Genomic DNA, 144,179 nt, shown 5'->3' on the forward strand with positions numbered 1-144,179 from the left:
GGAATTGTGGAAAATGAAGGTTATCAACAATTGCAAAAGGATTTGGACTGCTTAGAAGAGTGGGCTGAAAGATGGCCGATGGAGTTTAATGCTGAGAAGTGCTTCATTTTGGAAGGAATAATAAAACAGGATATACATAGTAAATGGGAGGGCATTATGGAATGCAGTGGAGCAGAAAGATCTAGGAATTACAGTTCATTGTTCCCTGAAGATGGATAGGATGGTGAAGAACGCTTTTAGTAACCTGGCCGTTATAAATCAAAGCATAGAATACAGGAGTTAGGAAGTGATGTTGAGACTGCTCAAAGGATTAGTGAGGCCAGATTTGGAATACAGTGTGCAGTTCTGGTCACAGAATTATAGGAAGAATATCAACATGGTAGAGAGAGTGCAAGGAAGATTTACGAAAATTTTACCTGGGTTTCAGAATCTAGGTTACAAAAGCCGCTTTCAGGTGGCCATAAAGCCCGACTGTAAAGCCGCACAGAATATTCCTGTGGAGCTGTCAGGTGGCCATCTGAAACCGGAAAAGCCAACCAGGAGGGTCACTTACCTAACCCTTCTCCGAGAGGCATAACTATCCTGCTCGGAGTATCCATTGTGGCAGCTGAAAGCGGCTCAGGCTGCCAGGGGGTGGGCTGATGACATTGCGGTGACGTCGTCAGCCATCAATCGACTCCTGAGACAAGGAAGCCTGACTCGACTTCAAATTCTATTTCACACCCTCTCCCACTGCCAGTTTCCCCACCCCACCTGACTCCCGCTGCCAGTCTCCCCACCCCACCTGACTCCTGTTGCCACTGCCGGTCTCCCCCTCACCCGACTCCCGCTGCCAGTCACCTCCCTCGCCCGCCCGACTCCTGCTGCCAGTCTCCCTTCCCCCCTTGCCACCCAACTCCTGCTATTGTTCTCCACCCTCGCCCGCCCGACTCCCGCTTCGGGGGTGGGGGGGGGGAGGGAGACTGGCAGCAGGAGTCGGCCGGGCGAGGGGAACCAGCAGCGGCAATGGAAGTCAGGTGGGGGGTGGGAAGAGACCAGCAGCAGGAATCAAGTCATGCTTGTCAGGCATGCCTTGACGCGCTGCTATGACGCAAGGTTAACGTGGGTGGGACTAGGCACCTGTCCGGAGTAGCCGGCTTTCGCTGCTTGACGACTAGCAGTCAGCTGGCACATTTAAGTGCCAGAAAGCCGTCCATTCCATGGCCATCTAAACGTGCTAGCTGAACTCCTCTAGCCGCGCCTGAAGGTGCTTTATCTTCTATCGGAACACCTAAAAGCAGCTAAAGATTGAGCAGATTAGGTCTTTATTCCTTGGAGCATAGGAGGTTGAGGGGGGATTTGATAGAGGTATTTAAGATTATGATGTGGATAGAATTGATGTGGATAGGCTTTTTCCCTTGAGGGTAGGAGAGATTGAAACAAGAGGTCATGAGTTAAGAGGCAAAAGTTTAGAAGTACAAGAGGGGGAACTTCCTCACTCAGAGAGTGGTGGCTGTATGGAATGAGCTTCTGGGAGAAGTAGTGGCAGCACAGTTCATTTTGTCATTTAAGGAAAAATTGGATAGGCCTTATGGATGGAAGGGGAATGGAGGGTTATGAGCAAGGTGCAGGTAGGTGGGACTAGAGTACTTGGTTCGGTGCAGACTAGAAGGGCCAAGATGGCCTGTTTCCATGCTGTAATTATTATTATATGGCTATAACTCTGATTATCCAAAATGGTTGGGACCAGACCAATGTCGGATACTGGTTTTTTTTTTGGATGTCATTTTTTAAAAACAGCCCAGTAGCAACATAAATCACTCGTATCAATATTTAAACAATAAACAAGGGAAGGATTTTTAAGCATTAAAATGTTTAAATCTCACTAAAAAAATGTTAGCCACAACACAGCCAATCATCGAGACCTCTCAACCTCCGCTGTCTATCCCCGACACGTCCCCACTGCTGCTGCTGATCCCCGGGGAGGTGGGCTCCTATCTCCTCAGTCACTGGAGCTCCTGACATCTGAGTCCCGACTCCGAATCCTCCCCTAGGCCTACCACACAGGCACAGCAGTAGTAGTCGGCAAAGGGAGGGTTCGGAGTCAGCTTCAGGGAGGAAAGGGGGGAGGGGGGAGGGAACACCACTGAGCTTCTGCCTGAGAGGTTGCTCTCCTTGATGATGCTGAGTCAAGGAGACAGTGGCATGCAGTTTGAGAGGAAGAGTTGGAGAGAGAAGTCAATAGAGCAAGGTAAAGAGGAAATGGAAAGAGAGGGGAGGGAGTTACCCAAAATGAGAACAATCTTCAAATTTCAAGTCACGTGAATTTTATTTTTCAACGTGCGAGGTCAGTTCAGCTCCAAAAATAATTTGGATAAATGAGGATTTCAGAGATTCAGAGTAGTACTGTATACACATAAAATGAGAAGCAAGAATCACTGCAGAAGCATGATGGAATTTTGTCATTAAAGCTTTGGTCAGTGAAGTTAAAGCTTTAATATTATCAATTGACTTTTTAATTAATCTGGAGCAGACTAACAAATTCATTTTGAAGTTTCATCCAAGAGTACACTGTGCAGACAAAATAGAACTCATGACGTTAGCCATCAGTTTTGCTGTGCATTATTAGAACAATGTCAATCGGTGCAAAAGACATCCTGCACAAAACCACTAATATTGCTAATGAGGAAAAAATTTGAGTAAGAGGCCATGAAGTAAAAAGTGCTGACATTTATTTAGTAATTTGGTCCAGTTACCACATTCCATTTTATGCAAAACAATGTGTAGCTTTATACAAAACTGTATTAGACTATAAAATAGATAAGTAGGAAATGCAGTTTATAACTTCTATATCAAGTTGTGAATTATACAAAATTTACAAAATGAAACCAACTTTTTACACTCAGCTATAGGTTAATAATGGTATGTACAACAGTAACATTTTAAAAAAGGTAATTAAAATAAAAGACCAATAATATACCAACATTTATGTACCTTAAAAAGCAATTATTCTGGATTGATTCAGATTGCAGATTCATCACCTGTGCGTTTTATTTGCTCTTAGCTTTTCCAGCATTTTCTTTGATAGGGAAGATTGGAGAAAAAGGAAAAAAGTTTAATTTCTCATCAAAATATGTTATTATAGTTATAACATCGAAAGGTGAGTGCGCATGTGTGTGTAAATAAAAAAGACACCATGTTTGAGGAACAAAAAGGATTCAGCAGATAAACACAGCTAATGGCAGGTTTTACATATCTTATTTTTTTAAATCTAGTCATAAACAGCAGCCAAGGCAAGGGAATGCCTTTCTTGTGGAATGTGAGTCATCAGGGAAACCAGTATCCCTGACGACTTCATCTGCAAGAAGTGCATCCAGCTGCAGCTCCTGACAAGTTGAGCTAAGGAATTGAAGCTGGAGTTGGATGAACTCCCGATCATTCGGGAGGCTGAGGGGCGTGATAGACAGGAGTTACAGGGACACAATCATACCTAGGAGGCAGGAGGAGGGTGGATGGGTGACAGTCAGGAGTGGGAAAAGGAACAGGCAGTCAGTGCAGGGCACCCCTGCGATTGATCCTCTCAACAAGAATACCATTTTGGATACTGTTGTGGGGGGGGGGGGGTGGGGGGGGAGGGGAGAGGGTGGGGGAAACAACCTACCAGGGACAAGTCATGGCAATCAAATGACACAGAGGCTGGTCCTGTGGCTAAGGGAGGGAGAGAAGAGGCAAGCTACAATGATAGGGGTTTCCATAGTTAGGGGACAGATAAGAGGTTCTGTTCAAGGAATTGAGAATCCCAGATAGTATATTGCCTCCCTAATGCCAAAGTCCAAGATATCTCAGATCGAGTTCATGGCATTCTCAGGAGGGAGGGTGTGCAGCCAGATGTTGAAGTTCATACAGGGATCATTAACATGGGTACGAAAGCTGAGAAAGTACTGCAAGGAGAATTCAGGGAGTAAGGCACTAGGATGAAAGACAGGATCTTTAGGGGTGTGATCTCAGGATTGATACCCATGCCACTTGCTAGTGAGGTTACAAACAGGAGGATTATACAGCTTATCACTTGCCTAAAGACACTGTGCAGGAGGGAGGGGTTGAAGTTTCTGAATTACTGGGCTCTCTTCCAGGGAAGGTGGGATCTATTCTGATGGGATGGTTTGTATCTGAACTGGAGAGGGACTAATATCCTTACTGGAATGTTAGCAAGTGCTGCTCTGGTGGGTTTAAACTAGATTTGCAGGGGATGGGAACCAGAGTGCTAGAGTAGCTGGAGGAGTAGGGGAGAGAAAATCAATGTGAAAATTGATTACACCATTGGAAGTCAATAGATTATATGTGGTGGAAATTTAATCAGGTGCATCTATTTCAATGCAAGGAGTACTGTAGGAAAGCCAGATAAGCTTAGAGTGTGGATTTACTTGTGTAATTATGACATTGTGCTCATTAGTGAAACTTTGTTGCAGGAGGGGCAGGACTAACAGCTCAACGTTCAGGACTTCCGTTGCTTTAGACGTAATAGAGCAGATTTGGGGGGGGGGGGGGGGAGGGGGTTGGGTGGGGAGTAGTAGCATTGCTCATCAGGGAAAATATCACAGCTGTGCTCAGGGAGAACAGACCAGAGTTACAGGATTGGCTGAAGCAGGTTCCATGGTTTAGGAGTTTTAAAAGGAACAGGATGGGAGATTGAAAAAAAGGGGAGGGGAAAGTAGTATTGCTGGTCAGGTATAGTATTACTGCTACAGAAAGAGAGGACACTGAGTTGGAAACAGGAAGGGAGCTATCACTGTGCTGGGAGTACTCAATAGGCCCCCAAATAAACTTCGAGACGCCGAGGAGCAGATAAATAGGCAGATTTTGGAATGGTGCAGGAAATAAAGGTTGTAGTTATGGATGATTTCAACTTCCACAATATTGGCAAGAGGAATAGATGGGGCTGAGTTTGTCAAGTGTGTGCAAGGATTCCTGACACAGTATATGGACCAACTGACAAAAGGAGGGGCCATACTGGATTTGGTTCTGGGGAATGAACCAGGTCAGGTGGCGGACCTCTCGGTGGGGGAGCATTTTGGTGAGAGTGACCGCAACTCCCTTAGCTTCAACAGAGCTGCGGAAAAGGATAAAAACAGTTTAAAATGGGAAAGTGCTTTACTGGGGAAGGGCTAATTATGAAGGGATGAGGCAGGAACTAGGAAGAATAAATTGGAAACAGATGTTTAAGGGTGAATACACAGAGGTAATATGGAGGAAATTTAGGGATCACTTGTGCAGAGTTCAAGATAGGTTTGTCCTACTTGGTCAAAAAAATTGGAGGAAAAGGGAACAGTGGCTGGCAAAATTAGTCAGGCAACTAGTCAAGAGGAAGGAAACATGCATTAGATATTGGCAACAGGAAGGACTGCAAGAAGTATATGGTAGCCAGGAAGGACTTAAGAGTTCAAAGGAGGCATGAGAAGACCCTGACATGTCAAATTAAGGAGAACCCCAAGGCATTCTATGTGCATGTGAAAAACAAAGGATGACAAAAATGAAGATGGGGCCACAAATAGTTGAAGAAGGCAACATGTGCCTGGAGGCAGAGGAGGTTGGAGAGATCCAAAATTAATACTTTGCGTCAGTATTCACAAGAGAAAAGGACCTTGATCACAGTGAGGTCAAAATTGAACAGGCCTGTGTGCTGACAACATAGAGATTAAGGAAGTGGAAGTATTGGATCTTCTTAAAAAAAAATTAAGATTGACAAGTCCCTGGGGCTGGACACAATATACCCCAGGCTGCTGTGGGAAGTGAGAGATCACTGGGGCAGTAGCTAAGATCTTTGAATCCTATTTGGCCACAAGGGAGGTGCCAGAGGATTAGAGAAAGGCAAATGTAGTCCCTTTTTTTAAAAAGGTAATAGGGATAATCCTGGGAATTATAGACCAGTGAGTCTTATGTCAGCATTGTGCAAACTAATGGGGAGGATTCTTAAGGACAGGATTTGTGAGCATTTGGATAAGTAGAGTACTCAGGGGTGAGTCAGCATGGCTTTGTAAAGGGAAGGTCATGTCTCACAAGTCTCATTGAGTTTTTTTGAGGAGGTAACAAAAGGAATTGAGGGTAGGGTGGTAGATGTAGTCTTCTTGGATTTTAGCACACCATTTGACAAGGAGACTCATCCAGAAAGGATGCAATCAGCGGAACCTTAGCTGTGTGGATAAAAAAAAAATTGCCTTGTAAGAAGAAAGCAGAGTAGTGGTGGAAGGAAAGTATTCTGCCTGGAGTTCAGTGACTAGTGGAGTATCACAAGGTTCTGGGACCCTTGCTCTTTGTGATTTTTATAAATGACCTAGATGAAGAGGTGGAAGGATGGGTCAGTAAGTTTGTGGATGACACAAAGGTTGGAGGAGTTGTGGATGGAGCTGAAGGTTGCCGAAGATTACAAGAGGATATAGACAGGATGCAGACTGAGGCAGAAAAGTGGCAGATGGATTTCAATCTGAATAAGTGTGAGGTGATGCATTTTGGAAGGGCAAACCAGAAGGCCGAGTACAGGGTTAATGGTCAGTTACTTAAGAGTGGGTGGTGTGCAGAGAGACCTTTGGGTTCAATCCTATATATCCCAAGATCGCTGCATAAGGCGGCCTATGGGATGCTGCGCTTCATTAATCGAGGGATTGAATTCAGAATGAGGGGATATTTAATAAAAGTATACTTAAAATTATGAGGGGGATAGTCAGAGTAAAAGTAGATAAGCTTTTTCCCCACGGAGGGTCGGTGAGATACAAACCAGAGGACTTAGGTTAAGAGCGAAAGATATTTAGGGGGAACTTCACACAGAGAGTGGTGGGAATGCAGGCTCAATTTTAACATTTATGAATTTGGACAGGTACATGGATAAGAGAGGTATGGAGGACGAGACTAAAAAAAATGATTCGGCAGAGATAGAGTCCGAAGGGGATGGTTCCTATACTATTATGTTCTATGGTTCTATGATGAACCATGCAAGTGTTTAGGTCCTGAACCACTATTCATGATTTTTTAAATTTAAATTTTGACATGCAGCACGGTACCAGGCCATTTCGGCCCACATGGTACCCAATTACACCTAACTGACTGACAACTTTCCTCTGCTCTGCCTCTGGGGAAACCCCACACACAGGAAGAACATACAAACTCCTTAAAAAGTGTGAGATTCGAACCCTGGTGCTTTAACAGTGTTGCGCTAACCACTACGCTAAGCTTGCTGGCTATGTCCGAGGAATGTGAATTGAACAAAGACGGCATGATGTATCAACTATTTTAAAAAGGGAAATTAAATTACCTATTAATTTGGAGTTCTGCAAAATTGCATAGCTTAAAGTGCACTATTCACAAACAAATGAAGATCAAGTATTAGGATGTGCCATGCCCGAACACCAATGGATATTACTGTCATCAACATGATCTGGCAGCATTGGGCATATTTCTACATAGCATGATAAAATGAAGAGGTCAAAGTCATCTTACAAGCAACAGCCCATGGGAGTCTGAGATTATAGGATTTGGGCTTGGACTATTGTGAATTCATGTGCCTCTCAAAACTCTTTAGATCCATTTACTTTTAAGGTGTACAACTGATCACTCTGACATTAAAGAGCAGGAGTCCTCTTGGCAAACTAATTTGACAGAGGGACTTTCCAACTAGCAATTAATGAGCCTTTGTATTTACATAGGAGTGGCCAAAGAAAGGGTCTGTCAATTTGATAGCATTTAATGGTTGCATAATTTGAGTGCATGCATTGGTCCCACAGATTAAATGGTCTGTATTATGGGCAAATAACATGCAAAATGGACATTTCTAATCCATCCAGATATTCAGGTTATGACTCTCATTGCCTATCAACATCAATAGCAAGTGGAAATCCACATAAATAACTACTAGTAACCCTTTTGGTACAGCAGGTTGTGAACTTGGAAAGCCTGCATTATAATTTTTTGGTAACCTGATGGCACATCATATGAGCATTCTTCAAGAAATTAACATTGAAAAATAAACTTAACACAATTGTGTGAGAACAAATTTTTATTTTGCATATCATTTTTTTTATAGACAAAAAGTGCTGGAGTAAGCCATTTGGCCCGTCGAGCCAGCACTGCCATTTATCGGATCATGGCTGATCTTTCTCTTTCAATAACTAATACCAGCCTTATCCCTGTAACCCTTAACACCCCTGTCCACAAGAGCCTTATCCACCTCTCTCTTATATCTATCCAGCAAATCTGCCCCCACCACCCTCTGTGGCAATGCATTCCACAGATCCACAACTCTAGGTAAAAAAAATTCCCTGTATTCTTAAAATATGTCCTCTAGTCCTAGTCTCTCCCATCAATCGGAACATGTACTCTTATTTCACCCTGTCAAGCCCTTTGATCATCCGAAATACTTCATCCTTCTAAACTCCATCACATATAATCCCAGTCTTTCTAACCTATCCATGTACGTCAATCCTGCCATCCTGGGAACTAACCTTGTAAATCTGCTCTGCACTCCCTCTATAGCAAGTATTTCCTTTCTCAAATATGGGAATCAGAATTGGATGCAATACTCCAGATGAGGTCTCACCAGGGCCCCGTACAACTGCAGGAGGGCTTCTCTACTCCTATACTCCAATCCCCTCTTTATGAAAGCCAATATACCATTCGCCCTCTTCACTGCTTGCTGAACCTGCATGCTAGTTTTCAATGACTGGTGAACAAGTACGCCCAGATCCCTTTACATTACCCCACTCCCTAGCTTAACACCATTTGAATAATATTCTGTTCTCTTGTTTCTGCCTTGCATTTACTCACATTAAACTTCATCTGCCATTTCTCCGCCCACTCCCCTAACCTGTCCAAGTCCCTCTGCAATTTCCTGACATCCTCCTCACACTACCTCCCAGTTTAGTGCCATCTGCGAATTTGCTTATGTAGTTATTAATCCCCTCATCCAAATCATTTACATAAATGATAAACAATTGAAGACCCAACACCAACCCCTGTGGGACCCCAGTCATCACATTCTACCATCCAGAAAATGACCGGTTTTATCCCAACCCTTTGTTTCCTATTTCTCAACCAACTATCTATCCATGACAGCACCCTACCCCCAAAACCAAGCCCCTTGATTTTGCTAACTAGCCTCCTGTGTGAGAGCTTATCAAAGGCTTTCTGGAAATCCAAGTACACCACATCCACTACTCTCCCGAGTCAACCCTCCTTGTTACGGCCTTGAAAAATTCCAGATTAGTCAAGCAAGATTTGCCTTTGAGGAACCCAAGCTGACTAGCACCGATACTATTATTCCTTCTTTAGTGTTCTGCTATTTCTCCTTTAATGATATATTCCAATATCTTCCCCACCACTGATGTCAGGCTGACCGGACTATAATTTCCCGCATCTCTCTCCCTCCCTTCTTAAAAAGTGGTACAACATTAGCCACTATCCAGTCTGCAGGCACTTCCCCGGAATCTAAAGAACTTTGGAAAATGTCGACCAGTCTTCCACAATTTCCAGAGCAACCTCTCTAAGCACCCTGGGGTGCCACCCATCAGGCCCAGGGGACATATCAGGCCTCAGTTCTAACAATTTGCTCACAACCACCTGCTTCTGGATCTGGATATCCATCAGATTCTCTGTTTCCTTCAGTAATTTCACCAAGTTCCTAGATATGGTTTGACCCCTACCCCTATTCTGATCATAACCTATATCCTCTGTGAAAACAGATGCAAAGTATCTGTTAAATTCCTCAGCCATCTCCATTTTCCCATTGATAATTTCACCTTTCTCTGTTTTTAAGGGCCCAATTTTGGCCCTAACCAATTTCTTCCTTTTTACATAACTGAAGAAGCTTTTGCTATCCCATTTTATATTACTTGCCAATTTACTCTCATACTTCATTTTCCCCTCCCAAATGACTTTCTTAGTTTCTCTCTTGTTTTTTTTAAAAAAAGGCTTTCCAATCCTCTAACCTCCCACTCTGCTTTGCCATCTTATACTTATTTCTTTTGGACCTGATACTGCACTTGATTTCCTTTGTCAACCACAGCTGCCATTTGCTCTTCATAAAGCCTTTCCTCCTCTTTGGAATGAATATATTCCAAATCCTGTGAAAAAATGTCTAAAAATACCTGCCATTTTTGCCCAGTTGTCCTCCCAGCTAGAATGTCCTTCCATTTTATTTTGGCTAGCTCCTCCCTCATAGCGGTATAATCACCTTTATTCAGCTGTAGCATTTATGTTTCTAACGTCCTTTTCTTCTCCCACTCCATTTGCAGATTAAAGTAATCATACTATGTTCACTATTACCTAATGGCAGCCCTACCTCAAGGTCCCTTATTAACTCCACGTCATTTTTGGTAGTGATTTGTAATTCTGTCAGTGTGAATTTCTGTTACTTGAACTACTGTAATGTGGGTTCACCTGTACTGTAATTTCTTACACAATCATGGCAACAATAGAAAAAGATACTGTAGATATGGAATCTGAAGTCAAATACAAACTGCTGGAGGAACTCAGCAGAAACTCAGAACCTTTTAAAAAGTAGTAGAGGACAGTATAAAGAGGACACATCTCCATTTCCATGTTGGACCCCTGACTCACCTTTTCTCTTGACACTAGCCTCTCTACTACATTTAGCTAGACTCAATAAAGGGTTTCAGCTAAAAAATCTACACATTCTCTTTCACATCCTGATGCTGTTTGACCTGTCATGTTTCTGCAGCAAATTGTGATGGAACAGGTTGGCTTATGATAATCTATTTTCTTTAATAGTAGCAAAGTTAAAACGTGCCCAACTGAATTTAACAAAGGAGGAAGAGACCAAAAGAACAATTAGCAGAAAGATTACTTCCACTAAAAGTTACTACAATTTCTCCAAATTAATTTTTATTTAGACCCAGAAATAGATATAGGTAAGCTGAAAATTACCTTCTGGAATTCTTTTGCCTTCTCTCGATTTCTCGCACAAACTGTTTGCCGGGTCACTTCCTTTTTCTTATTTTTTACTTCTTCAAGCTGATTGTAGAGGCTGTAAGGAATAATGTGAAGAGTGTAAACTGATAAAACTAAATACTGAACTTTCCCAAGAATACAATCTAAATCCACAAAAACAGTATTATATCTGTTAACTCAGTATTGAGACAAAAGTAGTAATGTAGGAGTAATTTTATTTTTAATTGGAGCATTTTTACGAGCAGCAGGATTAGAAATTTCACTTTCCATTTGTCTGCATGCATGTACACAGGAATTTAAAAAATGCTACATCCTGACCCACCAAATTATGTTAATTTTCACAGATCACAAGTCTTCTCTTTACATCTTGTGATCCTCTCCTCCACCCAGTCACTCCATGACACCCCTTCATTGGTGTAGGTTCAAAAACATATTCCCTGCTCCCTCCTATCCCCCCACCCCTACCATCACCACAGCCTGGCTAGTCTATTGCCAAAGGTCAACTTGAATCAGTCAGCCCCTTGTTGGAAAAGAGCACACAAATAGAAATCATGAATTAAAATTTGATGGCTTCAAGACCATCAAACCATTCTTCCAGGTTTTATTCTACAAAACATGCTAATCTCCCAAGAATCTACTTCCAATGACAATATAGACAGCTTATTTGATTTAATTCAATTTTTAAAAATTTAGACATAGAGCATGGTAACAAGCCATTTCGGTCCACGAGTCTGGCCCGCCCAATTAAGCTACAACTCCAGAAAAACCCATTCAGATACGGGGAGAACTTACCAACTCCTTACAGTGTTGGATTCGAATCCCAGTCCCAATCACTGGTGCTGTAAAGGCATTGTGCTAACTGCTACGCCAACCATTGCAAAATTATTTTGCATGAAATTGTTCCTCATTCACAGCAAAATTTTAACAATCCAGTCCTTAGCAACTGCACTTTCAACTTATTTCTTTACTTTTCTGTACTGTTAATTCAGGTGTACTTTAAGATCATTTATTCAGTTCGTTTGGTCACTTAACCTCTACTTTGGTGGGTGTGAGGCAAACATTGGTCTTTTATCATATTAACCTAACCAGTGGTTTTCAAACTGCCTTCCCCTAAACTCACATTCCACCTTAAGCAATTCCTATGCCATAAGTGCCCTGATTAGTAAGGGATTTCTTAGTGGAATGTCAATGGAAAGCAAAAGTTTGACAACCACTGTTTTAATCGTACTTAATTGACTCGTGATGTGCACGGTTTCATAACTCCAAAGGAAATGGGCCAGTGACAATTTTTATCAAACAAAATATTATTGAAAATTTTCAACAACATCTGCATGTTTTCTCTTCTTTCAACATATGTAATGTTAAACTTTAGGATATAACTTTAGGAGGATAATGTTACAGGTCAGGAGTAGGTAGCTTAAGTTCACCCTTTGCTTGACCTGAGGGAAACATATTTGGTCCCTGAGGAGATGTAGTCAGCATTCACAGGCTGTGTCCATTTTGGCCTGCATCAGGACTCAGCATTTCCTCCTCACTCCTCAGGCTCTAGGCCTCTAGTCACCCTCGACCCACCATCCCTCTACCTAACCAGTCCTTTACCCAACCTCTACTCACCCCTCACTCCACTCGCTCTGCCTCTACCCACCCCATCCTATACACGCCCCTCTACTGTCTCTCCCCTCAACCTGTTCCTCCCTCTACCTGTCTCTCATCCTCTAATCACCCCTCCCCTACTCGCCCTGCCCCTCCCCTTTTACCTCTTCCCTATCCACCCCTCCTTCTACTCATCCCTCCCTCTAACTGCCCCTTGCACCACCATAACTTCCCCTGCCCATTACTCCTCACCTACACCCTCTGCCCACCCCTGCTTACCCACCCACTCAGGCCCAGCGCGCTGCCGATCAGCCTTTGCGGAAAAGCGGGGGCCGTGCGCAGCCTGCCATGTCCGTCGCGCCAACAGGAAATCACAGGCGCTCGCCAATCCGCCGCACCGCTCGACAGGTGGGAGAAATGACTGGTTGTGCGGGGAGCCTTCCAACTGGCTTGCCGGCTGATGACATCGACAGACTTCTCGTGTTACAATTTTGTTTTCCCCGTTCTCAAAGTTTGCACGGTCAACCTGCAACACTCTTGCTCCCTCCGCGTCCCGTGGATCTGATGTCCGGGTGTTGTTAGGATTCCCAGCAGAAGGTTTGTGGAACTTTACCATTCTGGATTCCTTTTTGAGAATATTCTGGCCATCTTTTAAGGGGGGTGGTTTTAGGGGGGAGGGGATAGTTAGGGGGTGGGGAAGGATGTGCAATGAAGGGGGAGGATGGTGGGGGTGACATTACCAAAAAACAGCATCGGCTCTCGCTGCAGGGCGGGCCACCTCTAATACATTTTTGAAATGACCTTGCGGGCCAAATATAATTATATCGCGGGCCAAATTTGGCCCGTGGGCCAGAGTTTGACACGTGTGATCTAGAGCAAGTGCCCTTCCCACTCACATACCACCTTAAGCTATTCCTTAGTAATCACAGAGCACTTATGGCATAGGGATTACTTATGGTGAAATGACAGTTTAAGGGGCAGTTTAAAATCCACTGACATGGAAGCACAAGCTGATTTACAAACTACATATGAAATAAGATTCAGCTATAATTCATACTCTTTTGTGGTAGCTTAGGTTTCCACAGATAAATATCTAATTCAATCCGAAGAAATTAAAGTGAAATAATACATGGCAAACATATCTTAGTTCCAACTGTGGTTCAACTTTTTTTATATATATAAAAGAAATCTGGTCACAACGATTTCTACTATACCGGAGTGTTCTTTGTCGCATCTCTACTTCTACAGTTTTTCTATCCTCTGGAGTTGAGACTTTTACTTCTCCCACCATCTTCAAATGAGCTGTCAGTGATGATGGTGCTGCTTTATGCACAAATTAAATATCTTAGTATATCCATTCATAAAAAGACAAATAGGAAAAAAAAACACAGCACAGTTCTTACCAAATTGAGAAGTCTGCTCTTTTTTCAGTGACATTGGTCTTGTGTGTAGTTCAGACTTCATTATTCCAGATTTTTCCCTTCTTTTTAAGTCTTGCACTCGCTTTGCAGAATTTGTAAGAAATTTTTGCTTTCTTTTCAGAACTGCTTCGTTTAAAGTCTTACCAGATGGTTCAAATTCAAATATCATAACTGGTAAAAAAGGAAAAATTAATATCAAGATCAACCATGAACGTAGTTTGCCTTGAAATAGATTTGAAATTTTCAAGTGGAAATTTGTCAGCTACTTAAAAGATTAAATCACTAATAACATGATTCAACAATTGTAAATCTTGCAAATATTATTGAATTTTATGTGCAAATATTTGCAATTTTAGAGGCAAAATTTAATACATTTCTAGCTTTACTATGCAATGTAAATTTAAGGACTTTACAATCACACTACATGGAAAGGCGTATGATTGAAATGTTCTTGCAATTACAAGTGTCAATCAAGTCACCATTGTCACAGTAAGACCTTGGAAGCACAAATTCTGTAATGTTGCAGTTCACTCACAGCAAATGTTAGAATATTTAAGTATGAAAGTTAAAACCACAGCTGCTCCCCACCCCCCCCCCCCCCCCCCACAGAAGATGGGCAAAGTGATGAAAGAGATCCAAAAAGTGACTCTTCAAAGGAGTGATCAAAAGCCTCCATCTTAAGTCAAATCAGAAATCAAGGTTAGTGACTGAATAATTCTATCCAAGAGTGAATGGGGGAAGAACCAAAACAGGCATTTGTTTGTGGCAATTTAGTTATAAGATTTTGAGATTGGATATCCTTGCATAGGGTGGGGAGGGAGAGAGCAAAAAAGCAAGAGAAAGGAAAAAAAAATCAGCCATGGAATCAAGTGTTTCTTACTCCAAACCAATCCTCTCCTCAGAATTCTAAGAGACCATTTCCATTGTGGCCCATTAATGAGTAATGTCCAATATAGTTGACACTTTTTTTGTAAGTAGCATTTTCTCATACTAATGTTGGGGATATTACATCTCCCCATCCTGGTCATAGGTCCTCCACAGTCTTTTCAAATAAAATAGTAAACTACACTCACAATACAATTTCCTCGACACTAGTGAGACCAGTCACAGACTTAGTTGGGTGCCTTGCAAAGGCCCTTGGAGATGTTAGCCACAACTTCTGGACACATGCCACATTTCAATTTTCCCCTCAATACACACACTGACCTCTGTATTCATCTCTTTTAATTTTTACTCTTGCTAAATAAAAATTTTAAGGAATATTACCTCATACGGCTATAGGCTACCCAATTCAATGTTGAAGTGTTTCAGATTTTAATCAAAGTTTCCAATTTGCACAACCAGCAGCTAACAATGAAATCGGATTTTGATATTTACAAATCCTCCAAATAGATCCACTTCTGTCTCAGTATCATCCTTGCTATTCACTAAGTCCTGGGTTTCCCCCATAACAGAACACACTGGAAAGGCACAGGACTCCAGAGGCTGTAATCTGGAATAAAAACTGCTGGAAGAACTCAGCAAGTCAAACTGACAATGTTTCAGGCCAAGATTCCACATCAAGACTGATAGAAATATTCTTTTGTGAATTTGTATAATTTTATAATCGATTTTGATTTTTCCATTCCCCTCCCCCCCCCCCCCATTCTGATGAAAGATCATTGACCTGAAACACAAGTTTTAGTTTCTTTCTCCCTGGCAATGGCTGACTAAAGTTTTTTTTTTTAAAAGTTTCAGGTTTCCACAATCTACAGTTGGCATTTTTATATTTTTAAACATTGGGTTCAGGTGTACTTCAACACTTTCAAAGAAAGCGCATGGATTCCTCTTAGCTTTGACTGAGAGCATAACAATATTTCTGAATTCTTTTGCCTCGTGATGATTTGCCACCACATGAAACTTTCTTAGATAGATAAAACAAAGCAAAGAAAAACATTGAAGTGTTATACCAGTGGTTCTCAACCATTTTCTTTCCACTCACATACCACTTTAAGTATTCCCTATGCCATAGGTGCTCTGTGATTAGTAAGGGATTAGTTGAGGTGGTATGTGAGTGGAAAGAAAAAGTTTGAAAACCACTGTTTTAATCGTACCTAATTGACTTGTTATGTGAATGGTTTCATAACTTCAAAGGAAATGGGCCAATGACAATTTTTCATAAGCAAAATATTTAAGTAACAATTGGGTCTAGAGCGGTGGCTCTCAACCTTCCCTTCCCACTCACATACCACCTTAAGTAATCCCTTTCTAATCAGGAGCACCAATATCATCTTTCTTTCCATCTTCTTTGGCTTGGCTTCGCGGACGAAGATTTATGGAGGGGGTAAATGTCCACGTCAGCTGCAGGCTCGTTTGTGGCTGACAAGTCCGATGCGGAACAGGCAGACATGGTTGCAGCGGTTGCAGGGGAAAATTGGTTGGTTGGGGTTGGGTGTTGGGTTTTTCCTCCTTTGTCTTTTGTCAGTGAGGTGGGCTCTGCGGTCTTCTTCAAAGGAGGTTGCTGCCCGCCGAACTGTGAGGCGCCAAGATGCACGCACGGTTTGAGGCGATATCAGCCCACTGGCGGTGGTCAATGTGGCAGGCACCAAGAGATTTCTTTAGGCAGTCCTTGTACCTCTTCTTTGGTGCACCTCTGTCACGGTAGCCAGTGGAGAGCTCGCCACATGATTTTGGGAAGGCGATGGTCCTCCATTCTGGAGACGTGACCCACCCAGCGCAGCTAGATCTTCAGCAGTGTGGACTCGACGCTGTCGGCCTCTGCCATCTCGAGTACTTCGACGTTAGGGATGAAGGAGCTCCAATGAATGTTGAGGATGGAGCGGAGACAACGCTGGTGGAAGTGTTCTAGGAGCCGTAGGTGATGCCGGTAGAGGACCCATGATTCGGAGCCAAACAGGAGTGTGGGTATGACAACGGCTCTGTATACGCTTATCTTTGTGAGGTTTTTCAGTTGGTTGTTTTTCCAGACCCTTTTGTGTAGTCTTCCAAAGGCGCTATTTGCCTTGGCGAGACTGTTGTCTATCTCGTTGTCGATCCTTGCATCTGATGAAATGGTGCAGCCGAGATAGGTAAACTGGTTGACCGTTTTGAGTTTTGTGTGCCCAATGGAGATGTGGGGGGGATGGTAGTCATGGTGAGGAGCTGGCTGATGGAGGACCTCAGTTTTCTTCAGGCTGACTTCCAGGCCAAACATTTTGGCAGTTTCCGCAAAACAGGACGTCAAGCGCTGAAGAGCTGGCTCTGAATGGGCAACTAAAGCGGCATCGTCTGCAAAGAGTAGTTCACGGACAAGTTTCTCTTGTGTCTTGGTGTGAGCTTGCAGGCGCCTCAGATTGAAGAGACTGCCATCCGTGCGGTACCGGATGTAAACAGCGTCTTCATTGTTGAGGTCTTTCATGGCTTGGTTCAGCATCATGCTGAAGAAGATTGAAAAGAGGGTTGGTGCGAGAACACAGCCTTGCTTCACGCCATTGTTAATGGAGAAGGGTTCAGAGAGCTCATTGCTGTATCTGACCCGACCTTGTTGGTTTACATGCAGTTGGATAACCATGTTGAGGAATTTTGGGGGGCATCCGATGCGCTCTAGTATTTTCCAAAGCCCTTTCCTGCTCACAGTGTCGAAGGCTTTGGTGAGGTCAACAAAGGTGATGTAGAGTCCTTTGTTTTGTTCTCTGCACTTTTCTTGGAGCTGTCTGAGGGCAAAGACCATGTCAGTAGTTCCTCTGTTTGCGCAAAAGCCGTACTGTGATTCTTGGAGAATATTCTCGGCGACACTAGGTATTATTCTATTTAGGAGAATCCTAGCGAAGATTTTGCCTGCAATGGAGAGCAGCGTGATTCCCCTGTAGTTTGAGCAGTCTGATTTCTCGCCTTTGTTTTTGTACAGGGTGATGATGATGGCATCACAAAGGTCCTGAGGCAGTTTTCCTTGGTCCCAATAAAGCTTGAAAAACTCATGCAGTTTGACATGCAGAGTTTTGCCGCCAGCCTTCCAGACCTCTGGGGGGATTCCATCCACACCTGGTGCTTTGCCACTTTTCGGTTGTTCAATTGCCTTATATGTCTCATCCTGGGTGAGGACCTCATTCAGCTCTAGCCTTAGGGGCTATTGAGGGAGCTGGAGCAGGGCGGAATCTTGGACTGAGCGGTTGGCACTGAAAAGAGATTGGAAGTGTTCTGACCATCGGTTGAGGATGGAGATCTTGTCACTGAGGAGGACTTTGCCGTCTGAGCTGCGCAGCGGGGTTTGGACTTGGGGTGAGGGGCTGTACACAGCCTTTAGAGCCTCGTAGAAACCCCTGAAGTTGCCAATGTCCGCGCTGAGCTGGGTTCGCTTGGCTTGGCGAGGCTAGTCCACCACTCATTTTGGACCTCCCGGAGTTTGCGCTGAAGATGGCTGCATGCCATCATAGGGATATCATAGGGATTACTTAAAGTGGTATGTAAGTGGAAAGGAAAAAGGTTGAGAACCACTGTGTTAAACAATTATGGAACTAGCACCAAAAAATTATTTACTTTTACCTTCAGATTTCTGTGAGCTAGAAATGGTGTTCTTGATGATAACTGGCTGCTCTCCATCTGCCTGCATGTTAAAAGAAATTCACATCCATGAGTGACAAGATAAAAACTTAACAATTGATCAAATTTGAACTATTTCCCTTCATTACTCTTCAGAAAAATGGTTAATGCAAGTAAATGTGAGGTAATTAAGAACTTTTTGAAAATCAAGGCATCACCAGGTAAGTAATTCAGTACAACTCTGATTATCTGACATGTGTGGGACCAGGCCTATGTCGGATAAACATTCCCCCACCCCCCCATCGAGAACTGGTCACTTTTTAAAAAAGCAGCCCAGAAACAACAGCAAATCACTTTTAACAGTTTAAAATACAACAAACAACAAGGGAAGGCCTGTAAAGCATTAAAATGTTTAGTTCTCATGAAAAAAAACTGTTGGCTGCCGATGATTACCGACACCTCCCCACTGAGGCCCTGTTTCTGCTAGGAGCCCAAAGTCCCCACTGTCGCCGGGATCCAGAGGTCCCCGGTCAGTTTGGCTCAAAATAAAAATCAGATAATTGAGGATTTCAGAGAGTCCAATTTTGGATAATTGGAGTTGTACTGTACTTGGCCAGAAATTTTAAATGTTGCCAGTATGTTAAAGGCTGTTATCAAGTTGTTTTTGCCTTGTTGCAACTGAGAACAAGCTGTTGACATTCAACCTAAGCACTAAATATATCAAACAAAATGTCCTTGAAAATACAAATTTCTACACCTACTTGATTTCATTGATGAAAGTATATTTGGGAGGATACATCAACTTCCCAATTACAACTATGAATTTGTTAAATTCAAAATTATTTTCTTTTTATTCAAATATTTTTATTTCCCAAATAGATGGGGTACAGGAGGAATGAGCACAGAAAAAAAGTTGATGGCCATTCAGTGCTTGGCTTAATACACAAATAACACTTAATACAAAATCATAACTTTAAATTAAACCTCATTAAACCTTAAATTATCTTTCATCTGGAAACTACCGATATTTGTGAATTTTTTGAGTTGAGACCATAAAGTTATCAAGGTTCAAATTTTAAAAAAGGTTTAAATGTTTGCTTTTAAAAAATATAACTGAGGTGAAAAATTGGTAACATTTGCAACTTGATCTGTTGAATATTTCAAGCATGTTTATTTTATTTCAGGTTTTCAGCATCTGCAGTTTTGTGCTTTTCCATCAATGAGAAATGTGTTGACCTGTGCAGAAAAGGGACTTTAAAAAATACATTTTTATAATAACTACATATGTCAACAAAAAAAAAAACTATTTCATGTTTCTGAATGTCATGGATAACTTGAGAGGAGAAACAAACCTACAATGAAAAATACAAAATGTGCAACAAAAATAGCCAATATGAGATAGTAAAGGATAGATGGATGGGGAGAAACAAAGAAAACACATTGTGATGGAAAATAAAATAATATGTTCAGGCAGAGAAAATTGTGGGGAAACTTGGGAACGACTGGGAAAAAAGGTGAAAAATACCTAATGATCTTCAATCATCTACAGAAAAATAGACAAAAATGAAAGTTAGTTAGAATACTGTGGGGTTCTATTGTGACTGCACTTAAACCAGATGGATGAATTGTCAATGTGATATCTATGTCACAATAAGAGACTGAAATTCCTTGAGCAAATTGTTCTCTTGGCAGTTCTATACCCACAGTAGATTTATTGACACAAGTTTGTGAAATTGATGCAATTACACACCAAAGTAAATGAACCATCGCACATTTCAGAGCGAATACCATGCTTGATAAATTTAAATTGTTAGTAGTGACAGACATGGGAAAACAAACAGTTGGGAAAAATAAAATTAAAAATCCTCATCACCATAACAAATAGGGTTATGGGAGGTTGAAGAAACTTTGTCAGCAATTGACTTTTCCCAACAATGTGATCAGCAGATTCATCCATTTATGAAGATCCTCCTCAATTTTCCGCAACAAGGGGAGATAATTAAGTTTATATACATTTTTAAAATTACTATTAAATTTGATCCCCAAATATTTCCTTTCTGTTTTAACCCAATTAAAGTGACTGCAAAGTTGATTTTAAGTATAGTCTACGTTAGATAAAGGTAAAAATTTCACTTTTGTCCCAATTTATTTTATAACCAGAGACTATAATTATCCAATACAGTTATGAGCCTAACCAAGGAACCAGCCATGTCAGTCAAATATCATCAGCAAATAAATTATTTTTTTTAATTATTCCAGGCCTACTTTAAACTCCTTTATTTCTGGATCCAATCTGATTGCCAAAGCAAATAGAGCTGGAGACAGCAGGCAACCTTGTCTAGTTGATGTATGTAATAATAGATATTTGGCAGCCTTATTTGAATTATTTAAATCCCAGAATAGTTTAGTCTATTTATTAAATATGTTATATTTAATTTTCATCCCTTATTCATAATTTATTATTTTTATTTCTTTTTTAATTGTATTAAATGTTGATGCCAGCTCTTTCCCCTTTTCCTTCCCCCCCCCCCCCCCCGTCCACTGTTTATTTTCCTTAAGGTACGGAAGGGTTATTTCTAGGTTTAATGTTATTTTAAGGATATAATTTTTTTTTGTATATACATTCGTGTATGTGTATTTTTATTCTTGTCTTAAACATTAAATAAAATATAATTAAAAAAGAATCTGTCAGCATATTAAGTACAAAATGAATCTCTTGCTCATTTCTTGCTCTATACAGGAGAAGGAAGTGAAGGCATAAGAGCAGAAAAAGATAAAACAGATGAAAGCCTTTGAACAATATGGAAGAAGGAAGTTCAGAAAGGGTGACATTTCAGAGACAATGACATGGAAAGTCTAATCACCAGAAAAAATATGACAGATGGAAAAACAGATAAATGAATAGAACCATAACAGCAAGTAGGTTGTGAGAAACTACAGTTGAAATGGCTGTGGGGGAGGAGTCACGTGATGAAGTAGTGGCCGGTTGGGAAAACCAACCCTCTAAGGAAAATAGGAAAAAAGTTAGGAAAAAGCAAAGCAAAACAAAAATAAAATATAAGAAACAGAAGATAAAGGTACAGAGAAGAGAAAGAAGATGCTCCCAAGAAGGAGAAAGTAAAAGCAACTGGAAAAAATGTAGAAAAGTCGTCGAAGACTTTTCTGCATGTCCTTACCTGCACGAAGGAACAATGCGCTGTGGTGGCGAGGAGTGCCAAAACCTCGAGGTCAGTACCTACCCTGTGGAGTCGCGACCCACCAGCCGGTGCACTACAAAGTGCACTACAAAAATGGCTCTTGGAGCCAAACAAAAGTGCGGAACTGCGCAATCAAAGGAGAAAGAGGACACCGGCGGGAGGGGGGCTCAGCAGAGGAGCGGGCTGTCACAGAACGAACAGCCGAGGGACGCTCGACACCAGGGCACACAGCTGGAGGACGAGGAAGCCAGCAGAAGAGGGAGCGATGAAACAGACGAGGGAGACAGATGGAAGGATGACCGAAAAGAAGATCAATGTCAGGAAGCACAACAGATGAGCAGCCCAGCAAGAGGCCCGACAAAGAGATAAAAGCAGCTCATCAGGAAAATCAGAAGAGACACAGACACAAAGTAGAGAAGAAGATGACACAAACACAGATACAGACACAGAAGAAGAGGAAGAAGACGACCAAGATCTTCACAGAGAAATAGAAGATAAAACTGATGGACAAAGAAATAAAAAGGTAAAACTGATGAACAGAATATAGATAAAGTCTTTTTTGAAGAACAAATGAGATCACTAAAGGAATGGTCATCATTAGAGATTAATGTAATTAAAAGGAAAATGAAAAGAACAGAAGATAAAATCCAAAGGTTAGAACTGGTAATGACAGAAATAGGGAAAAGAGTAGAGAATGTGGAAGAGCAGGAAATGGCTGTAGAAATGGAAGTAAATGACTTAAGAGAAAAATTGGAAGTGACAAAAAAATTAAAGAGACACAAGAGTTATTATCTCAGAACATTGATATGTTGAAAAATTATAGTAGGCGAAACAACATTAAAATAGTGGGCCTGAAGGAGGGTGAAGAAGGCACAGATATGAAGGAATTTATAAAAAGATGGATCCCAAAGGTCCTGGGAACGACAGAAATGCAGGAAGAAATGAAAATAGAAAGGGCACACAGAGCATTAGCTCCGAAACCACAGGCACATCAAAAACCAGGATCCATCTAAGTTAAATTTTTGAGATACACAAGAGAAAATATACTGGCAAGGACTAAAGTTAGAGAAGATAATAAACCATTGGAATACAAGGGCCAAAAAATATTTTTTTACCCAGACATAAGTTTTAAACTCTTAAAGAGGAGGAAGGAGTTTAATACAGCGAAATCGATTTTATGGAAAAAAGGTTACAAATTCACATAAAAGCTCCCAGCTGTACTTAAAATATTTATACCCTGTGAGCAAAGCAGACTGTTATCGGATCAAGAGAAAGCACAAGAATTCACAGAACGTTTGCAGGAAAGGAGAAGAGATGTAACAAGAATGAAGAACGGCGATAAAGTATATATAAAGATGTAAAAACAATGTATATGTAAAGAACTAAAGAGGGAAACGAGAAGGGAAGGAAGGGAGTAAGAGGGGGGAAAATAGAGCTTTGTTATATGTGTTTAAAAAAAAGTTTTCTGGAGAGGGCTGGGTAGAGGGGGAATAACCATCACTGCAAAATCAGTTGATGCTGCGAACAAGATCGCAATCCAAATGAAAAGGGGAGTTGCGGTTGCCCGGCAAGGGATATGGGCGCAACTCAGAGAGGGCAGAACTTTTAGTGTTAAGGTATTAGTGGATGTGGGAACTGCGGGGATACCTTGTTTTAAATGTGTCGTCGTACATTATGTGTAATAAGAGAAAACTAAGAGATGAAAATGGGGAAAAGGGGGATGGAGGTGGTGAAGAGGTGGAAAAGAGGTGTATGCAAAATATAAGATGGCCATGTAGAACTATATGACCATAAACATTAATGGAATACATAACCAAATTAAGAGGAAGAGGAGGAGAAAAAAATAGATATAGCATTTGTGCAGAAACACATCTAACTGAAGCAGAACATAACAAATTAAAGAGAGACTGGGTAGGACACGTAACGACAGCATCCTATAATTCAAAAGCTAGAGGTGTAGCCATACTAGTTAACAAAAATGTACCAATCAAAATAGAGGAAGAAATAATAGATCCGGCAGGGAGGTATGCAATGATAAAGTGTCAGATATACTCAGAATTTCGGAATTTGCTCAATATATATATGTGCCTAATGAGGAGGTTCAAAAGTTTATGCAGGATTTTTTTTTGAAGATTGCAGACACACTAGGAAATATATTGATAGGAGGGGATTTTAACCTTAATTTGGACCCAATGTTGGTTAAAACTGGACAAAAGACAAGTAAAAAGAATAAAGTAGCCAAATTTATAGTTAAATCAATGCAGGAAATGAAACTTATGAATATATGGAGGAGGCAACACCCAAGAGAGAAGGAATTATTTGAGTAGGCACAAAACTTATTCAAGGATTGATATGTTTTTGTTGTCAGCCCATATTCAAGGGAGAGTCATGAAAACTAAGTATAAACCTTAACTACTATCAGATCATTCACCCCTATTATTAGCAATAGAACTGGAGGACATCCCACAAAGAACATATAGATGGAGGTTAAACTCCATGCTATTTAAAAGACAGGAATTTAGGGAGATTATTGAACACCAAATTAAAATATAACAGAGAAAGACAAATTTATATTATGGGATGCAATGAAAGCCTTCATTAGAGGGCAGATAATAAGTTATGTGACTAAGATGAAAAAGGATTACAATCAGGAAATAGAGCAGTTGGAAAGGGAGATAGTAAGTACAGAAAAGGAATTAGTAAAAAGGGATGATAGAACAAAAAGGAGAGAATTGGCAGACAAAAAAAATTAAATACGAAACATTACAAACGTACAAGGTGGAGAAGAACATAATGAAAACAAAGCAAAAGTATTAGGAACTGGGAGGAAAAAAATATTAGCCTGGCAACTTAAAACAGAATAAGCTAAAAGAACGATACTGGCGTCAAGGAAAAAGGACAAACAAATTACATATAATCCAACAGAGATTCATGAAAATTTTAAGGAATTTTATGAACATTTATATCAAACAGAGAACGAGGGGAAAGATGACAAAATAGAGGAATTTTTAGCTAAAATTGAATTGCTGAAATTGCAAGAAGAGGAACAAAACAAACTAATAAAACCATTTAAAATAGAGGAAATATAGGAGATATAAAAAAAGCTGCCGAACAATAAAACACCAGGAGAGGATGGATTTCCAATAGAATTCTATAAACATTTAAAGAGTTAATAATTCCTCCTCTCTTGGAAGTAATGAACCAGATAGAAGAAACACAAAATTTGGCAGATTCATGTTAGACAGCAGTAATTACAGTAATACCAAAGACCGGGAAGGATCCATTGACACCAGCATCATATAGACCAATATCTCTACTTAACTCAGACTATAAGATAATAGAGAAATTATTAGCAAACAGATTGGCCGATTGTGTACCTAAAATAGTAAAACAAGATCAAACTGGATTTATTAAGAAAAGACGAACAGCGGACAATGTCTGCAAACTTATTAATCTAATCCATGTAGTTCATGGAAATAAGAAACCAACAGAGGCTGTTGCTCGAGACGCAGAAAAAGCCTTTGACAGAGTAGAATGGAATTACTTATTTAAAATATATAAATTGGATTAAAGCATTGTATAATGGACCATTGGCGAAGGTAACAGTAAATGGATATGTATCGAGTCACTTTAAATTAAGTAGGTCAACTAGACAGGGATGTCCACTCTCCCCCTCATTGTTCGCCTTAGCAATAGAACCTTTGGCAGAACTGTTAAGAATAGAAAATAAAAGGGATAAAAATAAAGGAGAAGGAGTATAAAATCAGCTTATTTGCAGATGACATCATAGTATACCTAACAGAACCAGATATATCAGTAAAAAAATTACATAAGAAATTGAAGGAATATGGAGAAATATTGGGGTACAAGATCAATGCAAATAAAATTGAAGTGATGCCAATGAGTAACGCAGACTATACAGAATTTAAAAAAGAATCACCATTTAAATGGCAAGCACAAGCAATTCGATACCTAGGGATGAGGTTAGATAATAACTTACAAACTAAATTAATAAAGAAATTGAAGGAAGACTTAGAACATTAGAAAGAATTACCACTAACATTGATAGGGAGGGTAAACTGCATTAAAATGAATGTGTTCCCAAGGATACAATACTTATTTCAAACGTTACCAATTCCTTTAGCAGAAAAATTCTTTAAGGAACTAAAGAGAATAATAAGGAAATTCTTGTGGAAAGAGAGGAATCCAAGGGTAGCGCTAGATAAATTAGCAGAGAGGTATAATCAGGGTGGTTTGCAGTTACCAAATTTTAGAAATTATTATAGAGCCGCACAATTAAGCTACAGGTACACAATCCTTTATCCGGACATATAAAATTCAGAAACCTCCAAAATCCGGCAAGTGGGGACTGGCGGTCGGGGGGACCGGCGGCCAGGGGAGACTGCCAGGCAGTCGGGGGAGGCAGATGAGAGTGACGGCCGTGTGGCTTAGGGGTCGGGGGACCGGCGGAGGGGGACCGGAAGGGGGTGGGAGTGGATATGGCAGCACAATTTGGGTGGGCTTTCCAAAATCTGGAAAAATCCGAAATTTGGAACACACTGTTCCTCAAGGGTTCCGGATAAAGGATTGTGTACCTGCATTTATCAGATTTTTACCAGACAAGGGAAAAACCAGACTGGACTAAGATAGAACTAGATAAAATAGGGGAAAAGGTACCGGAACATATACTTTATAAGTGGGATGAAAAGCTGGTGCAATATAAAAATTCACCAGTACTTCATCATTTACTTAATACATGGAAGAAGATCCACTTAGAAAGGAAAAAAAAATGAATTATCAAATACCAAAATTACTATTGACGCAAAATCCGCTAATCCCTTTTACAAAAGACAACTTTTCCTTTAGAGAATAGGAGAAAAAAGGAATCAAAAGAATAGAAAATTGTTTTTTTGGGAAATAATTTATTAACATTTGAACAGCTGAAGTACAAATATGGAATAACTCAAGGTACAATCTTTGTATATCATCAATTGAAAGTTTATTTAAAGCAGGGGTGTCAAACTCAAATTCACCGAGGGCCAAAATTAAAAACTTGGACTAAGTCGAGGGCCGAACTAAATATTTATTGAAATTTTCAACAACATCTGCATGTTTTCTCTCAACATATATAATGTTAAACTTTTTCTTATTAAATAAATGTTTAATAATAGTTTTGGTTAAACTCTTTCCATAAGAAGCATTAACAAATAAGAAATAAAATATTCAATAAATAATATTTCTCTCTAGCCTTTAAGCCAAGGATCGCACGTTGCCGAGAAGCATGCCAGGGAGCGGAGGTCTGCAGGGAGCCCTCCCCAGCCCAGCCAGCAAACCCGAGCAGCATCCCCCCCCGCCCCCTCTCCCTCCTCCGCCCCCGCCCCCGCCTCCGCCTGCCGCAACCGCCGCCAACAACCCAAGGAGTCCCCGCTGGTCTCGCCATCTCACCGGGAATACCGTGAGAGCGGTGGAACTCGTCCGCGACCTCCACCCCAGTGGAAAGTCCGATGCCCAGCAGCACCCGCCCACAGATGAAGCTCAAGGAGACGCGGAGGTGACCCACCACGTCCAGCCACATGGAGCTAGGCGGCGGGTCCGTTGTAGCTAGGCGGCGGGTCCGTTGTATCGGCGCCGCTGTGAATATCTAATTAACGTTCCCGTTAACTATATCGGTGTACTGCTGTGCCTGCTGTGGAAGTGCTATAAACTACTATGGTAGTACTTGCTGCTGTGCATGTGCTATACTTGCGCGACGGCCAGCGGGCCAACTCTCATATATATTTAATATGATCTTGCGGGCCAAATATAATTATGGGCCAGAGTTTGACATGTGTGATTTAAAGGATAAATTGGGAAACAGCTTGAGATTACCTGAAGGAAGCAGCTTTGAATACGTGATTATAGACAGAATGATAATTAAAAGATTTATAACCAACATGTACATTAAGCTGCAAGATAAGGAAAATAAAATAAACTATAAACCTAAGCAGAAGTGGGAAAAGGATCTAAACATCAAGATAAAAATGAAGTATGGGAAAAGTTATGTTCTGGAACTATGAAGAATACAATAAACACAAGATTATGCATGAGACAGTATAATTGGTTCCACAGGGTATATATTATTCCTCAAAAATTAAAAAAATGGGATTCAACATTATCAGATAGATGTTTTCGCTGCAAGAAGGAAATGGGAACAACATTACATGCAACTTGGGAATGTACATTTTGGGAAGAATTAAATCAGATACTAAATAAAATTACAAAAAATAACATACCAAAAAAACCAGAGATATTTCTTTTAAGCAACATAAGAAGTAGAGAATTAGGCCTCAAATTGGATAAAGTGCAAAAAAATTCATGATAGCCTTAGCGATAGCAAAAAAAATGTATAATGTCAACTTGGAAAATGGAAGAGAGCATGAGTATACAGCAATGGTACATGGAAATGAATAAATGTATTCCATTGGAAAAAATAACATATAATTTAAAAAAATAAAGTCACAATGTTTGAACAAATTTGGGAACCATACATGGAACATATCAGAGAGAGCTTGCTTACGACCTCCATCCCCTAAAATGAGAATGAAAATGATAAGATGACAAAACAACTAGAGTCAGTGCGTAATAAATAGATGACGTATTTTTCTTGTTTATTTTCCTTTGTGTGAAGATATTGTTTTATGGTTTTATTGTATTGTAAATGTTGAATATTTATGGGTTTTGGAGGGGAGTGGGTAGACAGGAGGGAGGGAAAGGGTAAAAAAGACCACTGTGTAAATTTAATGAGAAACGTTTGTACATATTTTGGTTGATATGGTTCATAGTGTGAAAATTTTTTAAAAATTATAAAAAAAGAAATGGCTGTGGGAGTCAAGGAATATTTTACCTGAGAAAATGCTGGTTTTTCATTTTCGTTTGTCAGATTCTCAACTGGAAACTCTTGTCCTACTTCATCGTCTAATAAAGTTGAATCATTTAGCGTCAACTGTGTAAGTTCTGGTTCTTCCATAATTCCGACATTTGACTCTATACCCTAAGACAAAAAAACAAATATTTAGCTATTTCTGACAACTAAGAAAAATACAGCAAACTTGATTCAAGTGTTATTAATTTTGATGCAGCATTATAAGCAATTGTTCTCTTTAATTTCCCTTGAAAATATGGTGAACTCCAGTCCTATCGTGTGTTAGTGCTTCCAAAAGAAGTTGAGTAATGAATTATGGTTTTAAGCTTCAAAGTACAAGTTGCTTCTAATATTTAGAATATTATTTCTAATATGCAGAAGCTGTCTGATGCAATTTTCTTCACAACCCCATTCTCCTGCCTTCTCCCCACAACCTTTGACATCTTTACCGATAGAAAACCTTCCATCTCCACTTCGTTTCCACAGCCGTCTGTGTCGATAATTCCACAGATTCACCACCCTCAAGCTGAAAGTTTATTTTCTTCTCGGTTCTTTAGAGATAATCTTTTTATTCTGAGGCTATCTCCTCTGGTCTTGGACTTTCCCACTACTGGAAACATCTTCTCCATGCCACAATATCCAACCCTTTCAACATTCGGTAAGTTTCAATGGAATCTTCCCTTAGCCTTCTAAACTCCAACCAGTATAGTTGGGCCTCAAAAACTTCCTATACATTAACCACCTCATCCCTGGGATCATTCTTGTAAATATCCTCGACCTTCTCCAATGTCAGCACATCCTTTCTTCAATATGGAGCTCAAAATTGCTCACAATATTTCTAGTGATTTCACCAACACCTTATGAAACTTCAGAAATTTATCTTGGCTTTTATATTCTAGTCCTCACAAAATGAATGCTAACATTGCATTTGTCTTTCTTACCACCAGATCAGCTTGCAAGTTAACTTTCATGAAATCCTCCACTGGTACAAGTCCCTCTCAATCTCTGCTTACTGAATTCTCTCCCCATTTAGAAAATTCCTTCTTTCAAAGTGCACTGCCACTTTGCACAACCTGTCCAAGTTGCTCTGCAGATTCTCTGCTTCCTCAACACGACCTGCCCCTTCAAGATCTTCATATGATCTACCTACTTGGCCACAAAGCTATCAATTCCATCATCTAAATCATTTACATACAATGCAAAAAGTAGCAAAACCAATGCCAACTAAGGATGAACATAAGTCAATGCCAGTCTGCCAGCAAAGGTACCAATTATTCACACACTTTGCATTTTGGCAGTCAGCTAATCTTCTATCCATCCTGTCATTTATCCCATAATACCATGGGCTCCAATTTTGTTCAGCAGCCTTGTGTGTGACAGCTTGTCAAAAGTCTTCTGGAAATCCATCAAAACACCCATGACACTTCTTTGTCTGTGCTGCTCATTATTTATTCAAATAATTTGAACAGTTTTGTCACTAAAGAACATCTCTAAAGAAAACCATGCTGATGTCACTCTATTTTACCTTGTACTTCATTTTCTCTCTAAAAAGTCTGTGTTTTTGGGTAATTTCACTCAGTAGAAAATGGATGATGGAGCTCATTCCTTAATCATAAAAATCATTCTGGACCCTTTCAGTTCCTACTTGTGCCAAAATGTGATGGGTTTCATTGTTCTTGGATCTACATGCATTAATTATGAGTAATTGAGGCTTCAGTGCCAAATTCTGGAAATAGAATTATCCCAGATAAGCCTTGAGGTTGGTATGGACTAGTTGGATTGAAGGGCACATCTTCATGCTATACAACTCCATGCACTCATGCAACCACAAGTGCACGAGACTGTAATTTTAGACTAGAATTTTAAACATCCAACTAGGGAAGATGTTATTTGTGACTGAACATTGAACAGTAAGAAAGGGTGGTTTAATGATCTTGATTAAGGGAAGATTGGCCATTACATGACAGAATATTTCACTCAGATAGATGAGGAAAGAGGTAACAGTTTGGGACTCTGTTTGTGACTAGAACAAAAGTTGGGAGTTCAAAAACAAATTAATGGCACTGGACACCAAGTGTTAACAATTAGAGACCAATTAGAGACCAAGGAAAATTAGAGGACCAAGGAAAACAATGGGCAATTGCAAAGGAGAATGAGCAAGCAGGACTTTTCTGACCTTGGGTCTTCACCTCGGACTGGATCACATCCAGCACAAGAACCAAAGGAGATAAGAAAGCACAAGAGCATACTGTGGAGTCCCTGCTGCTGACAAGTATCTATATTTGTGAAATATAGCATAATAAAGTACGACAAAGCCTCATCCTTCTGATTCCATGTTACGCTAAATCCAAAAAGATAAACATATTTTCACATGACAAGAAGTAGTTCATTCCAAAAATTAGGGTCCAAGATCCAAACAACTGAAACTATACAGATATGAGGTGTGAATTGACCAGAGAGAATTGGAAGTTTCATGAAAAGGGTGATTGTGCACAAGCTTTGATAATATTCAAGGAACGAATGCATGAACTACAACATTCCTGTTATTTATTCCTCCATTATGTAAAAATACAAACGGTAAAGCAACCTAACTATGGTTTAAAAAAAAACAGCAATGATAGCACAATATCCAAAAAGTATTATTAGATTCAAAGTCATATACTCAAGAATGGAAGCAGTGAAATTTTAACAAATGACAGAAATAAAATAGTGCACGAGAAGACAAAAGAGGACATAGAAAGTTGTAAAAATTGCTGCTTAATTGTCAGTAGCTGCTGTCAGCAACAGAAAAATTAATAATGGGGAATAGGGAAATAACAGAGGAAATAAGAAAATTATGTGGTTCTGTTTTCATAGTCAGTCTCTGAAAACACAAGACAGTTAAGGTCGCAAAGAGTATGACGATGGAGTACAGGAACAAAGATGTCTTCCTACAATTATATCGAGCTTTGTTGAGACCACAACTGGAGTATTGAGTACTCATCACCGCCTTGACCAAGATCGCCAAATGATAATAAAAGTTCAATGGACTAATTCCTGAGGTGGCAGAACTACCATAACGAGAGATTACAGAGAAAAAAAATTATGAGCACCTGATAAGAAAGACCTACTCTGCAGAAAAATTAGTGCCCCAGAACTTTAGGAATAAGAGGATGAGAAGGGAGTTGATAAACTTTTAAAATTTTTTTTAAGAGGACAACAGTCCATAACTTATTACCTCAAAGAACGGTGATGCAGACATCTTACTATATCGAACAAGTTCCTCAATGGACACTTCATTAACAGTAGACTTCAAATATGTAGTAAGTTGCAAATCAGTGACCATGCAGGACAAGCATGAGCAAATTTTCAGCCATTGGCAAAATGGCCCATTGTAAATTTCTAGCAACTGATCAGTTACAATATTATTCAAATTCATCATTGAATTTAAGTTATGTTCACTTTTTAGTTACAGGTGGGGCTCAAATGCAAGTGAGAATTCTGAAATAAATACACGAATACATCTGGTAGAATGTAATATTAATGGAAATCAAAGTTTCCTTTGAATATTTTACATGGGATTCAAACTACATCAGATTCAACAATTTCCCATCCCTCTTATAATGAATGTATAGATCTTGGTCCAGACGATGGTACAGAATAGGCTTCAAGTGGCAATCTCAAAGTATGCATATGATAATTGTTTCTGAAAATATAAAGTACCCTGACGCTGCAGGGTCACTTTGCAACGAATGTGCATTAGACCAAGGGCGATTTAGTTTACTGCCATACAACCTTTACTTGAACCAAGAATCTGTGATAAATATGTAATAGCATTTAATATTATTTATCCCAAGAGTCAGAAGTAACTTTAAAAACACTCCAATTCTTGAAACAGAATCAAATATCTGACTCAGTATGCAAGACATCATCTTGTTGATAAAAATTTTAAAGAATTACAAGAAGGAAACAATTCTTGGCTCAGAGGCACCTCTGAACCAAATAAACAACTCAACTTACTAGTCCAACTGTTTGAGTCAAGCAAACTTCTGGTCGAGACCGATCCCATTGAGCTTCCCACTCACATACACGTTCCAGTTTAACATCTGTTCCTTTTATTGTGTTAGGTTGCATTATAGGATTCTGTTCTGCAATTTGCTGAACTTCACTACAAATGCAATCGTTCTTGCCTGGTAACATCAAGGCTTCAACAGATGGATTATTCAGAGTCAGTGGATCTTTTGAATTGGTAAATGTGACAATCTGTACTTCAGGCCTGCAGCTCTCCAGCCATTTTCCATTTTGGTCCGATATTTTGTACTCATTAACTGTATTCAATGTTCCATTCAGTTGAAAGAATGAACCAGCATGCTCCAGGGAATTTTCCCCATCACCAGTTCGCAATTTTTCAATGGCTGATTCAAAACAAGGTGATTGTTTTATGGAGTCCATAATCAATGAATCAACACTTTCTGTTCCTGTTCTTGAAGGGTCATATGGAGGAATGCATTCAGTTTTATTATGAAATTCCCATTCTAAACTTTCACCAGAATAGTCTGTGCTTGAACTTTCTTGTCTTGTAGTATTTTCCAGTTGAACTGGTTGAATAGATTGCAAACCACTGTTTTCTGCAGAATGAAATTCTCTTTAGTCACATAAAACAGCTTCAAGGCTCCTTTTATTGTCACACAAATACATAAAAATGTAATATGAGAAGCAAAACTAAAATCAATACATGGCATCACGATATATTCTCATTCTCTCTGCTTATGGAAAATTTAAAAAGCTGAAGCTGAATTTTAATACTTCTGAAACAATTCAGCACGAAATTTATTAGATTTAATTATCTTATTGAATTACTTCAACAACATTTTACTGCTTTCCAGACTGGTGAATACAAAGTGGCGTGCAGGCTCAGAAACATGCCTTATAATAACAAGAGATCTTATGATAACAAAGGACACAATTTGGCTTACTGGATCCTTAAACCTATACCCTGGAGTTTTAGACTCTCCTATCCTGATGAAAAGACTTATTCCACCCCTCATGTTCCTTTTCTCCAGGGAAACATGCCAATCTCCTAAGTCCCAACAAGATTTCTGTGCATCTTTTAGACACCCTCTCTAGCTTAATCAGACCCTTCCCTCAGCATGGCAACTAGTTTTACATTCAATAATCCAGATATAGTCTCACCCATGTTCTATACCACTGTAACAAGGCATCCAAATTCTTGTACTTAACGCCTTGCCCAATAAGACAAGTCAAGATTGTTATTTGATTGTACAAGACCCCAATGAAACAGCATTCATCAGTCCAAGGTGAAAACCATGCAGACACACAACCAGACATAGTACACATACAATTCAATAATACACACGGTATACGTGCCATCTTGTCCAAGAGTGCTGCCATTTTAAGGGAACTATAACATGTAACGAGGCAACCACTACTGCTTTATTTCGTATAGAATTTCAGATTCACAAATCTCTGGGAGAAGCAGTTTCTCCTCACCTGTATTAAATCTAATTTCTACCAAATCTTGAGGCTATGTCCCCAAGTTCTAGTATCACCTGGAGGGGAAAAATGCCCCCACCCCTTCCTTCTATTCACCCCTTTGTTCTATCCACCCCTTCCACAATGTTTCTAGAAGATCCCCTCTCATCCTTCTAAACTCTACTATATAGCCCCAGGCTATTCAATCTCTCCTAATGAGCTAACCCCATCATTTCCAGAATCAACTTGCTGATTTCCACCTCTAAAGCCACTATATCTTTATCAAGGAGATTGGAATTGCAGGTCCAGCACCTTGCACAGTTGCATCAGAACCTCCCTGCTCTTAAATTCAATCTCTCAGACAATGAAGGCCAACATTCTATTTGCCTTCTTGATTACCTGGTGCATCAGCAAATGTAATTTTTAAATTCATGCACATCCAGGTCTCGCTGCAAAACAACATGCTACAATTTTTAATTATTCAAATAAAAGTCCAATTAGTTATTTTTCATTCTAAAATGGATAAGCACATTGTTATTGAAGTTGTACTCTATCTGCTCATTCAATTAATCTACATCTTTGTAGACTTGACAAAATTTGTTTTTCCACATAATTTAATGTAATCAGTAAAAAAATAAACTACACTTGGTCCCCTCTTTGTATAGAGGGCTATAATATGCACTATATATAGATATCTAATCTCTACACAGATGTGGGCAAAGAACTGTCATCATTAACCACTGATTGAAATGTTCATCAAACTCACTGCCTTCTATTGGTTAACCCATCCTCTATCAATGTTAATATATTAGCCCCAGATCTGTGCATCCTGTTTCATAAAGTGCAGAATTTTATCAATGCCCTCTAGAAATCAAAGTAGGCCACATCCACCTATTCCCTTGACCTTCTGTGATCATTTATCCTGAAATCAATCCACAATTTAAGCATGACCCAATTTCCTAAATCCATGCTGTCTGCTGACAATTTATATCCCAATGTCTTACTATTTCTTTCTCAATGACAGCTTCAAACATTTTTTCAACTGCAGACATTAAGCCAACTGGCCTATAATTAACTGCATTTAGTCTGCCCCCTCCTTTGAAACAGTGGTGCTACATTTTCATTACAAATACTGCTAGCCATTCCTTTGCTCACTTTCTCTGTTGATCTTGAACCGGTCGTAAACCTTCTTCACTGTCCACTCACAACAATTTGGATTCATCTCAAAACTTGTTCATCCATATTGATATAATGGCAAGCATGGAACCTTGCGACACACTACTAGTTATGAAAAACAACTCTCCACCACCACCTCTGACTCCTCCAACCAAGCCAATTTTAAAATAAAAAATTTGATTGGCTAGCTCACTCCAGATCTAGTACACAATCATTTATCTGGAACCCTTGAGGGACAGTGTGTTCTGAATTTCAGATTTTTCTGGATTTTGGAAAGCCCACCCAAATTGTGCTGCCGTATCCACCCCCACCCCATTCCAGTCCCTCGGCCGCCTCCCCAAACCGCCGGTCCCTTGGCCACCTCCCCCAACTGCCGGTCCCTTGGCCACCTCCCCCAACCGCCGGTCCCCACTTACCGGAGTTTAGATGTTCGGATAAAGGATCATGTACCTGTACCATGTACATGCTCAGACAAATTGATATAATGGCGACCATGGGGCCCTGCAACACACTACTAGTTATGAAAAACTCTCCACCACCACCTCTGACTCCTTCCACCAAGTCAATTTTTTTTTAAATTTGATTGGCTTGCTCACTCCAGATCTCATGATTTTCAGACCAGTGGGCCATGCAGGACGTTATCAAAAGCCATACCAAATAAACAGTCATCACTCTGCCTTTGTCTGCCTTTTAAATAAACTCAAAATTACACTTATGAGAAGTAATTTCTCATGCACAACACCATGCTGACTACCCTAAATCAGTCTTTGCCTTTCCAAATGAGACAAATACTTCCTCTAAGAATTCCCGCCAGTAACTGATATTAGGTTCACCAGCCTGTAGCTCCCTGGCCTGTTTATGAAGATCTTTTTAAAGTCCCAAAAATGGCTAGATTCCAGTCCTTCACCTGTGGCTAAAATAAAACAAAAATCCCTGCCAGGGCCTAGTAATTTCTTCCCTTGCTTCTCCCAATACCCTCGCATACATTTTGTCAAATCCTCGAGATTAATCTACCTTTATGTCCCTCAAGATTGCCAACGCCTCTTGTTGCATTGATGCATTTCATGATTTTTTTTTCTTTTTAAAGCTTAAGCTGGTTCCCAGCTGAATATCTTTTGGCTAATTTACATCCTTGTTTTCAGTAATATTAATTGAACATCTTAATGGTACATTATTTTCTCCACAGAGCAGACACTCACCATCATAGGAGTGTTGAATGTTCTCTTCCACTTGATCTATTCTTCTGGAGTCAGGGGTCGATATTATGATGCCAGTAGAAGGCTGCATCTCCAAGCTTGTTGCTCGGTTAGAATGCTGATTTCCTGAGGTGTTACCAATAGTTGCAAAATTCAAATTCTAGAATTATTCAAAAAAAGTTACTCATAGCTTGGTAAATGGCTCATGAATAAATCATCACACCCAGCTAATTATCACAAAATGAATACTTTCAAAACTAACTAGAGTTAGTAGAGTTCATGAGGACTGCTAACATTTCTCCAATGTCAAGAATATAATTATGAAGTTTGTAAAACTGTTCATTAAATTTTTAAAAATTCAGTATACCTCCTATGGTAATTTGGGTGATGGAAATTTGTCCTGACAGAATTCACAAATTATAAATTGAGATATGGAATAAAAATTTGTTTTTATGGAATTCACTGGAGAAAAAATAAAATATATATCGAAAACAGAACAAGTTTATGAAGGACAATGATCAAGGGCTGCCAGTTCACAGTGGGAGGTTACTTTTGGGATTTGCTTTAGAAATTAACATGGTAACCTCTTCAATTGATGTATGTAAAATGATTGCAGGCTGCCAATTCAAAGCAAGGGAGGCCACTCAAAAAATTTGCTTTGGAAGCTGACAAGTCAATTTTCTATAAATACTTGTAAAACGATACTTTATAAAAGAATGCAACATTGATTTTCCATTAATTAAAATTACAGCCTTTTCACTTCTACCTATAAAACTATCAGAATTTCATTGCCTTTAGGCATGTACCTATGGGGACATTACCTTTGAGAGTAAAGGTACCCAAAGGAACACATCAATTTATAACAAGATTCAATGGAGAAAAGTTAACTTTATGGAAAATTGCAAACCAAACTGCTTTCTCGGAACATAACAGCTCCAGAGTACACTGTTTTAATAGAAAAATAAAAATCATCAGTTGAACGTTAAAAGCAGGCATGGATCCTTAAAACAGTTTGAAAACAAATCACAACATTCACATTAATATTTCCAAACTTGCTTCCTTTCATAGTCTAAAGCTAATTCAAATAACTTTTACTGTGTAGCAGTGGCTACAACGACTGAAACACACAGGTCAGTACAGGTTTCAGCTGAACGGATTTGAATCTTCACCCCTTTAAGGGGCAGCATGAGCTCCGCCCTGCGCTGGCTGTGATGTCACCACGCTGCCTGGAGGCACACACCATGGCCCAAGCCACGAGGCGCTGTTGAAACCCCTAATGGTGCCATCTTCACACGACTGCTCCGCTAACGTGGAGTAACACGTGAAGCCAGTTTGCCAGCTATCGATGTGTGTTGCCACACAACCCCCTCTCCCCCCCCCAGAACCGGCTTACGTGTCTCACTGCTTACGTGGCCGACCTTGTTGTTTGGTTTGGGCTGCCACCACCGGCTGGCTGAGGTCTAAGTGTGCCGCTTTCAGCCTGTCTGCCATAAACAGTTCTTCCCTGCCCTCAATGTCCAGAGTAAATGTTTTACCTGGCCATCAGACACTTCCGGTACTTCCTGAAGGGCAGACCATTCACTGTTTATTGACCACAAGCTACTAACCCAAGCCCTCGCCATAGTCAAAGATCCATGGTCAGCGCGCCAGCAACGACATCTGTCCTACTTCTCCGAGTTCACCACGGACATCCGGCATCTGGCAGGTAACAATCTTGCGGCCCACGATCCACAACCTGGCTCCTGTTTTCCAGCACACATGATGAGCGACAGAGGCGCACAGTTTACATCTGCCCTCTGGTCAGAACTGGCAAACCTCCTGGGGATTAAGCTACACCATACTACCACCGACCATCCCCAGGCCAACGGACTTATGGAACAATTCAACCACCACCTCAAATCGGCCCACAGGGCGCGGCTAACTGGCCCCAACTGGGTGGAAGAACTACCCTGGGTCCAACTCGGCATCAGGACAGCCCCCAAGGAAGACCTATAGGCATCCTCCACGGAACTGGTCTAGGGCGCACCGCTATCGCTACCTGGCGAGTTCTTCGGCCCAAGTACAGACTCTGGCACCGAGAATCGGCCCCTCTTAGCAGACTTACGGGACAAGTCTTTATATTACAAATCTGCAGCCATTTCAAAACCCCTTCCCCTTCCCACCAGAGCTTTCTCACAAGGAATCCCATCTTGATTCTCTAGCCCTTTGATTCTTGATTCTCTAGCCCTTTCTGCTGAATCACCCATATTATAGATTCCTGAATTTAATATCTTATCAATTGCAACTATTAATACATTATGTATTGGTAGCTTTAATAACCTCGAAAGATATTAAGTATGAACAAAATATAATTTTGCTTTGTGTCTAGACCACAGAGAATATTGGAACTCTAAAGTCCTTTCTCAAATAAAAACATACAATTAAGCTGAACCAATTTATAATTTTATACATGGACCACAAGTAATACATTTCTGGCAATGCCAGAGTAATCTTCTTCCTTGCCTTCTTACCTCCCATAAAAATATGGGGTATCTTGGTCTCACTACAAAAGACTGTGCACAAATAAAGATCAATGATTTAGTCTCAAGATTAAAATTATTCTCAGCACCTTGCTGGAGGTTGGAGATGAGGAAGAACTGGAATTGCTAAAGTTAGGTCTGGACTCTAAAGGCTGAAATACAACATTTGAATCCTGTTGACAATGCTGCAGATGAAAGAGATTGGAGAATTGCAGGTCGGAGATTTCAAAAACATTTCCAGAGCCTGTAAAGAAAAGATAATAAATTAAAAGATAATAAAAATACATTCCTTATACAAACAGAAATAAAACTTGTCAATTACTGTACTAAAAAATTGAACAAAGTCTTCACAAAAGTACATGTGCTGTGGAATGAACTAAAAATTAAACATTCTATTTTGCCTCAGCCAATAATACAATAAACTGAAGTCCTAGCATAACACTGAGAAACATTGGAAGCAGGCCAATCAGTACCACATGTTTGTTCTACCATTCACTAAGCCTTCAGTCCTCTTTGGTAGAGAATTACAAAGTTTCACTAATGGGTGAAGAAATTTCTACTCACAAGTCACGAATGGACAACTCCTTGCTCTAAGGATATTACCCTGGATCTGGGCACCCTGATCAAAGGAATAAACATCAATCCAGCTAACCTGCCCATGCTCACTCTGAATATTTCTTCTGGTCCATATTGGATCATATTTAACTGGACCAGATGCAGTAGGAGTGACAAGCTAACCATGGCCTCCAGAAAGGGGAAAATCTGGTGACATGTTATAACATCTTAGTGGCATCTATTGAGGCTGCGTCCAAGAAAGATACACCCCATGACTAGCAATTCAATCTTGCCTTCTGACAAAATTAGGAGGCAATTTCAACATTTTAAGTGACTTTGATATTCAGATATTGAAATTGCAATGAGTAATTGTAAAATGTTTAAAGGTTAAGAACTTGAAACTTTAAAACCATATATATTTTATAGTTGGTGCAATAAACAACATCTTTACACTCAAATAAATAGGGCATCAAGTAAATGGCACTCCAAAGTTGGATTTCCCAGTACCTCCAGATTCCACCATTTGACTCCATATGGAGGTCAGTTAATAGAGCAGATGGGAACAGTTGAACATTTGGAGGTATTGAAACAAAGAAAATAGATGCAGGAGTCAGCCATTTGGCCCTTAAAGCCTACACCACCATTCATTTTGATCATGGCTGATCGTCTACTAAGTACCTGCCTTCTCCCCATATCCCCTGATGCCCTTAGCCACAAAGGCCAAATCTAACTCCCTCAAATATAGATGAAGAACCAGCTTCAACTACTTCCTGTAGTTCTACAGATTCACAACTCAGAATTTATTTTTTCATCTCAGTCCAAAAAGACTTCCCCCTTATCCTTAAACTGTGTCCCTTGGTTCTGATTTTCCTCAACATTGGGAACAACTTTCTTGCATCTTGCCTGATCAATCCCTTAAGAATTTTATACATTTCTGTAAGATCCCCCTCAATCTTCGAAATTCCAGTGAGTATAAGCTTTGTCGATCCAGCCTTTCTTCATATGCAAGTCCTGCCATCACAGGTATCAATTTACTGAACCTTCTTTGCACTCCCTCAATGGCAGGTATGTCTCTCCTCAGACAAGGAGGCCAAATCTGTACACAATACTCTAGGTGTCGTCTCACAAAGACCCTGTACAGCTGCAGTAGAACCTCTCTGCTCCTGTACTTGAATCCTCTTGCTATGAATGCCAACATACCATTCACTTTCATCACTGCCTGCTGTACCCGCACGCCCACTTTCAATGACTGATGCACAGCGACACCCAGGTCTTGTTACATCTCTCCTTTTCCTAATCGGACATCATTGAAGTAATAATCTTCTCTCCTGTTCTTGCCTCCAAAGTGGATAACCTCACATATATCCACATTATATTGCATCTGCAATGCCTTGGCCCACTCACTGAACTTGTCCAAGTCACCCTGCATCCTCTACACAGCTAACCTTGCCACCCAGCTTCATGCCATCTGCAAACTTGGGAGATGCTGCTTTCTATTCCCTCATCTAAGTCATTGATATATATTGTAAATAACTGTAGTCCCAGTATTGAGCCTTGCGGTACCCCACTAGTCACTGCCTGCCATTCTGAAAAGAACCCGTTTATTCCTGCTCTGCTTCCTTATCTGTCAACCAATTCTCTATCCCCTTCAATACCATACCTCCTATACCGTGTGCTATAAGTTTGTATATTAATCTCCTGTACGGGACCTTATCAAAAGCCTTCTGAAAGTCCAGATATACAGCATCCACTGGTTCTCCCTTATCCATTCTACTCATTACGTCCTCAAAAAATTCTATTAGATTTTTCAGACATTATTTTCCCTTCATAAAACTATGCTGACACTGCCTGATAATCTCACTACTTTCCAAATGTGCTGCAATCGCATCTTTGATAACTTACTCTAGCATTTTCCCCACTACCGATGTCAGGCTCACTAGTCCAGTTTCCCGTTTTCTCTCTCCCTCCCTTATTAAAAAGTGGGGTTATGTTTGCCACACTCCAAACCTCAGGAACTAATACAGAATGTAAAGAGCTTTGAAAAATTATCACTAATGCACCCATTATTTCTTGGGCTACTTCCTTAAGCACTCTTGGATGCAGACTATCCAGCCCTGGGGATTTATCTCCCTTTAATCCCTTCAATTTACCTAACACAACCCCTCGACTTGCATTTATTTCCTTCAGTCCTTCCCTTACATTAAATACTCGGTCCCCTACTATTTCCTGAAAATTATTTATGTTTTCCTTAGTGAAGACAGAACTAAAGTAGTTATTCAATTGGCTTGCCATGTATGTCCGTGTTCCCCATGATAATTCACCTGTTTCTGACTGTAACGGACCTACATTTGTCTTAACTAATCTCTTTCTCTTGACATATCTATAAAAGCTTGGGGTCATTTTTTATGTTCCCTACCAGCTTTCTCCCATAATCCCTTTTACTGTTCCTAATTAATCCTTTTGTCCTCCTCTGTTGAATGCTGAATTTCTCCCAGTCTTCAGGAATACTGTATTGAAGATACTGATGTTTAGTTTTTCTATTTTTGTTCAAAGGTTGGTGGGATGAATAACATTTTCTGGGCTTGTATAGTTTTAAACAAATTACACATACCGTGCCACTTTTTACCCGAATCCAGTAATTTGTTTAAATCCTGGGTATACTTCTCAATTAAGTTTTTAATTTTGTTTTCATTAGAAGTATAATTTTCCTCATTGGAAGTAGAAAGATGATTTTGTGTCTTCATTGTATCCTGGGCTACAGGAAATGAAGATGGGAAACTTGATGTACAGACAGATGAAGGAGAAGTTGATTGTCTACTGTGAATATTGTGAATAGCGCACTGCAAATCATCTGCTGAAATTTAAAAAAATGAACAATATTCTAATTGCCAGTAATTTTAGTGCAAGTATAATTGTACACTTTTAATTGTACAAGCCACCGAGGATGAAAGTGAGTTTTAAAAAAAAAATTCTGATGATTCAGAATTGAATACTTTAGGTTCAACACTGACACTACACTTCTTGTTGACTGACAGAAGAAACCAAAATATTTCAATATATTTAAATCATTGTTACAAACCTGAATTCATGAGACCAGGAGCTGACTGCTCACTCAAGGGAAAACTCCCAGTAGACAATGTTGTAATAGATATTTGATCTGCTTCAGTTTTTTCAGTAGCATTAAAAGTATGTGTGTTATTAGATGAATAGTGAGTAAATATCTGTAGGCATAAAAATAAATAATTTTAAACCACAACCAAAATATTAAACAAGATGCTTAACTGTACATATACTGCAGAGATAAATTTCAGGTAGAACATTTCCTCCATTCAGGTGTGGGTATCCCTGGCAAGAGCATCATTCATTGCACATTACAATTTGCCCTCAGAAGTTAATGGGGAACAAATGCTGCAGTCTTTCTGGCAAAGGTAATCCCAATATTGAGGCGCAGAAAACACAAGGATTCAAATCCAGAGATGATCAAGGAATACAATGTTTGTCCAAGTCACAAAGGTATACGACACAGAACAGAATGTGCAGGTTGCAACAGTCTGATGCACTGCTTCCCCAATCATTATTGGTGGAAGTTGTTATAAGTTTGAGGGGTATTATCATGTCATTATAGATGAATATCTGCATTGCATTTTGTAAAGGGTACACACTGCAGCCAGAGTACCCTGATGACAGAAGAATGTTTGGGGTGGTAATATAGTTCTATTCAAGCAGGCAGCTTTGGGCTTGATGATGTTGAGTATTTTGAGTGGTGATCAAGTGGTGTCACAGGTGGATAAGGTTGTAAAGAGAGCTTTTTGGCATAATGACCTTCATAAATCCAAGTGTTGAATATAGGAGTTGGGATATTATGTAAAAGTTGTACAAGTCATTAGGGAAGTGAAATTTGGAGTATTGTGTGCAGTTTTGGTCACCTAAATACAGGAAACATATCAATAAGATAGAAAGAGTGCAGAGAAGATGTACTTGGATGTTGCCCGGACTTCAAGAACTGAGTCACGGGGAAAGGTTAAACAGGTCAGGACTTTATTCCCTGGAGCGTAGAAGAATGAGGGAAGATTTGATATAGAGATATTTAAAATAATGAGGGAGATAGAATAAATGCAGATAGGCTTTATCCACAGAGGGCAGGTGAAGTACAAACCAGAGGACATGTGTTAAGAGTGAAAGGGGAAATGTTGAGGGAAATTCTTCACACAGAGAGCAGTGGGAGTGTGGAATGAGCTGCCAGCTGAGGTGGTGAATGAGGCTCAATTTTAACATTTAAGAGGAATTTGAACAGGTATATGGATGGTAGAGGTATAGAGGACTATGGGCTGCAGGTCAGTGGACTAGGTAAACAAAAATGGTTCAGCCAAACAACAAAGACCAAAGGGGCCTTCTTTGCTGTAATGTTCTATGGTTCTAACATATACCAGACTTCTTGTTTCTGTTATTGTGGTGATCCTTGGTATTGCATGTTTGTTTGTATGTTGAATGTAGTTGCTTCTAGTTGCTCGCTGCTAGCTGGTATGGAGGCCTGGCATTAGAGGCTGACAAGGGGGAGCAACCCCCTTGCTTGCATATGTGTTCCCTGTCCACTGCTCTTAGCTCAGATTGGGACTAGCCTCGTAGATGGCCAAAACTGCCATGTTCTTGCTAATAAAAGCCTATGTTATTCGCATAACTTTGTCTCATGAGTTATTGACTGCGGTTCAATTTTATTAGCGAAGTTAGTTTGAGATGATTTCAAAAGTAGTGCTCGATCCAAAAGCAGAGTTGGGGGATGAAGACAATGGAGCAGTCAGAGGACCACGGGCTCGCCACCAGAGGCTCAACAACTGCCTCCATTCCCTCCCCTAGAGGCTGCTGCGCCAGTGCACGTTCAAGCCCCGCAGCCAGTGCAGCCTCCCACACCGCCGGAAAAAATGCCTGCACCCAGACCTCAACTCTGAACATTGGCTGCGGTGCTTGGAAGCATTATTAAATGTGGCTGGGATAGTGGACAATAAGCAGAACCTACTCCTACTTCTGTCCCAGATATATATGGGCCAGTGGAAAGAAGTGCAAGCCAACCACTTGCTGGCTACATGCAAGCAGCAGCCAGGAGAGTCGATCAGTGATTTTATCCTGATCCTTCCCGACATGGGGAGAGAAGAGAGTAGAGCCTGCAGAAGAATTTGTTGACATACTGGTTCTGAATTCATTGGTCTCTCAAGTGAAATCAAACTATGTGAGACAGCGGCTGCTAGACAGGTGAGCAAGATTTAAATCAAGGTATAAGAATCACCAAGTCTCTAGACCTTGCACTTAGAAGGGGGGGGGGGGGGAAATATCAACTCGTCTGAACCGGCTGCTGAATCATGGCCATCTGCCCCTAATCTACCTGATACTCTGTCAAACCGCCCAAATGGCCGGACTCAAGTCTCGCCATTGACCCTGTCGTGGCTGTGGCTCCACGAAATCAGCTGAAGTGCTACCTCTGTGGACAAACTAAGCATTGGAGATCCCAATCTGCTCCTAGAAAGTCTGTATGTGTTAAATACGGCAAGAGGGGCCACTACTGAAAGGTCTGAAGAGGGCTCTCTATAAAGGCCGCCAAAACTGCGGTTATCTCTGGAGAAGAGCAGGAAAAGCCATCAATTCCTCTGCCTGCTTATCTCAAAATCTCCCACTGGCTCACAATGCTTTGTACTAATCTAGTTGGACAGCGACCTCTAAAGATAAGCACCATGAAGAACAGGATGATGCAACGCTGACCTTGCTGGAACGAAATCAGGCAAGTTGCCATGTTTTAACCTGCTCCATGCTGAATATTGAAGTAAATGGACACCCTAAAAACTGCTTGTTTGACAGTGGAAGCACCAACAGATTTATCCACTCTCATGTGGCTGCCCTCTATGCTCTCAAAGTGCAAAACACTGACCATAAAATTTGCTTAGCCTCTACCTCCCACACTGCAGAGGTACATGGCTATGGTCTTGCCGGCCTGTCGATTAAGGGCACTGAATATAAAGATTTCCGATTGCTCATCTTACCTAATCTCTATGCTCCTGTGCTCTTTGGGCTGGATTTCCAGTGCCAGAAAGTGTAACCCAGCTTACTATGGACCTCATCCGCCTCTGTTAGTAAGACAACCCTCCTGCAACCTCTCTACGGTGAGAGTGTCCCTGTTGTGACTATTCACCAATCTTACATCCAATTGCAGACACATAGCAACCAAGAGCCGGCACCACTCTGCTGCCGACAGGAGTACAACAGTTACTGCAGGAAGGCGTTATTGAACCCAGCAGAAATCCCTGGTGTGCTCAATTGGATGGTTGTCGATTACAGCCAAACTATAAACAAATTCGCTCAATTGGATGCTTATCCCTTACCAAGAATAAATAACATAGTGAACAAAATAGGTCACTACAAGGTTTTCTCCACCATAGACCTGAAACCTGCCCATCACCAGCTGCCTATTCATGAAAGTTACCATATTTATAAGGCTTTCGAAGCTGATGGTAGGCTGTATCAATTTCTTGGTGTCCCTTTTGGGGTCACTAACAGAGTGTCTGTATTCCAGAGAGCGATGGACCACATGGTGGATGACAATAACCTAACCACCACCTATCCCTACTGAGATAATGTCACAATATGCAGTCACAACTTACAGGACCACTCGACTAATTTCTCAAAGTTGCCTGGAACCTAAACCTCACATACAATGAATAAAAATGCATTTCTATGCAACTAAATTGTCCTGGGATTTGTGGTCAAAAATTGTATGATCAGCCCAGATGCACCCTCTCATGGAACTAACGGTCTCTTCCACTCAAAGCCCTTAAAAGATGCCTGGAATTTTCTCCTACTATGCCCAGTGGGTAACTCGCTACGCTGATAAAGCCCAACCTTTTATCAAAACGCCCTCTTTCCCCCTCTCAGAACAAGCTTGTGCTGCTTTCACTAATATCAAACAAGAAATTGCCAGAGCACCCATGCATGCTATTGACAAATCTAAGGCATTCTAAATGGAAAGTGATGCCTCAGATTTTTCCCCAGCTGCTACCTTAAATCAAGCGGGTAGTCCCATTGCCTTCTTCTCCCACACCCTGCCGGGCCCTGAAATACGACAGTCGTCGGTTGAGAAAAAGGCTCAGGCAATTGTCAAAGCTACTAAACACTGGCAACATTATCTGGCACATAGACTGTTCACCCAATGATCAGTGGCCTTCGTGTTCAACAACCAGGCTCGCAGCAAAATTAAAAAGGACAAAAACTCTGCTGGAAGTTGGAACTATCCACCTGCGACTACAACATTCTGAAACGCTCGGGCAAACTCAATGAACCTTCTAAATTTCACTCAACTCCAATTACTCTATCAATTATCCCACCCTGGGGTAACAAGGCTCTACCACTTCGTGAAATCATGCAACCTCCCTTATTCTGTTGATGAGGTTCGTGCAGTCACTCGCAAATGCCAAATCTGTGCAGAATGCAAACCATAGTTTTACCAACCATCATGCACCAACCTCATCAAATCCACTAGTCCATTCGAACCCTTCAGTATCGACTTCAAAGCCCCTTACCTTTCACCAATACCAGCATGTACATCCTCACCATTATCAATGAATTCTCCCATTTCCGTTTTGCAATTCCCTGCAAAGACACATCCTATGATGATCAAGTGCCTTGATCACCTCTTCTCCCTCTTCGGTTATCCAGAATATATACACAGTGACCGGGGATCATCCTTCATGAGTGATGAAATCTGCCAGTACCTACTGGCCAGAGGCTTTGCCAGCAGCTTTACCATTAGCTACAACCTACAAGGTAACAGACAAATAGAGAAAGAGAACTCCACAATCTGGAAGGCCATACTCCTTGCTCTCAAAATGAAATGCCTCCCTGTCTCCCGCTGGCATTAACTTCTTCCAACCGCGCTACATTCCATCTGCTCCCTCCTTTGCACAACCACCAATGTCTTCTTTGGCTTGGCTTCGCGGACGAAGATTTATGGAGGGGGTAAAAAAGTCCACGTCAGCTGCAGGCTCGTTTGTGGCTGACCAGTCCGATGCGGGACAGGCAGACACGATTGCAGCGGTTGCAAGGGAAAATTGGTTGGTTGGGGTTGGGTGTTGGGTTTTTCCTCCTTTGCCTTTTGTCAGTGAGGTGGGCTCTGCGGTCTTCTTCAAAGGAGGCTGCTGCCCGCCAAACTGTGAGGCGCCAAGATGCACAGTTTGAGGCGTTATCAGCCCACTGGCGGTGGTCAATGTGGCAGGCACCAAGAGATTTCTTTAGGCAGTCCTTGTACCTTTTCTTTGGTGCACCTCTGTCACGGTGGCCAGTGGAGAGCTCGCCATATAATACGATCTTGGGAAGGCGATGGTCCTCCATTCTGGAGACGTGACCCATCCAGCGCAGCTGGATCTTCAGCAGCGTGGACTCGATGCTGTCGACCTCTGCCATCTCGAGTACCTCGACGTTAGGGGTGTGAGCGCTCCAATGGATGTTGAGGATGGAGCGGAGACAACGCTGGTGGAAGCGTTCTAGGAGCCGTAGGTGGTGCCGGTAGAGGACCCATGATTCGGAGCCGAACAGGAGTGTGGGTATGACAACGGCTCTGTATACGCTTATCTTTGTGAGGTTTTTCAGTTGGTTGTTTTTCCAGACTCTTTTGTGTAGTCTTCCAAAGGCGCTATTTGCCTTGGCGAGTCTGTTGTCTATCTCATTGTCGATCCTTGCATCTGATGAAATGGTGCAGCCGAGATAGGTAAACTGGTTGACCGTTTTGAGTTTTGTGTGCCCGATGGAGATGTGGGGGGGCTGGTAGTCATGGTGGGGAGCTGGCTGATGGAGGACCTCAGTTTTCTTCAGGCTGACTTCCAGGCCAAACATTTTGGCAGTTTCCGCAAAGCAGGACGTCAAGCGCTGAAGAGCTGGCTCTGAATGGGCAACTAAAGCGGCATCATCTGCAAAGAGTAGTTCACGGACAAGTTTCTCTTGTGTCTTGGTGTGAGCTTGCAGGCGCCTCAGATTGAAGAGACTGCCATCCGTGCGGTACCGGATGTAAACAGCGTCTTCATTGTTGGGGTCTTTCATGGCTTGGTTCAGCATCATGCTGAAGAAGATTGAAAAGAGGGTTGGTGCGAGAACACAGCCTTGCTTCACGCCATTGTTAATGGAGAAGGGTTCAGAGAGCTCATTGCTGTATCTGACCCGACCTTGTTGGTTTTCGTGCAGTTGGATAATCATGTTGAGGAACTTTGGGGGACATCCGATGCGCTCTAGTATTTGCCAAAGCCCTTTCCTGCTCACGGTGTCAAAGGCTTTGGTGAGGTCAACAAAGGTGATGTAGAGTCCTTTGTTTTGTTCTCTGCACTTTTCTTGGAGCTGTCTGAGGGCAAAGACCATGTCAGTGGTTCCTCTGTTTGCGCGAAAGCCGCACTGTGATTCTGGGAGAATATTCTCAGCGACACTAGGTATTATTCTATTTAGTAGAATCCTAGCGAAGATTTTGCCTGCAATGGAGAGCAACGTGATTCCCCTGTAGTTTGAGCAGTCTGATTTCTCGCCTTTGTTTTTGTACAGGGTGATGATGGTGGCATCACGAAGATCCTGAGGCAGTTTACCTTGGTCCCAACAAAGCTTGAAAAACTCATGCAGTTTGGCATGCAGAGTTTTGCCGCCAGCCTTCCAGACTTCTGGGGGGATTCCATCCATACCTGCTGCTTTGCCACTTTTCAGTTGTTCGATTGCCTTATATGTCTCATCCAGGGTGGGAACCTCATCCAGCTCTAGCCTTAGGGGCTGTTGAGGGAGCTGGAGCAGGGCGGAATCTTGGACTGAGCGGTTGGTACTGAAAAGAGATTGGAAGTGTTCTGACCATCGGTTGAGGATGGAGATCTTGTCGCTGAGGAGGACTTTGCCGTCTGAGCTGCGCAGCGGGCTTTGGACTTGGGGTGAGGGGCCGTACACAGCCTTTAGAGCCTCGTAGAAACCCCTGAAGTCGCCAATGTCCGCGCTGAGCTGTGTTCCAATGTGGAAGATTACTAGAACGACGATGCCTCGCTGGCTCACACCTCCTGGAATCATGCTATTTTCAAGCGTCATACGAGAACCCGCAAATCAGATCCATATGTCAAACAAGTTCAACTTCTTCATGCTAACCCACGTTATGCTTTTTTTGTTTTTCCAGATGGGAACGGAGGACACAGAGTCTATCTGATATCTCGCACCAGCTGGGGCACCTGAGTCTCTACTTCCATCCCAATCTGCACCACCTCCAGCACCCAGCTCACCACACAAGTACCGCACAGTACCCAACCACCAAACTCTTGGGGCACAGGGATGAACAATTGTCGATCACACTAATGGGCTCCTCACCCCCGCCACGTCCATTTTCTTCCACAAGAATCTAACCTTACACCTACAAATAACATTGCTGAATATCCACCCTCGACTCCATCATTTTCACCATCCCCTACGACACCAACCATTGGACCTTCTCCATCTCAGGTATCATCACCACAAGAGTGTCCAACTCAAATTTCACCACCGCAAGAGCTGAGATTGTCCAGACATCACATCAAGTTGCTGGACAAACTCAACCTGTAATTGTAACTATTAATACTCCATTTGTGTACTCTTAATTTCACCTTTAGTCCATTATTTTACCAGTCTGTCACGGCTGGCTTTCGTCATTTTTAAAAAGGGAGGGCAAGTGTGGTGATCCTTGGTATCACATGCTTGTATGTATAACATAGTTGCTCGCAGCTAGCTGGTATGGAGGACCAGCGCTACAGGCTGACTGGGTGGGGGGCAGGGGGATGCAGCCAGCTTGCTTGCAAACAAGTGTTCCTGTGCACTGCTCTCAGCTCAGATTGGGACTAGCCTTGCAGATGGCTAACACTACCATGTTCTTGCTAATAAAAACCTATAATTCACATAACTCCAGTTTTGTGAGTTATTGGCTTTGGTTCAGATACAAGTCCAGAGGACTCAAAAGCCCAGCAGCAATAGAAATTCACCAAGACAATGGTTACTTAAAAAAAAGTTGCTTTTAAATTTTCTTTAAACAATAATAAGATTGATCTTATTATTAACTTAACCCCCTTCTAATTCTAAGCACACATGTATGCAATGTGTACATATTCAGGAAAGTTCTGTTACACAGTCCAATCATTCACTTTTCACTTCTCCAAGTATACCAGTATCAGGCAACACTATGGTGCTCTGGTGCTTAAAGTTAAAAGGTTACCGCTCAGGAAAGTTCTTGTTGGTTTCAGAGAAATATTTGTTGCTCATTGGACACACAAACTGATTTCCTCCAATCAGTCACTTCAGTGCCTTGCCAAAGAAACTTGGCCCATCATGGGCTTTCCAAATGATAACCTCTCCTTCCAGGTCACCACAGAATTCCTCTTGCTTCCCTTATTTCAGGAGAAACACTTTAGCCAGCCATTTCCTCTTGAAAGGACTACAAGGGTTATTTCAATAGGCTGAACTCAAAAATCTCAACCAGTTTTCAAAATGGAGTTTTTCAACAAGCCTGCCAGCTTGTTATTTTTCAGCTTCAACTGCTACTGTAGAACTGACTTCTCCCCCCCACCCCCCAACCCACCCAAGAGAAATCACCTGTTTGTTTATTCTATCTCTGCTTGTAAAAACCACATGACCTCTTCCAAGGCTCCAAACCCAATAGTCAAAAGATTTTATCAGCATCCTGAGCCTGGACATGATCAACATTATGTTCCATTAGCACCTCCTTCAGAAGTCCTTTCCAAAGAAGTTCCATTGTATCTGCAAAGCCAACCAGTAACAAAATGTCTAGCTTCAGCAAAGCTCTTGCATTTTAAATGAAATGTCTTCTGTGAAGTGTTACTCTGTGAAATGTAGCCTACACTAAATCCCCATAATCTATATCTTTGAAAGACATATTTAACCCATAACTATTCTAACATATCCCGAAACACAGATTCTGCTGTGTCAGGAAGTGCATTATTCACTACCATACATCCAATTTGCTCTTGTAGTCACAAGTATTTCTATCCAAATAACTCCCTGGTCAATGTCAACTCTCCAGGATTTCATAGAAACCCCAATGAATATCAGTAATAGACAGATTCTCTTATTAGATCATTGTTTGCTAATTAAGTGGTACGAATGTTCTTTTTAAATGTTGTCAAGGTTTTTGTTTACACAGGCAGGTTTGGATTGCTTCAGCTGGCATGGAGCGGTGAAATGTAATGCACACTGAGCAACCATCAGCTAACATTTCCACTTTTGACCTTCTGATGCAACGTAGTGAATGAAGCAACTGACATGACTGAGCCTGAGACAAGCCCAGAGAAACTCCTTCAGTGATGTCTGTGTGGAATGTTAACTTGACCAACCACAACCAGCTTCATTTTTGCAAAATATGGTAAGCCCATCAGTATGAGTACCTCCAACAAAATCCCAATCACACCAATAATTTATAAATGTCCGAGAAAGTCACTGAAATGGTTTGTAATTAATTAAACTGAAAGATCATCTTAAGATACTTTACATGAATGTTAGCAAAGTATGCTTCATCACATAAGGTATTGAGGCCGGTGACAAAAAAGCATGGTTACAGCAGTGGTTTTAAAGAATCTTCTGAAGAGAGATGCCTTTGAAAGACTGACAGATAATTTTGCAATGTTCAGTTCCACATAAAGCTGTGCAAACCTGCATTCACAAAACCAAGACAACATTCAAGCATGGGCTCAAAGTGTCAAGACACCAACCAATTCCAACAAGAGAGATTTTAATTACTAATCCTTAACATTGTTAATCACCCAACCATAGAAAGAACATCCTGAGTCAATGACCATAAACCTAACTAGACCAGCCACATAAAATACCAAGACTGCAAAAGCAGGTTGGAGGCTGGGCAACTTGCAACATCTTCTGATATCTTCATGTTCCATTCCAACATCTTCAAGCTACAAGCCATAAGTGCAATGAAATACTCTTCAGTTTGTGCAGAAGAATGCAGCTCCAATACTACTCAAGCAGGACACTGTCCAGGACAAATTGTTCACTTGACTGATAAGCAACTTACTTGCCTAAACATTCACTTCATTCACCATTAATGCCCAGGTGCCACAGTGTGTACATCAATTATTTAATTTGACTGTTCCAATGCCTCACAAACCAAAAACCATACAAATGACGAAAATAGTAGGTAAGTGGGAGCTTCTTATCAACAAAGCGACCTCCACATCACACACCATCTTGACTTGACAATGTCTTGCAAACTTATGTAGGGTTGAATGAGTTTAGTAATAAAAGGTGAAGTGATGAGGGAATTTAAAAACAAGAAAGAAATTTTAAAGTAATCAAATTATCACTCAACTAAGAGTGAAGAAAGCCAGCAAGCATACTGTGACAGAATATATATTTGTTTTGGGGAGAAAGTGGGAAAGGTTTGTTAGAGTAGGTTACATACAAAAACTAAAACAGATCTTATTTCAAATACTGGAGCTCTGCTAATGTCATATCAACTCCATAGCTTTTGCAAGAGCTTTGGAGAATGCTCAAGAGACTTCGCTAATGGATTTTTGTTTACAAAAGGCAACAGATGAAAGATCGTGGAGCCATAGATTCTCTGAAAATGTTGTAAGAGGGTCATGTGGTGTTGTAAGCAGAGAGAGAGAGAGAGAGAAAGAGAGAGAGAGAGAGAGAGAGAGAGAGAGAGAGAGCGCATTATACAGTGTTACAGCCAGCAGAAGCAGCTGGGACTGTGTGGAAAGCCCCACTTGGAAGACTGTCTGGTCAAAGCTCTTGTGGTTCATGCAAGAGGAGAAGACTGGCTATTGAATGTTTCACTAGGAATAAGGGAAAAAGAAAGGAACTCTGTGGTGACCTGAAAGAAAGAGGTTATCATCTGGAGAACCCTGAAGTGGGCAAGTTTCGTCAGCAAGACACTGGAGTGGCTGATTAAAAAGGAATCAATTGTGGATGTCCTGGAACAACAAATCTCTCTCAAAGTCGACAAGAACCTTCCTGAGCGGTAGCCTGGTGAACTTTATAAATGTTAAATTCTGTGTACAGTAGAAGAATTGCCTGCAACCAGTGAACTTGGAGGAATGAGAAGTGAGATTGGACTGTGAATCAAAGAACTTTTCTGAACTTACACACACATTACATATACGTGCACTTAGAATTAGAAGGGGGTTAAGTTAGGTTAGTTAAATTAAAGTGTAATTCAGTTTTCATGTTTAAAGATAATTAAAAGCAACTTTTGTTTAAGTAACCATTTGTCTTGGTGAATATCCATTGCTGCTGGGTTTTGGGGTCCTCTGAGCTCGTAACAATACAGTGGGAGAAGGAATAGATGAAAAAACTTCAAGGTGGGTAATGACAATTTGAATGACCTCAAATTAATTTGGGTGGGAAAATAGTAAAAGTAACAAAATCTCAGCTGGGAATGCCAGCAGCAGATAAGATAGGGCAGGATCAAAGTAGAAATGAGTCATCTTAGCTAGTCACACAAGTGAGCCAAAGTTTATCTCAGGCTTGAATATGTCAGCACTATTGAAAATAGTCTGGTCCAGTTTTAGGAAGCTGCCAGGAAGACAGCGTCAATGCCTGTGAATAGTTTTTTTTCTGTGGGGACAATGGCTTTGGTCTTCCTAACACAACGAAATTGCACTGATTCTTAATACAGAACAATTAATCACAGTAACCCAAACTGTATATATGTTCAAGTACCTGAGTAGTATTATGATGAGAAAATTGTATGTGTTATCATTTTAGTAAACTGCAAGATTCTAAATGTTAGCATGTTGAGATATCAAGCTGAAAATTGTTTGCATAGTTTAAACATAAATTAAGGAATGATTGATTCCAAGTCTAAACTGTGACCAGTAGCAATTAAAAAATAATTTTAAGGACCTGCATTTCCCCAGTTGTACCCTACCCAAAGCCACCAACTTTCAAGCTAATTCCATAACTAGTTATCCCTCAATTATCCTTTAGAGAAGATAACAGTGTTATTGTATTAAATTTCCCAAAGGAACAATTGAATGCCAAACTAGAATTAAGATAACCACCAACTAAAATTAGAAACAACATGCTGCCTAACAAGATTATTTTAAGTTTGATTGCAAGAAAATCTGCCCCCAAAAAATCCTTACATTTGAGAATAATAAATTGCCTCACAGAAAGTTAAGTCAATTTCATCTATTTACATACCAGTATTTAAAATATTTCTAAGCTCTCAAGCCTAATTGCAATCAGTTCAAGTCAGAGCAGACTCAGAGATTTTAAACATTTGATTATTGAGATGTATACAGAATAAAAAAGAATCAAAGCATTAAATCAACCATCTAACAGCATAAAAAGTCACCATTATGAACTACTGAGCTCAGTTCAAGTGGAATGGAGATCTCTGAAGATATTTTTAAAATAATGACATTTTTTAACAAGCTTAATCAGTACAAAAATCAGTCTCAGCCAAGCAAGTCAGTTGCACATGCACATAATGCATCCAGCACCCACAGAAAAGCTACAATCTCAAGACATACCACTTTGCACCTGGACAAAAACTGAGCTCAGTTCAAGTGTAGCAAACATCACTGAAGATATTGTTAAAATCATAATGAAAATATTTACATCCTTGCTCAGTACAAACCAAGCAAGTCAGTTGCACATACACAATGCATTCAGGACAAAAAACACTACAATGTCAACCAAGTCACACCACTTTGCACTTGGACAAAAACATTCAGTACATTCACAAAAACAAATTCAGTACTGAGCTCAGTTCAAGTGTAGTGAACATCACTGAAAGTTTTATAAATCAGTGTAAATATATTTACATCATTGCTCAGTACAAAATATACAAGTGAAGATGTACCTACTTACACAGAAAGCATTCATTACACACACGCAAGAACGCACACGCAAGAACGCACACGCAAGAACGCACACGCAAGAACGCACACGCAAGAACGCACACGCAAGAACGCACACGCAAGAACGCACACGCAAGAACGCACACGCAAGAACGCACACGCAAGAACGCACACGCAAGAACAAGTTTTGCTTCTCTGGTCGGTACACTAATCATTCATTATTTAGATCAAATAATGATCAGATTTGGCTACTTTTCATCACTGACCAACTGAACAACTCAGCGGATCTCAGAAAAAAATTCTGAGAAAATGTTGAAAAACAGAACATTTGTACAGCAAAGACAACTCCTTCAATAAAATTATAAATTATTAATTCCATGCTCTTAATTCCCTGATATTCAAAAAAAAATCAAAAATTGCCAGTGTAAAATATACAACATGTGCTACACAACTAATGAGTACTTTAAGCATGGTGACTGGTGTTACTGTTTCAAGTGAAGCTTCGTGTGGGTCCCAGAGGTTAAGAACTAGACTGAGATAAAGGTTAAAAAGCACAAGTTCATTCTCAAGAGATGCAGAGGAAACAATGGAATCTAAAAGCTAAATTAACTTAAACACACAGTTCTCAAGGGGATGAATATGCACTGTGGGTAATTAGGAATGGTACAAACACACATACAGTAAACAATCAGATAAATGGTAATGCAACATGCCCCCACCCCTTGACCTGTGCAGATATGGATCCAACCAACTGGCCTCGGAACTCACCCTAACCCAATACTCGCGGGCCACGAGTCAAGAAAGAGCAAAGGAAAGCTAGAAGGTCCATCCCAGATCATTTACAGGACCCCAATGGCTCGGTGCCAGGAGAGTTAATCCAATTTCAGCAGCCAATGGCCCAAGGCCAAGTAAAGGCAGTCTGGAGAGTGCAGTCAGGTAATTTACATAGGTCTAACGGCAACATGTGCACTAATAGGTGGGGCAGAACCAAACTTTGATTGGCAGCTGGTGTGTCCTCCTAATATAGTTACTCAGAACAGTGTCTGCCTTGGATTGTTTTCCAGTCTTTGGAGTGAAACTTGAACCCAGTGCCTTCTCTTTCTATATCCAAAACTAAGGAGCTGATTGTTGATTTCAGGCAAGGAAAGCCACATGTATACAATTCAGGGATCACTGGGGGGGGGGGGGGGGGGGGACCAGAGGGTGGAGAGGGTGAATCTCAAAGGATCTTTCCTGGACCCAACACACCATTGGCATCATGAAAAATGCATGTCACTGCCTCTACTTCCTCAGGAGTTTGGTAATGACACCAGAAACCCTGGCAAATTTCAACACAGGTGTGGTGGAAAGTGTGCTGACTGGCTGCATCATGGTCTGATATGGGGACACCAATACACCTGAGCATAAAGCCCTCCAAAAGGTGGTGGATACAACCTAGGACATCACAGGCAAAAACCCTCCCCACTATTGAGTGCATCTCCAGGGAATACTGCCATCAGAGAGTAGCAGCAATCATTAAAGACCTACACCAACCAACACACATTATGTTCTCGCTGCTGCCATCGAGAATGGGGAATAGATGCCACAAGACTCGCACCACCAGGTACAGAAACAGCTGCCTCCCCTCCACCATCAGACTCCTCCACCATCAGAGACTCATTTAAGAACTCTTATTTGTGCACTTTATTGATTTTCTTTTTTTATTTATTCTCTCTGTATTGCAGTTTGTTTACATTCATTATCTGTTTACAGTTCTCTATTTGTTTAGATTTATACAGTTTTTTTTTGCACTACTAATTAGTGGTAATTCTGCCACACACACATGAAAAAGAATTTCAGGGTTGTATGTGATGCCATGCGTATACTCCAACAACAAATCTGAAATCTATTTAGAGAAAACCTACTGCTGATTGGGCCACCACATGGCACCAACAGATTTTTTTTAAACCAACTTCACATTATAGCTCAAAATTATTTTTTGGAAATGAGCTTTACTCCACCATTTTCATGTTCAGGGTTAATTTTTAGATTCCAAGAGCCGCAGTTAGCACAACGCTGTTACAGAGTCAGCATTTGGGACCAGAGATCGAATCCTACGTTATCTGTTGTATGTTCTCCCGTGTAGGTATGGGTTTTCACCTGAGTGCTCTGGTTTCCTCCCACCCCCCAAAGTGTACCAGGGGTTGTAGATTAATTGAGTATAATTGGGTGACCTGTTATCGTGCAGCAACTCTATTTAAAAAAAATTAAACTACAATATCACATAAGGGAAAAATATGCTCTAATTTCCACAAAAAGATGAGGGCAAAGATAAATTAGAGGAAAACTAAATAAAGAAAAATGTTGCTTTATAGTCCTCCAGATAATTTTAAGATGCTGCCAGTTTTCTAATTATTGAAGGGAAAAACAAATTTCCCAAAGCAGATGTAGTTCCAAGTTAGTGCACTATCAAGAAAGTTAATGCTTCTGCATGATACTCAAATAACTTCAAAGTCATAGCATTTCTTCTTAAATATCTGATGCATGTTGTACATTTGAACAATTTTATAATCTCAACCAGCCTTTTCAACAAAATTGTTCAAAGTACCTGTGGAGTTGGTAGGGCACTGAAAAGCTCACATCACTCAGTCACCTCAATTTATAGAGCTAAGTCAAAGCTAATAGTATGAATAAAATTAATTACTCCCCCGCACCCCCAAAAGTATAAAATCTCATTACACCATTATGTAGCTCAGTTCAGTGTTCCGTCGTATCAGAGGTTATTTTGGTACTGTCGCTTTCAAATTCCCAACTACAGACAACAAAGACTATTATTTCCTCGTCAGAGTGCTTCAAAACTACTTCCATTGGCTGCAATGCATTTGGAACATTGCAAGGTAGTACTGACTTTAAACCCACAATGACCATATTTTGACATTTGGCCTTGCACTCAGGATGTATCCTCAGAAATGAGTGTGCACATTGAATGAGCACTAAACGGTGCTATTGTAACATTATATCAAAGTGCATTACTGTCAGTACTGGAAACCTAGCACAATACCTTACATTTTCCATTGCTGTTTGGAGGTGAATGGAACTTGGCATGAAGTCCTGATCTCCATCCAGCTATGCCAGGAATTTGGTGTGAATAATGCCCACTACTGACATTCTCCTAGCAGTGATTCTACATCTGTGAGGAGTGGCTGCTTATGAGTGCTGATATTGGATGATCAGAAACATTTAATGCTGAGATACAAGGCTTATAGTTGCAAACTAACTGGCACAAGAAGTACTTTAATTTCAAAAATGAACGAAAAAATTATATGCAAGGAAATGCAAAAACAGTGCATGCATGGCATTCTTTACAAATTTAGATGGATACAAGAGCTTTTTTCACTGAGGTATTGATCCTCCAGCTGCACTTGATGCTCATGTATTAAGTGATATTTGGAACAGCCAACTGTTTGAGATGACTTAAAGGAATACTTTGCATCAGTATTTACCAAGAAGGACATGGACTCTGACGGGGAGCATAATGTGGAGAATGTAGTCATTCAAGTTCAAGGTTGATTTCTTGAATATGGTCCAGTCCACCAATTCAAAGCTGTCCTGCAGATGCTCCTCTGCCTCCCTGGACCATACTTACACTGTCTACGCTAGCTAACATGGCTTTCATCCTGCTGTAGTCTTCCTCAATTAACCATAATATACTGGTTATAGATCAAACTTTCCATTTGCAGGAGAAATTCCATCATGCCGTGATCACTCTTTCCATGGGGATCATAAATACAATATTTTTTAAAAACCTGTTTTATGGCACAAGAAGAATTTAAGATCCCTTGTTCCATTGTAGATTTTGCAACATATTCAAGAAACCTATCACAGATTATTACATTAGTTTATTCTATGTTTTAGGTAAAAATTAGCTAATTATTAGAAGGGGTAAGCACAAACGCAGTGTTACTCTATTAAGGATGAAGTTTTTTTTTTAAAAGTATAAATACCCAGAACAAATTGCAACACTCCCAAGTAGTGAAGAGTGAATAATTAAGTAAATACCTTATTTGTGCTGGATGATAATGATGTTGGGTCACAGATTTCAAGCGCACCATCTTCAACATATGGAAAATAACTTGGTGACTTTGAAATAGAAGCTGAAGGCATTGAAAAGAGGATCAATTTATAACTAGACATAAAATAAATGAGAATATTTATAGAAAATAATAGGACGTTTTTTGGCCCATCAAGATCATCAATCTTCAAGTCAGTTATTTTATCTGTTCTACTATAAGTACATTTTATTTCCTATCCAAGACCAATGTTACTCATTTTTTTAAAATTCATATAGTATGGCACAGCTTCATAGTGATTAAAGTCATTGGTTAGCTATGCAGAGACATTGACAAATAATCAGAAAACTCACTGAAATGCAATCTTTTCATCCAGGCATTTTAAATTACATTCTGGAAATAAAACTCTGGAATACAAATACAGCACCCATTAAGGAAGACTAACAATTTCAAAAAATTGGGTGAAACGAGCTTTTTCTATGTCTATTTTCTTTTAAGATTTTTATTTGGAATTCAATTTTTTTTAAATTCACAGTACAGGTACACAATCCTTTATCCGGACATCTAAAATCCAGAAAGCTCCAAAATCCGGCAAGTGGGGAGAGAGGCGGCAGCACGAGTCAGCCGGCTGAGGGACTGGCGGTTTGGGGATGTGGCCAAGGGTTTGGAAGGGGGGTGGGGGTCGAAACAGCAGCACAATTCGGGTGGGCTTTCTGAAATCCAGAAAAATCCGAAATTCAGAACACACTGTCCTCCAAGGGTTCCAGATAAAGGATCGTGTACCTATACAGTGGAAGTGAAATCCCGCCAATTAAACACATGCTGCCCTAATTATATCAAAATTAACCTACAACCCTATACATTTAGGAGAGGATTGTAGCTTAATTTGTGAGTAAATGGTGCACCTGGAAAAAAGCCAGGCAGACATGGGAATAATGTACAAACTCCTTACAGACATCTCTGGACGAGATCCCAAGTCACAGACCCTGCAATCTTCTTTGGCTTGGCTTCGCGGACGAAGATTTATGGAGGGGGTAAAAAGTCCACGTCAGCTGCAGGCTCGTTTGTGGCTGACAAGTCCGATGCGGGACAGGCAGACACGACTGCAGCGGTTGCAGGGGAAAATTGGTTGGTTGGAGTTGGGTGTTGGGTTTTTCCTCCTTTGCCTTTTGTCAGTGAGGTGGGCTCTGCGGTCTTCTTCAAAGGAGGTTGCTGCCCGCCAAACTGTGAGGCACCAAGATGCACGGTTTGAGGCGTTATCAGCCCACTGGCGGTGGTCAATGTGGCAGGCACCAAGAGATTTCTTTAGGCAGTCCTTGTACTTTTTCTTTGGTGCACCTCTGTCACGGTGGCCAGTGGAGAGCTCGCCATATAACACGATCTTGGGAAGGCGATGGTCCTCCATTCTGGAGACGTGACCCATCCAGCGCAGCTGGATCTTCAGCAGCGTGGACTCGATGCTGTCGACCTCTGCCATCTCGAGTACTTCGACGTTAGGGATGTAAGCGCTCCAATGGATGTTGAGGATGGAGCGGAGACAACACTGGTGGAAGCGTTCTAGGAGCCGTAGGTGGTGCCGGTATAGGACCCATGATTCGGAGCCGAACAGGAGTGTGGGTATAACAACGGCTCTGTATACGCTTATCTTTGTGAGGTTTTTCAGTTGGTTGTTTTTCCAGACTCTTTTGTGTAGTCTTCCAAAGGCGCTATTTGCCTTGGCGAGTCTGTTGTCTATCTCATTGTCGATCCTTGCATCTGATGAAATGGTGCAGCCGAGATAGGTAAACTGGTTGACCGTTTTGAGTTTTGTGTGCCCGATGGAGATGTGGGGGGGCTGGTAGTCATGGTGGGGAGCTGGCTGATGGAGGACCTCAGTTTTCTTCAGGCTGACTTCCAGGCCAAACATTTTGGCAGTTTCTGCAAAGCAGGACGTCAAGCGCTGAAGAGCTGGCTCTGAATGGGCAACTAAAGCGGCATCGTCTGCAAAGAGTAGTTCACGGACAAGTTTCTCTTGTGTCTTGGTGTGAGCTTGCAGGTGCCTAACCTTTTATTCAGGATTCTGAAAAACGGCAACCCCAAAAACTGGCACTTTTCTTGGTAGATAACATCTGCTCAAAGATGGAGTTTGGCGCCAAACGTGACGACCCCGACCCTTGCTCAACTCCCGTGTATCCCATCATATTCCACGTTGCCAATTAGTGGTATCACTATCCTTCGAGCATGACCCTCGCTCAACTCACACTCGAAGATCCATGTTGTTCCACATCTTTATAAGCGTCTCCTAATCACACAATACTGACACTTGTCCAGTGCTTTCAAGTGGCCCAATGGCTGCTCGATACAGGATCAATGGCCATTGTTGCTGACCATATTCCCCCACGCAGCTGAAACCGCTATACCAGCACCAGTGCATGAGAACAGAGAAGGGGCCGTTCTCCTGGTGCTGACAGCGTGGCAGGGGGAGGGGAAAGACAGCAGCGTGCTGTGTGGAGCTGAGGGGGAGAAGACAGCAGCATACAGCGCACAGAGGGAAAAGAAAGACAGCAGCGCACCGTGGGGAGTGCTTAACGGGACTGCCATTTTAAATTGATTCTGAAATCCTGAAGATTCTGAACAATGGCAGTTGTCTGCTCTCAACGATCCCAGATAAAAGGTTAGGCACTTGTACTTCAGTTCAGAGCGGTGAACCTGGTAATTGAAACATTTAATTTTTTGGAAAAATAAAGTTTCATTGTCAAAACAGAAATATTTAGCTCTTTTCCAATAAAATATGGAATGCTTTAATATGAACCTTTTATTACAGAATTAATTGACTAAGTTATAATATAATTATGCCAGAAAAACTGCATTTTTTTTATAATTAATGGTGTGAAGTGAATAAGGGAGCAAAAAATACAAATCACTAACTGACAACTATAATGGTTGTTCAAAGTAATAATTTACTGAACTCTTGAAATTTACAATTCCAAATTGTTTATTCAGTTGAATAATTGAATCAAATTGTATGCAATGGAATCGTAATCATCAAATCAACAGCTTGCATTTATGTGCAACCTTTAACAGAACAACACAATTGTTTCACATAAGTGCTGCAAGATATCCCAACAAATATCAGAGACAGAACTGCAAAGGCAAGAGCCTTGGTCACTAAAGGCACTTGTATCAATGGTGGGACAATTAAATTTGAAAAATGATTAGACCACAATTAAGACTATCGATATAAATAAGTGGTAGTGGAGTCCATGGGGAGGATCAACACCAAATGTTAAACCAATGATGAGAATGCTTTACTAAAAAGACATTGAAGCACACACAGATTAGCAAGATTAGAATGGAGAGGGAAACTGAATAGGATGAAAAATAGAGCAAGAAATCTTATAAAGATGGAATGAAGAAGGCTGATCAGCAATGGAGATGCCAGGTCTCAAATTCATTGTGAGCTCAAATATAATATTTTAATTCAGTTTACAGTTATCAAAAGAAATTGAGCTTGTGTTAGCGACCCAATGTAGGATAGATATTTTGCTCTTATCACATCATAACAGCAATTCTGACAATTGGGAGATAGTTGGGAGACACATTACAAATCAAAAACTTGGTCAAATTTTGGAGGTTTAGTAAATCACAAACACACTCACACATTGTTTACCTTGCACTGAAAGACTATCAGTTTCCAATTTCAATTTATCTCTCCAGGTCAGTCTGCCTGTTTGGATGGATTCTGCAGTACTTGGTACACTAGAACTTTGCTGACCGCTGTTAGTTGACACACTAGACAAATTCAATTTTATTGCTTCAGAAGGATAAGATGGATCCATTCTACTTCTTAGTAATTCCTTGGTTTCTGACTTACAGCAGTTATTTGAAGATGTAACCCTGTTAACTGACATAAATCAAACCATGGAATAAAAGTGTATAGACTTAATTATTGTAGTAAAAACAAATGCTGGAGGAACTCAGCAGATCTCTCAGCATTCATAGGAGGTAAAAATATATAACCAATGTTTCCTCAAGAAGCCCCTTACCTGCTTTTTGGTCACACCTTGAGGAAAGGCTCAGGCCCAAAACCTTGGTAATACATCTTTATCACACATGAACACCGGAAGGCTTGCTGAGTTATTCCAGCATTTGTGTTTTTACACAGATCAAGCCATCTCAATTAAGGCCATTAAAAAACATTAAGCACAAATTCTGGAAATATTATATAGGCTATCATAAACAGAAAAGAAACCAAGAGGCAGCAGCTAAAGTGTACAGCCAAAACCCTGCTGCCCGTCCAGAATCAGTCTTAGGCTTTCTCAACATATCTGTTGGAGCAACCAAGCACTTATTTAGAGCAGACAAGGCAACTGACCAGATAATGTATTCTTCATTCATTTGAGCAAGAGAGCTGCAAATAAAGTGGCATTAAAGAGTGTCTTTTAAACTTAGGCCAAACTAATTATTCACTTGTTTAAAAACCCTTGCTAAAGATTGCATCCAAAGGGATCATTACTCCCCTATACAATTTGCAGCTGTACTTTCATCCAACTTTTTAATTTAAATTCAATACTCTTGGTTAAATCTATAATTATAGCAGGGTCAGCTGGATGATAGGTCATGAAAAAAGTCACGTCTACTACACTTGAGGAATGGGGCAACAAATATATAAATAGATATTTATAGCTTCATTTAGAAATAAAGAATTTAAATAGCAACACAAAACCAATTACAATCAAGTGATGACTGCATGGTGTTAAAAAAATGATACTCCTTGGTTCATCATCACCGCCTTTGATTCCTCCATAGCAGGCATGGATAGATATACAACAGGGAAACAATCTCTTTGTTTTATGTAGTACTTGATAACTATTAACCAATTATTTATACCAATCATACAATTTTAATTCTCATGTTCTCATCAACTTCCCCATATTTTATCAACTGCATGAAGGACAATTTACAGTAGCTATCTTTGGGATGGGGAGGAAACAAGAGCACCAAACAGGTCACAGACAGAACATACAAATTCCATGCAGACAGCATCCAAGATCCGGAATGAATCAGAGTTTCTGGAACAGCAAACCCAGAATTACTAATTGTGTCTGTGCTGCCCCAAAGATTCCAGCATTTGGCAAATAATTCTGATTGCAATTCCCTCTTCTGAAAGCCATGCTGAACAACAAGTAGGGTCAGTGTTCATGACTCATGATCACAAAATTGCATTGGAAAAAACTTACCAAACATAGATAGCCTGTCGCTTTTAGGCGATTCCACTTCCTGAATGGAACTTAATTCATGCTGTTCAATTAGTCCACAAAGACCCAATCTCGTTTTAGTTACAGGTGGTTTTGAAGGCCTCCAATGTTGAGAACCTCTTGTAACAACTTCAGTACTTTGAGATTCGACAGAATAGCTACCTTTGAAATATTGAGGAAAATTACAAAAAAATCTTTATATCAATTTTGTTATATTACCCAAAATTAAATTTAAAAATAGATCTGAAGGCAATAGACCCATTTCAGCATTAATGGGAGATTTTCCCCCTCATTTGACCTTGCTTGTATCTATTTTTCCCCCCAGAAGATCTAATCGTTCACCTGAAGTAACTAACCAAGGAAGTAAAAGAATCTTGAAAGTTTCATGGCTGATCAAGTGGTGCTAGCAACCATTAACCTCCAGGTGCAATCAAAGCTAAAACTTTTAGTTCTGGGATGAATCGTGTTCCTTTGCATGGTTTTCTTTTATGCTGCATTAATCAATACCAGGTTTCCTTCATTTTCTTTTTCAACTTCACTGTTGAATTACCCAACATCCTCAGCATCACTCTACTAAAACATAACTTGGCCAGCCACATAAATAATGTAGCTTCAAAAGCAAGGCCAGAAATGAATACTTAATTTCCCCACATGGCACAATCCAGATATGAAACTGTAATCTCCACATATCTGAGTGAGGGCAGCCCCAACACAAAAATCTTCACACTATTTAGGATGAAATAGCCTAGTTAATTTGCATTCCATCCATTTTAAACACTTACATTCTCCACCAAATATTCATTGTAGTTGAAGTGTAGTTGTGTTCACATCACTTTCACTGATCCCTTGTCACAGATTCTCTACTAATTTGCCCTTGCTGCATCACACTTCCCTCTGATAACAAAATGTGGACCACTTCCCAAATGTTTAATGGGTCAAAGGTGCTCCCAGAACCTTTTAATCTGCAGGGGGAAAATTACCAACCCTGCGATTTAAGGGGGATCCCTCCCCCACAATGACGCAGTGAGTGATATGTCAAGTACTAACCGGATGAAATGAAGTAAAAGATTTTAACCTTACTCTTCACGGTAAGCACTCTTAAACCATGTTATAATATCCCCTTTCCTCACCTGCACTGCTGAGTTCCTTCTCTACATTTGAACGACACCAACCCAGTGACGCATGCACACAAACGCTGACATCACTGGAAAAATCGGGTTGGCTATTATAGTTTTCAAGCCACTGGTAGACAAGACCTGGGTAATTGACCTGGGTAATCTTAACTTGGTTCCCTGACTACCTCTTAGGTAGGGCAGGGACCAGGTTGATTTAGGAGCACGTTGACCGGATCAGATCCTTTCAAGCTGCCTTGTAAGTGGGGCACCAACCAGGCAAATTAACCTGTTAACCCCATTTTACAAGGCAGCTTGAAAACACTTAATGAATACAACATTAATGAAATTTACCAGCATTTTCAATGCATGGCAGAGTCTTTAATCAACTGAAGAAAAAAGGTATTTGGTGATGATTGGAACTCAGACATAGTTCCAAACTCATCATCTATCAGGCAGCAAAGCAACCTGCCCTCCCATATGCATCTAAGACAGCTTACTCACAGCAGGCACCTCAAGGTACAGAAAAATACCATTAAAGTTTGCTCTGCAAGTTCACCAAATTCCCTCAAAGGATCAGTGTCCATTTCCAGACTAATATCTCTCGTTACACTTGGGATATTGGTCAGTTATAAAGGGTACCCATGTCGTCCACAAGTTTGACAAGGAGAAAATATTAAGCAAACAAGCTTCAAGGATATGCTTAAAGCCACCTTTCTCAAAGGAAGGACTGGCTCTTGACAGCTGAGAATGAAGGAACAATCCAGGTGAATTGGAGAACCTTAAGACCAGTATCAAGAACACAGACCTGTGAAAGTGGCAAGAATGAGACACCTTACATAAAACTCAGCCAATCACCAAGTCAATCCCTGCTTGTCCCATCCATGCAAGACCCTGCAATTTCTAATTAGGCTCATCAAATGCTTACAGATCTTGATATCAGAATGGCAGCTTAAGATGTATACAGGCACAAAAATTGATTCACAATAAAAGGAATACATTGAATTTAATGCCATGTTAAATAGAATCTTCAAAGTTATCCACTGATATCTAATTTTTGTTTGTCCCAAGTATATCTAAACAGTGGGAAAACAACTTCAAATCTAATAAATGTAATAGGTGAAATGGTTATGGGTATAAAAGCATGTGTTTGGGTGCACCAATGTAAATTTAGTTTAAAAAAAATTAACTACAGAATTAAACTACAAGGATAGAACTAAACAATTTATAGTTAAAATTACCAGTGTGGCATGTTTTGGAATTATAATACCAAGGCAGAAATAATTCTTCATTTATTTGAACTGATATTGGACCTTAAGAGCTGCTCTTTGTTATTTAAATCAAATTTCTTACCACTCAATGTAGTTGTAAAATCCTCCAAGGAATGCATCTTGTCCGAATGGAGTGGAAGCTGCTCGCCATTTTCTTTTGCAGGTATTCCCTCATGCAACATCAATTGCCCAGACTAGAATTAAAAACATTTAAAAGTAGTACTTAACTGACATATTTAACACATTTAAGTTATAATAAACTTCAATGGAACAATATAGACAGCAAAAGAAAGGGAGTGGATGGTTTGAATTGCAGCTATTCCGTTAAAACAGCAATTCATCTGATTAGGCAAAAAGTCTCCAAGACTCCAAGAGTTAAACTAAAGAAAACCATCTGTAGGAGAAACTCAACAGGCGAAGTCTGAAAAAAATCAGACCGAAAAGAATTGCTAACATTTTCAGTGATAAACCCTCATTGAGACTTAGTCTTGATGAACAGTTCCATTCAGAAATGCTGACACATTTTCTCTCCCTGATGCTACTCGACCAACTGGGTTTCTCCAAGCAGATTTGATTTTGCTCCTGATTACACCAGCATTTTACTTCAGATTTTCTGCAGTCATATTTCCTCCTCCAGACTAATCTTTTGTTTCCCATCAACATCTGAAAACTATCACTCCTGTTATTGAACTTTTCCTGGGACTTAACCGTATCACACTTTTCCCTCTGTTCTCTCCTCCAATCACAAATGCAGCACCACAGTTAAAGTGATGCAAGTCAATTGCTTAAATTATATGTTTTTTTTTATACATTTATTCATTTCTATGTACCATTGCCGTACTCTCAGGCTCTCTTCTGATTTCCAGGTAGACATTATACATTTTTTTCCTACAGCTAAGGCTATCATAATAAATCTTTTTTGTGCTTCTTCCAAATTGAGACCTAGTTCTTTACTTCTTATATTACTTAGAAGAAAGATCTCTGGATTTTTTGGGATGTTGCTTTTTGTGATTTTATTTAATACCTGATTTAGATCTTCCCAAAACTTTTCCACTTTCTCACGTGCCCAAATTGCATGTACTGTTGTTCCCGTTTCCTTCTTACAGCAAAAACATCTATCTGATACTGTTGGGTCCCATTTATTTAACTTTTGGGGCATGGTGTATAGCCTGTGTAACCAATTATATTGTATCATGCGTAACCTCGTGTTGATTGTATTTCTCATAGTTCTGGAGCATAGCTTTTCCCATGTTTCATTTATTAATCTTTATGTTAAAATCTTGCTCCCACTTTTGTTTGGGTTTACAGCTTATTTCATCGTTCTCTTTTAGCTTGATGTACATGTTTGTTATAAATCTTTTAATTATCATTGTCTGTAATCACATCTTCAAAGCTGCTTCCTTCTGGTAACCTCAGCCTGCTTCCCAATTTGTCCTTCAAGGAGGTTTTCAGTTGGTGGTATGCAAACATTGTATCATGAGTTATATATTTGTACTTCATTTGTTATAATGTCACAGTATTCAAACAAATTTGGGAACCGTACATGGAACACAACAGAGAGGGCCTACCGTGGACCTCCACCCCCTAAAATGACAGAATGAGAAGACGACGAAATGAACTAACCCAGTGTGTAAAAGTAGATGACACAATTTCCTTGTTTATTTTCATTGTGTGATGACATTGTTTAATGGGTTTATCGTATTGTATATGTTGAACGTTTAGTGGGTAGGGAGGGGTGTGGGAAGGAGGGAGGGAAGGGAGGGGGAAAAAGGGGAGAAAATGACACTGTATATTCAAGAGGGAAATGTTTGTGTGTATTTTGGTTAATATGGTTCATAATGTGAAAAATAAAAAAATTTTTAAAAAGTAATGGAAGTCAATTGCTGCTGTATAATGGATTTGGTGAGATGGAGAAGTCAAAGTGTGGTAAATTAAGCAGCTATGCTAACAGTGAACTGAAAGTGCAGTTCTGAAACACGCTTTTAACTTCAATGCTCTATAACATGCTTGCACTTTAAGTATTTGACATTCCCTGCTCAGAATGCAATTTCTCTTACATTGGAAGGACAAATGGAGAACACCTCTACCCAGTCCACAGGTGTTACCCCAAGTGTTCAGTTACACGTTGCTTTAATTCTCCACCTCATTCCAATTTCTATTCTTGGCCTTCTACTCCATTCCATCAATTCTTCAAACTACACTCAGAGAAGATTGCATCATATTCTGACTGTAACCATCCAGATTTAGCTTCATGTTTAACAATTTAAGAAAATCCAAAATTTAAGCCTTTCTTCAAGACACATTCAACTGAAAAAAAAACATTTGAAATTAAAAAGTAACTGCAATGTCATCTTCATCTAATTCTAAGGAAAGAGGTGTGGCAATTTTGATTTAAAAAAAATCTTCCAATTAAAATTCAAAATGTGACAGACCCAGCAGGGAGATATGTAACGGCACATTTCCAAATATTTTCTGAAATGTGGACTTTTGAAAATTTGTATGCTCCAAATATTGATGCATCTTGAATAAATTTCTAAATTCTTAATTTACCAGAGGTGTACGAGAATATGTTAATAGGATGTGATTTTAATTTTTGTTTAGATCTACTTGGGTGACGTCAAGGATAAAAGGAGCTAAAGCTACTTTAGTTTTGACAGATTTATGGAAAAGGATTCATCCTTTAGAGAAAGAGTATGTATTTTATTTGAGTAGGTTTGATTCCTATTCTACAATTGAATTATTTTGGATTTCTGATCAAATGTAAGCTATGATTCTTGAAGATGATTACAACAGCAAGGACTTTATGTGATCATTCACCTTTGTTAATAATGATGGGAATGTCTGATCAAGAGAGGGTGATCTACAGATGGAATTCTTTGTCGAAGAGAAAGGATTTTTGAGTTTATTTGAACGCAAATTCAGATATTTTGTGATACAAATTTGAATTTGGTAAACAATAAATTTATTATATGGGATACTTTAAAGGATATTTAAGAAGTCAAATTATAAGTTTCACTTCTAAAGTTAAAAAGGAGTACATGAAGAGATTGATCATTAGTTGGAAGGGTAAATTGTATCAAGATGAATATATTCCCAAGAATTGAATAAGCATAAAATGAAATTTCTCAGGAAAGGTAAAATGTTAAGAGATTCCATAGAGAGGTTAACAGAAATATAAATTCGGAGGTCCACACCTTCCTAATTTTAAAAATTACAAGATTTTTTTTTGAAAGTGAAAATTTGACAAGGGTTGATATAGAATTGGATAAAATAGGAAAGCAGAAGAATTTATATACAAGTGATAATTGATGGGTTTGTGATAAGATGCACCATTATTGAAGCATCTGATTAATATTTGGAATAAAAAAATGATTTTTTGTCTAAGAGGGTCTATAATCACCTAAAATGCCTTTGATTCAAAATCCTTGTATCTTTTTCAAAGGATAATCTTTGAATATTTGGTTTCATAAGAGAATTATAAATGTTGAAGATTGTTATGAAAGGGGTCAATTCATGTCATTTGAGCAATTGAGGAATAAATATGGTACTGTAGCATTGGCGCTACAAGGGTGTGAAAAATGACACACACCAAAGCCTTGAAGTCGAGACTGGTTTATTACACTAGCTGTCACACTAGCATGGGCCCCACGAGCTTGTCAGGACTTCACATCATCGGAGCACCAGCCTGGGACTAGTTCCCCGTCCTCCTAACACGCAGATCACCTGGGACAATGGACAGTGCCACCCCCAGGTCTGCATCTCCATGCACAGACTGCTATACATCTCTTTCCCCCACCCACCGAACTGGCAATCAGGCTGTTGTCTGCTGACTTGGTTTCAGGAAGTCAATAGTAAAAGTCTCCTCTTAAACGATGATGTCGAGGATGAAAGTGGAATAGTTGTCCTTGATGACCCTGAAGGGCCCCTCATAGGGGTGGCCAGTGTCCACCTTTCGCACAAATCCCTCAAGTCCCTGGGGATGTTATGTTTGGGTTGGCCATGTGGTGGGGGTTGTTGCAGGACCAGGGACCCCAATTTTCTCCACAAATTCAAGGGTGGCCACAGGATCTTCCATGCATTTAACACGGGCCAGAAACTCCCCCGGAATGATTAATGGTGTGCCGCAGACCATCTCCTCCCAGCAGGACCCAAGGCAGTTTGTCCACCCAGTTGAGACCCTTGAGCTGAGACATCAAGTCTGCCTTCGGGTGCCTGTGAAACCGCTCCACCAACCCTGAGGGTGATATGCCATGGTGTGGTGGAGCTGTGTCCTCAGGAAGATAGCCAGCACTGCCCAGAGACCAAACATGAATTGTGCCCCCCTGTCTGAGGTTAGATGCTCTTTGACCCAGAATCTGTTGTGGTATCAGCCAGCAGACCATGTCGTGGAGCAGTCAACCATGGTCAATAGGTCTCTCTCCCCACAGTAAACTGGTAGCAGCCCCACTATGTCAATATGTATGTAGCTGAAGCTGCGCTGCATTGGTTCAAATGTCTGTGTGGGTGCCCTTGAGTGAGTCTGTACTTTGGAGGACTGGCAGTTCATGCAGGTTTTGGCCCATTGGCTGACCTGCTTACAGAGGCAATGCCAGACAAACCTGCTAGCCACCATCTTGACTTCTATCCTGAGACTAGAAACGGTTGTCTGAAACATGGGGATTTCAGTGTCCTGCTGCTGTGCTTTGGCGAGAGCCATGTAGTCGACTCCCCGGAACAGGGCATGTATTGACTCGATTGTAGGGTGTGACAGATTGTCAGCTATCACATTGCTTTTCCCTGCAATGTGTTGTATGTCCATGATAAACTCGAACACATAGGACAAGTGTCTGTTGTTGGGCCGACCAGTGGTCTGATACCTTATGGAAGGCAAGTTAGCGGCTTATGATTGGTGAAGATCTTGAATCACTGACCCTCCAAAAAGTAATGGAAATGTCTTGCCCCCAGGTACAGCGCCAATAGCTCCAGGTTGAAAGCACTGTATTTGAGTTCTGGGGAGGCAGAGGTGCCTGCTGATAAAGGCCAGAGGCCACCACTGCCCTTCAATGAACTGTTCCAATACGCCACCTACTGGAGGTGACAACTGTCAGAGCAGTAGGTGCTTCCGGTCTGGGGTGTACTAGGAGGGTAGCATTAACCAGCATACCTTTGACATTCTGGAATGCCCTCGAAGGTAATGTCCATCAGCGCAGAGGGGGCTCATGATGCTGGATGAAGCTTGCATGGATCCATGATAAAAGTTTATCATACCAGCGAATTGTTGTAGCCCTTTTACTGTACTTAGCTTGGCAAAGAGCAGGACTGCCTCAACCTTTTCAGGGAGAGGTGTTTCCCTGTGTCTGTTTATTCTGTGCCCCGGTCGCAGAGTTAATTATCAGCAAAATCTCACTCAGGTGGGCGGCATGGTCCTTGCAGCTGTGGCTAGCAATGAGGATATTGTCCAAATAGATGAATGCGAATGGGAGGTCCTGGCCACTGCATCCATCATTCACTGGAAAGTTTGTGCCACATTTTTCAGACCAAAGGGTATGTATAGGATTTCAAACAAGCTGGGTTATAATTGCGGTCTTGTGGGTGTGCTGAGAGTGAACTGGGATTTAGTGGCACACCAGGATGAGGTTCATCTTAGAAAACACCCAAGCTCCATGCAGGTTGGCAGCAAAATCTTGGATGTGGGGCATGGGATATGTCAGGTGTGATGGCAGTAGTCACCACATGGCACACACCACCATTCTGTTTTTGGCAACATGTGGAGGCCTGGGGACTGTCAGTGCCTCACAATCACAAGCTCTTCCATTTTGTTAAACCTCTTCCATCACTAGGCTGAGCATATCAGAAGGGAGTCATGCCCTGGCGTGGAGCAGACTGGACTCTTTCCCCTTCTCTTTCTCCCCCCACCCCCACCCCGTCAGAATGTGATGCCTTCGCTTGTGCTTGGGGTCAACAACGGAGAACTGTGGCACCACTTTTGAGGGATCTCTGCCAGGATGCAGGTGAATTTGTTGTCAGAAAACATTATAGAGTCAAGGTTTGGGGGGGTGGAGGAGGGTAGCTTGGCTTCCCTCAGAGATAGAGTCTGAAACGTTCTGGCATGCATCAAGCACCATCCCTTGAGGTTGACAAGCAGGCAGTGGCTGCAAAGGAAGTCGCCCCCCTGACTGCTGCAAAGGTCCATGTAAAATTGTTGTCACCCAACCAAAGGGAGATGGTGTGAGTACCAAAAGTCTAGATGGAGGAGCTGCTTGCTTTGCAAGTGTCGAGGCCTGCAAGGGGGGGTGGTGTAGGCTGCTATTCTCAGCCCCAGAGTCAACCAGGAAACGCCTGCCTTACAAGGGGTCCCAAACGTCGAGGAGGCCATCACTCGAGCCAACCGCCACAGTCAGTGACAGTTGGCCAGAATGTTTCCCGGAAACCCACAGGGTTGGCGCCAATGACAGGCCTCTGCACCCCATCGCTGATGATGGTAGCAGAATTGTCCCAGAGCATTAATTTGCTTCTCTGCTAGTCTTGGTCTCGCAGACAGCTGTTCATGGGGCCTGCTGATGTGGTCTATGATGGAGTTTGTATCTTCCTTCTGTCTCCAGATCATGTCCACCTGGGCCACAACACTCAGAGGGTCGCTAAAGTCCTCGTCTGTGAGCAAGAATCAGATATCCTCAGGTAGCTGCTCCAGAAAGATCTGCTCAGAGCAGGGAAGGTTTGTGGCCCTCAAAGCAAGCATCTCACTCATTAGGGCAGACAGAGCCCGATCCCACAATCTGTCCATGTGCAGCAATCGGTTGGCGTTGGAGAGGCCAAAAGTGTGGGTTAACAGCTCTTTGAGGGCTGCGTATTTGCCTCATTCCAGAGACTGCTGTAGGAACACTATGACCCTTGCTGCTGTCTTGATCAAAAGCGCTCACAATATAGAAATAGCGATGTCAGCGGCAGCAATGAGTCAAAGCAGGAACTGAGCCTCGGCCTGCTTGAACCACACATGCGACACCTAAAACGTTGGAAGCCTGAGTGAGACCGCATGGATGGTTACTGGCTCTGCCTGGTCCATCACCTTCAGGTCCAACTGCTAGTCATACCTGTCAGGTCACCAATGTCGTGTTCGCGCTATGCGGGCATGGAGAAGAATGACACACATACCAAAGTCTTGACATCAAGATTAGTTTATTGCTCCGGCCATCCCATTTAGATGGGCTCCAAGCACTGACGTTAGGGCCTCGTGTCATCAGAGCACCGGTCTAGGTGCTGGTGTTCCTGCCAGTTCCCAGTCCTCCTGCAGTGTGGGAAGACACCTGGGAAAACAACAGGTGACACGCCCCAGGTATGCTCGTTCGTCAGCCATTTTGTGGGCCAGTCCATGTCTACATGCACAGGCTGCAACAGAGCAACTCAATCCTGTTTTGATATTTTCAATTAAGAGCATATTTGCGGCACAAGCTAGGACCATGTTGTTTTCTAGTTGTACTGAAGTAGAACTTATTAGAAGGATTGTTAAAATGTTTGTTTCTATGATCTACTCATATTAGGGTTAAATTTGTAACGATGTCCTTACTATGCCCCTGGACCTGCATAATTTTCCTCTGAATGGTAATGAAGAATTTCTTTTGTTTGTGTTAGACACCACTCTATGCAATCCAAAAAAAATTTTTTTGTGTTTATATAGCTAGATTATACCTTTTTATAATTTTTTTTGATAGATGGGATTTTGGGATGGGATGAAACCATCAGGTAAGCAACTTTATTTGCTGTTTTGAAAGTTGTGTTATTACAGTAATCTTTTATGGAAATTTTTAAATACTCAAAAAAACCATGCTTATTCTAGATGTCAAGCATTCACAGTGGCAATTCTGTACTTACCCCCTCCTCCTGACTATCCTTGTGCTCATGCCACTCCTTTTATATCTTACTCTATACTATTTTTCAGCCTGTCAGACATCTCCAACTACTCCCTTTCTACTGCATTTGCAAATTCCTGTTCATTTCAATCTTTTCCCAGTTCTGATAAGTAGTTAATCTGAAATATTAACCATTTTTCTCTTTATACATGCAGCCAGTCCTGCTGAGAATTTCCAACACTTTCTTATTTCAAGACAACTTCTGGACTTGGCAAGTCTAAAATCAAGTTACATTAATATATTAAAGTAGTCACATTCTTTTCATTCTATACATAGAAAGTAAAACTGCTATAAAATGAACAAAATGTACCTGATTTTCAGTCCAATTCTTCTCCATGGTTTGTTGCTGCATCTGTTCCTTTAACTCATGTTCTCTAGAGATGAATTCTTCTTGCAACTTCAGTGTGGCAAGAATATCTTCCCTCTGGTTCCACAGCTGTTGCTGCAATGCTTTTAAATGTTCTTGTTGGACAGAAATATCCACCAACGAAGTGGAAACATTTTCCTGACTCATGATTTCAACAGGTTTGGTCAACGCTATAGAAAACATTGATTGGTTTAATCTTTCCTCTTCAATTTCTGCTGTTCCTAACTGTATCTCGACAAACTTTGATTCATTATCGATCAAACCTACTTGACTCATGTCTTGCTCTGCCTCAACTGCATTTGAAATTCTTATGCAAGGTTCCAATACTTCCAGATCAGTTACTTCAAAATCATGTCTTTCAGGTCTTGAAAGATTAGGTTGACTTTTATTGTCTACAACAAACAGCCTCTGATTAGCATTGACAAGCCTTCTAGGTTTATTGTCACAAATCTGATGAAGAGAGTTCTGCCCAGAGGTACACCTTGCTGAAGTGAAAACTGAAGGCAATCCCTTTTCCAACTGTTGTTCTTCCAACTGTTTCCGGATTTCTTCCGCTGATGTTTTATGCAGCCTTGAAAATGAGGTTGTGAAATGAGGACTTGGTAAAACATGGAAAGACTTCAAATGCTAGAACTTGGAGCAAAATACAAACTCTTAATCAAGTTGGGTGCCTGTGTGCGCATGGAAGGGGGGGGGATGGGCGGGAAATACACAGTCAATGTTTTGAATCAAGACCATGCAGCAAGTCTGATGCAGGGTCTCAATCCAAAATATCAGTATTCCTTTTCCTTGCCACAAAACGCATCACCAGAAAACACCATATCAAATTATCTGTGAAACCTTGGACCAGTGATTTAAAAACATTCAAAATTCCTCTAAAATAAGGAAATTTAAAGTTCAGTTCATTTAATTTACACAAAAGTACAGAATAAAAAGCTAGTTTCAATAATTGTTCTCCAGAACTTGCTGCAACCATATATCTACAATCTTCTCCCAGAAATCAAAGAATTGCAACTCTTGATCAAAGAAATGAACACTGTCCATTTTTATCCATGGATTCTGCATGACCAGTTGAGTTCCCTCTGCATCTCATTGTTTATTCAAGATTTCAGCATCTGCAGTTTTTGTGTTTCTTTTGCTTGACAACATGTCCTGATGCTCAAGTTGGAATTCATCAGAACCATTCAGCACAAGTGCTCATTTCAGCCTTGGTCCAATCATGGACAAGACAGAGATGGACAAAAGCTGCTGCCCTTGACATCAACACTGCAACGTGATCAACCTGAGTGTCAGAAAGCTCTGGTAAAGTTATAAAATGGGACGAGAAAACATAACTGCATGGAACTACTTCAAGCGCAAAAAAAATTATAATTGTTGGAGCTCAATCATTTCAGTTCCAAGACATTGGTGATATCGACTTCTACTGGCTAATACCATAGGCTCAACAATCTTCAACTGCTTCATCGCTGAACTTCCTATTAACAGTTTTTAAATGTACAAAATTTAATCCCATTTGTAAACTTTCAAAACCTAGTTGGAGAGCAAAATACACCAATCTTATTGCTAATTTGCCTATTTTTCTCCAAGACATCTGATATTTAATCTAGCTCTGATGATTAGCTGGTTGCAATTTAATGTCCAAGTTTGTATTATCAATTTTTCTTCAGACATTTCTCCAAGAAAATGCAACCACCAGCTCAATATTAAAAGGCAATGATTCATACTTTTTCAGGAAAATGCATCACCAAATCTTTACACTGAGCTTTTTACCTGTTTTTCTCAATAAGGTGCTGTTGATATTGATGGATTGTAAGCATATGTTCATCTTCTGGCAAAACTGCATTTGACACACAAATCTTGGAATGTTTCAACTGCAGAGAGCACACAATAAATCAAACAATTTTGATTAGTGAAACATGAAAGTCTGCAGATACTGTGGTTGAAGCAAAAAAACAATGCCGGAGAAAACAACAGTATCCTTTATGTAGCAAAGGTAAAAATACAAAAACATTTTTCCCAACCTTGAAGGGCTCAATCCCTTTTTTTTTTTTAAAAATCTTTGCAACATAAAAGGATACTTTAAACTGATGGCATTTCAATCAAATTAGCCAAAATCTTATTGAATTACAGTACAAGCATGCCTTTCTCCTGCACCCGATTCACATGTTTACATTTTTTTTAATTTTTAAATTTAGACATACAGCACTGTAACAGGCCATTTCGGCCATGAGCCTAATTTACACCACATTAACCTACACCCCAAGTACTTTTTTTTTTGAACAGTGGAAGGAAGCCAGAGCCCCTTGAGGAAACCCACGCAGGCACATGGGAACGTACAAATAATTCCTTACAGACAGCATGGGATTTGAACCCAAGCCCAGTCTTTATCATTGGCACTGCAAAGGCATTGTGCTAACCATTACACCAACCGTGCTGCCCACGTGAAAGCACAAGAGAGTAAAATAGTACACACCTTTCTTCCCCCAACTCGTGTGACACATGCAGATGACGTAACTGTGTTACAGAAAATTGCGATACAGTTTCAAGGAACACCATCACCCTCTAATAAAATTCTTTCAAAATTAATTCTTTGCCTCATTATCTTTTTAGCTTTCTGCTGCATCTCAAGAACCTCCCAGTTCACTGGTCTGTCACAAACTCTTGTCATTTGAAGAACCATAGATTCTATCACTTTCTCATGGAATCCCTTGTTTTGATTAGAATAAATTTTTACTGAGCATTATAGAATCGCTGTTTGCATGTCTTTCACCTTTCATCTACTGACCCGACTCTTAGCTTGTTTACTATGTGCACCCAGGACAACTTCTCTTATGCCATTATAATTGTACTTTAAAATGAAAGCACTGATTATAGACAGATGATATTCATCACAAACTGCATTTCAAATGTTATCACTTTGTTATCACTATCCCTTAGGGAAATTTTAACTGCAACATTTGTTATGAATCTTTCCACAAGACTATATGTAAAATAGCCTGTTCTTAGACATCAAGTATCGATCGAAAAGCGAAGCTCACATTTCACAAATTCACTCCATAACCACTTTTTGAAATAGCTATTACATCATACACCAATGTTGCTCTTTGTTCTATCAACTTTTCTCCCTTGTAAAAAGTGTGAAGTGCATTCAAATCAGAAAAGCTTTGCTTTTTTATGTATTTGGATTTGTTCAGTTCTCATTGTTATTAACATATTCTGGCCATTACACTATGACACTATTTCCCCCTCAATATTCTGTTCCACTGCTTGATAATTTGCTATTCTTGGGATTTCCCCCTTCCCCAACACCCCCAATTTTTTTAAAATCACATTTACAATGTTAATTAGGGCATGTTACTCTTCCGTGGTTTATGAGCAGTCACTCTCAATGGAACAGTTCTCTCCTTCACCAGTGTCTCATGATTAAATGGATGTACTCCTGTACATAATAAACTCAATATACGGATGTGGGTTATCTACTGCAGCTGGTGCTTGCATTGTAGCCTCAAGATCAGAGAGACTGGATGTGTACTGGAAGATTGTTTCTATGAAGACCTTCACTCTGGCTGCTGAATATGGACCACCATTTTAATATGGTCAACCATTTTAATTTATACACAATTTCCACTCAGACATGTCCATGGCATTATGCACTGCCTAAACAAGGCAACCTGCAAATAGGAGGTACAATACCTAATATTCAGTATTGGCACGACTTTAATCAGACAGTATTAACATCAACTTCTCCAGATTATTAAACCCCTCTCCCAAGCTTCTCTTTCCAATCCCCATCTCCTTTCCTCCAGTTCCCCACCCCTTCCTTCTCCAGAGAGCTACTCTTTCTATCAATTGTCAGGTTTTTTTTTTTAAAATCTTCTACCCTCCACTTATTGACCCATGACCTCTAGCCAGTTAGCCACTTCTCCATACCCCTCCACTGTGCTAAATGTACTGAGGGGTGGGGTTATAGATTAATAGGGCAGGACAAGCTCGTGGGCCTAAAGGGCCTGTTACCATGCTGCATGTATAAAGTTAAAAATCCTCACCCTGCCTAATTTCTCACAATTCTTTAGTAAAACACTCTTTGTAGCGTGTGCACAACAGCAAGTGTGGAAGGAAGAGATACAGACAAAGTCGAAGATGAAGACTTGATTTATTGCACTGGCACTCATCATTGGAGCGCCAGCCTCTGGTAGGTCAGCGTTCTATCTTCCCACTGTGCGGAGGTCACCTGGGACAACAGCCAATGTCTTCCTCATTCTAGCTATGCTATCTATAGTTACGTGGACCACAACAACTGGACCTTCTCCCTCTCATTCTCATCTACCTCAGTACTGATGCTTTTAACACCAGCCAGGCAATGTAGCCTTCAGAATTCTCTATATATTTTTAAAAAATCTCTTCTCCTAACCATGCCATGACCATTGCAATTTTCTTTTCCTTCCATACTTGAACAACTTCGATAATATGGAGTTTGTATGAACAACAGTGATACTGCAGGGAGCATGTGGAAAGCAGGAATCTTAATTCTGTTAGTCAAGGTTAACAGGATTAGGAAACTAGAATAAATGCATTGAAAATGATAGATACCCAACCCAAAATGTTACATTAAATACATGACTGGACAAGTTATTTCCTCATCATTATTATACTGAAATATTTATTTAAAAAGACAAACTTTCCTCTGCAATCTTCAGCATACAGAGATGCCCTGTCTATCTGCAGAGTACAACAGTGTATCTAAATGAATTAATTACTTTCAATGTGTTTTTTTCCCCTCTTGATATTTCAAAAATCTTTTACCTGTTCATGCTTCTGCAAAGTTTGCCTTTCCAAATCACTTATTGTTTCTTGCATTTGCATTTCTTGCTGCTGCTGTAACTGAGCTTTCTGTAAATTAGCTTCAAGAGTTCGTTTCTCCTGTTCAGATTGCCACAGCAAAGTCATCTGTTGTTGCTTTTGCTGTTCCAAGTCATTTAACTGATCAAAAACAAGTGAACAAGGTTTTCTGTTAACATCAAATTTTTGTCGAGTCTTTCAATCCATATCAATTTGTGAAAATAAATCAAGATGAATTACAGATGTCAAAATAGGATCATTGAAACTTTTCACAAATGTAAATTCCTGGAGCTTTGTACATACAAGAATGTTATTGCAACAGGACACCCGAGGTTACCAATGTAATTCCAGGGGCGGTGGGACAATGCAGTGTTTGCACACACATTCTTGTCTCATGTTCCACCAAAAATCAAAATAAAAGCGCTGATTAAAATATCTCTCAAGTAAAATAATAGCTTTCAGGAAGATTAATAAGTTTACTTCTTGAATCTAAAAATAAATGGAATTATGAAAAACAGTTCCCTCTCGCAAGGGCTTGAGAGGATAAAATCCATCAAATTTAAAAATATGGCAAGTAATTTATCAATCAGGGGAGGTCAATTAAATTGCCATTACATGACTACCAATAACAATATCACCCCATTTAAAACACAATAGAAGTCTGAACTGAATTTATTCAGAATTGAGATTGATTGATTTCTGGATACTATGGATATCAAGAAAAATAGGGATAGTGCAAGAAAATGGTGTTGGGGTGGAAAATTCAGCTATTATCTTGATGAATGATGGACAGAAATGAAGGGTCAGACTGCTCACCCCTTTCTCTTAGATTTCAAATATAAATTAATTGAAAACCAAAAGACATTATTCATAAAGAGCAAAACCAAATGTATTTGGTGAAATAACATTTATATCTTTACTATTATGGAGGTAAAAACTGTTTCACTGCACTTCATTATCAGTAATAGACTCTGGATAAATTTCAAATTCATTATCAGTATTAATTTGCATTTTGCAGATAAATATTGCTTTTCTGAGGATGGGAGACAGAACCAAAATGTGCAAAAAAAAATACAATTCCTGAACTTAAATGTTTTTATTTTGCTTTCATACACACCTGCTTCATTCTGTCAACATCAGATCGAATTCTACTGGCTTGCTCCTTAGGATGGAACAAAGTGGTATTTCCAGCAATTATGGTTTCTTCAGAAATTGCTTTTTGATCTATAAAGCACCACTTGGATTATGCTTCAAACATTATGCACAATATTAACAATTTATCGTTAAAGATAACGATCTTCTAACAAATTGACAAAATCCCAAATTTGTTTTACATTCTTACATTTGCTATATGAAAGTTTCTACAAGTCACATTACAAAACATCAGATTGAAGTTTTGATGAATATGAAATCTAAAAATACCTTAAACTATGTATTTTTTGAAACAAAACTTCCACTTACTGTTTTGAGAATGCATTTCTGGATGCTCTACGCTTACGATTGTGTTGGCTGCAGATTGTGTCAAAGTTCTTTCTTTGGTTTCTTCAGTAGTAATGGAACCAGATTCAATGGTCACATCCTTGTTTATGCAGTTTGATTCAGAGCTCATGATACAATGATCTTTTTGTTTCTTTATCTTGGTAAGGAGTTTCATTAAGGCCGCTTTAGATGGACTTGCAGTTGAGTGACCCGTAACTGAGGGTGAAACTTGACAGAGGAAGAAAACAAAATTGGTTACAATGTGCAAACATTTCTTAATTTCTACATGATTCACTCATCTTATTGCAAATTAAACAGGAATACATATACATGTATGAATGATGTAAATAATCATAACATTAGCCCTGAACATAGGCAGCAATTTACTTGGATTGAAGAGAACCCCAAAGACTCAGTAAGAACTCCATTCCATTTTAAATAAATTCAGCTCCTATTACTGATTCTTATCTACCTTCAGAAATATAGCCAGATGCCTGTGGAGACATTTATATTACTTCCTGCTGTAGTCTCATCCAGAAATATACTCTGAAACAATTCAGCCATTGTGCAAAGTACATAGTACTATTTTCAACGTTCTTCTAAAGATTTCTTCAGTAACAACAGAAAATCTCTCAAATCTCCTGTTAAAAGTAACAAAAGTTGATGTGGGCAAATCCACGCAAGGTTCTATTGTGTTGATGACTATATCATGAACATTAACAATTAAAGCCAGAATTTCATTTGGGTTCTGAAAAATATTCGAACATCGGAAATCAATGCCAGTGTTTTTTTGACAAAGATTAAGCCACAATTGTCTACCATCAATGGAAATTTAAAAAACCATGATCAGAGAGAGATGTAAATTGCTTCCGCAAATTTTCTTAAATAGAACTTCCAACTATGCAACTCTCAGATGGCATGGTGCATAGGGATATCGAATTTACTCCTAATCACAATCGCTCCACAGCACATGCAATATCGCTGGCTTTCTACTGAGCTCTGGATCACCTCAAAAATAGTAACATACATATGGCAGCTCTTCACAGACTACATTATTCCCTCAGCGTTGGTCAAGAAGCTACAAACTCTGGGTGTCTGCATTCCCCCCCCACCCCACCCCTCTGCAACCGGATCCTTGACTTGCTCATCAGACCAGTCAGCACAAATTGGAAACATCTCCTCCTCACTGACTATCAACACAAGTGCACCCCAAGGATTCATGCTTAGCCCATTGCTCGACATTAAAAACCCATGACTGCGTGGCCAGGCAATTTCAATGCAACCTACAAGTTTGACGATGACACCATAGTTGTCAGCAGAATCACAAACGGCAATGAGGAAGCAAACAGGAAGGAGATAGATCAGCTCTAGATGTCACACCTATAATCTTGTGCTCCACATTAGCAAAGTCAAGGAAATGATTGTGGACTTCATACTCAGTCCTCATTGAGGTTTCAGTCGTGGAGAGGGTCAAAAACTCCAAATTTTTGGGTGTCAACATCCCTGAGGATCAGTCCTGGTGCTTCTATGTTGATGCAATCACAAAGGCAGCTCTCCAGCTTCTATACTTTGTGAGGTGTTTGACGAGATTTGGTACGTTACCAAAGTCTCAAAAACTTCTACAGGTATACCATGGAAAGTATTCTGCTTGGTTGCATCACTGTCTGGTATGGAGGCACCAAATCTCAGGACAAGAAAAAAACTCCAGAGGGTTGTTAACTGTCTGTGACACCAAAGGCACCAGACTTCACTCCATTGAGTACATCTACACAAGGCAGTGTCTTAAAAAAGCAGCCTCTATCCCCAAAGACCCCCACCACCCAGACCCTTCATTCCGCCACCATGTTCTTCGGTTCTGGGATGACGATGGCCTTCTTAAAGCAGGTAAGAACTTCTGCCTGAGGTCTGAAAACTTCTGGGTGCTAACCTGCATTGGTTCTCAGAACAAATTTTCCAGGCCAGTTGATGACACCACAGAAGACCTCTGAGTACATTCCTCCAACTTAAGAAGGCCATTAATGTGGTCTCAGTATGCCTGGTCCAGTGAACAAGATGCTCATCTTCTCACCAATGGGTCCCTATGCGTGTTCACTCCCATTTCATCTGATGCACTCACTATAAACGTGGCCATTTTCTACCTTCAAAGTCACAATGACAGAATGAAAGAAAAGTAATTGTGCACAGATCATGTAGAATCTGGTATATCATGCAATTAATGTTTGGCTGCCAGTGAACCTCACAAATCTACAGCATTACTGACAGCACAAATAACACCACAACAATTGCATGAAGCAACAGTATTGTAGTTGGTTTATCCTGCATAACTGTTTTGCTGCAGCAAACGAGAATTTCAGTGTAATTGTACTTGTGTACCTCAAATTAAATTTTCATCACCCTTGCAACCTGATCACCCCTTATTTTCTCTATATCCCTGTTAGACAACAAGAGCAGAAACTTCCTCTGGGCCTTCTCCAATGTCACATGTTTCCTTCGAAATGCAGCCAAAAACTGTTCACAATGCTCCAAATCTGGATTGACCAACACCTAATAAAGACTCAGCATTATATCCTAGTTTTTATATTGTAGTACTCTCAAAATTAATGCTAAAATTGCATTTTTCCTCACAACCAACTGTGTTAAACTTTAGGGAATTCTGCACTAGAACTCCCAAGACCCTTTGGATCTATGCTTTCAAAATTCTCTTCCCCATTCCGAAAATTGTTTACTTTATTCCACACCTCAGAGAGCATGGCCAGAGAGCATGGCCACATACATTCCTACACGGCAAACCATCTGCCACTTTGCCCAATCTCATTGTCTCCAACTGTACACCTCATTTTCTTAACAGTACCCATTCTCCCCCTGCAAACTTGGCCACAAAGTCAATTCTGACATAGAAATCATTAAATAACATGAAAAATGACAGACCTTATGCTGACCACCATGGAACAGTCGTCACCAGCAGCAAACCAAAAAGAGCCCTCCCTTGATTCACATTGTCTAACAGAAGACAAACAATCTTCTATTCATGTTAGTACATTGCCTGAAATACCATGGGCATTTCAAGGCTGAGGACATGGCTTAGCAGCCTCATATGCAAAAATCTGACAAATCAGGCCTGAAAGATTATGTTTGTTTTTCCCATTTTGTGTGGCCTGCTGAGTATTTGTCGTAATTTTTGTGTTTTTAATTCACATTTCCAGGTTTTTTTCTTTTCATCACAAGTTGCTCAACATTACCTTTGTGAAAACAGTATAATATCCTCACCCTGCATGAGATCTTCATTTCACAACTGTGTTTGCACTTTAATTACCAATTACAGGATGAACATTTCAAATATGATAATTGTTATTTGAGAAAAGAGAATCTCATTTCAAGTCCTGAAAAATTGCAGATTTTTAAAATTTCCTTTGCTCTCAACTTAACATTTTCTTTATTTTTTGCTATTTATTTAACTGACTAGAAAATGATTTGAGAAGATGAATTAATTTCCCTTTTTAGTCATTACTTTTTCAAATGAATTTCACCTCGGTAAAGAATATTCCCATTTTGTCCCATTATTCACCAATGTGTCCCATGTTACATCCTTTTTGGTTTACATTTCTAGAACCTTTGATAAAACCAATTTGCACTGGAAAAACAATACATAATTGCCTGATTTAAATATTTTAGTTAATATTCATATTTCAAGGATACTACCTTCAATTTGTTTCAAGTGTTGCATCTCAAACTCTTTTTGGCCACCTTTTGCATGTTGCTCCCCTTGAAATCCCTCTGGCTCTATAGAGAGATCCAAATCTTCATCCTGTGTTTCAACAGATGGGGCTGGTAAAGGTTCGGGCTCAAGACGCAATACTACATCACCTTTGATTTCTGAGATTAAAATAAAGGAAAGACTCATTAATTGGTCACAAATCACTTAACATTTGAATTGGTGTCTGCATTCAAGGCAAAATACCACCACCTATGAAAGACCTTGCAATAGAGAAAGAACATTAACTATTTAGTGTACTAAAATGGAAAACCTAAAGATCTTTATGGCCAAAGATATTTTAAATGTTTTAATTACAACCACAGACTAGAAACAAATTTACAAATCTGTCTAACCGATAAACAAAACAACAATTCCACCCCACACTCCGCCAACATTAGTCAAAACAAAGTGCAGTAAGTTATATTAATAGGACTTTGGATTCTTAACAACTTGTATTGCATCTTTAATAGACCAAAACATTTCAAAGTACTTCACAGTATAATTCTTGAAATTCCGTATTAACATTAATTCCTAAATATTTAATTTGTGTAGTCCACTTCAAATTTGTAATATTTTTATATACTGAATAATCACCTTTACAAATTGGTAAAATTTCACTTTTAGCCCAATTTACTTTGTAACCAGATAACTGGCCATAAATTTCTAAACATTCTTAAATTGCAGGTAAAGAAATATCTGGATCCACCAAATATAATATAAGAATTATATTCAATTAATTATTTTCCTTTAATAAAAAGGATTACATTAGATTTGATTAGGTGGAGGGATCTACCTTTTGGTTTACTAGGGAGGATTAATACCATAAATATGAATATTTTTCCTAGAATACAATATTTGTTTCAATCAATTCCTTATTTTTTTTTAAAGTTTTTTTAAGGATTTATATAAAGCGATTAGAGAATTCTTATGGAAGGGAAAATTTCCGAGAGTAGCAAAGAGAAAATTGATGTGGGATTTTCAATTTGGAGGTTTAAGATTACTGAATTTTCAGCATTATTATGAAGCAGCTCAATTCAAATTTCTTAGTGCATTAAATAATATGGACGACCCACCTAGTTGGGTAAAGATACCCAACTTGGGTAAAGATAGAAATGGCGGTTATCTTAGAAAAATTTCCTCATGAGTTTTTGTTTCGATGGAATAAAAATTTATTACGAACTTATGATGTGCCAATATTGAAACATTTATTGAATTTATGGACAAGTAAACTTAAAAAATTGGGACTTAAAAATATATATTCTGGAAGATTGCCATTATATAATAATCAACTTGTTCCTTTTACGGTCTCCAATGCCACTTTGAAACAATGGGAAAAGAAGGGAATAAAAAATTTATCTGATTGTTTTTCTGAGGGTTGTTTTTGTTCCTTTGACGAATTACAAAGGAAATATGGTATTAGTGCAAATACTATATTTGTATATTATCAATTAAGATCTTTTGTAAAACAGTTATGTGGTCGACATATGATTTTATTGCCTGAATCTAGTTTTGAAGAATATGTACTTTCAATACCAAAAAAGGGATATATATCTGATTTGTATTGTATTTTACAAGAAATTGATAGTAAAAAAGACTGGGATAAAGATAAGTTGAAATGGGAAAAAGATTTAGGACATAAAATAGCTGAAGAAGCTTGGATGGAAATTTGTCAGAATAGTATTCGGAAATTAATTAATGCTAGACTAGCGATGATTAATTATAATTTTATTCATCAGCTATATTTAATTTTAAAAATTTGGTTTTATAAGTTAGATTCTTGTTTTCAATGTGATCAGACGGCCAATACTTTTTTGCATACTGTTTGGCTTTGTGATCGATTGCAACAGTTTTGGAAAGGTATTCAATCTGTTTTTAACAGTTTATATAATATCCATCTTGTATTAGATCCCGATATATTTTTATTAGGGAACATGCAATCATTAATCGATTTAGGTTTAGAGGATTATCAGATTTCATTTATTTATTTAGCTTTAGTTGTGGCTAAGAAATGTATAGCACTTACTTGGAAAGATAGAAATATACTAACTTTAGATAAGTGGTATTTGGAAATGAAATTTTGTTTGACTATGGAAAGGATATCTTTTTCAATTCAGGATAAGATGTCTTTTTATAAGTTAAAGTGGACTCCGTCTGCTAATTATATGCATTTAAGTTTGATTTAAATATATGTTTAAGTGTGATATTTTAGTATCGACAATTTTTTTTAGGTTAAGTTTTATCTCTTTTTTTTGTAAGTGGGTATTTTTTTTATATATAATATTGTCAATTTTATTAACTCTTCACTCTTTATTTTGGGGGAGGGTTGGACTAATTTTAAGTTAGACTATTAATATTGTGTTACAATTAACGGGGGGGTTATTTTGTGTAGTTTTCTTATGTAATATTGTAATCATATCTTTTTAAATTTTTTTTTCTATTTTTCTTTAAATGTAATTCTTTATTGTATTCATGTTATAAAAATTTTAAATAAAGTCTTAAAAAAAAAAGTATTTCACAGTGAAAAAAATTAGGCTAGCTGAGTAAAACCTTATTCAAAGAAGCAAAATGCACCTTGGAGGATGAAAGACTGAAAAGGACAGAGCACTGAGCCTAGGCAGTTATTTCAAAAGTGAATTGAAATCATTAAGAGAAGCAACATTTGTCCTAATCCTAATACAGAAAAAAACATGTTTGAAACAAAAATACACCTTTATACAGATACAACTGGAATTAGATACACGTTTTTCACAACTGTTCCTCGGCATTACTTGAGTATATAGAGCATCCATGGAGTTAACATTCACATATCCTTAAAGGTGGCAAGACTGGTTAAAAAGGGCAAGCTTTCCTAAATCAAAAGCAGGGAATTGATGCAAGAACTGAATACTAACTTGCCCACAGTTGGAGTATTGCATTCAATTCTGATCATATTACAGTAAAAATTAAATTGTTCGAGAGTGTGCTGAGCAGTTTGATGAGAATGTTGCTGTGAGAAATCTGGGATAAGTTTGGGTTGTTTTCTTTGAACTAAAGGGACTGAGACTGTAATGAGAGGAGCATTCAAAAAGCATTGGGAGAAGTGCTTGTTTAAATCCCATCAGGGACTGCAAAAGCATTTAAAAAGCACCAGAGGTAGGTGATATTTTAAATCTTGTTGGGAGAGTAGGATTGTGAATGCTAGGAGAGGCACTAAAGGACCGGGATGTAATCAATTAAATGTTGTCAGGGTCTCTGAAAGCGGTTCTCGGAACAAGAGGACTGTTTAAAATGCACCAGGAAAAGTAGGTGCTTGGTTAAATCTCTCCATTGGCTCATTAGCTATAGCCAATAAAAGGAAGGGAAGCTCAAGAGGAGCAGCCATTGCATGAGTGTAGGAGTGGGAATCTTGATACTTCAGCTCAGGAGGTTGAGTGTCCCATTGCAGGAGTGGGAATCTGAGGAAGGAAGGGAGTTGAGACAAGGTGATGATAGATTTTTTCCAACTCTTTCCTCTTAAATAGACAGTGGGAAAGCGCTGCCAGGTCAGACCAACAGTATCCCTGACAACTTCATCTGTAAGGTGAACTGACCTCTACAGGGAATTGAAGTTGCAGTTGGATGAACTCCAGATCATTTGGGAGGCTGAGGGGTTGATGGACAGGAGTTGCACAGACACAGTCATACTGAGAGTGATGATGAATGCAGCTGCAAAACACTCACAAGATGCAAAAGAGGCAGGCAGTGTATGGTACTCCAATGGCCATTCCAATCAGAACCGTATATCCTTTGGATACTGCTGAGGAGGATGATCTATGTAGGCAAAGCAGCAGCCAGACCATAATCACTATGGTTGGCTGTGAACCTCAGAAAACATCAGGTAGAACAAAAGTCATTGGGGACTCAAGCCAGGGTAATAGATTGGACATTCCAAGGTTTCAAAAGAGCTTCTGGGATAGTGTGTTGCCTCTTGTGTGATCAGGTCCAGGCAATGTCTGAGCAGGTGCAAAATATTCTTAAAAGGGAGGGCAGTCAGCCAAAGGTCATGGTACATATTGGCACAAATGACACAGGCAGGAGTGGGGGTACAGGTCCTGCAAAGCAAGCTCAGGGAGTTAGGAAAGAGGTTGAAGAGCAGGGCCTCCAAGGTGGCAATCTCTAGATTACTCCTGGTGTCATGAGCCAAAGAAGGTCAGAACAGGAAGATAGTGTAGACAAATGAATAAATGGCTGAAGAGGAATATATGTGGAATGCCTACAAAATGGCTTTTTAAGAGCGGCTTGTTGATGAGCCCACAACTGGATTGTATGTTGTGCAGTGCACCAGAGGTGATTAGAGAGCTTAGAATTAAGGAATTAGGGGGCAGTGATCACAATATGATAGAGCTCAATTTGAGTTTTAATAAGGAGAAACTAAAGTCAGATGTGTTGGTATTTCAGTGGAGTCAAGGGAATTACACAGTCATGAGAGGGATTCTCATGACAATAGATTCAAAAGGGGCAACAGAAGGGAAGATGACAGAAGCAATGGATACAGTTTGTGCAATAAATGAGGATGGTGCAGGATACATACATTGCAAAAAGGGAAATATTTGAATGGGAAAATGTCACAATTCTGGCTGACGAGGGAAGACAAAGCCCACGTAAAAGCAAGAGAGGCCATACAAGGAAGCAAAAACCAGTGGGAAGATAGAGGATTGGTAAGTTTATAAAACCTTGAGAAGGAAACGGGTGAAGTATGAAAGTAAGCCAGCAAATAATATGAAAGGGGATACAAATAACTTCTTCATGTATACAAGTAGTAGAGGAGGTGAGAGTGGATATCAGACCATTAGAAAGTGACACTGGAGAAATGATGGGAGACAAGGAGATGGGAGCAGAACTAATAAGTATTTTAATCAGTCTTCACTGTGGAAGACAGTAGCAGTGTGCCAGATGTCAATGGCATCAGGGAAGTGAATGCAGTTACTATTTCAAGGGAGGTGGTGCTCAGGAAGTTGAATGATCAAAGAGTAGATAGACCTCCCAGACCAGATGGATTGGGTTCTTAATGAAGTAGTGGTTAAATGCAAATACATTGCTAATAATCTTTCAGGAATCTAGAAATTTTGGAATGGTGCCGGAGGACTGGGGAAAAAAAAAATCACAAATGTCTCCCTTCAAGAAGTGAGGGAGGCAGCAGAAAGAAAATTATAGACCAGTTAGCCTGATGTCAATGGTTGGGAAGATGATGGAATCAATTGTCAAGGATGAGGTTACTGAGAACATGGAAGGCACATGACGAGATAGGCGAAAGCTTGTAAGGGAAAATCTATTTGAATTCTTTGAAGAGACAAGCAGACCAGATAAAGGAGATGCAGTGGAAGTTTGGATTTTCAGGTTTTTGAAATGGTGCCACACACAAGAGGCTACTTAACAAGAGCCAGAATACAGGGATCCTATTCTGGTTGTCAGCCAGTTGTTGTTCCACAGGTATCAGTATTGGGGCTGCTTCCTATTAGGTGTATATTAATGATTTAGAATATGAAATGAATGGCTTTGTGGTCAAGTTTTCAGATGATACAAAAGAGCAGTTTGTGGTGGGAAAACAGGGAAGCTGCAGAAGGATTTAGACAAATTGGGAGAATGGGCAGAGAAATGGCATCTGAAATATGCCAAAATAAATGGGCAGACTATTTTTTTTTTAAATGGAGAAAATTAAAAGTACCCAGATGCAAAGGGATCTGGGAGTCCTTGTGCAAGATAGCCTAAAGCCAAGCTTGCATGTTGAATCAGTGCTGAAGAGGAATAGAAGACAAGAGCAGGGATATGATGTTGAAGCTTTATAAAGCACTAGTGAGATCTGACAAGAGTATCGTGAGCAGTTTTGGGCTCTTCATTTAAGAAAGGATGTGCTGACATCAGAGTCAGAGGATGTTTACACGAATGATTCTGGAAACGAAAAGGTTATTATACAAGGTGTGTTTCATGGCTCTTGGCCTGAACTAGTTGGAATTTCAGAGAATGAGGGGGGATCTTATTGAAGATTTTTCATGTTGAAAGGCATGGACAGAGTAGATGTAGAGAGGTTCTTTCCCATGATGGGAGAATCTAGGACAAGAGGGCACAACTTCAGAGTTGAAGGGTGATTGCTTGGAGCAGAGATTAAGTAGAATTTCTTTAGCCAGAGGGTGCTAAATCTGTGGAATTTATTGCCACAAGCAGTTGTGGGGGCCAGGTATCTGGATATACAGGTACTCCCTGACTTACGACCATAATTGGAAGCAAAGGATCAGTAGCATCTTAAATTGGACACAAGTTGGAATTTTGCCTGCGCACTTTGAGTACCAAAGTCTGAAAACAAACTTTTTAAAATTAAGTGGTGTATTTGACAAACTACAACAGGGATACAGGACACGCAAGAGCCAAAATGTCCACACTTACTTTGTTAGTCTGTCTCCTGGGGTCCATTGGCTGGACGCGACCATCTTGATTCCTGTCTTTGGTTGGTGCATGCACGGTGAATCGCTTATTGGAATTCAGTTGGCATGAGCGACAGTAAAGTGCCCTAATGATATTGAATTCATTCCCTTAACTCTGGGCTGAATAACCTATTTCTGGTCCTCTGTCTCATGGTCAGTGGTCATGCCATTGCAGTTTATAAGACTTCAAATGACCTAAACACATGCAAATAACCTATTTTTCTGACAGTTATAAATCAGAGGAAATACTGGTAGATTTAAACTCATTGATAGAAACAATAGAGATGGGGTTGGGGGTGGCAATGGTGGGAGGGAGAAATTCCTTTGGAAGCATGTTTAAGTGTAAGACTTCACTGCCTAAAAGTGGAAAAGAGGCACAAGCCCATCTCATTTAAACCGTTCTTGGATCTATACTTGTTCTGGAAGGTGGGCTGAGGGTACATTGCTTATTTTTTGACTGATGCAGACATGGTCCAAACTGCTTCAATTGCTGCTACTTTTCCACAAGTCTTTGATTAATCTCTTTAGATGTCAGAGGTTGACAACTACTGTCAAATCTGAGAAAATTTCTCTGCAGAACTTGGACAAGCATAGCAGAAGGAAAACACCAGCAAATAAAACTAACCTCCCAATCCTTCCTGGGTGCTATTTTTCTCACCAGAGAAAAAAAGATCTTTTTTAGACTTTGGTGAAAATTCCAAACCATTGTAATGAACAGGCACTGTTCACTTATAGTATTAATGCGCTACACGCACTGAACTAGTCAAATGATAGTTTTTTTTTGGCTCTGGGTGTGAGAGTATAGCATTACCAGGATATCCCAAGGCTTTTCCATGCAGCCTAGCAGAAATTTAAAGATGCTGGAGAAATGGAAGGACCATTTTTCATTTTTTGGACCATGTCCAAATTGAATCAAGTATTGTATCCTTTATCATAACTCTATTGCGCAGACAGTGTTTTGGAAAGGGAACCTTTCCATACCTGGGAAGGCTAATGGCCAAGTAAACTCCTCACTGAAGTAGCTCAGCAAGACATTGAAACTTGAAATGGGCAATACATACAATGATTGCTAGTGATACAATATTCTGAAATTATAGTTTAGAATATCAAACAGGAGATCTATGTAAGTTTTGCATTACTGCCTTGAAATTGTCATCTCTCCCAACCTTATCCAACTCCACAAATTTATTCTGAAAAAACAGCTGATAAGTCTGAATCGCAATTTTTTTTTACCTCAGATTTCAAATTGTCCTTTTCAGTGGTTTTCTCTTTGAAAAGTTATTAAATTCTGAATTAGCAGAATGCAAATCTTTCCAGAACTACATTTCACATCCTCCCACTGAACTCTCAATAATTTCACATTTTATTTTGCTACAAATTGCAAAGTAAATACCCGTCAAATGTCCTTGAACTTACTTTGTTCATCAGCATACACGTCTTCAAAAGCAATTTCCATCTCTCTCTGCTGATCCTCCTTTAACTCCACTCGTCTGTAAGGTGGCTCAAACAGCTGCTGTGGCATTTGAGCCAGAGCCTGCCTTCTACGAGTTAAATCTGCAATGTGCATTTGCTCCAATTCCTTCAACAGTTTTTCCCGGTCCTAAATGAATAGATGAGCATTTTAAAATTTATATTGTTATGAGCCCAGAGGACCCCAAAACCCAGCTGCAACAGAAATTCACCAAGACAAATTGTTACTTAAACAAAAGTTGCTTTTAATCATCTTTAACTATGAAGACAGAATCACACTTTAACTTATCACTATTGACTTAACTAACCCCCTTCTCATTCTAAATGCATGTGTATGTAATGAATATACAAGTTTGATTCACAGTCCAATCTCACTTCTCATTCCTCCATGTTCACCGGTTGCAGGCAATTCTTATACTGTGCACAGAATTTAACATTTATGAAGTTCACCAGGCTTTGATATTTGAAAGGTAAATGGATACCACTCAGGAAGGCTCTTGTCAGTTTTCAGAGAGATTTGTTGTTCACTGGACACAAACTGATTTCTTCTAATCAGCCACGTCAATGTCTTGCTGAAGAAACTTGCCCCCTCAGGGTTTTCCAGATGATAACCTCTTTCTTTCAGGTCACCACAGAGTTCCTTTTAGTTTCTCTTATTTCAAGTGAAACATTAGGCAGCCAGTCCTCTCTTGTATGGACCACAAGGGCTTTGACCATGCTGAAAAAAACCACTCACAACCTGTCTTCAAAATGGGGTTTTTCCACAAGCATGCCAATCTCAATGTTCCAGTCTCAGCTGCTGCTGCTGAACTGTAGAACTGAATTCTCTCTCTCATTCCCTAAGAAAAGCCTATGATTTTCTCTGCTTGACCCTTAGAATAGCAAACTGCACTCAGACAGCCTGCGGCTCCAGACACAATCCTCCAAGTTCTTTCATCTGTTGCTTTCCAAAACAACAATCCAGTTGTGAAGTCTCTACAGGCACTCCCCAAAGCTTTTGAAAAGGCACTCTGAGCCAGCTTGTCTGGCTTGAGCAGAGCTCCAGTATTTTAAATGAGCTCTGTTTTAAAGTGTTTGTTTGTGACCAACATAAAAACCTGCCACAACTTGTATCCTTTAAAACATATCTATATACAACATTCTGTCACAATATCAATGAATTTGCATTGCTCAATGAAGATACTGCAACTTGTAAAATGCATCATTTTTCCAACAACCATCGATGCAAAGTTGTTTTTTTTTAATTGCAAAACATTTCAGGACTCACCTTAACTCTTTTTGATACAAAAATGCTCTATCTGCTCAAAAATTAATTTGCACAAGGATGCCAATTTAAATTATGAAGTAAGCTTACAGTACTAGCATTTCTAGTTTTGTTTGCTTGATGTACAAAAAGAACTATAGTTCTAAATTTATGCAGCTATGCCACCTAACTGATTCAAGAGCAGAATGTATAGCTTTGATACTGTTTCAATTTAGCTCCTGGGTGCCCAGTACATAGTATAATTTTAAGTTTATACTTGTGCATCAATAACTACATCATTCATGGTCTGCAAGATATAATTTGGTACATGATACAAGGGAAATGAATGGCATTAAAAAAAAAATCAAGGTCAGAAAATTGTATTCCATTGATCACAACAGGTTAGCCTAGACTTGCACTATAATGTGAATGCCATGTAACTACATACCAATGTTATTATAGTAAATACCACATATACTTGCGTAATTGTAGAATTTTTTGGACCACTTTTTCAGGCCAGAAAAGCTGCCAACTTTAACATGGGTCAAACTTTTGACCTTGTGAATTATCTGTGACATTTAGGTATCAGGAGCTCAGATGGCCGGGACTAGATGAGGAGTTCGGAGGTTGGGGAGGATCTGCAGCTAGGAGCTTGGATGGGTGGGCAGCCAGGACACTGGGAGCTCGTGGGTAGTTGGCTGGGGCGAGGATCCACTGCCAATAGGTGGATGGCTGGGGCAAGATTTTGCTGTCAAGGCATCCGGAGCTCAGATGGGTGGGTGGTCGGAGACAAAAAAAAGTCGGGGGGGGGGGGGGGGGTCAACTTTTACACTGGTCATACAAAAACACCCAAATTTTGGGCCAAAAGGGGTGGAGGGGGGTGTCGACTATTACACTGTATCAACAATTACATATGTATATAAAGGAGATTATCTTGTGAAATAACTTTATTGTTCAACAGTTGCTCTAATAATTAAGTCAGTGTTTTTATTACCTGCATCAAATGAACCAATTTGAGAGCATGACTGCCTCTCAATCTAGCTTTCTCCAATTGTTCTTGTTTCTCTATCTCAGATTCCCGTTTCAATTCTTCCAAACGCTTTACTTCCTTTTCAGCAGTCAGTCGAGCACTAACCTATAGGATAGTTCTTGCTCAGTAAAAAGCACATATTGCAGTCATTTTCCATTGATATTTGAGAAAATTTAGGATATCAAACAATAAATATCCCATTGCCTTAGCATAATGTTCATTAAGAATATTCGTGCTACATAATAGATAACAATTTGAGCAAGACAACATAGTATAGATGAACTACTAGAAACAATCAAGAATGACAAATATTTCCGAGAAATTGCATTCTGAAAGAGGGAAAGGAGACGTCAGTTGTATTTATAATTTTTTTTTTAAATGACAACCATAGATGACAGAAATGCAACCCACAGACGTAAAAAAAGGACCAATTCTTCTAAATGATTGGTCTCCAAACCATTTAATAGTTGAAGAAATACGCACAAAAGATACAAAAATTAATAAATATTAATCATAGGTTGATGGGGGGGCAAATGGATTAGGAAGAACTCAAATAACCCTAAAACAAATTGGCTCAGTCGAGCAAACAAGAGAATGGAGGATTTTTATTTTTTAATATAAACTCAAGATAGGGATATTTCCATATTCCTGCAAGAATAAGGAGTAAGGGAAAATTTGTGTTAGACAAAAATGAAGAATAAAACAAAAAAATTAGGGAACATTAAAGGTAACAATAACCAGAGTATGACCATTTAAGGAATTAATTCAGAAGGGAAAAAAAAAATTCATGCTGCCTTGAGGAAATGGTTCTAAATGAACATTTAGAACAGAAGTACTCGACTTGAGAGTCTGGGATTTGCTGGATGGCAGATAGTCTTCTAATACCAGACTCTACACAGAGTCCCAAGGCACACTCCTGCCTTGCTTCAGTTCTTCCAGAATCATCAATCAAATCCTACTCAGGTCAGGCATGGAACCTGAAACTCAAATGATTCCAATATAAATTCTGGATCAATGGATCAGGAGGCAAAAGGGGAAGTGTTGTTTTGATCATTTTAGATTACTTTTGGATATTACCTTTTAACATGGTTTGAAATTAATATGGTTTAAGTGTAGATTTTTTTTTTTAAATGCCTCCATTATCAAAAAGGCAAAGTGCAGCACCAGCTTTTCTCTTTAAAGGGCTGATACGAGCATTCTGGCTGTAGATTCTCTACAATATTGTCCAGGGTTTAGTCGCTGTCAACATTTTGCTGCCAATACAAAGAAGCAGAGCCATAAATATCATTTTTCTGCAGACAACCCAGGTCTGTGTATGTTAGGTCCAGCAAGATCAATTGATACTTTTTACTTATAAAAAAAATTTTGATTATATATATATATGAGTAATTAGGACTTCAATCTACATTGCTTATAATGCACTTATCTATACATTTCCCCTCGTTCCATTCTTATTGAATACATGTTAAAAAAAAAGTTACTTATTTGGTCATCCCATGACAAACTTCCCACAAGTTCCACTCAGAGCTTGAAATCAGTTATTTTGCAATTGGTAACTGTATATTTTTGTCATGAGCAGATCATTCCTAATTGTTTTCCTCCCTTACTAAAGCAATCGTTGAATCCAAGTTATTAAAAGAAACAGCAATATTCTACAAGCACACTAATAATAGAAATAAGTGGCAAAAGCTGAAAGGAAGGGGGAAAAATATTACAGGCTGAAATAATACTGGAAAATAATTACTTTTTTTAAAAAAATCAGTATTTGACTGGAAGTGATGTGATAAAACAAAAACTGAAAAGTAATTGATCAAACCCAGTATAATACTCTGATTCCATACCTGCACCATTTACCTCCCTCCCCAGCCCCGGATTCCTCACCTACTGCTGCCGGTCGCTGCCTCAGGTACTCGACAGTTTCAGATATATCGCTGCTGGTCTCAAGAGTCGATGGCTCACGACATCACCATGACATCATCAGCCCACCCCACTGGCAGCTGAAAGCTGCCACAGACAAGAGACTCAAAGCAGGATATTATACCTCCTGGCCGGCTCTTCCAGTTTCAGATGGCCACCTGACAGCCGCATAGGAGTATAATGTACAGTTTTACAGTTGGGTATTGTGGCCACCTGAAAGCGGTTTAGATTTTTGTTCTCCTGTTATCAGATTGATGAAGACAGCATGGGTACAAATTGAAATGAGTAAAATAGGAGAAAATAATTCTGAGCATATTTTATATAAATGGCATGAAAGTCTGTTGAGAGGGCAAGTTGATACATCAATTTTGAAACGTACTTAAAATAGGAATGAAGAATTATCAGTTGGCTAGAATGTTATTAAAGCAAAATGCTTTGATTCTTTTTATAGTTAATTATGCTTATTTTGACATCTGGTAAAACTGTGGAATAAAAAGGATAAAGGTTCATTTTCCAGTTTTTTTTTAGTTTTAACCAATTGTAAGATAAGTATTACGTACCAAATAATACCATTTTTTATTATCAGCTTAAATCACATTTAAAAATAAAGTTAGGGACAAATTTTAGACTAGCTGATCAAAGTCAAATTGAATATTTAATAGCTGATACATTTATCAAAAGATTTATTAATATATACATAAAATTGCAAGGGATTATGCAGAAAAAGGATTTCTTTAAATTGAAATGGGAAAGATTTAGATATACAAATTCAAGTAGTATGGTCAAAATTATGTCATGAAAGTGTAACTAATACAATTAATGTTAGATACCAAATAGAACAATTTAATTCTTTTGCATCAATTATATTACATTTCATATAAATTACATGGAATTAATTCAAATTGCTCTGATGTTTTAGATGTAATAAAGTAATAGGAACTTCTCTCCATGCAGTTTGGCATTGTGAAAAAGTAGGAAAATTTTGGGAAGATACAAGTATTTTATTGGGATGAGTTATAAAGGTGCAAGTTTTGAAAGATCACAAAATATTTTTATTAGGAGTTATTTTCGATTTGAAGTTAGACACTTATCAGAAGTTTCTGTGAAGCAATAACAAAGAAATGTATAGCTGGAACGTGGAAATTAGAATGTCGGTTGAATAAATGACAAACAAAACTACTAAATTGTATACCTTTAGAGAAAATAACGTAGAATTTATGGAATCAACCAGAATTATTGTTAGTTTTTTAAAAATCAGATTTGGAAACCTTATATGGATTTTATGGTTATGACTTCATCTACTGCATCCGCCATTCCTGCTCCAACTCACTTTAGTTATTTCAAGGTTCAAGATCACTATGTAAATTTAAATTCAATTAATCAAGAGGTTATATGATTATCAGCCAGGCTTTTTTTCCTTTTCTTCCATCTTTCCTACTTTTTTGGGGAGGGAGGGAGAGGAAATATGAAATTATGAATTCTTTTTCCATTGGTTTTTTTAATTATTTTTTTTAGGATATGGATAAATACTGTACTTGTATTGATGCAAATGAAAAATAAAATTTACAAAAGTGAAGGTCAACTATTAACCCAAGGGAAGGCTTTTATAATATTTTGTTGTTTGAGAGAATCAGAGACTGCAGCTAAAGAATCAAATGGAGAACACAAATAAAAATTCTTAATTCTCGAAGTGTTACTTAATACCCAAATTGAACAGATACAATTAACAGAATAGCTAAATATTTTTATTTAATTTAGACAGAGGTAACATACCATTTCATCCCACAAGTTTGTGCCACCCAATTAACCTACAACCCCGGTATGTTTCAAACCAGGGGAGAATGTACCAACTCCTTACAGACAGCGTTGAATTCTGATCCCAGTCCCAATTGCTGGCGCTGTAAAGGCGTTATGCTAATTGCTGAAGAAAAAAGCCTCAGGTAAAGCATAAACAAATATTTAGCTGTTGTGCTTTATATCCTCTCATTATTAAAATGCCCTCGTTCGGGTCAGATACCTGTTTTGTGTTCATTTCCCTGTTGACGCAAGGTTCTAATAGACGACAGGGTAGGGCAGAGGAGCTGTCAATATCACATCTCTTCACTGTTGGGCATTTTGGCACTTCAAAATCCTACATTTAAAAAGTTATACACTTTTTAAATATTTTATTTACAAATTTTCAAACACAATTTCTAGTAATCACAAATTAGTTATCATTTATATACAAAATTGGAGTCTGAGCCATTTTTTCCCCTTCCCACACTTAAACCACAGTTAAGAACAACATTCAAAACAACTACAACAAAGGCAGGAAACACATCAGGGACTTGTGATGGCCCAACAGCTGGCACCTAGGCTGTTACATTTTTCTTGACTTTATTTTGATTGTGATGGAATAGACACCCTGTCCCTCCCTCAGTATAGACAGGGAAGCGAGATATGCAGATCCACACTATAACTGTGCTCCAATTAAATTTAAATATGGTTGCCAAATTTTTAGGAAGATGTTATATTTATTTCCTTAATTTTTAGGTACTTTTCTCCAGGGGAATACAGCTTTGCATTTCTGAATTCCAGTGCCCAATGCCCAAGTGAGAATCTTTCTTTTTCTTTGGCTTGGCTTCGCGGACGAAGATTTATGGAGGGGGTAAAAAGTCCACGTCAGCTGCAGGCTCGTTTGTGGCTGACAAGTCCGATGCGGGACAGGCAGACACGATTGCAGCAGTTGCAGGGGAAAATTGGTTGGTTGGGGTTAGGTGTTGGGTTTTTCCTCCTTAGCCTTTTGTCAGTGAGGTGGGCTCTGCGGTCTTCTTCAAAGGAGGTTGCTGCCCGCCAAACTGTGAGGTGCCAAGATGCACGGTTTGAGGTGTTATCAGCCCACTGGCGGTGGTCAATGTGGCAGGCACCAAGAGATTTCTTTAGGCAGTCCTTGTACCTTTTCTTTGGTGCACCTCTGTCACGGTGGCCAGTGGAGAGCTCGCCATATAAAACGATCTTGGGAAGGCGATGGTCCTCCATTCTGGAGATGTGACCCATCCATCGCAGCTGGATCTTTAGCAGCGTGGACTCGATGCTGTCGACCTCTGCCATCTCGAGTACTTCGACGTTAGGGATGTAAGCGCTCCAATGGATGTTGAGGATGGAGCGGAGACAACGCTGGTGGAAGCGTTCTAGGAGCCGTAGGTGGTGCCGGTAGAGGACCCATGATTCGGAGCCGAACAGGAGTGTGGGTATGACAACGGCTCTGTATACGCTTATCTTTGTGAGGTTTTTCAGTTGGTTGTTTTTCCAGACTCTTTTGTGTAGTCTTCCAAAGGCGCTATTTGCCTTGGCGAGTCTGTTGTCTATCTCATTGTCGATACTTGCATCTGATGAAATGGTGCAGCCGAGATAGGTAAACTGGTTGACCGTTTTGAGTTTTGTGTGCCCGATGGAGATGTGGGGGGGCTGGTAATCATGGTGGGGAGCTGGCTGATGGAGGACCTCAGTTTTCTTCAGGCTGACTTCCAGGCCAAACATTTTGGCAGTTTCCGCAAAGCAGGACGTCAAGCGCTGAAGAGCTGGCTCTGAATGGGCAACTAAAGCGGCATCGTCTGCAAAGAGTAGTTCACGGACAAGTTTCTCTTGTGTCTTGGTGTGAGCTTGCAGGCGCCTCAGATTGAAGAGACTGCCATCTGTGCGGTACCGGATGTAAACAGCGTCTTCATTGTTGGGGTCTATCATGGCCTGGTTCAGCATCATGCTGAAGAAGATTGAAAAGAGGGTTGGTGCGAGAACACAGCCTTGCTTCACGCCATTGTTAATGGAGAAGGGTTCAGAGAGCTCATTGCTGTATCTGACCCGACCTTGTTGGTTTTCGTGCAGTTGGATAATCATGTTGAGGAACTTTGGGGGACATCCGATGCGCTCTAGTATTTGCCAAAGCCCTTTCCTGCTCACGGTGTCGAAGGCTTTGGTGAGGTCAACAAAGGTGATGTAGAGTCCTTTGTTTTGTTCTCTGCGCTTTTCTTGGAGCTGTCTGATGGCAAAGACCATGTCAGTAGTTCCTCTGTTTGCGCGAAAGCCGCACTGTGATTCTGGGAGAATATTCTCGGCGACACTAGGTATTATTCTATTTAGTAGAATCCTAGCGAAGATTTTGCTTGCAATGGAGAGCAACGTGATTCCCTGTAGTTTGAGCAGTCTGATTTCTCGCCTTTGTTTTTGTACAGGGTGATGATGGTGGCATCACGATCCTGAGATCCTGAGGCAGTTTACCTTGGTCCCAACAAAGCTTGAAAAACTCATGCAGTTTGGCATGCAGAGTTTTGCCGCCAGCCTTCCAGACTTCTGGGGGGATTCCATCCATACCTGCTGCTTTGCCACTTTTCAGTTGTTCGATTGCCTTATATGTCTCATCCTGGGTGAGGGCCTCATCCAGCTCTAGCCTTAGGGGCTGTTGAGGGAGCTGGAGCAGGGCGGAATCTTGGACTGAGCGGTTGGCACTGAAAAGAGATTGGAAGTGTTCTGACCATCGGTTGAGGATGGAGATCTTGTCGCTGAGGAGACTTTGCCGTCTGAGCTGCGCAGCGGGCTTTGGACTTGGGGTGAGGGGCCGTACACAGCCTTTAGAGCCTCGTAGAAACCCCTGAAGTCGCCAATGTCCGCGCTGAGCTGGGTTCGTTTGGCGAGGCTAGTCCACCACTCATTTTGGATCTCCCGGAGTTTGCGCTGAAGATGGCTGCATGCGCGACGGAAGGCTTGTTTCTTCTCTGGACAGGACGGCTTTGTAAGGTGAGCCTGGTGGGCAGCTCGCTTCTTTGCCAGCAGCTCCTGGATTTCCTGGCTGTTTTCGTCAAACCAGTCCTTGTTTTTCCTGGAGGAGAAGCCCAGTACCTCTTCAGTGGATTGCAGTATGGTAGTCTTCAACTGATCCCAGAGGGTTTCAGGGGACGGGTCCGTGAGGCGGGTTGCATCGTCGAGCTTTGCTTTGAGGTTTGCCTGGAAGTTTCCTCTCGCTTCGTCTGACTGCAGGTTTCCAACATTGAACCTCTTTCTGGGGGCTTTATTGTTCCTGGGCTTTGGCTTGAAGTGAAGGTTGAGCTTGTAGCGAACCAGCCGGTGGTCAGTGTGGCATTCCGCGCTAGGCATGACCCTGGTGTGGAGCACATCTCGTTTGTCACTTTCTCGCACCAGGATGTAGTCCAGGAGGTGCCAGTATTTGGATCGGGGATGCATCCAGGTGGTCTTAAGGCTGTCCCTCTGCTGAAAAAGGGTGTTTGTAATGACAAGCCGCTGTTCTGCGCAGAGCTCCAACAGGAGGCGCCCATTGTCGTTGCACTTGCCGACGCCATGCTTGCCCAGGATTCCTGGCCAGGTTTCTGAGTCTTTGCCGACACGAGCGTTGAAGTCGCCCAGGATGACAACCTTGTCGGCTGTAGGGGTGCGTTGGATGAGGTTGCGCAGGTCGGTGTAGAACTTGTCCTTTTCTGCTGGTTCCGCCTGGAGGGTTGGAGCATAGACACTGATGAGGGTGATGTGACGCTTGTTTTGAAGGGGGAGTCGCATGGACATGATTCGGTCCGAGAGGCCTGTCGGAAGGTTTTCGAGTTTGGAGGCAATGAAGCTCTTGACCATGAAGCCTACACCAGATAGGCGTCGTTCATCCAAAGGCTTGCCAGACCAGTAGAGTGTGTAGCCCGCGCCGCGTTCTTGGAGGCTGCCTACATCTGCCAGGCGGACTTCACTGAGAGCGGCTATGTCGATGTCAAGTCTGAGGAGTTCATGTGCAATGAGGGCAGACCGACGTTCAGGTCGGTGGGAGTCAGCCTTGTCTAGCATGGTTCTGATGTTCCAGCATGCTAGCTTGAGTTTGTGAGCATCTTTTGAGGGGGAGGACGTGGAGGGGGAGGACGTGGAGGGGGAGGACGTGGAGGGGGAGGACGTGGAGGGGGAGGACGTGGAGGGGGAGGACGTGGAGGGGGAGGACGTGGAGGGGGAGGACGTGGAGGGGGAGGACGTGGAGGGGGAGGACGTGGAGGGGGAGGACGTGGAGGGGGAGGACGTGGAGGGGGAGGACGTGGAGGGGGAGGACGTGGAGGGGGAGGACGTGGAGGGGGAGGACGTGGAGGGGGAGGACGTGGAGGGGGAGGACGTGGAGGGGGAGGACGTGGAGGGGGAGGACGTGGAGGGGGAGGACGTGGAGGGGGAGGACGTGGAGGGGGAGGACGTGGAGGGGGAGGACGTGGAGGGGGAGGACGTGGAGGGGGAGGACGTGGAGGGGGAGGACGTGGAGGGGGAGGACGTGGAGGGGGAGGACGTGGAGGGGGAGGACGTGGAGGGGGAGGACGTGGAGGGGGAGGACGTGGAGGGGGAGGACGTGGAGGGGGAGGACGTGGAGGGGGAGGACGTGGAGGGGGAGGACGTGGAGGGGGAGGACGTGGAGGGGGAGGACGTGGAGGGGGAGGACGTGGAGGGGGAGGACGTGGAGGGGGAGGACGTGGAGGGGGAGGACGTGGAGGGGGAGGACGTGGAGGGGGAGGACGTGGAGGGGGAGGACGTGGAGGGGGAGGACGTGGAGGGGGAGGACGTGGAGGGGGAGGACGTGGAGGGGGAGGACGTGGAGGGGGAGGACGTGGAGGGGGAGGACGTGGAGGGGGAGGACGTGGAGGGGGAGGACGTGGAGGGGGAGGACGTGGAGGGGGAGGACGTGGAGGGGGAGGACGTGGAGGGGGAGGACGTGGAGGGGGAGGACGTGGAGGGGGAGGACGTGGAGGGGGAGGACGTGGAGGGGGAGGACGTGGAGGGGGAGGACGTGGAGGGGGAGGACGTGGAGGGGGAGGACGTGGAGGGGGGAGGACGTGGACCTGTCCTCGGGCCTGCGCAAAGGAGCTTTTAGGTGGAGTGCAGTGCGCGCAGTACTGGCCCCACCCTTTACACCCATGGTTCGTGTGCCGTGGCCGAGCAAGCTGGGACGTGGCAGCGAGATCCTTGGGTCGTAGGTTTTTATATCGGAGTGGCCTTCTCCTATGCAGGTTTCTTACCCGGGCTGGAGGGGCCTGCCTCCCCTCCTAGGTCGGTCCATACTGCCCGGACCGGGGCCGAGGCCGCCACAGCTCACCCTGTGCCTGGACTGGGGCCGCCGCTTCCCACTCTCTGCCCGGATCGGGGCCTCCGCCTGCCCCACTCGGAGAATCAGATTTCCCAAGTGAGAATCAGATTTCCAGGAAACCACAATGCACTTCCGGGCCACTGCCAATGCAATCATTCGAAATTGGATTTGGAATTAGACTGCTTCATCTAAAGCTTTATGTCCATCATGATCCCAATAGGAACAGCCGTAGGTCCTGTGGAAATTCTTTTCCTATGGTTTTTTTTCCCTAGGGCTTGGCCTAGTTTACCCAAAAGGGTCTCAACTTGGTGTACATCCAGGCTGCGTGCACAAAGGCTCCTGTCACAATGCCAAATCTGAAGCATTGGTCTGAAATTTCTGGTTTAGTCTTATTCAATTTTTGCTGTGTCAAATTTCACTGGTGGAGAAAATGAAACTGCATCATGCCACTCCGACAACTGTCGGATCAGCACCACTCATCTATCGTTGTTCCCAAGTCTGACTCCTACCTTCGCCTTGATATGTGAAGGCCTGTTTTAGGCCCTTCCAATTATAGTAAGAAATACATCGCCAAAATGAACTTCCATGTATTCCCCTTTCAAATCAGGGTCTCTATGAAACTGCACCTCGGTAAGCTCATGGATGGATCTAATTTGTCCCTCAAGAAAGATCTTATCTGAAGGTAGCAGAGGAACATCTTATTTGACAAGTCATTTATTTCCAAGTTGCTCAAATGATATTAGTTGCCCCCACTTGCAACAGTCCTCGATACAGCACCAGGTGTCCAGAATCTTGTCCATCGTCAATGTGTCTAACCTATTTGGAGTCAGGGCATTTTTGGGGACAGCCCCATCTTAGACCTTACATATTGATTAATTTTGTTCCATATAGAGACTATGTGTTTTATTATGGGGCTGTATTTTTTTGCCAGATAAATAGTCTGTTACATTTTCACCCACCGTGTGCAGACAATTTGTGCCCAGAATGGTACACCCCCCCCCCCCTTCAATTAGTGAGGTAATATACTTCAACTGGTCTGCCCAATATTTCTTAAAATCTAGTAATCTTAAACCATCCAGACTGAAGGCGCAAGTTAATTTTTCCATAGAGACCCTGGCTACCTTGCCATTCCATAAAACCTTCTAACATGTGAATGTAAATTCTGGTAGAGGTACTGAAGCCTTGGCAACACTCATTTTAACACAGTTGACCCTGCCCACCAGCGTGATAGGCAGGGTCACCCACCTCGTTAAGTCCTCAATTCTCCTGAGCAAGAAGGTATACTTTAGCTTGTATAAATTATCTAGATTATTATCCACCCTAACTCCTAGATATTTGATCCTGTTTTGCAGCCACTTCATATGACTATTCTATTGATTTTGACTGTAATCCCCCTTAGAAAGTGGCATGACTGCTCATCCCAATTGATCTTGTACCCAGAGAGCTTTCCATAGTCTTCCAGAGTAGAGTGCAGCCTAGTCAGTGTATTTACTAGGTCTGTCAGATACATCAGTACATCACCCTAAATCCCTTAATGTCTACGTCGTGGCCAATGGCTCCATAGCTAGTATGAATAGAGCTGGAGATAGACACCTTTGTCTACTAGATCTTGACAGTGGGAAGGATGAAGACATTTTCCCATTGGTCACAACTTTAGCCATGGGCACATGGTACAACACCCTTATCCAATTTATAAAAGTTGGCCCTCGCCCCAATTTTTGCAGCACATTGAACAAGTCCCTCTCCAATCTGTCAAATGCCTTCTCTGCATCCAGGGCTACAACTATACTTGTTTCATTCTTTGACTGTGCAAGATACATTATATTCAGCAGTTTGCTTATATGGTCCACCACCTGCCTATTTGCCACAGCTTTAGCAAGCATCTCATAGTCCGTATTTAATAATGAGATTGGTCTACAAGGACGGTTTCAGACTGCCTTTTTTTGAGAGTCTCTGTAATAATTGCTGTTAAAAAAGATTCTGGAAGGGTATGGGTCTCAATCACCTGTTCTACCACCTCAACAAATCATTAAATCCTTAAATTCCTTGTAGGCTCAGGCAGGAACCTATCCTCCCCTAGATCCCCTGGAGATTTGTTAGTCTATAGAAAACTCAATGCCTTTCTTATTCCCAAAAATGATAACCCTGCTTCAAATTAATTATACAACTGCAATTAGAAATCTTCACATGTACATCAAACCATTGAAATTAACCTCAAATTGTTTGCCCCTCTCAAGCATACATGAACTGCAGACAGGTCCAATTAAAACTTTATGAGCAGACGAAACTAATTTTACATTCTTCAGCTCAAACAGGCCAAAATGAAAGTCATTTGAAGTTGTCTCAATCATCAACTTCCATAATTTTGCTCACAATTATTCCATCCACCAAGGTTTATTTACATTTTAAATTGTACACCCATATTTCTTCCAATTTTAAGAAATGACTGTTCTTTTTTATTGACATACTGTATTTAATTCATATCCATATAAATACAAGTTGCCTTTTGATCTTATGCATTTATTCAGAAAATAAATATTTCCTTAATACATTTGGGTATAAAAAGTTTCATTATAAAGTACTAAGAAACTACCTTTTTAAAAATGTGGCAAAGCACTGCCCAACTAGCAAGATACCTGCGCATATTTTCAATGGATAAGCATTACATTTAGGGGAAAAAAGGAAAGCAGTTTAATACACAAAGGATTTAAATGTTACATCGGAGGAAACGTTGTGTGTCAATTCCACAATCACCAGGAATGCCAGTATTATGAAATCAATTTTATAAATTGAGAGGAAACAGTTTATCTACATCTGACAAAACATTCATACAGTAAGTATTGACAAATATTACCATTTGTCAGCACCACCAGTTTAAAAAGTTGTAACAGTATTATGAATTGAACTTTAATTTAGTTTGGTTATAGTTGAACGCAATCATTGAAAGTGGCAAGATGTTATGGTTCTGTCAAATTGAACTGCATTTCCAAATTTAATAGCACTTTTAAGAAATACTTACAAAGAGGCTTGGAGGAGGTGGTGGAAGCTGTGCAATTTTTATTGCCCTTTTTTTCTCAACAAGTAGGGCTTTTTTGCGAGTTTTAATATACCTGAATGAAATGGAAGACCTTTTTATATGCAAGCACCTAAAGTCTTTTTTTTTTAAATAGAAAATGCATCACAAATAATATTTCTTCTAGAATATATTTAAAATTTAATTTAGACATGAAGCATGGTAGGTAAAGAGCCCTTCTAGCCCACAAACCTGTCCCACCCAAATAACCCAATTTAAACACAACCCTGGTATGTTTTCAACGATGGAAGGAAACCAGATCATCCAAAGGAAGCCTATACAGAGACTGGGAGAACGTACAGACAACATCAGATTAAACCAGTTCACTGGTGCTGTAATAGCGTTGCGGTAACCGCCATTCTAACCTTGCTATAATTGAGAATATTTTAAAGCAAATTAGTTCTTTAAATTTTTGCTGCACTCTTTACACGCGATGCAGCTTTAAATACCAAAGTTAAAAAAACAGCACACGAGAACAGACAGCTGAAGAAAAAACGACAATTTGATCTTGTGTGTACAGTGTGTGTGTGTGCTGGGGTAGGGGGGGGAGGAGGAGAAGAAAAGGAGAAAAATAAAACATCAATTCAGTTTAGTATATCAGCAAGGAGAAAAGCTGGTCTTAAACGCTTTCTATTTTTGTATTATGTCTGCAAAAAATATGCTACTCATCAACAGCAGCTCAGCATGCATATTGAGGTCAAGCAACACATCTTTGTTGGTATCTAGCTGAAATTCTGCCTCATACATACAACGTGAACAGATTTCTCAGCAGGCTGAGAAAAGCTTTAGTGTTAGTACAAGATCTCCACTCTGCTCAGACTACTGCTGGAAAACACAACTCAGACATTTTCCATAGGTAGCCTTCTTTAACCTTCAAAGATCGACAATCACCATTGCTCCTCATTCCTTAGTCAACAAACTCTTCCACAATTAATCCTCTATCACTGCCAATCAAAATGTCAATAATCTGGTGGCCAAATAAAAGCTCAACATTGTAGTGATTTAACTTAAAATCAGCCTCATAATATTTCACTACATTGACAAGACCAAAAAGGATTCCAATTCCATACAAAACGGAGAAAGAAAAAGAAAATTCTCCACTATAGAAAGTTACAATAGGTTTTGAATTGAGCCTCCATGATCCTTGCCTATTTATATACAAAGTCCTAAACTTATTGTAAACATACAAGAGCACAAAACTCTCGTGTAGAGATACATCATATGGTATATCAAAAAATCTGATACGATTAAGCCAGAATATTTGACTTTTCTACATAACAGAAGAGAATACAATCAAATAAGTAGATATAAAGAAACAATAGTTTTATGTACGCCATTCATCAAAAAAAGAACAAACCTTGTTTGAGCATCACGTTCTTTTTCTCTTTGCTGCTGCAATTCTCTCAATGCTTCTCTATGCCTTGCCTCCGCCTTTTCTCTGTCAAGTGCTACCCGTCTGGATTGAGTTTTCAAGTCTGGTTCCTTCAAGAAAAACATACTTTTTATACAATCTCTGTGGTGGGAATCAGTAAGCAATATACAAATATGAATGATGAAGATTAAGATAATTTTATACAAAGAAATAATTTCTTTCACTTGTCTAGTCCTGGAGTAAATAACTTAGAATAAAAGTTAGAACGTGTAGCCAACAAGAAAAATGGAGAGCACAAATTGTAAATCAGCAACTCCTGTTGATTAAAATAGACAAGGATCCTCAAATTACTGTAGTCATTGATACAATTGTTTGTTTATATAAAAAAAATAGACAAGCAAGGTTACGTTGTGACCCAAAACTAAAATGTAGAGCCTTGGTTATTATTGATATTAGTAATACAACATCCTTTGCATAGGTGCAAAGGCAGCTTTTTAGTTAATTTTACAATCATGGAGAGTAAAGTTCAAATAATGGAACACTGTAGCAGCCCACACCTCAAACCAACATCAGAAATGGCCATCGAACGCACTGACCAGTAAGACCTCACATGGCCTGAGACACCCGTTTCCATAGGCTGCCGGTGGAACAGTGAAACTGGTCAATCACTGCCAGCGGATCCAAGGGGGGCCAGATATAGGAACCAACCAGGCTAAGGCCACAGCCCGGTGGTGACGCAGCCAAGCAAACAATATGAGGCAGAGCTACCCCTGAATAAACAGTGTCGAATACACCATACCAGTGTGCGTCTCTTCTTTCTTCTGCGAGTCTTGAGCGATGATCCAGGAGCTATAACCATGACCCATAACCTGGCTGTAGCAGTAGTGACCCCACAACAACACGTGCATTATGGAAAAGCATCTTAATAATAAGTGCTCTGTGATGGGGCACTCTCTCGTGGCGAACCAGCCCCGTTTGTACCGCTGTGTGGCGGGGAAGCCATGAAAAGAGGGCGCCATCAGGGGTCCTCATTTCCCCGTGGTTCCAGCCCAGCACATTCCTCAGGCAGCCGTTATGATGTCACCGCTATCGCGGTGGCAGAGCTCACTGCCCTTAAAGGGGCGCACGCAGGATTTGAATAAAGCAGTCATTGAGAGCACCCAAGGTGGTGGCTGTGAGTTTCTTCGCTGTAGCTCCCACTACAGCTTCGTCATTAATATATTATGCAGCCCGCAGCTGCGAATGAGCTGGCACTCCTGGCAGCAAGTGCAACCAAAGGTCAGCAGCAGCACTGGCCCCAACAAGTGAACCGGCAGGTGAACGGCAAGGGCAGCGACCCCAAAATGGCACTAGTCTTGCTGCACAGCCAACAGATTGGGACAGCGCACGGGGAAAAAGGGCATTGTTATGCAGAAAAAAGTACCCGTGTGAAGGAAACCCACTTTTGCTATACATGTTGTGATGTCAGCCAAGGGGGGCCATGGCGGGAGTCAGACCCCAGTCTTAATTAAACTCAGAGCTTAACCTGACCACACCATGTGTGTGTCTTCTTTTGAGTAGTGTGCAGTTACAATTAGTGACCCTGGCAGTTTAGACGGCATCTAAACCCAGCGCTGAGCAAACAGGCAGCAGTCAATGCAGTCACTCTCAAGCTGCCGACTTTCTGGACAAATCAACCGCGCATGTGGCTTACCAGGCTGAGGCACAGTTCCAGATCAGGCAGATCACAGCCGAATCCACCCAGTACTACCTTGTGGTGATCTCCCTGGACCAGAACACAGCAGGCTGGGTGGCCAACTTCATCCAGGAGCCGCCATTGGAAGGCACGTACACAACCTTGAAGGGATGTTGATCAAGACCTTCAGGCTCTCATGGCAAGAGAGGGGGGCATGTCTGCTCCACCTGGACAGGCTAAGGGACAGGCTCCCATTGGCCCTCAAGAATGAGATGCTGGCCCATGAGCCTTACATCATGTTTGAACAGGCATTCCTATACTAACTGCCTGAGGACATCCAACTGTTCCTGGCTGATGCAGATTTCAGTGAGCCCCCTGGAAAGCCACAGCACAAGCTGACATTCTGTGGAAACAGAAGAGAGTGCTCAGCGTCCGTGGGGCTCATCACTAAACCCGGCAGTCAGATCCGTGCAGAGCTCCCAAAGAGAACAGCAGCACCCCAGAGGTGATCTAGATGACCAGTGGAAGAAGGAAGTATACATTAGATATAGGAAATAGGAAACAGGAAGTGCTCATGAAAAGTACATGATAGCCAGGAAGGAGCTTAAGGACTAAGGCCTTGACATGTAGGATTAAGGAGAACCCCAAGGCAATCCATGTGTATGCGAAAAACTAAAGGATGACATGAATGAAGGTGGGGCCATTAAAGGATAAAGGCGGCTACATGTGCCTGGAGTAGGGTGGTCATTCCAAAGGAGGACATGGTCATAGGTTACTCTCTCTCTACACTGTTTGCATTTGTTGTTTTCACAATGCCATTTAAATTTTTTTTTAAAAAAACAGATGTGGTAACCCATGTCCATGTCCTTCCTTTGGAATGGCCATCTGGAGGGAGAGAGATCTTAATTGAATATTTTGCTTCAGGATTCACAAAAAGACCTTGATCCAGGTGGGGTCAGAATAGAATAGGCTTATGTGAAAATTAAGGGAAAGCAAGTGTTGGATCTTAAAAACAAGATTAGTAAGTCCCAGGTGCTGAACACAATATACCCTAGGTTGCTGTGGGAAATGAAGGAAGAGATAACTGGAGCAGTAGCTATGATCCTTGAGTCCTCTTTGGCTGAAGGGGAGGTACTGGAGGATTGGAGAATGACAAATGTAGTCACGTTAAGGTGGTAATAAGGAGAATCCTGGGAATTATTGACCTACTAGTCTTACGTCAGTGGTGTGCAAATTATTCGAAAAGATTCTTAATAAGAGGATTTACAGGTATTTGGAGTAGTCTACTCAAGGATACGTAACATGGCTTTGAAAAGGAAAGGTCATCCCTCACGAGCCTCAGTGAGATTTTTGAGGTAACAAATTGATGAAGGTAGGGCAGTACAAGAGAAAGACTCATTCAGAAAGTCATGAGCTCCAAGGAAATTTAGCTGTACCAATTAATTAAAAAAATTGGCTTTCAGATAGAAAGCAGAAAGTAGTAGTATACTGGCTGAAGGTTGTGGTTTGTGGAGTACCGCGAGGATCTGTTCTGGGATCCTTGCTCTTTGAGATTTTTTTTAAATGACCTGGATGAAATGGCAGAAGGATGGGCCAGTAAGTTTGCAGATGACACGAAGGTTAGGAGTTGTGGATGGAGCTGAAGGTTGTTGAAGGTTACAAAGAGGATATAGTCAGGAAGCAGAGTTGGGTGGAGAAATGGCAGATGGAATTCAATTTGGATAAGTGTGAGGCAATGTATTTTAGAAGGACAAACCAGAAGGCTGAGGACAGGGCTAATGATCAGTTACTTAAGACCAGAGGGACCTTGGGGTCAATATGCATACATCCCCCAAGGTCGCTCCAAAAGTTGATATGATAAATGAGGCCTATGGGATGCTGGGATTCATCAATAAGGGAACGGAAGTCATATTGCAACTCAAAAAATTCTCTGGTGAGACCTCACTGGGAGTATTATATTTAGTTCTGTGACGACCTGCAGAAGAGGAGGTTATCATTTTGAAAACCCTGATGGGGCAAGTTTCTTCGGCAAGAAACTGAAGTGGCTGATCGGAGGGTATCAGTTTGTGTGTCCAACAAGCAACAAACCTCTCTCTGAAGCCCATGAGAATCTTCGTGATTGGTAACCAATTTCTTTTAAACACAAGAGCTTAGTGAAAATTCATACATGTTAAATTCTGTGCACAGTACAAGAATTGCCTAATACCAGTGAACTTGGAGAGGTGGGAGAGGTGAGATTGGACTGTGAATCAAAGAACTTTTCTGAACTTGCACACATTACACTTAGAATTAGAATGGTTAAGTTAATAGTAATAAGTTAAATTTTGATCCTGTTTTTATGTTTAAAGATAATTAATTGCAAATTTTTGTTTAAGTTACCATTTGTCTTGGTGAATTTCTCTTGCTGCTGGGTTTTGGGGTCTTCTGGGCCTGTAACACTGCCCATTGTTACCAAGTAAAAGAATGGAATAGAATCCTTGCAGGAAGTAGAATGAGGGGAAGTGTAATCAACATGATAATGGGAGTCCATCAGCTCCAAATTATCACTGACTTCTGATTAATTTTCCAAAATAAAGATAGGATCAGAAAAGGCCAAAAAGATTAAATTTTTAATTCTTTAATGCAAGTAGGAAACAGCACTACTCAAATGCACGTATTCATGCAGAAAGCTTCCTTAAACCAGGAGTTCCTTTTACAAACCAAAATATGAACAGCAAAAAAAATCACCATTATCTGGCATTCAATCAACTGGAGACTCAAAACAACCAGCAAAAACAAGAAAGAAAAATAAAGTTTTAAATAGAGGTTTAAAATTTTAAAAGTAAATATTCTCCAAACACAACCACCTTGGGAGCAAACATTCAGCCAGCAGAGTGCCCAGGTCATGCCCCACCCACAGCAGCTGTTTGAATAATGTTTCAATAAAGTTATGTTTGAATAAAATGGCAGCACCCAGGATAAAGCACCAACTGGGGCAGCTCTCCCAAGTGTCTCCCCATCTCTTCCTGGTAAGAGTCTTTATCAGTATATCATTGTATATTAAGGTTTTAATCTGTGAACTTGGGGGGCGGCTGACGCAGCGGGGCGGCTGACGCAGCGGGGCGGCTGACGCAGCGGGGCGGCTGACGCAGCGGGGCGGCTGACGCAGCGGGGCGGCTGACGCAGCGGGGCGGCTGACGCAGCGGGGCGGCTGACGCAGCGGGGCGGCTGACGCAGCGGGGCGGCTGACGCAGCGGGGCGGCTGACGCAGCGGGGCGGCTGACGCAGCGGGGCGGCTGACGCAGCGGGGCGGCTGACGCAGCGGGGCGGCTGACGCAGCGGGGCGGCTGACGCAGCGGGGCGGCTGACGCAGCGGGGCGGCTGACGCAGCGGGGCGGCTGACGCAGCGGGGCGGCTGACGCAGCGGGGCGGCTGACGCAGCGGGGCGGCTGACGCAGCGGGGCGGCTGACGCAGCGGGGCGGCTGACGCAGCGGGGCGGCTGACGCAGCGGGGCGGCTGACGCAACACGCAGCGGGGCGGCTGACGCAACACGCAGCGGGGCGGCTGACGCAACACGCAGCGGGGCGGCTGACGCAACACGCAGCGGGGCGGCTGACGCAACACGCAGCGGGGCGGCTGACGCAACACGCAGCGGGGCGGCTGACGCAACACGCAGCGGGGCGGCTGACGCAACACGCAGCGGGGCGGCTGACGCAACACGCAGCGGGGCGGCTGACGCAACACGCAGCGGGGCGGCTGACGCAACACGCAGCGGGGCGGCTGACGCAACACGCAGCGGGGCGGCTGACGCAACACGCAGCGGGGCGGCTGACGCAACACGCAGCGGGGCGGCTGACGCAACACGCAGCGGGGCGGCTGACGCAACACGCAGCGGGGCGGCTGACGCAACACGCAGCGGGGCGGCTGACGCAACACGCAGCGGGGCGGCTGACGCAACACGCAGCGGGGCGGCTGACGCAACACGCAGCGGGGCGGCTGACGCAACACGCAGCGGGGCGGCTGACGCAACACGCAGCGGGGCGGCTGACGCAACACGCAGCGGGGCGGCTGACGCAACACGCAGCGGGGCGGCTGACGCAACACGCAGCGGGGCGGCTGACGCAACACGCAGCGGGGCGGCTGACGCAACACGCAGCGGGGCGGCTGACGCAACACGCAGCGGGGCGGCTGACGCAACACGCAGCGGGGCGGCTGACGCAACACGCAGCGGGGCGGCTGACGCAACACGCAGCGGGGCGGCTGACGCAACACGCAGCGGGGCGGCTGACGCAACACGCAGCGGGGCGGCTGACGCAACACGCAGCGGGGCGGCTGACGCAACACGCAGCGGGGCGGCTGACGCAACACGCAGCGGGGCGGCTGACGCAACACGCAGCGGGGCGGCTGACGCAACACGCAGCGGGGCGGCTGACGCAACACGCAGCGGGGCGGCTGACGCAACACGCAGCGGGGCGGCTGACGCAACACGCAGCGGGGCGGCTGACGCAACACGCAGCGGGGCGGCTGACGCAACACGCAGCGGGGCGGCTGACGCAACACGCAGCGGGGCGGCTGACGCAACACGCAGCGGGGCGGCTGACGCAACACGCAGCGGGGCGGCTGACGCAACACGCAGCGGGGCGGCTGACGCAACACGCAGCGGGGCGGCTGACGCAACACGCAGCGGGGCGGCTGACGCAACACGCAGCGGGGCGGCTGACGCAACACGCAGCGGGGCGGCTGACGCAACACGCAGCGGGGCGGCTGACGCAACACGCAGCGGGGCGGCTGACGCAACACGCAGCGGGGCGGCTGACGCAACACGCAGCGGGGCGGCTGACGCAACACGCAGCGGGGCGGCTGACGCAACACGCAGCGGGGCGGCTGACGCAACACGCAGCGGGGCGGCTGACGCAACACGCAGCGGGGCGGCTGACGCAACACGCAGCGGGGCGGCTGACGCAACACGCAGCGGGGCGGCTGACGCAACACGCAGCGGGGCGGCTGACGCAACACGCAGCGGGGCGGCTGACGCAACACGCAGCGGGGCGGCTGACGCAACACGCAGCGGGGCGGCTGACGCAACACGCAGCGGGGCGGCTGACGCAACACGCAGCGGGGCGGCTGACGCAACACGCAGCGGGGCGGCTGACGCAACACGCAGCGGGGCGGCTGACGCAACACGCAGCGGGGCGGCTGACGCAACACGCAGCGGGGCGGCTGACGCAACACGCAGCGGGGCGGCTGACGCAACACGCAGCGGGGCGGCTGACGCAACACGCAGCGGGGCGGCTGACGCAACACGCAGCGGGGCGGCTGACGCAACACGCAGCGGGGCGGCTGACGCAACACGCAGCGGGGCGGCTGACGCAACACGCAGCGGGGCGGCTGACGCAACACGCAGCGGGGCGGCTGACGCAACACGCAGCGGGGCGGCTGACGCAACACGCAGCGGGGCGGCTGACGCAACACGCAGCGGGGCTGCTGACGCAACACGCAGCAGGGCTGCTGACGCAACACGCAGCAGGGCTGCTGACGCAACACGCAGCAGGGCTGCTGACGCAACACGCAGCAGGGCTGCTGACGCAACACGCAGCAGGGCTGCTGACGCAACACTGATGGCGCCAGCGACTGTGTTCTGAATTTGAAGGAAGATGCACCAAGGGCATAAGCGGGACATATGCATAGAGATGAGTTGAGTTGTTAGTTGAAGGTGAGTCAAGGGCATGACCAGGACACCAGGATTACAAGCCAGTCAATGCAACTTGCCACTGGGGGTGCTTCTTCCAAGAGGGTAAATCTTTATTAGTATTAGGTATATTGGCAAGTCTTCATCAGTAAACAGGGAAGGGGGTTCTTTATTACAGAGGCAAGGTTAGTGTAGCAGCTAGCACAACACTGTTAAGGCACCAGCGACCAAGGTTCAAATTTAAATTGTCTAAGTTATGGGAATTGCTTGATTAAAGTGTACTTCATGGAATGAACCACAATACTGATTTTTTTTTTAATTACTTTACATTTTGCACTGTCTTTTAAACCATGCATTCTTAATGCTTTGTAAGAGTAAGTCTCAATCAACCAGAAAATTCACATTTCCGGCATCGCGATCCACATAGGTACAAAATAATAGGGATTTTACTGTACTTATTTTTCATTTAAGGATAGAAGCATACAAATTTAACTATTGTGATTGGAGTAAATTGCTGAATGCACTGTACATATTCACATCCAACATGGCGAAAAATGCTGAAGGGACAAATTGAGACTTCTACAGACTAGTCAAATTAGTTTGAGATAAAGAACATTTACTTACATTTTCTTGAGCTTGTTTGTGCCCTTTACCTACTGCCTTTAAACTGCTAAGATACAACTTCTCCAGACTCTTCGTTTTTTCATCTTGTGCCATTTGCCATTCCGCCTTCAACTCATTTGCCAATTGCTCAAGTTGTTGATTACGATACTGCTTTACTTTCTGCCGGATTTGCACGGCAATGAAACGTTCCTGATCTCTGACCTATATCGTAACCAATGAAGTTTTAAAAACTAGTTGCTTTAGTTGTTGCTACCATATATGCATTGTTGTCTTTTTGAAGAACACAGCCAAGATTGGAGTGTTATTGGTAAGGTATATTCAAACTCAATTGCATTAGATAATTCAGACAAAATAACTTACAAATTCACAATGACACATTTCACTTCTTTACTCTCAAAAACGTGAGTAAAATACAATGGAATATATATTTAGACCTGTTGCAAGCATTTTCTATGAAACCCTCCAAATATCAAACTTGTATCTGCCAGCATAACCAATCACAAAGATATTGTTCAACATCTTTTACAAAGGACAAAATTCAAAGTAGTTCCGATGAACAGAGATTGACTAAGAAAGTATTTGAATAAAAAGTATTAAGCTTAAATTTTTCTGCTGATTTCAAATATGGATATCAAAGTTTATCCACAACTTGATGCTTTGTCAAAAGCAGAAAACAAAGGGAAAGTTTAGATTATGAATAAAAGTAAAATCGTATTTTGTTTAATACTAAAAGGCAGTATTAAAAAAGGACAAAATTCAGAAATACAGCACATTATTCTTTTTAACTGAAAAGATTAGCAATTTCTGATGGATTGAAGTCCTTAATTGATCATACCTGTTTTATTCTTAGCCTCCTTCTCCTCTCATGTTCTTCTTTTATCAAGAGGGCTTCTTCATTTGGACTAAGACGAAAGCCACTTAACTTGGCCACCTTTCTTTTCATTTTTCTCATATCTACTGGGGGGGAAACAAATTCTATAGACCATCTTTTGAACAGAGTTTAAAAAGCACAATATCCAAATAAAAGTTCTGATGTATACATCTGCAATCCCTAAACCACAAATCAAAAGTTTTAAAACTACACATGAGGACTCCGTTGAGGGTTAAATGCAGATGCGCCATAGAGGAACGTGCCGGGAAAACCTCCAGATCACGCAGGAAGAATGGCCAGAATCTGAGGGATGCTGGGTTTCTCCAGCACGTTTGCGTGGCATCGTTCAGACTCGAAGGTGCCGCACAAAGAGGGTTTGAAACACCAATCATTCAGCAAACTGACGCCACATCGACCTGTTGCAATTAACCGAGCCACGGGTCTTTAAAAATGAATCACTCTGGTTGTTTCCTCCCCCCCAAATCCCCTTCACTTCGAGTCGCCCCCTCAGCTTCTCTCGCGACGCAAGCACATGGTCCAGCAGAAGAGACCAGCGAGTGAACGGCGAGGAAAAGCCGCTCCACCAACGTCGCGGGCCCAGGCCCTTTGTCCAGACTGGTGTCGGGAAGCAGTCCGTTTCGCTCAAATCACGCCCGAGGGCAGAGGACGATTTACATGGTCCGCGAGTGGGGTTTTTTTTTCCGCTCGCTGGAGGGGTGCGTGGGGACCATTTATAAATGAGGACAGACCCTGATTCCCTCCGACTCACCAGCAACGACGCGCCGCCATTTAATAACGACCAGGGCTTTGTGACGTCACTTCCGCTGTTTAAAAGCGGCGCCCAGTGAGCGTGTATGCGGCGGGACGGAAGAGCTCGGCGACTCTGTCAGTCTCCGTGGACAGCGACAGACCGGGTTGCCTGACCTGCTCCAGCACTCTCTTTGTGTGTGGCTCCAGCTTTCCTGCATTGGCAGACTTCTTGTTCGCCTGCGTTTCACAGAAAACGGATGGATCCGGATTAATTTGCGGTGGAGGCGTTCTGATCGTTTCTGCACATTTCCTGCATCAGGAGGGATAGTCTTTTTTTTAAAGTTTCTTACCCTTGTGTTCACTGTTCACGGGGGTTTAAACATTATTTTGGTGTGAGTTTTGCTAAGTTGCTGCGGATTAATTAGCATTCACAGGAAAAAAAAATATGAAAAAGTAGTGGAGAGGGAAGTCATGCCTTGTGTGAGGTTGATTGGTGTGTGTCAGGTCTTTGGTGCCAAAGAACTCAAGTGAACAAAGATGATGGTAGTGTTCCAGCAGACCAAAGACGCCCTAGCGAAGGCAACATTGCTGGTCCATCCGCAAATGGATGCATCCAACGCAGCATTAGGTGGGGGTCTTACACCAATGGACAATAGAAGCCTCTAGCATTTTTTAATAGGCACCTCCACCCTCCGGAAATGAAATCTAGCACATTCGATAGAGCACTGCTGTCAGACACTTATGCTATTTTTTGGAAGGCAGGGACTTCACAGTTTTTATTGACCACAAACTGCTAACATTTGCCTTTGCGAAGTTTGTTCAACCCACCCATTTAGCTAATGCATTCCAATCCATGCAACATCCTGGTGGACCTCTTCTGGGTTCTCTCCCAAAGTCTTTGCATTCTTCCTACAGTCAGGTGATGAGATCTTAGGCAATATGGCTCAAATCTGTGTAGGTTTGTGTGTTTGCTACATTGCACCCCTCTGAGAATCCTATTAATAAACTCTGAAGGAAAACAAGAATCCATCAAAAGACCTACAGGCAGTTCATAATTGTGGCAATAGAAGAATTGACTTATTGTTGCAAGATTGTTGCTGATCAGCCTTTCAGCAACGCCACCTATCCTAGGACGGACTCATCAACTGGTTCATGTGCATGAGCTTTTATTTCTGCCTGGTTATCTCGGATCGGCCTACCCACACACGTCACCTCCGACAGAGGCCCACAGTTTACCTCCGCACTTTGGGACATTTTTTCACAACTGTTGGGAATGCAGCTCCACCACACGACAGCCTACCACCCAATTCGAATGGCCTGGTGCACATATGCACATGAAGGCTGCTCTGATGGCCCGCTTCCAGGTACCTGATTGGGCAGAAGAGCTGCCCTGGATCCTCCTGGGAATAAAAAAAAAAGCACCTAAGGAGGAGTTCAACTCCTCATCAATCAAGGTAGTTTATGAAGGCCTGCACATTGTACCTGAGGAGAACATGCCTGCAGCACATGGACTACCGTGTGAAGCTACCAACTGAAGTCTTAGGCAGACTGCAGGAACGGCATGGAAAATTGGCCCCAGTTCCATGTCAAGGCATGGAACAACGACACTCTTTATCCCAAAGGAACTCCAGGACTGAGAGTTTGTGCGTAGAGGTGCACACAGGTCACCCTTACAGAGGCTGTATGAGGCCCCCTTCAAAGTGCTACAAACAACCCTACAACTTTTGTGCTAGGCATTAGGGGGCATCCAGAGACGTTTACGATTGACCGACTAAAGGCTGCCCATCTTGACCAAAGGCGTGGACAACCACTCAAGAGCGGTGGACAGTAATGGCACCAGAGGTTTAGCCTCTTATTGCCGGTTTTGGGAGGGAGGAATACTGGAGGCTTAATCGAACTGGCTTGTGTCATTTGGAATGCACAACTGTTTGATTAAATGACTTTTAGTGAACTTAGACTCAACTACGTCTGATCATTTTCTCGTTCTTCATTTCACACTGCGACACACTTGTTACAACTACATGAAATATTCAGAATGCCAGACAGACATAAAGAGAAGAACAGTTAACTCAGGTCAATAATAAAAACATAAATGCTGGAGGAACTTAGTAGATCACTCTGCGTCCGTAGGAGTTGAAGATATTCATCATTTTGGGTCTGACCCCTTACAAAGTTTAAACAAAAAGCAGGCAGATGCCTGAATAAAATGGCTGTGAAGAAGGAAATAAAGGGTAGTGTGAGTTTCAAAATGGCCGATTGTAACATTAATATTATACAAGAGGAACATGTAGTGAAGAGAATGGACTGACGAGAATGCTTCCACTGTGGTAGGAATAACCACAGCCCTGATAAATGTTATCACAATAGGGACAAATGTTATTTATGTGACAAGGAGGGACACATCAAGGCAGAAAGAAAAAAGAAAAAAAGAGGGCCACCAAGGGAAGAAAAAACAGAAATTGAAGTATAAAAAAAATCTTCTAAAATAAAAAAATACCTCAGGGGAAATGACAAAAGTTCCAGCAGTGAGCCAAAGTACCAAACCGACTCCGAGGATGACAGAGCATTTGGTAGTAAAGTACATCCATAGTGTAGTTGATCGCAGATAAAAAAAAATTTGTTCATATTAAAGTTAACAATACCAGTCCAGATGGAACTTGACATGGGGCGGATGTATCATTAATGTCGAAAGATCTGAAAGACAATCTACTTTCCAAACTTGGAATGAAATGGTTGGATGTAGACGATTACCAGAGAGAAAGTCAAAGTGCTGGGGAAATGTAAAGTTGACATCGAGTATAAGGGACAGACAAAGAAAGGATGACTTCCAACTGGATTGGAAGGAAATTGTTGTGGTAAAGAATGTACAAACTGGGTGAAAAGAAATCAAAGCTGAAGCTGGTGTTTCAGAAGTATCAGACAGTTTTTGAGAAGGATCTGGGAAAAAATTCAGGGAGTCCAGGTAAAATTGCAATTGGAATTAGAAGCCAAACCCAAATTCTTTTAGCCAAGAATGGTACCTTTAGCAATAAAAAGAGGAATTGAGATGGTGCTCCACAGATTAGGAAAAGAAGAAATACTTGAGAAACTTCAGAACAGCAACTGGGCAGCTCCTATGGTGGTGGTCAGAAAACACAATGCTGAATTTCGAATTTGTGGGGACTATAAGGTCACAATTACCCAAGTGCTGCTAGTTCCCAGACATCCCATTCTGAGAGCAGAGGAATTATTCAAGATCTGAATGGTGGGAAAAAATTCACAAAATTGGATTTATCACAATCATATCAACTAGTTGAATTGGACCCCAAATCTAGGAAGAATACAGCTATCAACACTCACCTGGGATTGTTCACTTATACCAGGATGCCATATGGGATATCATCAGTTTCAGTAATATTTCAAGCTGTCATGGACAAACTATTGCAAGGTCTAAATGTTTGATGTTACTAGATTATATCAATATAACAGATCAGGATGAGCACCTAACAAACCTGGGAAAAGTCTTAGCCAGTTTAGAACAGGCTAAAGTCTGACTGCATCAAGACAAATGTGTATTTATGGTACCCTCAGTAACGTATTTGGGATTTATGATTGATCATGAAGGAGTCAGAATGGATGCAGCTTGCACCAAAGCTGCTCATCAAATTGAACTGAGTTACAATTGTTTTTAGGCTTGGTTAACCATTATCGAAAATACATGCCTAACATGTGCAACCCACTCAGTCAATTGTTAAAAAAAAGTCTGGAAATGGTGCTGGAATGCAGAAACTAACAAAGCTTTCAATCACTTGAGGAAACTGCTGACCTCAAGTAACAATGTTCTTGTTCATTATGATCCAGACAAAAAAGTGATCCCTGCTGTTGATGCTTCACCTGTCGGTTTAGGCGTGAAATTGTCACCAAGTCATGGAAAAGGGAGAACAACCAGTTGCATATGCTTCCTGGTCCTTGACGGCCTGTGAACGGGATTATACACAACTGGAGAAGGAAGGACGGGCTATAAACATTGGTCTTAAGCCATTTCACCAATACCTATATGGTAGGAAGTTTAGTGACAGACAATAATCTTTGACCCCAAGAAAGGCATTCCTGTGTTAGCAGCGAGAATTCAAAGATGGGCAATGCAGCTTGCAGCATAGATTATGACCTAAAACAAGGTCAGACAAGAATGGCCATGTGGCTCCATTATTGCACTTACCTCTTCCTGAGACCCAACAGGTGGAAGGTTACATTAATTGGATGGCGGAAGCCAGAGCAATCAACCAGGAACAACTTCACCACTTGTTTATTACAACGGAAGTTATTAGCAAAGAGGTACAGAAAGAGGCTACACTGTTATAGATTCTATACTTCACCTTGAATGGGAGGCCAGAGGCTGACAGTATTACCCCCGAATTGAAAGCTTATCATGCGGCAAAACAAAATATCAATTGAGTTGCCTGTTGTGGGGAACAATCATCTCCAAGAAATGACAAGAGGCCATACTAAAAGAGCTCCATGCCAATCATCCAAGAATGGTCCAGGTGAAGGCGCTGGCATGCATGCATGTCTGGTGGCCGTCGATGGACAGTGACAATTGAACAGATGGTACAGAGATGTCACATCTGCCAAGAAATGCAACTGAAGACACTCCAAGCCTAAGCGAACCCATGGAAATGGCCATCACACCATGTCACCAAATTCACGTTGATTTTATCGGTCCATTCATGGGGGAAAATTTTCTGATTATTGTGGATGCCCACTCCAATTGGCCTCTTGGAGTGCTAATGTGGACAATGAAAAAAAACCAATTGAGGAACCCATAGAACTGGCTTCAGACAATGTCTCAGATGTTTTCAAACAGGTTCTGCAAGGCAACAATGTGTGCCACATATTATCTGCCCCCTTCCATCCTTGTACTAATGGGGAAGCGCTTCGTGCAGATGTTTAAAAGAACAATGAAAGCAAAGAAGTCATGTAAAATATCATGGAATCATAAAATTGCAGATTTTCTGTTTCAAACAGAACAGCACTACACTACTGCACAAGGCATGCTGGCAGAACCGATGTTTGGACGCAACTTGAGAATCCGACTTACTGCAATGCACCCAAACATTGGACTTCTGATTCAACAGTCAACATCCCCGAGTAAGCCAACAAGAACGCTGGAGATCGGAGAAAGACTATTAGTAAAGTATTATTGGAAGAATAAAGAAACATGAATAAGTTACCTAAAGAAATCTCCGTTCCGAATGTGGACGACCCCCCAGATGTTCCGGTTTGGGAATAACCCGGTGATGATGCCCCTGAGATAGCCCTGATACCCATGGCACAGGAGCAAGATACCAGTCCAATATTGCATACACATCTAGTAGTGCCAGCCAGTGAGGAGAAGTTAGCTGCTGCAGAAGGGTTGAAAAGTTGTACTCTGGTTTGGTGTTTTTCAACCCCAAGAACCAGAGAAAAAGACACTTTCCAGTACATCTAAGAGACAATGTGCATGACTTTATTCAGAACATCGCGTCCCCTTTATCTTTCATATCATGTTCATATGGTAAAGATGAGATAGAGTTTCTTCAAGACCACGGAGCATATTTACATAAATTTAAGAATAGAAGTTAAACACATTAAAATTTTAAGACGTATTCAGTAAAAGTTCATGGTACCCTATCAACAAATGTTCTGGGAATTCAGGAGTCTGATGGCTTGGGAGAAAAAAAAACTTGCCTAATCTGGACGTAAGGCCCAGAGTGCTGCAGAACCTCCTAACAGATGGCAGAAGGGAGAATAGTTTACATGAGGGGTGTGTGGAGTCCTTCACAATGTTTATTGCTTTTCACCCATTGTAGATGTCCTTCATGGTAGAACGAAAGCCCCCAATTATCTTTTCTGCTGACTTCACTATCCTCTGCAGGGTCTTGTGGTCCAAGGAGGTACTACTTCCAAATCAGGCAGTGATGCAGTTGAACAGGATGTTCTCAATACATCATCTGTAGAATGTGGTGAGGATGGAGGGTGGGAGATGAACTTTCCTCAGCCTTTGCAGGAAGTAGAGGCACTGCTGGGCTTTCTTGGCTATGGAGCTGGTGTTAAGAGACCATCTTAATACATCAAATGTATTAAAAAGATCAGCTTAATACATCTGATGTTCAGCATAGTATACCAAATATACTATGGGCAGTCACTTAAGACTTTAAGAATATGTATGTTTCCAGTACGCGGGTTAAATTCTTGGTAGTGTTAACATAGTTAAATTAAATGTAGTGTCAGCATCATTAATTTTAATTTTATACTTATTGACCACTAAGTACAAAACATTTGATTGAGAGGGAAGAATGTTATGGGAATGCCAATGCATGCGTGACATCAGGTACATGGAATGCTTCCACCAGCGTTGTCTCCGCTCCATCCTCAACATCCATTGGAGCGCTTTCGTCCCTAACGTCGAAGTACTCGAGATGGCAGAGGTCGACAGCATCGAGTCCACGCTGCTGAAGATCCAGCTGCGCTGGATGGGTCACGTCTCCAGAATGGAGGACCATCGCCTTCCCAAGATCGTGTTATATGGCGAGCTCTCCACTGGCCACCGTGACAGAGGTGCACCAAAGAAAAGGTACAAGGACTGCCTAAAGAAATCTCTTGGTGCCTGCCACATTGACCACCGCCAGTGGGATGATATCGCCTCAAACCGTGCATCTTGGCGCCTCACAGTTTGGTGGGCAGCAACCTCCTTTGAAGAAGACCGCAGAGCCCACCTCACTGACAAAAGGCAAAGGAGGAAAAACCCAACACCCAACCCCAACCAACCAATTTTCCCCTGCAGCCGCTGCAACCGTGTCTGCCTGTCCCGCATCGGACTTGTCAGCCACAAACGAGCCTGCAGCTGACGTGGACTTTTACCCCCTCCATAAATCTTCGTCCGCGAAGCCATGCCAAAGATGTCAGGTGCATGGTGCCTTGTGGGGAGAGTTTCAGTTTGGCACCATCTTCAAATGAATAAAGACACAAAGCCTCTCTCCAGTGATGTTATTTTCAAGGGAAAATACATGACAGGCAGGGGGAGGGGCACAGGTCATCAGACAAAAGGTGATGATAGGACAGGAAAGGTGAGAATTGACCAGGGGAAGGTGGTGGTCTGTGAATGCAGAGCTGGTGGAAAGGAGACAGAGGGGAAGGGAAGGAGAGAGAGAGAGAGAGCTAGAGGAAAGGAGACATTGAGATGGTGGGCATGAATGAAACTGGAGAAGTTGATGTTAATGTCATCCAGTTGGAGGGTGGCCAGAAGGAAGATGCAGTGCTGTCCCTAGGGCCAATGCTACTATTAGACCAACTAGGCATCCGCTTTGAGAGTGGAGCTCAGAAGGGCGCTGTTGAGAGCAAATTGTGCCTTACTGTTCAGGTAAGCTGAGGGGAGGGTTCGGAGTTGTCATCAGAAGCTCCAATGTGTGCCTATAGGCTGACTGCTGAGTTATGTAAGCTTAAATGTATTTGGCTGTTTGAATCAGTAGATATATACAATTATTGTTTCAATAATTTGAACATTGGTTTAAGCAATTTATTAACACTTCATCAAAAAAAATTGGTCGATCCATGAGTAGCACCTGTTTAAAGGTGGAGAAGAGGAATCAAGCAGATTTTAGACCAAAATGGTCCAGGGTAACTCAGGATAGGTTCTAGCTGGTTTCTGATAGCTGAATAACTATGAATATTCATAGATGAGAAATAAAAATATATAAATTCTTAAAAGAAATCAGAGGTAAAACACAGGATTCTGTTGACACTGGTGGTTAAGTATTTCTGTTGATAGAAAAGAAATCAATTCAGCAATTATTCCATGCTATTTTTTTGTCATTATATTAATGATTTTGTTTCGCCTAGTTGTCAAAGTTTCATAAAACATGAGATTTTCAAAAGGCAGACTAACAGAAAAGCATTCTTGAATGTCCATGTGTGAAGCCATGCTGAAATTATGTAGTTAGATACTGGAAGAGGTTAGAATGGTGGTCTGGCCGTCTTCCCAAAATGATGAGTATTGGGGTGGGGGACAATAATTACAACGGGTAGAGATCAGAAAGGTTACGAAAGTGCGTTCAGAAGTCCAAGGAAATTTCCAGGGCTGCTGGCCATCTCCTTAAAAGCAGTCTTGTGGCGTTTACTATGGCCCAACTGGGCGCTTTAAATGAGGACAGATGGATGGTGATGGAAGAGTGCATGTGGCTGAATGGGCCTCCGGCGGACAGACGGAGCTTCAGCCCGGTGGATGGGATCGTGAGAGCTGCAGGTTGGCGATGGGACAGTAAGAGCTTCGGCCTGACGGCCCTCTGGTGACCAGAAGGAGCTTCAGGTTGGTGACGAGCCAGTGTGAGCTTCAGCTCAGTGATGGGGAAATGTATTCGGGATGAATGGGCCCTCCGGCCGACAGAGGGCGCTGCTTCTGCCCCTGTCGGAGCCACGGTTGTCAGAGTGCCACGTAATCAGGGTGAAAGTTCGGGTGGGAGGCGGTGGAGTCCAGCCTGAAGGAGAGGGAGCCGCAGCGCGAACTGTCCTGACGGGCAGCTGCTGTTAGCAGCCCGTTGAACCAGAGACAGCTCGGTGAGTGTGCTGTGGAAGGACACGAGAGAAGTTGGGAAAAAACCGGATGAGAGTTAATGATTTATGTGTGATGGGGTTACTAAAGAACTGGTGGGAAGGTGAATGGAAACAGGCGGCTGGGACTGGAGAGGCAAGAGTGGGAGTGGTGGGAACAGGGGAAGGAGCGAAGGGGAGCGGAGGAAGGGGCAGGAGCGAAGAGAAGGGGAGGAAGGAACAGCAGCGAAGAGAAGGAGAGGAAGGGGCAGGAGCGAGGGGAAGGGGCAGGAGCGAGGGGAAGGGGCAGGGGCAGGGGCGAGGGGCAGGGGCAGGAGCGAGGGGCGAGGGGAAGGGGCAGGGGCGAGGGGAAGGGGCAGGGGCGAGGGGCAGGGGCGAGGGGCAGGGGCGAGGGGCAGGGGCGAGGGGCAGGGGCGAGGGGCAGGGGCGAGGGGCAGGGGCGAGGGGCAGGGGCGAGGGGCAGGGGCAGGGGCGAGGGGCAGGGGCGAGGGGCAGGAGCAGCTAATGCAGAGGAGGGTTGGAGGGAATGAAGAGGTTCTGGAGTGGGTGGAGGAGGCAAGGGTTGGAAAGGGTGAGTATGGACTGGAGAAAGTGATATAATGAAGGGAAGTGTGAAGGGCAGGAGAAAAGCAAGGTAGTGGCATGTATGGTTGGCGATGCGAGCATGGTTTTAGGATTAGATGATGGCAAAGGGTAGAGATGTAAGAGACTGTGTGCTTAGTTGTGCACAGGCTCTGTTGGAGAGGTGTGGGAAATTTGGCTTGGGTTGATTTTGGTTAGGGGAGGGGATAATCAACTATTTGGGGGGGAATTTTTCTTGAGTGATGTTGCTTGGAGAGGGATTTGGAATGTCCTGTACTTTGTTCAGGAATATATTGCTTACATTGTGCATCAAAAGCAATTGCTTCCTTTTATGTTTTATATTTAATACATTTTTTTGTGTGGGCTTATTACTGAAGCCCTTAATGGGTGACAACGTTTAAAGTTTTAATTATTATTCCAGTGAGATCTAATATGGAAGAATTTTTAATGGATGTAAAATTGGATGGAACCTCTTTTTAAAATGAATCCCTAAATATTGCATGCTGTCTGCAGCAGTTCATTGTAATTTCATGAGTGAATAGTTATTTATGATTAAATGTAAAATTTTGTTCTCACTGTTAGTAAGTGACTTCCTCATTCCAATGTGAAATTTTCAGGCTATGTATCAAATTTCAGAGTGCCACATTTAGAATCACAATTTAATCTCAGGAACATATACAAAATTGTTGTTTTGCCTCTGAATTTCAGTGTAAATATTGCTATAAATTGCATTTCAAAAGAAATAAATAGTGCAAAAAATGGGAGGGTGAAGTAGTATCTGTGTTTCAACTTCCATTTAGAAATCTGATGGCCAAGGGGAAGAAGACATCCTTGTTCTGTTGGATGCTTGTTTTCAGGCTCCTGTACCACCTTCCTGATTATAGTAGTGTGAAGAAGGCATGGCCTGAGTGGTGGGGGGTCCTTGAGGATAGCGGCTGCTTTCTTAAGACACCACTTCTTGTATATGTCCCTGATGGAGTGAAGACTGATGCCCATAATGTTGCTGGCTGAGTTCTCAATCTCGGGAGATTTTTCCTCTCCTGTGCATTGGCATCTCTGGACCGAACTGTTTGATGCACCTTGGAACTCTAGCAGTGGAGTCCAGTCTTAAAAAATAAGAAGAGTGACTGGACTCCAAAGACAGTAGTTCTGGGTGGAGTAAAGTTTGGGGCATAAAACTGAAACTAACCTTGCTTAAAGTAATGTTTGATTTCAATATTGAAGCGGCTATGTTTAGGAATGTCATATCAATTTTTAAAACCTTTTAAGAAAGACATTATGTCACAGGGACTCTCATATCCATGAAACAGTATTTATTTAATAGATGAAATACATGGAACCAAAGAAAACTACAACACAGAAAATAGGACATTTGGCCCTTCTAGTCTGTGCCGAAACATCATTCTGTTAGTTCCACTGATGTGGACCACCCATTCCATAACTTTCCAATCCACTCCCATCCATGTATCTATCCAATTTATTCTTAAAATGTAAGAGTGAGCCCGCATTTACCACCTCAGATGAAAGCTTGTTCCAAACTCCCACCACTCTTTGAGTGAAGAAGTTTCCCCCCTAATGTTTCCCCCAAACCTTTCATCCTAAAGCCATGTTCTCTCATATTTATTTTCTCCAACTCTAAGTGGAATCAGCCTATTCACATATACTCTGTCTATTCCCCTCAAAATTTTGTAAACCTCTATCAAATCTTCCCTCATTCTTCTACATTCTTAAGGAATAAAGTCCCAACCTATTTAATCTTTCCCATTAACTCAACTCCTAAAGACCTGGCAAGATCGTAGTAAATCTTCTCTTCACTCTTTCAATTTTACTGATATCCTCCTGTAGTTTGGTGACCAGAAATGCACACAATATTCCAAATTTGGCATCACCAATGTCTTACACAACCTCACTATAACATCCCAACTCATGTACTCAGTACTTTGATTTATGAAGGCCAAGATGCCAAAAGCTTTCTTTATAACTCTGTCTACAAGTGACGCCACTTTCAGGGAATTATGTATCTGTATTCCCAGATCCCTTTGTTCCTCTGTACTCCTTAGTGCCGTACCATTTATTATGTATGTCCTACCTGGGTTTGTCCTTCCAAAATGCAACACCTCACACTTGTCTGCATTAAATTCCATCTGCCATTTTCTGTCCCATTTTTCCAGTTGTTCCAGATCCCTCTGCAAGCTTGAAAAGCCTTCCTAGCTGTTGTCAACACCTCCAATCTTAGTGTCATCAGTAAACTTGCTGTTCCCATTTCCCACATTATCATCCGGATTATTGATATAGACAACTGTAATGTCATTGACCAGCAAAAATAGAAATTCACCAAAAGACTTAGTGATTTTCTTTTAAAACAATATATTTATTAATAATTACTATTAATATAACAACTTAGCTGAACTTAACTTCAACTATTCACAAATATACATATGTGTCTGTGTATGTGAGATACCCAAACCATTACAGTTTAGGCACAATTCTGGAATGTCATTCCAAATTTCAGTTTTCAAAGTCCATAGTTGAAACAGACTTTTAAACTGATGTACATAAGTAATTACAAAGATGGTGGGAGAGACTGAGTGTCTGGACTGCTGAAAACTCACAAATCCTTGTCAAGTTTCTTCCAGAGAAATGTCCTTTCATATGAATGGTTGTCCCAACTCCCCTTTTCCATGTGTTGGGGAAAATGAAACATGTGACTTCCATGATGCTTCCAAAACCCAGGCACAGGTCAGTCAAAATGACCATCCTAATGGTCACGATCAAATGCAGGAATTTGCCTGCTTCCTTTAATCATATACGGGTCAATCAAAGTCACCGCTTCTTTAGTCGCAGAGGTTTAATAATTCCCCTGACAGGGATAATCATCCGAATTGTCCATTTCATACAAAGTCACCCCACCTCTGTGTTCATTTGATGGCTGATGGTCCTGTTTCTTTAAGTATCCCAAAAGCATGACTGTCTGTAAGTGTCCCATCTGTTTTTTGTAGATAAACAACCAATGTTCTTTTGTCTTTTTCCAGAGCACCAACCCTGGGTAATATCACTACTTAATGGTCCCATTCAGTCTCACCACCCATAAAATGAGTAACTAAATGAAACAGGAGCTTGTTCATACAATAAACAACAATGGTCCCACCACCGATCCCTGAGGCACACCACTAATCACAGGCCTCCAGTCTGAGAAGCATTCATTCACTACCACTCTGTCTTCTCCTGTTCAGCTAATTCAAATCCACATTACCTAGTGTCTAAACCTTCTGAACTAACCTCCCATGTGCTGCATATGTATGCTTGTATGTGTGTTATGTTTGGTTGTGTGTGTTTTTTTACTGAGGACCAGAGAAAGCTGTTTCATCGGGTTATACTTGTACAATCAAATGACAATAAACATGTGTACAGCAGGTCACCTTTGTTTTTGACTTTGCTTTAAAAATGTACACCATATCTGCTTTTTCCCTTTGGAAGTCTCTTCCAACCTATTGAAAGAAAGAAGTGATTTGATTTTTGTTTATTACAAGAATATTACAAGAAATTTAATGGTTTTCCAAATTAATGGTAAGTATGAGGACATTAAGCCTTGTGAACTATTTGAGGTGGGTAATACTATTATGTTTAAATATGATTTTTTTTCACTGCTCCAAAGTTACTATTGTTAATGTAAATGTAGTTGGATTTTGTCCATTGTGGAATTTGATAGAAAAGGCAATACAGTTCATAAATATCATTTGAGAGCTCATTGCTTTAGTGATTTATGAATCCATTCATCCCTTTAAAGGATATTGAAATTTTAAAGCCCAGTTCTTGTTGATTTATTGTGCACACTGAATTTGGATAAACTCAATTACACAAGTTGCTGATAAGTGAAGAATCAATGCATCATAGTTCTTGGTATTTAGCATTTTCCAAATTATCTTTACATTTAATCAGATATTTCTCACATGTACTTGTTTCACCATATGTGGTCATCAAAACATGAGAAGCAACTAATGATTTCAAAAACTAAAGGTAACAGCAACTAACTATTAGGCCAATTCTCATTCAGTTCTTTTCATGTTGCATTAATAAGATTAATATCCTCTCCTGTCCTATCCATGTCCAATTATCATTTTTTTTGTTGACCTTTCCTTCTACCCCTGCCCTTTTTATTTAGGCATCTGCCTGCATTTTTCTCATAACTTGGAAGGGCTCAGGCCTGAAAAGTTGGTTTTACGTCTTTACCTCCTAAAGACACGGTGAGACCTGTGAGATCCTCCAGCATTTTTGTTTTTGCTCTAATTGTAGTAATTATTTAGTAATTCACCCCAGATTAATATCCATGCTTATTTTGTTACTTATACTTTTTACATTTTGTTAATATGATTTAGTAGGTTGTAACCTTTTGTCAATTACAAATTGTCCCTGAATTCCATGTTTTAGTAGACCAAATTTAAGGCTGATTAAGGTTCAGGCACATTTAGGGATCTGAAGTTTGGAAAAAAGCAACCAGTGGAAAGGGACTGTTTTCCTTCATGACAATCCAGTTGATTAATTGTCACTTGTAAAAATTCCAACATTTAATTCCACATTTATTTAATTAAAGGAACTTAACGTTGACTTTGAACTTGCATCTCTGGAATGATGAAACAGGTTGCTAGATACTGGTCTGTTATCGTAACATTATGAACTATACATGTTTTTGATCATTTAATATGATAGTTGTACCTTTAGATTAATGTGAACAAAATAATAAAGAATTACATAACAGATATAACAGTATCTGTATACAGAGAAAAGAGAAAAAAAGTAATTTTTCAGGTGGTTGAACTTTCATTTGAACATGCTATGTTTAATAAAAAGAACAATATTTATACAGGTTACCGACAAGGCTTTTTTTGTTTTCTGATTCCATATTTGTTTCATAATATGGTTGTTACAGATCCCCGTGTTCCCTTGAGATGAGCTGCCTCCTTGAAGCCATTCTAAATCAGGTGATTCACAGAAACACTACTGCATTATAACCATCAATCTTTTTTTAAAGATTCAGTGGCCCAAATATTTGAACAATAATCTATAAGATTCAGTTATTGCAAGGTGTTACAATTTGAGAATCACATTAACTAATGCACAAAAAAGTTATCAATTAATATGATTGGTTTATCATCAAATAATGTTGGCAGTGATATTTGTATTAATCACCTTCCAGCATTTTCAAGGCAAATAAAATGGAGGCAAAATGTTGTAGTTTCATACCACAATTGTATATAAAAGATGTCACATCTTATAGTATATGAAGTAAGAGTAAATTTTGGAGTACTGGGATTGGAAATTGTTTAAATCAAATTACTGTATTTCAAAATATGAAACTGGGTTGATTTTGTTTGCTCTGTTAAATGTGCTTGCAGTTAAATGTCAAGACATAGTTCAGTGTCTTAATAGGATATGAAGCTTCTGGCTACTTCTGCATTAGCTTTCATATTTGCCATTTTTTTCTTAAACCTCGTATTTCAGTTGACACTATTTTATGCGATTAGGAGAGAAGGACAGTTCATCCTGCGAAATATGTTGCTGCATTGCCAATCCCTTGGGGATTTGCTTGTGAGGATCTGTTCGAAAATCCTCTTTTTTGTTTCAGTACTACAAACTATAGAATCATGGCATTATTTTTGTGCTGTGTGACAAAAAAAATCTTTCTACAACATTAAAACTTTGAAGCTTAATTGCATAAAAATGTAACTAATATTTTCTGTCATTGCCATTTCCTTATCATGGATTTGTGTTGAGCAGAGTGACAGTCTTGTATAAATGCATTCAATAATTAAACCAAGGAATACCATGGCACATGTTGTAACCCAGTTAAGACCCCAGAGCAAATAAGGAGGTGCAACTCCATGTATTTGCGTGCAAACATAGGGCACTCAGGCCTCATGGCAGCTCTGCCTGTAAGATCCAATGTTAATATAATTGGAACATCCAGATAACTCTTCATTTTGCAGATCTACAATATTTTATTGTTTGGATAGTTTCTTTCAGCCAAATAAACATTAAATTTTATTTTAGATCGAGATCATTTTCTTACCTCTTAATGCTTTGATCCGAACACATACAACTTTTGTATGTTCTTTTGCATTATTGGGCTCGCTTCACTTTTTCCTAACTTTGGGATCATTTTGGAGATTGTATCATATAACCATCTGTTTCAATCATGTTTAATTTTGAATAGTGTGGAGTGAGTAATAACGATATATTATACTCTAAGGCTTAAGATGAAATTTAGAGCCACATTACTAGAAACCACATTACTCAGATATAGATATTATGAATGCAAATAAAATGTCAGACATTGCATGGTAATCTTCAAATGGAAAGAGAGAAGGAAAAGAAGTCAGAAGCATCAGTACTGCAGTTGAATAAAGGGGATTATACAGCTGTGAGGGAGGAGCCAAAATAAAATGAAAGGATACCCTAGAGGGGAGGACAACTGGGCAAAGATGGCAGGTATTTCTTGGCATTTTTCACAGGATTCAGAACAAATTCATACCAAAGAGGAGGAAAGGCTCTAAGGGGAGCAAATAGCAGCCGTGGCTGACAAATGAAATCAAGTGCAGTATCAAGTTCAAAGGGAGCAAGTATAAGATAGCAAAGCAGAGTGGGAGGTTAGAGGATTGGGAAACCTTCAAAAAACAACAGAGGGAAACTAAGAAAGACGTACGGGAGGGGAAAATGAAGTTTGAGAGTAAATTAGCATATAATATAAAAGGGGCTAGCAAAAGTTTCTTTAATTATGTAAAGAGGAAGAAATTGGTGAGGACCAAAATTGGGCCCTTAAAAACAGAAAAGGGTGAAACTATTATTGGAAACAAGGAGATGGCTGAGAAATTTAACAGATACTTTGCATCTGTCTTCACCAAGGAGGAATCAGGTTATGGTCAGGTCAAGCAGTATCAAGGGATGGTGAAATTTCCTAAGGAAATGGGGAATCTGATGGATATCCAGATCTGGAAGCATGTGGTTGTGGGGAAATTGTTAGGGCTGAGGGCTGATGAGTCCCCTGGGCTTGATGGGCTGCATCTCAGGGAGCTTAGAGAGGTTGCTCTGGTAATTGTGGAAGCACTAGTCGACATTTTCTAAAGTTCTATAGATTCAGGGGAGGTGACTGTGGATTGGAGAGAGGCTGATGTAGTGCCACTTTTTAAGAAGGGAGGGAGAAAACAGGAAATTATAGACTGGTCAGCCTGATGTCATTGGTGGGGAAGATATTGGAATCTATCATAAAAGGAGAAATAGCAGAACACTTAGGCAGAAATAATTGTATCAGTGCTAGTCAGCATGGATTTCTTAAGGGGAAATCATGTTTTCAAAGAGGGTGGACTTGGGAGAGCCAGTGGATGTGGTGTACCTGGACTTCCAGAAAGCCTTTGATAAGGTCCCACACAGGAGACTAGTAGGCAAAATCAAGGACCATGGTATTGGGGGTAGGGTGCTGACATGGATAGAAAATTGGTTAAGAAATAGGCAACAAAGGGTTAGGATAAATGGGTCACTTTCAGGATGGCAGGATGTGACGAGTGGGGTACCACCGGGATCGGTGTTGGGTCCTCAGTTGTTTATTATTTATGTAAATGATTTGGATGAAGGTATTATTAACAACATGAGCAAATTTGCAGATGACACTAAACTGGATGGCGGTGTAAAGTGTGAGGAGAATATCAGGAAAATGCAGAGGGACTTGGACAGGTTGGGGGAGTGGGCGGAGGAATGGAAGATGAAGTTCAATGTGAGCAAATGTGAGGTTATCCATTTTGGAGGCAGTAATAAGAGAGCAGAGTATTATTTAAATGGAGTCAAGCTAGGGAGTGGTGTAGTGCAAAGGGATCTGGGTGTACTGGTATACCAGTCACTAAAAGCTGGTATGCAAGTTCAGCAAGCTGTGAAGAAGGCAAATGGCATGTTGGCTTTCATAAAGAGGGGATTGGAGTAAAGGAGCAGAGATGCCCGATACCTGGAATATTGCGTCCAGTTCTGGTCCCCAAATTTGAGGAAGGACGTATTTGCTATAGAGGGAGTACAGCGCAGATTTACAAGGTTAGTTCCCAGGATGGCAGGGTTGACATATGCTGAAAGGTTAGAAAGACTGGACTTGTATGCGATGGAGTTTAGAGGATATGGGGAGACATGATTGAGGTATATAAGATTATCAAAGGGCTAGACAGGGTGAAATCAGATTACATGTTCCCAATGTTGGGTGAGACTAGCACTAGAGGGCATAGTTTAAGAATACAGGGAAGGCCCTTTAGGACAGAGTTGAGGAGAAATTTTTTTACCCAGAGAAGTGTGGATCTGTGAAATACTTTGCTGCAGAGGGTGGTTGGGGCAGCTTCACTGGATATGTTCAAAAAGGAGTTAGATAAGGCTCTTGTGGGCAGGGGAGTTGAGGGTTATGGGGATAAGGCTGGGAATGGATATTGATAGTGAATGATCAGCCATGATCTGAAAAATGGTGGTGCTGGCTCGACGGGCCAATTGACCTACTCCAGCACCTACTGTCTATTGTCTATAGGACAAAATGGTGCTTTTTTGGGGGCATTCATTATCTATTCCAAGTTGTATGCTGTATTTTTTTTTCTGCCTTGGAATGCATTTAGCACACAGATTTCTGTTGCACATCTTCAATTTTGCACTCAATTAGCTGAAATATTTTCACTTGCAAAAGCAGTAACAAGTGAAAAGAGATACAAAATACTCCAAGCTACAACACAAAAAAAAGTTAAATAAATGTATAAAAGAATTTGGAGCAGAAATAAGCCATTTAATAAGATGATGGCTTATCTGATTGCAACCCCAACTCTGCAACCTGAGGTACCCTTTCACCAACCCCCCCATGTTCATCAAAATGTATATCGGCAAACCCGCTTTACACAATTAATTTGTCCCAATTTTTATTTACTTATGATGAATTTACATTAAGCGATTAAAAGAATCAATGGGAATAATTATAATGAATCCCCATCCTTTCAGATTGTCCATCAAGACATAAAAACAACTTTTAGCTGCATATGATGCCGACTGTTAAGGTTAATAAAAATTATATATTTCATTTATTTCATAATTATATAATAACTAAATTATTTCTAAGAAAAATCTTTGTTCAAAGTCGAAGGCACAGGTTTTGATTTTTTTTTTACTCCTACGATTTCCTATTGCTAGTGATCGGTTTTTCTAAATTGCTGAGGACTTCCGTGCTTCTTTCCTGTCAGGATATACATTTAGGTAAAAATCCTTGGTGGGTTCAACAGGTTCAGCTCCTTTTTAGAAAAAATTCTTGGAAATGTTGCAGCAGCATTTTTAACAGCACGAGCAGCTTCCCCTGTGATTTTTCTATTGTGTAATCCTGTTCCATGTTTAAAGCAGTCCAACCAACCTAAAAGTGCAGCAGAAATTTCCATATCCCCTTGAAATTTATTTTCTTCTAAGCATCAAAAAAATGTTTAAAGCTTTGGTTTGAATATTTTTGTACAAAGTAGTATTTGCTTTTGGTTACAATCTTCAGTCCAAAGATGGAAGTAGCCATTCCATTTCAATTATTAATAGACTTCTGTTTTGAGTAATTTGCATGCTTAGAGAAACTGATGCAACTTTTCCTTTATATTTGTGGATCTTACTTAAAATTATGTGTACTTTTGACTCATTGTAGCCCAGATTGTGTCCGATTTTTCACATTGCTAGCACCTTTTTCATGTTGTTTAATAACTTAAAAGTTTTTCTTCCAAAGTAATTGCTTTTCTTTTCATTTTAATATCCCTGTCAGATTCTTTTCCACATTTTCTTTTATCCATATTTAGTAGGGGCACACTCTGACTGTCATTTTAGCATATTTTATTTAGGGCCATTCACACAATCTACTTGTAACTCAAGTTTTCCAGAAAGATCTTGGGGTAATTGAATAATTACATATGTAAATCAGGAATTGGTCTCAGTTTTCCAAATCATGGTTACTGAATTTTGCGTTGATTGAAGTAGCGTATGGCGGGATTTGCCTGTACTGTGATCTTAAAAGCATACATGTGTGCTATTGGGGTATTTTATACAATGATGCAAAAATGCTGAACAAACCTGTTGTGAAAATTCCTTTTTTGTTCATTTAGTTTCCCATTTGCAACTATTTAACAGCATTGCACATATCATGAGAACTTAAAGGTGTCAGAAATATGTTTATCTGTTGTGTAAATGTGTATCTTCAAACTAGGTAATTGCATCAGCAATGTCTTGTGAAATCTTATTTATACGAAGATTTTTTTTCTCTTCTCAGTTGATTTTGATTTATTGGACCTGTGTTTTCATGTACTTAGTTGTATGCCAGAATGATCATGTATTGTGTATCTGAGTGTCTGGCGTACTCTCAATTATACTCCCTCTGGAGAATGAGATGAAATGAGTTAGTACTTTGCCTTGATGATCTTTGTGGATATGCTGACATTTTTTTTCTAATTGCAGTAAAACCCCTGTTATCTGGAATTCAAGCAACTGGCAGCTTCAATCAAGCGGCAAAAAAAAATCAAGGAAAGTAAATAGGTAAAAAATTCAGAAGTTTAAAATTTGGCATGCCTCTCCATTAGTTTGCCAATCATACAAAATGCAATCTCAAGCAACTGGAAAATTCACTTATCCGGCATCTACCAATTCCCATAGATGCTGGGTACCAGGGCTGTTACTGTTCTAGAATTTGAGGCTATTCAACCACTTTGGACTGTGACAGCTCCTATTCTCCTTGTTTTCCTCTACAACTATAGAATACTGTAGTACAGAAACAGGCTCTTTGGCCCATGTAGTTAATGCCAAGCTATTCCACCTCGTTCTACTGACTCCTTGCACCTCCCATCGTGTAACTGTCCAATCTTCTCTTAAATGTCAAAATCGAACCTACAGACACCAACTCCGCCAGCAGCTCATTCTACACTCTCATCACTCTTGAGTGAGCATGTTCTCCCTAAATTTCCATATTTCACATGTCACCTTCAACTTGCGTCCTTTAGTTCTTGTCATGCTCATCCTCGGGGGCGGGGGGGGGCCCTTTTTGCATTTACCCCTCATAATTTGAATATTCTATCAAATCTCCCCTCGCTCTCTGACAGTCCAGAGAATAAAGTGCTAACCTATTCACCCTTTCCATTATAGTTTTACTCTTCAAGTCCTGGCAACGTTCTTGTAAATTTTCTCTCCGCTCATTGAATCTCATTTATATCTTTCTTGGAGGTAGGTGGCCAAAATTGAGCACAATTCTCTACATTTGGCCTCATCAGATCATTCTCCCTTACCTATCAATGACCTCTCCTTTATGATCTTTGCCAGTACTTACACTGACCACTACAGTGGCAAACAAAAATGTGGCATGAGGGAGCAAATTGTTGCACCAGGTAGAAAACCAGACAGGATTAAATGTTGTCAGGCATTAACCTAATGCATGTGGTAACTACTGTGCATCCTTGTATTATTATTCCTGTATGGAAAAATAAATAATTTCTTCACTTTGACATGTTGAATGAAAGCTTTAGTCATGAACAATTTCTGAGGCTGCCCACCAAGACACCTTCAGTTTTGTTGGTGATTTTATTTTTGTGGGGTAAGGAGCTAGCTCAGTTCTTTGTGGACTCTATATACCAATTTAAAGATAATACTTAAATTGTTACTGATCAGTCAACAACATTTATTATGTCTTCAGTCTTAATTCCAAAATTTTAAAGTCTGCAGCTTTCTGGGTGGAGAATTCCAGAGAGTTGTCACCTTTTACACAAAGAAATTCTTCATTTCTAATTAAGCAGGCAACTTCTTTTTCTAAACTATCTTCTGGTTCTGGATGGTCCCACGGAGGAGAACACCTTCACAGTAGGCACCCTTTTATCACCCTCAGAATATTGTACGTTTCAAAAAGATCACTAATCATTTTTCAAAACTCGTGCATTTGTATGTCTAGTTTTTCATCATTTGCCAACTGATTCAACCCAGAAATCGACTGATGAACAACTGTGTTTTGTGCAATATCTCGGGTGCCATCTCACCTGCACGTGTATAGACATAATGGTCAACATTCCATTTGCCTTCCTAGCTTCTGCACCTGCATGCTAGATTTTTGTTTTATATACTAACACATTCCCCCCCCCCGACCTTCAACCTCCCAAACCTCTAAATGTCCTATATCTTTTAAACAATTTGCTTATTAGTTTACTCTCTCTTCCATATTTAATGCCCTTACATTTTCCCACATTACATTCCATGTGGCGGCTTAGGCACTCACTCAACCTATTCATGTTCCTTAGTAGGGTCTTGACATTTTCCTTGCAACTTACAAATGCACCTATCTTTATGAATTTGGCTACAGTACTTTTAGTTCCTTCAACTAATTGAGAGGTTTGAGTTTGATTCCATCATAGCTGCTTAGAGATCTTAAAATGCAACCCTTGTTATCTAGAATTCAAGCAACTGGCAAAAAAATTGCAGAAAATAAATAGGTAAAAATATGTAATTTTAAAATTGGCACGTCTTGCCATTTGTTCGCCAATCAAGCAGCCCGCAACCTCAAACAATATTCCATGGGTTTTATTGTAAAAATAAGTGTAATAAAAAGCTAGTATCAATAGTAACCAATAAACGACTGAATTGCCTTTTTAAAAAAAAACATCTAGCTCAATAATACCCTTCCAAAAAGAAAACCTGCCACTTCGCAGGTATGAGACTCGGTCCACCAATATGATTGACCAAACTGCCTCATAGTAGACAAAGAATTTCATGTATGTTACATTCTAAATGTAGTATTACATGACAATAATGGAACCTTTACCTTTCAGGATCAAGCAAGGCTTGATGTTAAATGCCAACTCTGTCCATGACATGCACATTCCATGAGTGGGGGGAAAAATCTGCCTTTCCCGAATAACTTCAAACCAGCAATCCAAATCATATAATTTCCCTTGGTGTTTCTTCATTGTGATTCCTTTGTGTCTCATGGTGAGGACTGTGTTACTGTTTGCATGAAATTCAAAATGTCTCTGGAGAAAGTATTTCACAAAGCATTTTCAGAACTAGTTCCAAAAGAATGTCAAGCAAAAATCACAGTGTTGCCTGCTAGGAAACCACTGACTGTTGTGTGTAATTTCTTTCAGGGTTTATCTAACTTTTGTTGGAAGCATGGAGTAACATTCAGTGACTGTTGTGATGAATTATTATTTCCAGAATTGATTTTGAATAAGAATCCTCCATGAGTTACTTTTAGCTGTCCAATCCAAAAATAGAATGTAAGAAAACGTTTGGCAAATTGTTTTCCAGAAATATTTGCTGATTGACTGGTCATTGAGGAGAGTTGATTAGAGTGGGTAATTATCATCATCCAACTTGGTATTCTTCACGTATCAGAACTTGTATTTTTGTTCATTTCAGTATTTAGCATCTTCGGTGATTTGTATTTTATCATTCCAGCAACATCTTCTCTTTCCTCTCTTTATTCATCTCCTATTTACATCTTCTGTGGACCATTAAACTATGATTAATGACCTTTCTCACCCTCTCTAAGACCACCACTATATATAGGACCTTTCAGGTGGCCTGAATACCCCAGTGAAATGCTGTATAATCTCTCTTTTCCCCCCCCCCCCCACCAACCCTTGCAGCTATAGACATACTTACCTGAATGCAGCAGAAGCACCTCCGAGGCACCGATTCCAACCCTCCTCTGGGAGGGATAATCGGCGGAGCACTGCATTCTGCTGATGCACCTGAATGTGCAGCTGCTTTAAGCAGCTTGGAGGCGGGCTGATCACTACATCAGCTGGCGACCCAACTCCCTGCTGCCTGATAGACTCCCACTGCCACGCTACCTGACAGACCCCGCCCCTCTGGGGAGGGGAGGTCAGTGGGGGACGTCGGGGCTGGTGCAGGCTGTAATAGTCCAGCTGGCTGCTTCTGCACCGGGGCCGCTCTCTGCGGCTCAAAACACGGCATAGCAATGGTGGTCTTCCCTACTCATAAACCCCCACACAGTTGGAATTGTGGGAAACACAGAGCAGTTTCACCTGCGTGGGGGATTATGGGTAGGGAAGACTGCCATTGCTATGCTGCATGTTTATGACAGGTGGCGCTGCGGGACCAGTCGCCCTGCCTCCATCTGATCCGAAGGTGCTTTCAGGTGGACCAGGCAATGTTGCAAGCAGTCTTTTAGGGCTGCCACCTGAAAGGTGAGACAACAAATTAAGATCCGCTCCTGCTGCCACCTTCAAGGCAGAGGGTCCACCTGAAAGGGGCTTATGTCACTTGTACGTCTTCATCCTCTCACAGATATTTTCCGTAGTTTCTCCTCCATTTTCCTTTCTGCAGTTTAACTAATGTTACATTGTTTTAACTTTTCACGTTCCAGTGAAAGGTCTTGGACCAAGAATGTTAATTCTTTATTTCAGTGCTGTCTGACCTGCAAAGTATTCGCAGCTTTTTCTGTTTTTACCCTGCTTGTAATTTCACGTAAATGGAAAAGCTCGGCTTATGATTGTAAACAATTGAATACTCAAAAGATTATTGTAATTAGTTTTTTTTTTGTTTTCAGGAACTGGGAAAATGATAAGATTGTGCAGTGTGCAAACAATAGCAAGAGAGCAAATTATTTTCATTTGTCCATAGGATGGCCAGCATTTATTGCCCATCCCTAATCACTTAAGACCATTTTAAAAGGTGATTAAGTCATCTACATTACTGCATATTTAAAGTCCTGTGTAAGTCACATAGGAATGTACGATTTCCTTTTTCAAGGGAGATTTATGAATCACATAGGTTTTTAATCACAATCCAGTTGTTTCATGGTCAGTATTATTGACATTAGTCTTTTTGTCTCTAGATGTGTGCAATTTGTTAAATTCCCAACTTTCATGCTAAGTCAACTTTCATGTTTAAGTCAATAGTTTTAGCCTCTAGATTGTTCATTTTCTTAACCTCTATGCCACCATAGTGAGGTTAGAGCATGTCATTTTAAAACTGTCATTAGTACTCAGTGTATGTTTAATATACTGCCCAAAAAATGTTTTATTGGTTCTGGAAAGAAAATGAATTGTCTCTAAAATATGTGATTATATGTTTTACAGAACAGAAAAGGAATCAAATGAAAAAGTAGCAATCAAGAAGGGCATTGTGATACAAATCAAGAACCAAGAAAATCTACTCTCGTTATTTGCACTGTACTTTGCAACACTTATTCATCACTTTACCACATCAAAAAATGAGGCAGCTGAAAGGAAAACCAAAAAAGGAAACTTCAAAAGACAAGAAGGAGCGGCGGCAAGCCATGCAAGAAGCTCGAAGTCAGATTACCACCATAGTGTTTCCTACGTTAGCTGTGGTAGTGCTGTTGATTGTTTTGTTTGTTTACGTGGCCACTCGACCAACTATTGCATGAGAGAAAAATTACAAAGCATTTAATGAAGAAATTTCATCTTGGCTATAATGGATTTAAAATGGAGTAAATCCAACTAGGATTAAATGCTTTACATTTTGAGAAACATTTTTCTGTCCAATTACAATTCCATTCTTGTTGGTCTTGTTTGAAGAGTATTGTTGCCCAATGTACAGTATATATAATATATGCTAATTTCTCTCGTGTGCCTTTGAAATTTTCACTAGACAGTATTTTTTCCCCTTTTAATGATCTCGAAACATTTCCCTAGTATCTTGTGCAGAAGTTTAGAGCAAACCCCCAATAGAAAAAAAATGTGAGAAGCCAATTTGTTGCATTGCCTGTATAGTGGTAGTATTTTCAACAAAATCCTACTTTGAATTTTACCACTCTTGCCAAAGGACAATCCATTCTTGTATGGGAAACGTATCACTTAAAATGCAATGAATATAAATTGTAAATGTTTATTTTTAGAATAAAATCAATATTCATAACTTTTTCAAATATATATTTTGCACTGTCAAGAAACATTAATAAGTTTATTTTACCAGTTATTTTAAGGTATACCAAAAACATGTGGGCAGCCAAATTATGCCAGTTGCTGGATATGCCTAGTAAGCTTTTCGCTCCATTGCTTGGCCAACCCTCTTCCTGTGTCAATGTACCTCCTTCATTGTTCAGATACTTTAGTAAAAAAGTGATTTTTGACCTGATGGTGCTTTTGCAGGGAGAATTAGATTTTTAAACCTTGTTTGCTAGAAAGATTACTTTTGCCAACTTGGTAAAGACTGGTACCATTATGACATTTAAAAGATGTTTGGATAGGTATCTGAATAGTAAAGGGTTAGAGAGGATTGGGCCAATTGCAGGCAAATAGTACTAATTCAGATAACCAACTCGGTCAGCAAGGACCAAGTTTCCCTGTTGTGACTTTGTGCAGCCTACATCCAACATAACTCAAGTTTCTATAATCTTGCAGTTCTGATGCAAGTTCTCAACCCAAAATATTGATAGTCGATTGACCTCAACAAATTCTGCCTGGCCTGCTAAATTCCTCCAGTA

The 144,179-nt window shown here is 41.2% G+C and overlaps 1 protein-coding gene, 1 long non-coding RNA gene and 1 other non-coding gene across 3 annotated transcripts; 1 reads left to right on the forward strand and 2 right to left on the reverse strand.

Annotated features, from left to right (window-relative positions):
* Positions 1-2,691: 2,691 nt before the first annotated feature.
* On the reverse strand, positions 2,692-118,614 carry cep295 (centrosomal protein 295). Its single transcript, XM_069890827.1, has 29 exons — positions 118,575-118,614; positions 117,770-117,891; positions 116,935-117,135; positions 108,952-109,076; positions 107,541-107,631; positions 99,449-99,562; positions 95,479-95,619; positions 93,188-93,371; positions 85,280-85,453; positions 81,563-81,808; positions 81,219-81,325; positions 80,066-80,242; positions 77,033-77,133; positions 75,206-75,833; positions 67,092-67,203; positions 64,609-64,788; positions 63,039-63,272; positions 59,379-59,473; positions 42,563-42,704; positions 42,095-42,337; positions 39,018-39,172; positions 36,413-36,569; positions 32,565-33,172; positions 28,548-28,694; positions 18,471-18,531; positions 13,932-14,120; positions 13,743-13,851; positions 10,912-11,011; positions 2,692-3,058 (listed from the first exon to the last, which is right to left on the reverse strand). Exons 2-29 carry the CDS (start codon positions 117,884-117,886, stop codon positions 3,017-3,019), a joined length of 4,980 nt encoding a protein of 1,659 aa, XP_069746928.1. The 5' UTR covers positions 117,887-117,891; positions 118,575-118,614; the 3' UTR covers positions 2,692-3,016.
* LOC138740224 (small nucleolar RNA U2-19) lies at positions 55,533-55,607 on the reverse strand. Its single transcript, XR_011342756.1, has one exon. It is a non-coding gene; the product is annotated as a small nucleolar RNA U2-19 (small nucleolar RNA).
* An 8,401-nt stretch (positions 118,615-127,015) lies between the features above and the next one.
* Positions 127,016-142,938, forward strand: LOC138739220 (uncharacterized). Its single transcript, XR_011342094.1, has 3 exons — positions 127,016-127,126; positions 138,185-138,262; positions 142,810-142,938. It is a non-coding gene; the product is annotated as an uncharacterized lncRNA (long non-coding RNA).
* The last annotated feature ends 1,241 nt before the right edge of the window (positions 142,939-144,179 follow it).

Source organism: Narcine bancroftii, chromosome 7 (genome assembly GCF_036971445.1).
Source record: "Narcine bancroftii isolate sNarBan1 chromosome 7, sNarBan1.hap1, whole genome shotgun sequence".
NCBI classification, from domain to species: Eukaryota; Metazoa; Chordata; class Chondrichthyes; order Torpediniformes; family Narcinidae; genus Narcine; species Narcine bancroftii.

Coding starts and splice junctions, on each gene's coding strand:
- cep295 (XM_069890827.1), bottom strand. CDS start 117,886: ATGAGAAAAATGAAAAGAAAGGTGGCCAAGTTAAGTGGCTTTCGTCTT. Junction 93,372..95,478: donor AATTGGTTCATTTGATGCAG/GTAATAAAAACA, acceptor CTATTCATTTAG/GACCGGGAAAAACTGTTGAA. Junction 85,454..93,187: donor CGTGTATGCTGATGAACAAA/GTAAGTTCAAGG, acceptor TTTTAATCTCAG/AAATCAAAGGTGATGTAGTA.